Here is a 110,521-nt window from a genome sequence, read left to right on the forward strand (position 1 = left end):
CCTGTCTGCTGGTCCGGGTTCTTGCAAAATTAAGCTAAGTCTTGCTTCCTTGTTTTTTGGTTACTTGCATTGCTATTATTTATGTCCAGCTTGTACTTTCATGGTGATTCCCCGCCGGTGTCTATTGCTTCCTCTACTCCTTCGGAAGTTCCTGAGTATTTGTCTGATTTTCAGGATGTATTCAGCGAGTCCAGGTCCAGTGCTCTGCCTCCTCATAGGGACTGTGACTGCGCTATAGATTTGATTCCAGGTAGTAAATTTCCTAAGGGAAGACTATTTAATCTGTCTGTACCTGAGCATACCGCAATGCGTTCGTATATCAAGGAATCTCTGGAGAAGGGGCATATCCATCCATCCTCTTCCCCTCTTGGTGCGGGATTCTTTTTTGTGGCCAAGAAGGACGGATCTTTGAGACCTTGTATTGACTATCGGCTTCTGAATAAAATCACTGTTAAATTTCAGTATCCTTTGCCTCTGTTGTCGGACTTGTTTGCCCGGATTAAAGGTGCCAAGTGGTTCACCAAGATAGATCTTCGTGGTGCGTACAACCTTGTGCGCATTAAGCAGGGAGATGAATGGAAAACTGCATTTAATACGCCCGAAGGTCATTTTGAGTACTTGGTGATGCCTTTTGGGCTCTCTAATGCTCCTTCAGTGTTTCAGTCCTTTATGCATGATATTTTCCGGAAGTATCTGGATAAATTTATGATTGTTTATCTGGATGATATTCTGTTTTTTTCTGATGATTGGGACTCGCATGTAGAGCAGGTCAGGATGGTGTTTCAGGTCTTGCGTGAGAATGCTTTGTTTGTTAAGGGCTCAAAGTGTCTCTTTGGAGTACAGAAGGTTCCCTTTTTGGGTTTTATTTTTTCCCCTTCTGCGGTGGAGATGGACCCAGTCAAGGTCCGAGCTATTCATGATAGGACTCAACCCACGTCAGTTAAGAGTCTTCAGAAGTTCTTGGGTTTTGCTAACTTCTACCGTCGTTTTATCGCTAATTTTTCTACCGTTGTTAAACCTTTGACGGATATGACCAAGAAAGGTTCTGATGTTGCTAACTGGGCTCCTGCAGCCGTGGAAGCTTTCCAAGAGTTGAAGCGCCGGTTTACTTCAGCGCCTGTTTTGTGCCAGCCTGATGTCTCACTTCCCTTTCAGGTTGAAGTGGATGCTTCTGAGATTGGGGCAGGGGCCGTTTTGTCGCAGAGAGGCCCTGGTTGCTCTGTAATGAGACCATGTGCTTTTTTCTCTAGGAAGTTTTCGCCTGCTGAGCGGAATTATGATGTTGGCAATCGGGAGTTGCTGGCCATGAAGTGGGCATTTGAGGAGTGGCGTCATTGGCTCGAGGGTGCTAAGCATCGTGTGGTGGTCTTGACTGATCACAAAAATCTTATGTATCTCGAGTCTGCTAAGCGCCTGAATCCTAGACAGGCCCGTTGGTCATTGTTTTTCTCCCGTTTTGACTTTGTGGTCTCGTATTTACCAGGTTCAAAGAATGTGAAGGCTGATGCTCTTTCAAGGAGCTTTGTGCCTGACTCTCCTGGAGTCGCAGAACCAGTTGGTATTCTTAAAGAGGGAGTAATCTTGTCAGCCATTTCTCCGGATTTGCGACGTGTGTTGCAGAGATTTCAGGCTGGTAGACCTGACTCTTGTCCACCTGACAGACTGTTTGTTCCTGATAAGTGGACCAGCAGAGTCATTTCCGAGGTTCATTCCTCGGTGTTGGCAGGGCATCCGGGAATTTTTGGCACCAGAGATTTGGTGGCTAGGTCCTTTTGGTGGCCTTCCTTGTCACGGGATGTGCGGTCATTTGTGCAGTCCTGTGGGACTTGTGCTCGAGCTAAGCCTTGCTGTTCTCGTGCCAGCGGGTTGCTCTTGCCCTTGCCTGTCCCGAAGAGGCCTTGGACACACATTTCCATGGATTTCATTTCAGATCTTCCGGTGTCTCAGGGCATGTCTGTCATCTGGGTGGTATGTGATCGCTTTTCCAAGATGGTCCATTTGGTATCTTTGCCTAAGCTGCCTTCCTCTTCCGATCTGGTTCCTTTGTTCTTTCAGAATGTGGTTCGTTTACACGGCATTCCTGAGAATATCGTGTCTGACAGAGGATCCCAGTTTGTTTCCAGGTTCTGGCGATCCTTTTGTGCTAAGATGGGCATTGATTTGTCGTTTTCGTCTGCCTTTCATCCTCAGACTAATGGACAAACGGAGCGAACTAATCAGACTCTGGAGGCTTATTTGAGGTGTTTTGTTTCTGCAGATCAGGATGATTGGGTGACCTTCTTGCCGTTGGCTGAGTTTGCCCTTAATAATCGGGCTAGTTCCGCTACTTTGGTTTCGCCATTTTTCTGCAACTCTGGTTACATCCTCGTTTTTCCTCGGGACATGTGGAGCCTTCTGACTGTCCTGGGGTAGATTCTGTGGTGGATAGGTTGCAGCAGATTTGGAATCATGTGGTGGACAACTTAAAGTTGTCACAGGAGAAGGCTCAGCGTTTTGCCAACCGCCGCCGCGGTGTGGGTCCCCGACTTCGTGTTGGGGATTTGGTATGGCTGTCTTCTCGATTTGTTCCTATGAAGGTCTCCTCTCCTAAATTTAAGCCTCGCTTCATCGGTCCTTACAAGATATTGGTAATCCTTAATCCTGTGTCCTTTCGCTTGGATCTTCCGGTGTCGTTTGCCATTCACAACGTGTTCCATAGGTCTTTGTTGCGGCGGTACGTTGTACCTGTGGTTCCTTCTGTTGAGCCTCCTGCTCCGGTGTTGGTTGAGGGCGAGTTGGAGTACGTGGTGGAGAAGATCTTGGATTCTCGTCTCTCCAGGCGGAGGCTTCAGTATCTGGTCAAGTGGAAGGGCTATGGTCAGGAGGATAATTCCTGGGTGGTTGCCTCTGATGTGCATGCGGCCGATTTAGTTCGTGCCTTTCACGCTGCTCATCCTGATCGCCCTGGTGGTCTTGGTGAGGGTTCGGTGACCCCTCCTTAAAGGGGGGGTACTGTTGTGAATTAGACTTTTTTGGCTCCCTCTTGTGGTCACTAGTGATATGACTCTGGGATTGTCTTTCCTCAGTTTGGCACTCACCTGGGTCGTTAGTCCAGGGGTGTTGCTATATGAACTTCCTGAATTCTCAGTCTGGTGCCTGGCATCGTTGTAATCAGTCCTTTCTGTTTGCTCCTGTCTGCTGGTCCGGGTTCTTGCAAAATTAAGCTAAGTCTTGCTTCCTTGTTTTTTGGTTATTTGCATTGCTATTATTTTTGTCCAGCTTGTACTAAATGTGATTCCTGATTTTGCTGGAAGCTCTAGGGGGCTGGTATTCTCCCCCCGGGCCGTTAGACGGTTCGGGGGTTCTTGAATATCCAGCGTGGAAATTTTGATAGGTTTTTGCTGACCGTATGGGTCATCTTACTGTATTCTGCTATTGGTCAGTGGGCCTCTCTTTGCTAAATACCTGGTTCATTCTTGTGTTTGTCTTTTCTTCTTACCTCACCGTTATTATTTGTTGGGGGCTTGTATCCAACTTTTGGGGTCTTTTCTCTGGAGGCAAGAAAGGTCTATCTTTTCCCTTCTAGGGTTAGTTAGTTCTCCGGCTGGCGCGAGACGTCTAGAACCAACGTAGGCACGTTCCCCGGCTGCTGCTATTTGTGGTGCTAGGATTAGATATACGGTCAGCCCAGTTACCACTGCCCTATGAGCTGGTTTTTTGTGTTTGCAGACTTGGTATTTATTTCTGAGACCCTCTGCCATTGGGGTCATAACAATAGTGCCAGTGAACAAGTAATACAGTGATCACCAGTGACATTATAAACAGGAGCTCTGTACAGGTCCTTCTCAAAAAATTAGCATATAGTGTTAAATTTCATTATTTACCATAATGTAATGATTACAATTAAACTTTCATATATTATAGATTCATTATCCACCAACTGAAATTTGTCAGGTCTTTTATTGTTTTAATACTGATGATTTTGGCATACAACTCCTGATAACCCAAAAAACCTGTCTCAATAAATTAGCATATCAAGAAAAGGTCCTCTAAACGACCTATTACCCTAATCTTCTGAATCAACTAATTAACTCTAAACACATGCAAAAGATACCTGAGGCTTTTAAAAACTCCCTGCCTGGTTCATTACTCAAAACCCCCATCATGGGTAAGACTAGCGACCTGACAGATGTCAAGAAGGCCATCATTGACACCCTCAAGCAAGAGGGTAAGACCCAAAAAGAAATTTCTCAACAAATAGGCTGTTCCCAGAGTGCTGTATCAAGGCACCTCAATGATAAGTCTGTTGGAAGGAAACAATGTGGCAGAAAACGCTGTACAACGAGAAGAGGTCACCGGACCCTGAGGAAGATTATGGAGAAGGACCGATTCCAGACCTTGGGGAACCTGAGGAAGCAGTGGACTGAGTCTGGTGTGGAAACATCCAGAGCCACCGTGCACAGGCGTGTGCAGGAAATGGGCTACAGGTGCCGCATTCCCCAGGTAAAGCCACTTTTGAACCATAAACAGCGGCAGAAGCGCCTGACCTGGGCTACAGAGAAGCAGCACTGGACTGTTGCTAAGTGGTCCCAAGTACTTTTTTCTGATGAAAGCAAATTTTGCATGTCATTCGGAAATCAAGGTGCCAGAGTCTGGAGGAAGACTGGGGAGAAGGAAATGCCAAAATGCCTGAAGTCCAGTGTCAAGTACCCACAGTCAGTGATGGTGTGGGGTGCCATGTCAGCTGCTGGTGTTGGTCCACTGTGTTTCATCAAGGGCAGGGTCAATGCAGTTAGCTATCAGGAGATTTTGGAGCACTTCATGCTTCTATCGGCTGAAATGCTTTATGGAGATGAAGATTTCATTTTTCAGCACGACCTGGCTCCTGCTCACAGTGCCAAAACCACTGGTAAATGGTTTACTGACCATGGTATTACTGTGCTCAATTGGCCTGCCAACTCTCCTGACCTGAACCCCATAGAGAATCTGTGGGATATTGTGAAGAGAAAGTTGAGAGACGCCAGACCCAACACTCTGGATGAGCTTAAGGCCGCTATTGAAGCATCCTGGGCCTCCATAACATCTCAGCAGTGTCACAGGCTGATTGCCTCCATGCCACGCCGCATTGAAGCAGTCATTTCTGCCAAAGGATTCCCGACCAAGTATTGATTGCATAACTGAACATTATTATTTGATTGTTTTTTGGTTTGTTATTAAAAAACACTTTTATTTGATTGGACGGGTGAAATATGCTAATTTATTGAGACAGGTTTTTTGGGTTATCAGGAGTTGTATGCCAAAATCATCAGTATTAAAACAATAAAAGACCTGACAAATTTCAGTTGGTGGATAATGAATCTATAATATATGAAAGTTTAATTGTAATCATTACATTATGGTAAATAATGAAATTTAACACTATATGCTAATTTTTTGAGAAGTTTTGCGATCCAGGATCCATACAGGACGCCTGCACACACATGGGTAAATTCATTTAATTGTGTCTGTCTTTTGCACTTATAATGACGGTTTCATGATGTGCGGGGAGTTCCTTTAGATAACGTACTTTAAAGCAGACTACTTGGTCTAATCACCGCCTGCCACTGATAGCAGGCCCCAGGCTTGGAACAGCATTTACCGATATGCACATGATTGGGGAGTAGTATTTATTGCTTTTGCTTTTACTTGTGTTCGGGTATTCCTGGAAAGCTTCTATGATGTACTTAGGATATAGTTGCTAGCTGTTACATATTTATTATTTGATGGTATCTTTATGTATTTGATTTTTGGAAATAAAATTCAACTGATTGTAAATTTACATTGGCCAGTTTTGACTCTCAATTCTCCTTTATTTTACCTGGGGAATGCGGCACCTGTAGCCCATTTCCTGCACACGCCTGTGCACGGTGGCTCTGGATGTTTCCACACCAGACTCAGTCCACTGCTTCCTCAGGTTCCCCAAGGTCTGGAATCGGTCCTTCTCCACAATCTTCCTCAGGGTCCGGTCACCTCTTCTCGTTGTACAGCGTTTTCTGCCACATTGTTTCCTTCCAACAGACTTACCATTGAGGTGCCTTGATACAGCACTCTGGGAACAGCCTATTTGTTGAGAAATTTCTTTTTGGGTCTTACCCTCTTGCTTGAGGGTGTCAATGATGGCCTTCTTGACATCTGTCAGGTCGCTAGTCTTACCCATGATGGGGGTTTTGAGTAATGAACCAGGCAGGGAGTTTTTAAAAGCCTCAGGTATCTTTTGCATGTGTTTAGAGTTAATTAGTTGATTCAGAAGATTAGGGTAATAGGTCGTTTAGAGGACCTTTTCTTGATATGCTAATTTATTGAGACAGGTTTTTTGGGTTATCAGGAGTTGTATGCCAAAATCATCAGTATTAAAACAATAAAAGACCTGACAAATTTCAGTTGGTGGATAATGAATCTATAATATATGAAAGTTTAATTGTAATCATTACATTATGGTAAATAATGAAATTTAACACTATATGCTAATTTTTTGAGAAGGACCTGTATATAGTGTCAGAGTACAGATAATACAGTGATCAACAGTAACATACAGAGGAGCTCTGTACACAGTATACAGTATATAGTGTAAGTGTGCAAGTAACTCACTGACTCACCAGCCAGGACTCGTCTCTGCAGAAAATAATACAGTTATTCATAGCTGATCGCTTCCAGAGCACTTTCCCCACTATTTTCCCAGACTTCTACTCTATGTCAGATGAAAAAAAAAAAAAAGACAGTGCCGCCCTGCACAGTAGCAGAATCCCCTTTTGTTCTCCCTCTTGGAAGACAGTAACCTCAAAAGTAAAGTAAATTACAGTAGTAATAATGTCAGATCCTGGGCCCTTTTATTTAATGCCCCCATACTGGACCCCAATGTCCATTTTAATAAGGTCCCCATCCTGGGTCCCTTTCCAGTAATAATGTCCCATCCCTGGACCCCTATGTCCGCCGCTATGGCCACTACCTTGCCCAATCTCAGAGGGGGGAGAATTCTCACCTTCTTGCGCTCCCTGGCGTGCTCTTGTGGATTCATATTAGGCATGGTTGTTAAAATGGCTGCTGACTGCAGCTGTGACAGGGTGCTCTGCTCTGTGACAGGCCGCGTGATGATGTCACATAGCAGTAACATTGAAAGGCCGCCAGCCTATCAAATTGCTATGTGACATCGACGCATGGTTTGTCACAGAGCAAAGTGCCCTGTCATAGCTGCAGACAGCATTCATCTTGAGGTGCGTTGTCGCCAGGGTCGGCTCCAGGTTTTCTGGACCTCGAGCGAAAGAGTATCAGTAAGCCCCTTTAACACATGCGCGATTCTTGGTGCACAGATAAACAAAATACAGGTATAGTACAATGTATAGGCACCACAAAGTCCTCCATCCAGTATTCTGGACACCACACAGTGCTCCATACAGTATTATGGGCAATCGCATGGTCCTCCATACAGTATTATGGGCAACCACATAGTCCTCCATACAGTATTATGGGCAACCACATAGTCCTCTATACAGTATTATGGGCACCACATAGTCTGCCATACAGTATTATGGACAACCTCATAGTCCTCCATACAGAATTACAGGCAACCACAAAGTCCTCCATACAGCATTATGAGCAACCACATAGTCCTCTATACAGTATTATGGGTACCTCATAGTCCTCTATACAGTATTATGGGCACCACATAGTCCATCATACACTGTTATCGGCAACCACATAGTCTTCCATGCAGTATTATGGGCAACCACATAGTCCGCCATACAGTATTATGAGCAACCACATTGTCCTCTATACAGTATTATGGGCAACCACATAGTCCTCTATACAGTATTATGGGCACCAAATAGTCCGCCATACAGTATTATGGACAACCATAATGAGAGCTATAATTTTTCCATATTTTGGCCCACAGAGTCATGTGAGGTCTTGTTTTTTGCGGGATGAGTTGACGTTTTTATTGGTACCATTTTTGGGCACGTGACATTTTTTGATCGCTTTTTTATTCCGATTTTTGTTAGGCAGAATGAACAAAAAACAGCAATTCATGAATTTCTTTTGGGGGGGTGGGCATTTATACCGTTCCGCGTTTGGCAAAATTGATAAAGCAGTTTTATTCTTGGGGTCAGTACGATTACAGCGATACCTAATTTATATCATTTTTTATGTTTTGGTGCTTTTATACAATAATTACTATTTTATATAAAAAATAATTATTTTTGCATCACTTTATTCTGAGGGCTATAACTTTTTTTTCCGCTGATGAAGCTGTATGGCAGCTCGTTTTTTGCGGTACAAGATGACGTTTTCAACGGTACCATGTTTATTTATATCCGTCTTTTTGATCGCGTGTTATTCCACTTTTTGTTCGGCGGTATGATAATAAAGCATTGTTTTTTTGCCTCGTTTTCTTTTTTTTTTTACGGTGTTCACTGAAGGGGTTAACTAGTGGGACAGTGTTATAAGTTGGGTCGTTACAGAGGCAGCGATAATAAATATGTGTACTTTTATTGTTTGTTTGTTTTTTTATTTACATAAAGAAATGTATTGTTCAAATAATTTATTATTTAAAACCGGAGAAATTGACAGAATACATAATATTAATAATAATAATAATAATAATAATAAATTTCACAGTGCAAATAAACACATCATGTAGGGTACAGAACAAATATACATGCTGGAGATTAATCTCCAAAGGGACAAACCTAAAAGTGCAAAAATATATCATGAACGGTCTAAAAAGACCAAATAAAGTGCATGAAAAGTCTCTAAGCAAATACGGTACTAGTATCAGTGTAGAGATGATCTGTAATTCCCCAGGACTCCAACTCCAACGTACGTTTCGCCACCGTGGCTTTTTCAAGGAGGAGGAGGTGAAAATGAAGATCTTTTATACGTGACCCCAACCAATCAGTAAATACATAACAAACCATGTAATCAATAAAACAAAAATAACAAAACAAAACATATACAGTCCCATATCAAGATCATTTGAATCAGTTCATAACATGTAAATGACATAGACAGTAAAGAAAATACGTTCCCTGATCAATACATAACAAAAGATAACCGGAGCCCAAACCGGAAATGACGTGTTGCGAATAATATCACATCATATAAGGCCCCAGGATAACGCGAGATGAGACTGCGTTCCACATCTTTGCAGCGATCTGACATGCAGTGCTGGAGGCTTGCCGGTGCTCGCAAGCCACCTCCTTGCAGGACCCGGAAGGACCCCCACAGCCATCTTGGATCCGAGGAGATCCACGGAACAATGCGATCACATTGCGTTGTTCCGAGGGTCTCAGGGAAGCTGACCGCTCCTGGCACATCGTGCTGGATGTCAGCTGTGATAATCGGCTGACACCCGGCTGCGATCAGTGAGTGCTGCTGATCGCCTATGACGTACTATCCCGTCCATGGGAATTAAGTCCCAGGTCACATGGACGGGATAGTAGGTCCAATGGCAGAAAAGGGTTAAAGGGAAAGAAAAAACTTTGAAAAAAAGTTTTTTGGTTTTTTTTTCTTGATTTTGTTTTATTATTTTGTTTGCTGTCTGAAATGTTTAAATTTTGGAATATTGTGTACTGTATATTTTGATATTCTAATTTATTGATCCACTACATGTGTTTGCATATAATTAATTATAGTGATGTCACTGCGGGGGGAGTGTGTTAATATTTTTAATTGAGGAAGCAACATACACGGGACATGTTATGATTAAGATTTGAGCTTCCTGGTCGTCTTGCATGCAGTTATTTTGCCACAGATTTTCAATGATCAGATCATGGGACTGTGAGGGCCATTGTAAAACCTTCAGCTGGCACCTTTTGAGGTGGTATATTGTGGATTTTGACACGTGTTGATGATCATTATCCAGTTGTAGAAGACATCCTCTTTTCATCTTCATTTTTTTTTACAGATATTATTATGTTTGTATAAAGAATTTGTAGAAATTTCATTGAATCCCTTGTCCCCTCTACCCATGAAATGTTTCCTGCGCCATTGGCGGCGGCACAACCCCAAAGCCTGATTGATCCACCCCCATACTTAATAATGTGCAAGATGATATTTTCCTGAAATTCTGTGCCCTTTTTCTCCACACATACCTTTGATATTTGTGGCCAAAGAGTTCTACTTTAACCTCATTGGTCCACAGGATTGGTTTCCAAAATGTTAGGTGTCGAGTTCTCACCTCTGCACAGGGGGAATCTCAAACCATCTCCACTGCGGTCTCCCATTCTTCTCCAGCCGCAGTGGAGTCTGCTCAGCAGAGACGTCGGTCCCAGCGTCTGGCTCAGGCTGATACTGGATGATTGGTTACTACTGCCCTTCCAGGCTCTGTCCTTGTAGCCAGCAATGTTCAGCAGCGAGCAGGTCTTTCTGGGACTAAGTCCAGCTTTTCCCTTTCTGAGCATGCCCACGGGACGACCTCCCATTGGAGGTCGGGGGTCACATGCTCTGATACTGCAGCAAATCCCATTGGTCCTCTAGGAAGGTCCTGAAGGTGTTCTTCTGTGGCAGACTCCCATTGGTACTTCTGGGAAGGTCTTGTACTTGCTGCAGCTATAAAAGGTTCGCATGGCCGCACGGCCATGCGCTAGTATACATTTGTAAACGTGTGTGTGTTGATGAGTGCAAGTCGTTCTTAAACATCCCCTCCCTTGTGTATGACTGCTCACGAAAGGTGGATGTCTGCTATCTAGCGCCCGGCTGAGCTATCAGCACAAAGCCACACGTAAACAGCGTCTAACTGCTGTGACCGCCAGTGCAGCGCCGTGTAATATTAGAGCACTTACCTTACCTAAGTCTGGGTGGTTAGTGGCGTCCACCAGTGTGGCAGAGCACGCACTTCTGTGCATATTACTTACTCTGATACCCCAATTGTGGTGTCGATCGCAAGAGGTCTACACGAACTGTAATCCTGTGTCCTGGGATAGAGTTCTGTGATTCCTTGCTTGCGCTCTCTGTGCGGTACCGCGACCCTGTGACGTAACAGGGTTCGCTTTCTTCATACAGGGTGAAGTTAACCCATATGTGTAACCTCATTGTACCGCCAAATAGTCCGTCATTACTTAGCAGGTTCCATCTCTGCACGGTGGACCCCGGGCTGCGAACGCACCTTATTCTATTTAATTATTTGGTGTGTTCCCCTAGCCCTAACACAAAATGCATCAAGTTTGACAAGCTATTCTCTTGCATACTTGCGATGCTGAATTTTATGGTGAGGATGCAGGAGAGGTTTTCTTCTGATGACTCTTCCATGAAGGAAACATTTGGGCACGTGTCTCTGAACAGTAGAACAATGTACCACAACTCCAGAGTCTGCTAAATCTGCCTGAAGGTCTTTTGCAGTCAAGCGGGGGTTCTGATTTGCTTCTCTAGCAATCCTACAAGCAGCTCTCACTAAAACTTTGCTTGATCTTCCAGACCTTATCTTGACCTCCACTGTTCCTGTTAACTGCTATTTCTTAATTACATTTAGAACTGAGGGCAACTTGAAGACACTTTGCTATCTTCTTTTAGCCTTCTCCTGCTTTGTGGGCCTCTACCATTTTCATTTTCAGAGTGCTAGGCAGTTGCTTAGAAGAACCCATGACTGCTGTTTTTTGGCACAAGGTTAAAGGCTGTGCTTTTATAAAGCTGAGAAAATTTCAGCACCTGGCTTTTCCTAACGATGATAGTTAATAAGTCATAACCCTAACAAGCTAATTAAGATGTGAAACCTGGGTCAAAATTATCTCTGCGCACAAATCTCCAAGTGTGCCCAAAGTTTTGCATCACCCCATTTTCCTTTTTCCAATTATTAAATTGTAAAGAATGTGTGTATATATATATATTACCTAAAATGCAAAGGAGATGTGTAATCTTTAACTTTAGGTCTTTTAGAGATCTTTTCATCTTCAACTTCCTTAACTGTTCACAATAACAGTAATTTTGACCAGGGGTGCCCAAACGTTTACATGCCACTGTAAATGCTTCATCCAGACGGTGCTCAATAGTTAATAGGGTCGCTGCTATTAAACTTAATGAGAAGTTCTGTGAATTTCTTTGAGCTGTTATTACTAGAGATGAGCGAATATCGGCAGACAAGTCGTTATTAGGATCGCTAATAGCGCTTACCGAATAGCTGCATCGGGAACCTGGAGCGCTCCCGATAATCAGCTGTTCGGCGCCGCAGATGCATGTGTCACGGCTGTGTGACAGTCACAACAAACAGGCTCGGCATGCACGTGCTGAGACTATCACACAGCCGTGACACATGCAGCTGCGGCACCGTGCAGCTGACTATCGGGGGGGGGGGCTCTCCAGCACAGCAGAGTCCTGCATACACTGAGGCCCTTGATCATGTGACCCCTGACTCCTCCCCTCCTGTGACCTCATCACAGGTCCTGTGCGCACAGAGCAGCCATATATGTGGCAGACACTCGCTGGATCTTCTGCTTTCTGGGCCGGTTCCTCCTGTAAGTCCTATTAACCCTTTTGCTCCCTGTATTCTCCTTTCTGACCAGGACCATATCTGAATTCGGATACAGTGACAGGAAGTTAAGCAATATGGAAGGAAATAATGAAAATGTTACTTTTTTTCCTCACAAAAATGTTACTTTAGCCCTAAATTTTGCATTTTCTTAAAGGTAACAGGAGAAACAATGTGTTGTGCAATGCCTCCTGAGTGCGCCGATACCCCATAGGTTCGGAAGGGAAGGAACGCCATTTTGGCTGGAATTGATTGAGGACGTCATGTCACATTTGAAAAGCCCCTGACGTGCCAAAACAGCAGAAACCCCCACAAGTGACCCCATTGTATAAACCACACCTCTGGAGGAATTCATCTAGGGGAGCAGTGAGTATTTTTTAACCCTCCGGCGATTCACAGAATTGTATAACCTTGAGCTGAGTAAATGAGATATGACCATTTTTTCCCACTAAAATGTTGCTCTGTCCCCAAGTTTGTAATTTTCAAAAGGGAAAATAGGAGAAAACAACAAAGATTTATTACCCAATTTCTCCTGAGTGCGCCAATACCCCATTAGTGGTCGAAAGCGACTTTTGAGGCACAGTGCAAAGCTCAGAAGGGAAAGAGTGCCATATTACAGTGCAGATTTTGCTGTTATGGTTTGAGGCAGCCATGTCACATTATCAGAGTCCCAGAAGAGCAGAACCCCCAATAAGAGACACCATTTTACAAACTCCACCTCTCACTTAGTTTATCTTTGTCCCAGACTTTTATACCATTGGGCGATGAAGAAAAAATAATAACATTTTACCACACAAAATATTGTTTTAGCCCCATTTTTACCTTTTTACAAGGAGAAATAGGTACAAATGGTACCAAAATTTATCACACAATTTCAGATGAATGTGGCAGTATCCCATACGTGACTGTACAGCACTTCATACCTACACAGCGAGCCTTGGGAGGGAAAGAGTGCTTTTTGATTCTTGGAGGATAAATTTTCTTAGGATACAGTAGGAAAATAAGTATTTGATACACTGCTGATTTTGCAAGTTTTTCCACCTACAAAGAATGGAGAGGTCTGTAATTTTTATTGTAGGAATTCTTCAACTGTGAGAGACAGAATCTAAGAAAAAAAACCTGAAAATCACATAGTATGATTTTTAACCCCTTTCTGACATCGGACGTACTATCCCGTTAAGGTGGCCTGGGCCCGTATGACCATCGACGGGATAGTACGTCATATGCGATCAGCCACGCTCACGGGGGAAGCGCGGCCGGGTGTCAGCTGATTATCACAGCTGACATCTGGCACTATGTGCCAGGAGCGGTCACGGACTGCTCCCGGCACTTTAACCCCCGGGACACTGCGATCAAACAAGATCACAGCATTCTGGTGGCATAGGGAAGCATCGCGCAGGGAGGGGGCTCCCTGCGTGCTTCCCTGAGACCCTCAGAACAACGCGATGTGATTGTTCCAAGGGTTTCCCCAGTTCTCCTACCTGCAGGCCCCGGATCTAAGATGGCCGCGGGGTCCTTCCGGGTTCTGCAGGGAGGTGTCTTGTCAGTGCCTGCTGAGAGTAGGTGTCGGCAAGCCTTCTGCACTGCCTGTCAGATCGCTGATCTGACACAGTGCTCTGCAAAGTGTCAGATCAGCGATCTGACAAAGTAAAAAAGTTAAAAAAAAAATTAAATTAACATGTGTAAAAATATCTTTTTAAAAATTCCTAAATAAAAAAAAGATATATATATATATATATATATATATATATATATATATATAGTTCCAATAAATACATTTCCTTATGTAAATAAAAAATAAATAAAAGTACACATATTTAGTATCGCCGCGTCCGTAACGACATGACCTATAAAATTGCCCCACTAGTTAACCCCTTCAGTGAACACAGTAAAAAAAAACGGAAGCAAAGAACAATGCTTTAAATCTGCTCTCACCTCTGCTAAACAGGCCTATTTCACAACCCTCGTATCTTCCCTATCCTACAACCCAAGTTAATCAAAACCTTTAACTCGCTCCTCCGCCCCCCACTGCCCCCTCCAACCTCCCTCATCTCTGCTGAGGACTTTGCCACACACTTTAAAAATAAGATCGACCAGACAAGGCAAGTCTTCATTGTTCAACCACCACAACCCCTTTGTATACCAGACCAATGCCCAAATCCCATAACCTCCCTTTCCAACATCACTGAAGGGGGATTAATTGTCTCCTCTCCAAATCGCACCTCACCACCTGTGCGCTCGACCCAATCCCACCTCCTCCCCAACCTCACCACCACACTTATCCCATCCCTAACCCACCTCTTCAACCTATCACTAACTTCTGGCACCTTCCCTTCTGCTTTCAAACATGCCACAATCACGCCTATCCTTAAAAAGCCAACCCTCGATACAACTGCTTTGTCCAGCTATCACCCAATATCGCTGCTCCCATTCGCTTCCAAACTCCTGGAGCAGCACGTCCACACTGAACTTTCCTCCCACCTCTCATCTAACTTGCTCTTTGACAATCTACAATCTGGTTTCCGCCCCCATCACTCAACTGAGACAGCCCTGACCAAAATCACTAATGACCTACTTACCGCCAAAGCTAATGAACAATACTCTGTACTCCTCCTTCTAGACCTGTCCTCTGCTTTCAACACAGTTGACCACTGCCTCCTACTGCATATCCTCTCCTCCTTTGGCATCAAAGACCTCGCCCTATCCTGGATCTCCTCATACCTTTCCAACCGCACATTCAGCGTCTCCTACTCCCACACTACCTCCTCATCCCACGCTCTCTCTGTTAGAGTCCCCCAAGACTCTGTTCTATGACCCCTACTCTTCTTAATCTATACACTTGGCCTGGGACAACTCAAAGTCCCATGGATTCCAGTACCACCTCTATGCTGATGACACTCAGATCTACCTCTCTGGCCCAGATGTCACCGCTCTACTGTCCAGAATCCCAGAGTCTCTATCAGCCATATCCTCCTTCTCCTCTCGCTTCCTCAAACTCAATGTGGACAAATCTGAACTCATCATCTTTCCTCCATCCCATAGATCTTCCTTACCTGACCTACCTATCGCAATCAATGACATCATGCTTTCCCCCGTACTGGAAGTCCGCTGCCTCGGAGTAACCTTCGACTCTGCCCTGTCCTTCAAACCACACATCCAAGCTCTGTCCACCTCCTGTCACCTCCAGATCAAAAATATCTCCAGAATCCGTCCTTTCCTCAACAGTCAGTCTAATAAAATGCTTGTGCATGCTATCATCATCTCCCGCCTTCACTACTGCAACATCCTTTCTGCGGCCTCCCTGCTAACACCCTTGCACCTCCAGTCCATCCTTAACTCTGCTGCCTGACTAATTCATCTCTCTCTTCGCTACTCCTCCGCTTTCCCCCTCTGCAAATCTCTTCACTGGCTCCCATTCCCTCAGCATATCCAGTTCAAATTACTAATACTGACCTACAAAGCCATCCATAACCTGTCTCCTCCATATATCTCTGAACTAATCTCCCGATATCTTCCCTCATGTAATCTCTGGTCCTCCCAAGACCTCCTTCTCTCCTCCACACTTATTCGCTCCTCATCCAATCGCCTCCAAGACTTCTCCCGAATATCCCCCATCCTCTGGAATTCTCTGCCCCAACACGTCCGACTATCAACCACATTCGGATCCTTCAGACGCAACCTGAAAACCCATCTCTTCAGGAAAGCCTACAGCCTGCACTGACCCCGCTGCCTCCTCATCACTACCGAAGCTGCCGCCTCACCAACACCGGAGCTCCTGCAACCCTCAACCTACTGTCTCCTTCCCCATAATCCTGTAGAATGTAAGCCCGCAAGGGCAGGGTCCTCGCCCCTCTGTATCAGTCTGTCATTGTTAGTTTGTTTACTGTAAGTGATATCTGTAACTTTTATGTAACCTATTCTCATGTACAGCACTATGGAATCAATGGTGCTATATAAATAAATAATAATAATAGGGAAGCATCGCGCAGGGAGGGGGCTCCCTGCGTGCTTCCCTGAGACCCTCGGAACAATGCGATGTGATTGTTCCAAGGGTTTCCCCAGTTTTCCTCCCTGCAGGCCCCCGGATCCAAGATGGCCGCGGGGTCCTTCCGGGTTCTGCAGGGAGGTGTCTTGTCAGTGCCTGCTGAAAACAGGTGTTGGCAAGCCTCCTGCACTGCCTGTCAGATCGCTGATTTGACGCAGTGCTCTGCAAAGTTGTGATCTGACAATGTATAGTGATGTCCCACCCTGGGACAAAGTAAAAAAGTAAAAAAAAATAAAAAAAAATTAACATTTCCTTATGTATATAAAAAAACAATAAAAGTACACATATTTAGTATCGCCGCGTCCGTAACAACCTGACCTATAAAACTGTCCCACTAGTTAACCCCTTCAGTGAACACCGTGAAAAAAAAGGAAGCAAAAAGCAATGCTTTATCATCATACCGCCGAACAAAAATTGGAATAACACTCGATCAAAAAGAGGGATATAAATAACCATGGTACCGCTGAAAACGTCATCTTGTCCCGCAAAAAATGAGCTGCCATACAGCGCCATCAGCGAAAAAATAAAAAAATTATAGCTCTCGGAATAAAGTGATGCAAAAACAATTATTGTTTATATAAAATAGTTTATTGTATATAAGCGCCAAAACATTAAAAAATGACATAAATGAGGTGTCGCTGTAATCGTACTCACCCGAAGAATAAAACTGCCTTATCAATTTTACCACACGTGGAACGGTATAAACGCCCCACCCAACAGAAATTCATGAATTGCTGGTTTTTGTTCATTCTGCCTCCCAAAAATCGTAATAAAAAGGATCAAAAAATGTCATGTGCCTGAAAATGGTACCAATAATAACGTGAATTATAGGTCTCAAAATATGGTGATGCAAAAATTTTTTTTTGCAATAAAAAGCGTCTTTTAGCATGTGACAGCTGCCAAATATAAACATCTGATATAACCCCCCCTATAAATAGTAAATCAAACCCTCCTTTATCACCCCCTAAGTTAGGGAAAATTAATTAAATAAAAATAATGTATTTATTTCCATTTTCCCATTAGAGTTAGGGTTAGGGTTGGGGCTAAAGTTAGGGTTAGGGCTAAAGTTAGGGTTGGGGCTAAAGTTAGGGTTAGGGTTGGGGCTAGAGATGGGGTTAGGGTTTGGATTACATTTACAGCTGGGATTAGGGTCAGGATTAGGGTTAGGGGTGTGGTTAGGGTTATGGTTGGGTTTAAGGTTAGAGGTATTTTGGGGTTAGGGTTGTTAGGTTTGGGATTAGGGTTAGGGGCGTGTTGGGGTTAGGGTTGGAGTTAGAATTGGGGGGTTTCCACTGTCTAGGCACATCAGGGGCTCTCCAAACGTGACATGGTGTCCGATCTCAATTCCAGCCAATTCTGCGTTGAAAAAGTAAAACAGTGCTCCTTCCCTTCTGAGCTCTGCCGTGCGCCCAAACAGTGGTTTACCCCCACATATGGGGTATCAGCATACTCAGGAAAAATTTGACAACAACTTTTGCTGTCAAATTTCTCCTGTTACCCTTGGGAAAATAAAAATTTGGGGGATAAAAAATCATTTTTGTGGAAAAAAATGATTTTTTATTTTCACGGCTCTGCATTTTAAACTTTAAGGAAACACTTGGTGGTTCAAAGTTCTCACAACACATCTAAATAAGTTTCTTGGGGGGTCTAGTTTCCAATATGGGGTCACTTGTGTTTTTTTTTACTGTTTAGGCATATCAGGGGCTCTGCAAATGGAACATGATGCCTGCAAAACATTCCATCAAAGTCTGCATTCCAAAATGTCACTACTTCCCTTCTGAGACCCGACGTGTGCCCAAACAGTAGTTTTCTCCCACATATGGGGTATCAGCGTACTCAGGATAAATTGGACAACAACTTTTTGGGTCCAATGTCACCTGTTACTCTTTGAAAAATACAAAATTGGGGTCTAAAATGTCATTTTTGTGGAAAAAAAAGGATTTTTTATTTTCACGGCTTTACGTTATAAACTTTAGTGAAACACTTGGGGGTTCAAAGTTGTCACAAGACATCTAGATGAGTTCCTTAGGGGTCTAGTTTCCAATATGGGGTCACTTGTGGGGGGTTTCTACTGTTTAGGTACAGCAGGGGCTCTGCAAATGCAAAGTGACGCCCGCAGACCATTCCATCAAATTTTGCATTTCAAAACGGCGCTCCTTCCCTTCCGAGCTCTGCCATGCGCCTAAACAGAGAAACACTTGGGGGTTCAAAGTGCTCACCACACATCTAGATAAGTTCCTTAGGGGGTCTACTTTCCAAAATTGGGTCACTTGTGGGGGTTTTTCACTGTTTAGGCACATCAGGAGCTCTCCAAGCGCGGTCATGGTGTCCGATCTCAATTCCAGCCAATTTTGCTTTGAAAAGTCAAACGGCACTCCTTCCCTTCTGAGCTCTGACATGTGCCCAAACGATGGTTCCCCCCACATTTGGGGTATCAGCGTACTCAGGACAAATTGCACAAAATTTGGGGTCCAATTTCCCCTGTTACCTTTGGGAAAATAAAAAATTGGGGGCGAAAAGATCATTTTTGTGAAAAAATTTGATTTTTTATTTTTACGGCTCTACATTATAATCTTCTGTGAAGCATTTGGGGTTCAAAGTGCTCAACATACATCTAGATAAGTTCCTTAGGGCGTCTACTTTCCAAAATGGTGTCACTTGTGGGGGTTTCCACTGTTTAGGCACATCAGGGGCTCTCCAAACGCGACATGGCGTCTGATCTCAATTCTAGCCAATTTTGCACTGAAAAGTCAAACGGCACTCCTTCCCTTCCAAGCTCTGCCATGCGCCCAAACAGTGGTTTACCCCCACATATGAGGTATCCGCGTACTCAGGACAAATTGTACAACAACTTTTGTTGTCCAATTTCTCTTGTTACCCTTGGTAAAATAAAACAAATTGGATCTGAATTAAATATTTTGTGAAAAAAAGTTAAATGTTCATTTTTTTTAAACATTCCAAAAATTCCTGTGAAGCACCTGAAGGGTTAATAAACCTATTGAATGTGATTTTGAGCACCTTGAGGGGTGCAGTTTTTAGAATGGTGTCACTTTGGGTGTTTTCAGCCATATAGGCCCCTCAAAGTGACTTCAAATATAATGTGGTCCCTAAAAAAAATGTTGTTGTAAAAATGAGAAATCGCTGGTCAACTTTTAACCCTTATAACTCCCTAGCAAACAAAAATTTGGTTCCAAAATTGTGCTGATGTAAAGTAGACATGTGGGAAATGTTACTTATTATGTGTTTTGTGTGACATATCTCTGTGATATAAGGGCATGAAAATTCAAAGTTGAAAAATTGCTAAGTTTTCAAAATTTTCGCCAAATTTCCATTTTTTTTCACAAATAAATGCAAGTTATATCAAAGAAATGTTACCACTGTCATGAAGTACAATATGAGACAAGAAAACAATGTCAGAATCATCAGGATCCGTTGAAGCGTTCCAGAGTTATAACCTCATAAAGGGACAGTGGTCAGAATTGTAAAAATTGGCCTGGTCATTAACGTGCAAACCACCCTTAGGGGTAAAGGGGTTAAATAATTAATTGGAATTTTATTACATGAAATAAGTATTTGATATAATGGAAAAACAGGATTTTTGTCCCACTCCTCCATACAGATCTTCTCCAGATATTTCAGTTTTTAGAGCTGTCGCTTGGCAACATTGAGTTTTAGCTCCCTCCAAAGATTTTCTGTTGGGTTCGGGTCTGGAGACTGGCTAGGGTACACCAGGACCTTGAAATTCTTCTTAAGCAGCCACTCCTTAGATGCCATGTCTGTTTGTTTCGGGTGATTGTCCTGTTCGAAGACCCAGCCTCGACTCATCTTTAATGCTCTTACTGAGGGAAGGAGGTTGTTGGCCAAAATCTCCCGATACATGACCCCATCCATCCTGTCCCCTTTGCAGAAAAGCACCCCCAAAGTATGATGTTTACCCTACTATACTTCATGGTTGGGACGGGGTTCTTGGGGTTTTACTCATCCTTCTTGTTCCTCATCACACAGCTTATGGAGTTGATACCAAAAAGTATTCTTTTGGTCTCATCTGACCACATGACCTTCTCCCACGCCTCCTCTGGTTCATCCAGATGGTCATTGGTGACCTTCAAACGGGCCTGGACTGTTGTGAATTCTGTTCTTGGGTTCCCTCCGGTGGTTGTTGGTGGTATTGCAGCTGTCCCTGGCTTGCAATCATGGTCAGGTGTTCCTGCTGATTGCAGGCCTGACTGGGGTATTTAGGGCTGCTGGATTCATTAGTCAGTGCCAGTTGTCCATTGTTCTTGGAGGGATTGCTTCTCTCTCTGGTTCCTAAGTGTCTGTTTTTTTGTCTCTGTGCACACATGCAGTGTGCTTGCAATTCAGTGCAATTCATTTGTGTTTTTGTCCAGCTTAGACTTTGTCTGGATTTTTCAGTCATGCTGGATTCTCAGGAGTTGCAGATATACTTGCTATGTCTTTAGTTAGATGTAGTATATTTGTATTTTCTGCTATGGATATTTTTAGGATTTTAATACTGACCGCTTAGAATTCTGTCCTATCCTTTTCTATTTAGCTAGAAGTGCCTCTTTTGCTAAATTCTGTTTTTCTGTCTGCGTGTGTCTTTCCTCTTATACTCACAGTCAATATTTGTGGGGGGCTGTCTATCCTTTGGGGTTCTGCTCTGAGGCAAGATAGAATTCCCATTTCCACTTATAGGGGTATTTATTTAGTCCTCCAGCTGTGTCGAGGTGTCTAGGACGGGTCAGGCACACCCCACGGCTACTAGTTGCGGTGTCAGTTTAGGGTTCGCGGTCAGTACAGATACCACTTACTCCTGGTCACCGGATCATAACACTGGACGTGGCCTGCTGGTGTGAACAGGAGAACCTTGCATGCCATGCAGGATTTTAATCCATGACGGTGTGGTGTATTACTAACGGTAATGTTTGAGACTGTGGTCCTGGATTTCTTCAAGTCATTGACCAAGTCTTCCTGTGTAGTTCTGGGCTGACTCCTGACCTCTCTCAGAATCATCCTTACCCCACAAAGTGAGATCTTGCATGGAGCCCCAGGTTGAAGAAGATTGGCAGTCATCTTGTATTCCTTCCATTTTTCTAATAATTGTGCCAACAGTTGTTGCCCATTGTCCTGTAGCTCATCCCAGCCTTGTGCGAGTCTACAATTTTGTCCCTGGTGTCCTTAGTAGTGGTGAGCGAGTATACTCGTTGCTCGGGTTTCCCAGAGCACGCTCGGGTGGTCTCCGAGTATTTGTGATTGCTTGGAGATTTAGTTTTTGTTGACACAGTTGCATGATTTACAGCTGATAGCCAGCCTGAGTACATGTGGGGATTGCCTGGTTGCTAGGGCATTCTTACATGTCATCAAGCTGTCAAGTAGCCACAAATCATGCAGCTGCGACAAGGAAAAGTAAATCTCCAAGCAGTCATAATTACTCGGAGACCACACGAGCGTGCTCGGGAAAACCGGAGCAACGAGTATATTCGCTCATCACTAGTCCTTAGGCTATGTGCACATGTTGCAGATTCACTTGCGGATTTTTCCTCGCGGATTCTGAAAACTCCGTGCAGTGCGTTTTACCTGCGGATTTACAATTTTTTTACTGCGGATTTCACCTGTGTTTTTACACCTGCAGATTCCTATTATGGAGCAGGTGTAAAATGCGGCGAAATCCGCACAAAGAATTGACATGCTGCGGAAAATACACAGCAGTTTTTCCAAGCGAAATTTTCTGCAGCATGTGCACTGCGGATATGGTTTTCCATAGGTTTTCATGGTACTGTACAACGCATGGAAAACTGCTGCTGATCCGCAGGGCCAAATCCGCAACGTGTGCACATAGCCTTAGACAGCTCTTTGGTCTTAGCCATTGCGGAGAGGTTGGGAGTGTGATTGTGTGGACAGGTGTCTTTTATACAGGTAACGAGTTTAAACAGGTGCAATTAATACAGGTAATGGGTGCAAAGTAGGAGGCTTCATATAGAAAAACTAACAGGTCTGTCAGAGCCAACATTCTTGCTGATTGGTAGGTGATGAAATACTTATTTCATGCAGTAAAATGCAATTTAATTATTTAGAAAACATACAATGTGATTTTCTGGTTTATTTTTAGATTCTGTCTCTCACAGTTGAAGGGTACCTACGCTAAAAATTCCAGACCTCTCCATTCTTTGTATGTGGGAAAACTTGCGAAATTGGCAGGGTGTCACGTACTTATTTTCCCCATTGTAGTTTACGCATTCCCTATACAGAGCCCCAAAGAGCTGAATCCCCCCCTTAAGTTACCGCATACAAAACCTCAGGACTTGTATATACTGTATGGCCACATGCACCTGCCCCCTAGATTATGTAGGCACGAGCAAGAAGGAGTCTAGAAGGAGAGAGGGGGAGTATTTGGGTGATATTCACCATGGTCAGGGCACCCCATTAGTGAGACTTGTCAACAGTGTACATTGAGGTGAAACCAGAGACGTCTCCTTTTGTATCATTGAGGTGGTTACACCCAATGTGAGAGGAGGTGATCACAATAGATGTGTCCTCAAAAAGGAAAGTGAGTGGATTTTTAGACTCGATTCACGAGCCCCTAAGGGACTCAATGAGCAGATTTCCTATTCCTGTTTTGTGTGAATACAGCCCTATTCTGGATTACATTTTTGGATTTTATCCTCTACCCATTGCTACTCAGTTTCCTGTTAATGGGGTTCACATATTGTTGTACTTCATCGAGATACCCGAGCTTCAATATCAGAATTATTTTTTATCGGTTATATTCCACATATACTATTTAGTAACTAGCAAGTGTAGTGATCCTTGTGTATCTCTAATTATACAATAGGGGTCGCATTAGACCATTTAGGAATATACTGTGGGCCATCATCCCATATTTTATGTAGTGATAAAGTAGATCTACATGCCTACTACATGATGGGAGGATATGCAATACTTGTTTTTAGTCTCCCATGGTGCTGATCTCACAGATGGGACTTTTCAATATTGGTGGAATGCAATCCAAATTCATCATGTGCTCCGGCGTGGAACGCATGCTTCCGGACATGCGCAGTCACAGATATGAGACAATGATCCTAGATGCGCTCCGGCATGGATCACATAACTATGGGTATGTGCAGTCCTGGGTTCAAGTGGCGCGGTGGCAATCAGCTTAAAGCACGTCACTTCCGGACATGCACACTAGGGGATGGACATTATTGGATCTCTAGCGCATGAGAAGTAGCGCAGGCGCAGTACATTGATGTAGACAGACTCCATTCTATATATCCTAGGACAATTCACTTCTAAGAATGGGAATGGGTGTCCTAGTCTGGGGAGTGGTTTTGGATGACGCAGGATATTTAATATGCTAAAAAAGAGAATGGGACGCACCTCCAAAAATCATACATTGATCTACTGCCTCTCGGCAAAACTATATATAACTGAACATGAGGTTCTTGGTTTAACATTCTGATCAGACTGTATGAAGCCCACTGCCACGTCACGGTAAACCTCTTAGGCCGGTTTCACATTAGCATTTGCATGAGCTGCGGACTTCCTCCGTGAAGCCCCGCCCTCAGCCGCACCTCCGCCTAGTTACCCTGATATATATATCAGGGTAACTAGTGCTTCTGAGGGATACAGCCGGTGAGCGGGGGCACCATTGTCATTCCTTAGGGTGCCAATCTCCCCGGCTAGGCAGTATCAGCTTTGTTTAGGTAAGGGATCGGGTAAGGTAGTGACTGTATCTATTATTCAACCGTGTCATTTCCATCTGTTTATATACATCGATAGCAAGACATGCAGCTTGTAATTTTGCTAGTTTTAAGTATACATACTGTATTTTGAAGATTATAAGATGCTCTGGATTATAAGATGCACCCCAAATTTTGAGGAGAAAAATAGGAAAAAACCTTTTTTTTTTTTTATAAAATGGTGGTGCTTATAATCCATGCGTCTTATTGCATACTGGGGGGTGGTGGCTGCGGTGAAGCAGGATCCCACGGTCACCGCTGGAGGAGGCAAGAGTGGAACATTGCTGCAAGCCGGAGGCTGGGATGAGGGGGGTGTTCGGATGTGCGGTGCGCCGCTGCAGGTGTTCGGTGGTGCTGGTGTTCAGATATGTGGTGTGCCATTATGGGTGTTCGGTGCTGCGGGGGTGAAAGGTCAGAGCCCCCGCAGACACATGGTTTCCTATGCGGTGGACTCTGAGAAAATGGCGGCTGGGGCGGCGCATGCGCAGATGGAGATCTCGGCACCAAGATCTCGGGAGATGAGATCTCAGTGGTGAGATCTCATTTCCTGAGATCTTGGTGCCGAGATCTCCATCTGCGCATGCGCCGCCCCCGGCAGACATTTTCCTTGAGTCCACCACATAGAAAACCATGTAACTGCGGGGGCTCTGGTCGGCAGAGCCCCCCGCAGCAGCGGACACCACCCGCAACACTGGACACCACCCCCTGTGGCCTGCAGCAACGCTCCACTCTTTCCTCCTCCAGCTGCGACCCTGGGACCCTGCTCCACTGTGGCCAGTAAAGTATATCAGCATTAGAAGACGCACCCCCATTTTCCCCAAAAAAATTTTTGGAAAAAAAGTGTGTCTTATAAAGAAAAATATACGGTATGCTGTTAGTCCAGTTTTTAATGCATATGTTTAATAAAGGTTTAAGATTTTACTTTAAGGGGTTTTTCCCACTGCCCCCTACACACACAATATGGTACCATCCACCCCACCGGCTACCCCACAGCTAAATAATAAATACTCACTTAGCCCTGTTCTTGATGCAGATACTAATCTATGAGATATTTATCACACAATAGTTGGATAGTCAGGGGCATATCACTCATTGCAATTACAGAGCCTCGAAAGAGTCCTGTATTGTTATTTTTTGTCACTACCTCACCGGGTTGGGAGTGGGTAATTTGCGCGCCTGCTGCCTTCCTTGGATGTGGTAGCTGTTTCTCAGGCTCCCTCTCCGGAATCGAACCCTGATCCTCCGTTACCTGTGGTCACCATGGTAGGCACAGAAAGTACCATCGAAAGTTGATAGGGCAGGCACCCGAATGGAACGTCGCCGTCCTCGTCCTCACTCCTAGTGGCAGCCCGCATGGCCACTGTGGTGCCCATGAATTAAGTGGCTTGTGCGACTCAGCATCGGGCACCCTCACCTTCCCCATCATCAAAATTTCAGTGATATCCAGATTCCCATGATGGTAAAACCAATAAATAGAATAGAGAATCAGGGAGTCAAAAGCTTTCACCATTCAGCCTTCGCCTGTGAGTCTGAGACTTTGTGCAGTGATGGCACAATGACGTCACTACATCACACGTGTAGTATGGACCCTCAGCACTCACACTGCACAGACCAGAGAAGCGCACCTTGGGAACAGGGTTGGGTGAGCAGTGTGTTTATTTTTAACATCAGGAATTGTGGGGGTGTCATATTAAGTGAAGGGCTGTGGGGACCATTATACCGTGCGAGAGTCCTCATTCTGAGCTACATGGGCGCACAGGAGAACAATTTCCTGGTGATGAGTCAGATAGGGATAAGTAAGTCAGAAATACAGACCTTTGGTCTATTTGGTTGCATACTTGGATTGATAAGGTGTTGTGTGCCAGAAGGGAGACAGAATGGCAGTGGGATTCCGGATTCTGGGCAGGGCGCACAGAGAAGACAAAAGCAGGGCAAGGTCCTTAGCTCAGGCCTTCTTAAACAGTGCATAATTTTGCCCAAGGTTAGCAGAAGGCCAAGAGGCCTAATTAAAGGGATAAAACTTTGCTAAAGTGAGTACCATAAATGAAGTCCCTATCTAAGGCCAGGAGGCCTACTTAAACAGTACAGAACTGCACCCTAGATGGAGATCTAAAGATGCAGTGCCACAACAAGGAGTGCGTGTCCCTCATCGAATGGGCTTAAAGAGTACTAGTGAGGGGTCGTACAGATGCACCTCAGCAAGTGATGTCTGTTGTGAAATTGGATTTTGGGCTCCCCCGGTGGCCACTGGTGGAATTGAACTGGTGTGCATCATCCTCTCTGTTCACCTGTTTCCATCAGGATGTGGGAGTCGCTATTTAGCCTTGCTCCTCTGTCACTTCCATGCCGGTCAACATTGTAATCAGAAGCCTTTCTGTGCATGTTCCTGCTGCTAGACAACTCCCAGCTAAGTTGGACTTTGTCCTTGTTTGTTTTTGCATTTTGTTCCAGTTCACAGCTGTAGTTTCGTTTCTGTGTCTGGAAAGCTCTTGTGATCTGAAATTGCCACTCTGATGTTATGAGTTAATACTAGAGTCTTAAAGTAATTTCAGGATGGTATTTTGATAGGGTTTTCAGCTGACCATGAAAGTGCCCTTTCTGTCTTCCTGCTATCTAGTAAGCGGACCTCAATTTTGCTAAACCTATTTTCATACTACGTTTGTCATTTCATCTAAAATCACCGCCAATATTTGTGGGGGCCTCTGTCTGCCTTTCGGGGAAATTTCTCTAGAGGTGAGCCAGGACTATATTTTCCTCTGCCAGGATTAGTTAGTCCTCCGGCCGGCGCTGGGCATCTAGGGATAAAACGCAGGCTACGCTACCCGGCTACTGTTAGTTGTGCGGCAGGTTTAGTTCATGGTCAGTTTAGTTTCCATCCTTCCAAGAGCTAGTTCTTATGTTTGCTGGGCTATGTTCTCTTGCCATTGAGAACCATAACAGTTTGACCGGCCCAAAAGGGTTAAATTAATTGACAGAGAAAGGAGAGAAAAGAGAAGTCTGCTGAAGATTTTTTTTTTTTTTTCTCAGTTCTGAGTGTGCTTGTAATTGAATCTCTTGCAAGTCTGCCTATATTGCAGCCTTTCTCTCTCTCTCTCCTTCTAATCCTGGAATGGCTCTGTGTTCACCTGTTTAAAATGGATATTCAGAGTTTAGCTGCAGGTTTGAATAATCTCACCACGAAAGTTCAAAACTTACAAGATTTTGTTGTTCATGTTCCTATATCTGAACCTAGAATTCCTTTGCCTGAATTTTTCTCGGGGAATAGATCTTGCTTTCAAAATTTCAAAAATAATTGCAAGTTGTTTTTGTCCCTGAAATCTCGCTCTGCTGGAGATCCTGCTCAGCAGGTCAGGATTGTGATTTCTTTGCTCCGGGGCGACCCTCAGGATTGGGCTTTTGCATTGGCTCCAGGGGATCCTGCGTTGCTCAATGTGGATGCGTTTTTTCTGGCCTTGGGGTTGCTTTATGAGGAACCTCAGTTAGAACTTCAGGCGGAAAAGGCCTTGATGTCCCTATCTCAGGGGCAAGACGAAGCTGAAATATACTGCCAGAAATTCCGTAAATGGGCTGTGCTTACTCAGTGGAATGAGTGCGCCCTGGCGGCGAATTTCAGAGAGGGTCTCTCTGATGCCATTAAGGATGTTATGGTGGGGTTCCCTGTGCCTGCGGGTCTGAATGAGTCCATGACAATGGCTATCCAGATCGATAGGCGTCTGCGGGAGCGCAAACCTGTGCACCATTTGGCGGTGTCTACTGAGAAGACGCCAGAGAATATGCAATGTGATAGAATTCTGTCCAGAAGTGAACGGCAGAATTTTAGACGAAAAAATGGGTTGTGCTTCTATTGCGGTGATTCAACTCATGTTATATCAGCATGCTCTAAGCGTACTAAGAAGCTTGATAAGTCTGTTTCAATTGGCACTTTACAGTCTAAGTTTATTCTATCTGTGACCCTGATTTGTTCTTTATCATCTATTACCGCGGATGCCTATGTCGACTCTGGCGCCGCTTTGAGTCTTATGGATTGGTCCTTTGCCAAACGCTGTGGGTATGATTTGGAGCCTCTTGAAACTCCTATACCCCTGAAGGGGATTGACTCCACCCCATTGGCTAGCAATAAACCACAATACTGGACACAAGTAACTATGCGGATTAATCCGGATCACCAGGAGATTATTCGCTTTCTTGTGCTGTATAACCTACATGATGTGTTGGTGCTTGGATTGCCATGGCTGCAATCTCATAACCCAGTCCTTGACTGGAAAGCTATGTCTGTGTTAAGCTGGGGATGTAAGGGGACGCATGGGGACGTACCTGTGGTTTCCATTTCATCATCTATTCCCTCTGAGATTCCTGAATTCTTGACTAAATATCGTGACGTTTTTGAAGAACCTAAGCTTGGTTCATTACCTCCGCACCGGGAGTGCGATTGTGCCATAGATTTGATTCCGGGTAGTAAATACCCTAAGGGTCGTTTATTTAATCTGTCTGTGCCTGAACATGCTGCTATGCGAGAATATATAAAGGAGTCCTTGGAAAAGGGACATATTCGTCCTTCGTCATCTCCCTTAGGAGCCGGTTTTTTCTTTGTGGTTAAGAAAGATGGCTCTTTGAGGCCGTGCATTGATTATCGGCTTTTGAATAAAATCACGGTTAAATATCAATATCCGTTGCCACTGCTGACTGATTTGTTTGCTCGCATAAAGGGGGCCAAGTGGTTCTCTAAGATAGATCTTCGTGGGGCGTATAATTTGGTGCGAATTAAGCAGGGGGATGAGTGGAAAACCGCATTTAATACGCCCGAGGGCCACTTTGAGTATTTGGTGATGCCTTTTGGTCTTTCAAATGCCCCTTCAGTCTTTCAGTCCTTTATGCATGACATTTTCCGTGATTATTTGGATAAATTTATGATTGTGTATCTGGATGATATTTTGATTTTTTCGGATGACTGGGACTCTCATGTCCAGCAGGTCAGGAGGGTTTTTCAGGTTTTGCGGTCTAATTCCTTGTGTGTGAAGGGTTCTAAGTGCGTTTTTGGGGTTCAAAAGATTTCCTTTTTGGGATATATTTTTTCCCCCTCTTCCATCGAGATGGATCCTGTCAAGGTTCAGGCTATTTGTGATTGGACGCAACCCTCTTCTCTTAAGAGTCTTCAGAAATTTTTGGGCTTTGCTAACTTTTATCGTCGATTTATTGCTGGTTTTTCTGATGTTGTTAAACCATTGACTGATTTGACTAAGAAGGGTGCTGATGTTGCTGATTGGTCCCCTGCTGCTGTGGAGGCCTTTCGGGAGCTTAAGCGCCGCTTTTCTTCCGCCCCTGTGTTGCGTCAGCCTGATGTTGCTCTTCCTTTTCAGGTTGAGGTCGACGCTTCTGAAATCGGAGCTGGGGCGGTTTTGTCGCAGAGAAGTTCCGATTGCTCCGTGATGAGACCTTGTGCTTTTTTCTCGCGTAAATTTTCGCCCGCCGAGCGGAATTATGATGTTGGGAATCGGGAGCTTTTGGCCATGAAGTCGGCTTTTGAGGAGTGGCGTCATTGGCTTGAGGGGGCTAGACATCAGGTGGTGGTATTGACTGACCACAAAAATCTAATTTATCTTGAGTCCGCCAGACGCCTGAATCCTAGACAGGCGCGCTGGTCGTTGTTTTTCTCTCGGTTTAATTTTGTGGTGTCCTACCTGCCGGGTTCTAAGAATGTTAAGGCGGATGCCCTTTCTAGGAGTTTTGAGCCTGACTCCCCTGGTAATTCTGAACCTACAGGTATCCTTAAGGATGGAGTGATATTGTCTGCCGTTTCTCCAGACCTGCGGCGGGCCTTGCAGGAGTTTCAGGCGGATAGACCTGATCGTTGCCCACCTGGTAGACTGTTTGTTCCTGATGATTGGACCAGTAAAGTCATTTCTGAGGTTCATTCTTCTGCGTTGGCAGGTCATCCTGGAATCTTTGGTACCAGGGATTTGGTGGCAAGGTCCTTCTGGTGGCCTTCCCTGTCTCGAGATGTGCGAGGCTTCGTGCAGTCTTGTGACGTTTGTGCTCGGGCCAAGCCTTGTTGTTCTCGGGCTAGAGGATTGTTGTTGCCCTTGCCTATCCCGAAGAGGCCCTGGACGCACATCTCGATGGATTTTATTTCGGATCTTCCTGTTTCTCAGTAGATGTCTGTCATCTGGGTGGTGTGTGATCGTTTCTCTAAGATGGTCCATTTGGTTCCCCTGCCTAAGTTGCCTTCTTCTTCCGAGTTGGTTCCTCTGTTTTTTCAAAATGTGGTCCGTTTGCATGGTATTCCGGAGAATATCGTTTCTGACAGAGGTACCCAATTCGTGTCTAGATTTTGGCGAGCATTCTGTGCTAGGATGGGCATAGATTTGTCTTTCTCGTCTGCTTTCCATCCTCAGACTAATGGCCAGACCGAGCGGACGAATCAGACCTTGGAGACATATTTGAGGTGTTTTGTGTCTGCAGATCAGGATGATTGGGTTGCTTTTTTGCCTTTAGCGGAGTTTGCCCTCAATAATCGGGCCAGTTCTGCCACCTTGGTGTCTCCCTTTTTCTGTAATTCGGGGTTTCATCCTCGATTTTCTTCTGGTCAGGTGGAATCTTCGGATTGTCCTGGAGTGGATGCTGTGGTGGAGAGGTTGCATCAGATTTGGGGGCAGGTAGTGGACAATTTGAAGTTGTCCCAGGAGAAGACTCAGCTTTTTGCCAACCGCCGGCGTCGGGTTGGTCCTCGGCTTTGTGTTGGGGACTTGGTGTGGTTGTCTTCTCGTTTTGTCCCTATGAGGGTTTCTTCTCCCAAGTTTAAGCCTCGGTTCATCGGCCCATACAAGATATTGGAGATTCTTAACCCTGTGTCCTTCCGTTTGGACCTCCCTGCATCTTTTTCTATTCATAATGTTTTTCATCGGTCTTTATTGCGCAGGTATGAGGTACCGGTTGTGCCTTCCGTTGAGCCTCCTGCTCCGGTGTTGGTTGAGGGCGAGTTGGAGTACGTTGTGGAAAAAATCTTGGACTCCCGTGTTTCCAGACGGAAACTCCAGTATCTGGTCAAATGGAAGGGATACGGTAAGGAGGATAATTCTTGGGTGACTGCCTCTGATGTTCATGCCTCCGATTTGGTCCGTGCCTTTCATAGGGCTCATCCTGATCGCCCTGGTGGTTCTGGTGAGGGTTCGGTGCCCCCTCCTTGAGGGGGGGGTACTGTTGTGAAATTGGATTTTGGGCTCCCCCGGTGGCCACTGGTGGAATTGAACTGGTGTGCATCATCCTCTCTGTTCACCTGTTTCCATCAGGATGTGGGAGTCGCTATTTAGCCTTGCTCCTCTGTCACTTCCATGCCGGTCAACATTGTAATCAGAAGCCTTTCTGTGCATGTTCCTGCTGCTAGACAACTCCCAGCTAAGTTGGACTTTGTCCTTGTTTGTTTTTGCATTTTGTTCCAGTTCACAGCTGTAGTTTCGTTTCTGTGTCTGGAAAGCTCTTGTGATCTGAAATTGCCACTCTGATGTTATGAGTTAATACTAGAGTCTTAAAGTAATTTCAGGATGGTATTTTGATAGGGTTTTCAGCTGACCATGAAAGTGCCCTTTCTGTCTTCCTGCTATCTAGTAAGCGGACCTCAATTTTGCTAAACCTATTTTCATACTACGTTTGTCATTTCATCTAAAATCACCGCCAATATTTGTGGGGGCCTCTGTCTGCCTTTCGGGGAAATTTCTCTAGAGGTGAGCCAGGACTATATTTTCCTCTGCCAGGATTAGTTAGTCCTCCGGCCGGCGCTGGGCGTCTAGGGATAAAACGCAGGCTACGCTACCCGGCTACTGTTAGTTGTGCGGCAGGTTTAGTTCATGGTCAGTTTAGTTTCCATCCTTCCAAGAGCTAGTTCGTATGTTTGCTGGGCTATGTTCTCTTGCCATTGAGAACCATAACAGATGTCCTCATAAGTGAACTGGTAGCTGAGTAGCTCTAATAGGCCGTAGCCAATCTTGACCCTTATGGTACCCAAGGGGATGATGGGCCTTTCAATAATGATTTTCTGGACTGTTGTAGCTTTTAAAAATAAGTTATGTACTGCCACATGCAACCAGAAAGTTGAATGCAGAAGAAGCATTCATAAAGTGTTGTGCCTGCTATCTGATGTGTATATACTTCTTATCAAGTTCTTGTTAACTATATAAAAGTTTATTTTTGGTCTCCCTCATTCATCTCCATACCATCTGGGCCATGCCTGCCAAGCACAACAGCAGCATGTGGTCTACAAAGTCGAGAGATATGACTCGGCCAAATATACAGTATTGTAAGGCAGCAGCTTTCACCATAGTGTGGTAATGAAGTAGTGACCCAAGATAGTTTAAATCAATTATCTTTATTTTGGCAACATAAGAAAATTAACTGAAATGTTACCCTCCAGCCCGATCATCGGTATCAACCCATTTCCATGAGCTACAGCACCACCATGTAACTCGTGGGTGGGGCAATGCCCTTGCTCTCTCTCTCTGGCTCTGACCTGTGTTTAATCTCACACAGACCTGACATACACACGGTTCCTACACTGTTGCTTTCAAAAACAAATACTGACATGCCCAAATCTTACGTGAAAGTTTAAATGGGAATCATGAACATGGGCCACTCCAAAGCGAATCGGGGAGTTGAAAGCTCCTGATCCACCATTCAGCCTTCGCCTGTGAGTCTGAGACTCTGTGCACTGCAGGCACAATGACGTCACTACATCACACGTGTAGTATGGAGCCTCAGTGCTCACACTGCCCAGCCCAGAGAAGTGTACCTCGGGAACAGGGTTGGGTGAATAGTGTGTGCTTTGTTTTTTTAATATCAGGAATTATGGGGGCATCATATTAGGTCAAGGGCTGTGGAGCCCTGATATTGTGTGGGATCTGTGGGGGCCATCATACTGTGTGGGAGCCCTTATTCTGAGCTATATGATCACACAGGATAACAATTTCCTGGTGATTAGAAACATATGTATAAGTAAATGAGAAAACTCCAGAATTATGCGTTTTGAGTCTCCGCAAATTACATTAAAATGCAATAACAGGCAATCAAAACATCGTATCTAAAACAAAATGGTATTAATAAAAATGTCGGCTCAGCGCACAAAAAATAAGCTCTCACCCAGCCCCAGAGCCCGAAAAATAGAGACGCCACGGGTCTCGGAATATGGCAATTTAAAAAAAAAAAAAAAAAGCGCTGTCTGGGTGTTTTATGTTTGACTCCAATCTCTCCTTCACACCCCATACAATCTCTTGCCTGCTCGTGCCGCTTACACCTAAAGAACTTCTCTAGAATCCGCCCTTTTCTCACCATGGAAACAACGACAACCCTCACTGTCACCCTGATCCACTCCCGCCTGGACTACTGCAATGCTCTATTAATTGGCCTCCCCCTCACTCGACTTTCCCTCTCCAGTCTATCCTCAATGCAGCAGCCAGGGTCACCTACATAGCTAAGTGGTATTCATATGCAGCCGCTCTTCGCCAGTCATTATACTGGCTGCCCATTCATTATAGAATCGAATTGAAAGTATTTGTTCCCACCCACAAAGCTCTTCACAGTGTGGCACCCCCTTACATCTCCTCCCTTATTTCTGTCTATCGGCCTAACTGAACACTGCGCTCTGCAAACGACTTTCGACTAACCTCTGCACTAATCCATACCTCCCACTCCCGACTCCAAGACTTCTCCAGTACTGTGCCAATCTTCTGGAATGCTCTACCCCAAGATATTAGGACCATCCACAATTTGCATAGTTTTAGGAGCTCCCTCAAAACACATTTGTTCAGAGCAGCCTTGTAATAATTATAGGGGATAATTCAGGAGACTCTTTGCGTGGAACAAGACAACAGGACACAGTTTTATAAGTGGTAAAGTTTATATTATCACACGGTGATTCAAGCAGGTGCAGAGAGAAACTCAAGTCCACAACACTTGGTGCAAATAATAAACGCAGCTTAGCAGTCAATAGGAAACTTCAGAGGTAGATGCAAACAAACAGAAAGTCTATGAAGCACAGTTATTCTTGAGGAAACTTGACACGAATAGATCCTTGATTTAGTCCAGACACAGATAGATATGCTATAAGGCAGTTCAAATCATATCTTAGCTCAACCAGGGAGGCCTGGTTAATAGTCTCAGGTTTTGCAGAGCAGCAAACAGCTTACATGTCCAACAAATGCAGATGGAAGTAACACGAGCAGCAGATGAAGGAGGATTACTGAACACTCGTGTATGCAGCAGGAACTCAGAGCAGAGTGGCAGGATCTCCAACACAGGTTCACAGGAGCAGGTGCAGGTGCAAGGCCAGGGAGTAATCAGGAGCTGGATGCAAAGCAGAATAATCTAGCACAGACTGAAGGCTGGGGTGGAGTTTTATAGCAGGACGACAAGTGCACATGAGACCAAAGACGCCATGGTGGAAAAGGGCAGTAATGCACAAAAGGTAAAAAATGTTCAGAGTCCTGACAGGCCTATCACGTTCCCTAATCAAAGTCATTTTAGATTTGTGTGTGTGTGTAGCCCATTCACTACTTCCATCTATCCGCAATCCCCTGAAGATGGCTTGACCATCATCGTAAATACACACCTGTACTTTGTATCTCCCCCACCTCATTGTAGATTGTAAGCTCTCACAAGCAGGGTCGTCTTATTTTGTTTTAATTATTGTATTGTTAACGTTATTTATGACTGTTGTGTTTGAAACTGTTAAACTGTAAAGCGCTGCGGAATATGTAGGCGCTATATAAAAAGGAAAAAAAAGAGCATGAACCGCACCTCCAAAAATCATAAGTTGATCTAAAGCCGCTAGGCAAAAATTTATATAACTGAACATGAGGTTTTGAGTTTAACATTCTGATCAGACTGTATGAAGCCCACTGCCACGTCACGGCAAACCTCGTAGCGGGTCCTACCGCCCTAACAGAGCGGAGCCGTGCGGTGACCACTGCCATAGCGGCAATGCACCAGCAGGGCAGACGGCCTGTTGCCCCACAGCACCCATGCTGCGAGACTGAGCCCCCATGACTCCAGACCGCACCGCCCCACCAGCACAAAGCCACAGCAACAATGGCCGCCACACAGCACCAGCACCAAAATGAAAGGAGCACTGAAACTCACCTTCCTCCAGCTCTTCAGTGAGAGACAAAATGGGCTAGACCCCTTACTTTGCAGTCTCCTGCCAATTAAAATCACCTGTGCCAAATGGGAGGAGTGCTCACAGCATGGGTGCTGTGGGGCAACAGGCCGTCCGCCCTGCTGGTGCATGGCCGCTGCGGCGGTGGTCGCCGCACGGCTCCCCTCCGTTAGGGCGGTAGGACCCACTACGAGGTTTGCCGTGAAGTGGCAGTGGGCTTCATACAGTCTGATCAGAATGTTAAACTGAAAACCTCATGTTCAGTTATATAAATTTTTGCCTAGCAGCTTTAGATCAACGTATGATTTTTGAAGGTGCGGTTCATGCTCTTTTTTTCTTTTTGTACAAAGCATGTTCTTGTCTCTTTCTTGGACCAGCACTCCTCCCATTTGGCACAGGTGATTTTAATTAGCAGGAGACTGCAAAGTAAGGGGTCTAGCCCATTTTGGCTCTCACTGAAGAGCTGGAGGAAGGTGAGTTTCAGTGCTTCTTTCATTTTGGTGCTGTGTGGTGGCCACTGTTGCTGTGGCTTTGTGCTGGTGGGGCAGCGTGGTCTGGAGTCATGGGGGCTCAGTCTCGCAGCATGGGTGCTGTGGGGCAACAGGCCGTCCGCCCTGCTGGTGCATTGCAGCTGTGGCGGTGGTCGCCGCACGGCTCCGATCCGTTAGGGCGGTAGGACCCACTACGAGGTTTGCCGTGAAGTGGCAGTGGGCTTCATACAGTCTGATCAGAATGTTAAACTGAAAACCTCATGTTCAGTTACATCAATTTTTGCCTAGCGGCTTTAGATCAACGTATGATTTTTGGAGGTGCGGTTCATGCTCTTTTTTTCTTTTTGCTATATAAATAAAGATTTTTATTATTATTGTGCACAGTAACCTACACACAGTGTCAGGTCGGTGCCGTTATACTGAATAAAATGATACCTTGGGTGGTGAAATCCACCTTGTGGAAGTTTCTTAATCTTTACTTTCAGTTCTGTGTTAATGATATACTCTTGTCCTAAGGCGGGGTTCATGTATGTGGTGCTCTGATTATATATTCATAATGCAGACTCAGTGACCTGCCCCCTAGTTTACATAATGAATACCATCACATACTGAATAATAAAAAAAAAAGCTTCTGGAGGCAGGTGCTGGCGTGACCTCACCGACAGCTGCTATTGTGTATACCAAGGCCGCACCATCTTGGAGGAGGACTTTTTTTTATTCTCCAGCAAGATGGCGCGGCCTGCGCAACAGCAGCTATCGGATCTCTATGCAAACCGATAGTTGCTACTGTGCAGGTGTCCTGGGCTCCATTTTCAAAATGACTTTTTTTTTTCCTTGCTCAAGTAAATCTGCAAAAAAGATGATGTGCACAGTAACCATGCGATTATGCTGCAGCGCAGGTGCCACGGCCGGCACGTTCCTGCAGAAGCGTTTTTTTTTTTTTTTATTCAGTATGTGATGGTGTTCATTATGCAAACTAGGGGCGAGTCACTGAGGGAGCAGTGACCAGTCAGCAGTCTGCATTATGAATAGTTAATCAGAGCACCACATACATGATCCCCACCTTAGGACACGAGCAAATCATTAACACAAAACTGAAAATAAAGATTAAGAAACAGCTACAAGACGCATTTCATTAACCAAGGTATCATTTTATTCATTATAACGGCGCCGACCTGACACTGTCTGATGGTTACTAAGCATAACACTGCTTACAAGTTCCCTTTAACTAAAAAATAACCTATGCATGTTTGGTGTCTACAAATTCTTAATGACCTGGAAAATCATAATGTCAGGTAAATTTTAGCATTTTGTGAACATGGTAAAAAAAACACTCAAAAAACAATTGTGGAATTGCACTTTTTTTTGCAATTTCACCACACTTTTTTTTCCTGTTTTAGAGTGCACAGTGCAGCGCCCCAGAGTCCTGGTCGTTGCAGTACTGTGGCTCCGCCACTAAGGGGAACTACAGTGCGTCCGATGGCACTGAAGGAGTTCATCTGATCAGGTATCACAGACACCAATACATTTCACAGCTGGGCCTCCGGGGGGAGCTAAGGGTTCTATTCATTAGGCCACTCCCCACCATAGTGGGTAAACTGGGGGTCAGGCAGGAAGTTAGATCAGAAAGCTGACTGGATTGGACGACGCAACACCTGGTGGCAGAGGGTGTTGTTTAGGAAGAGACAGTAGGGTCTCTGTCAGGGGTGGGATCCTGACAGAGGCTTGGCATTGAAAAGAACGTAACGGGTCCGCGCCAGCTCCGGGAAGCGGCGGGACCCAAGAAAGGACTAGAAGCGAGATAGATTGTGCTGAGTGAGAAACGAGATCAAGCAATAGGAGAATACCAGTAGGGGTCATGCTGTAAGACCGGAGCAACACCCTACTGAGGCGCATTACCGGTGGCCGGAACGCCGAGGGAGTGGAATAACATTCAGCTTCAAGCAATACTCCAAACAGCGGCAGGGCAGTCAGTCTCAGGCGGGCTGTCTCACCTAAATCACCTATGAAGTCTTGGGAGGCAATTGCGGGAGAGGGGCGACTCTAGGGTCCCGGAAGAACTCCAGGCCTACCCGACAAATGGGTGCCGTTCTAACTGTGACATCAGGAAGGGACGGATGATTAGCAGAAGATCAGTTAATCGAGTTGTTGTGAGGGAACTTAAGAAACAGACACAACAGTTGTGGGGTACTTTCCGTAAGCATAGCAGGGAAGGACTACAACACATAGCGCTAAGAAGGAAGGCACCGATTTCCACCTGGGAAGAGAACTCTGGAGGTGCCATTGGACCGGCCGGACTTGCGCAGCCTGGTGAACCGTATTCTGGACTGAGGACCCAGAGATCTTCAGTAAAGAGGTAAAGAGACTGCAACCTGGTGTCCTCGTTATTTACCGCGACCTGCACCCCACAACTGCACCGTTACAACACCACTTATTGCACCGGACGTCCCCCACTGACAGACAGGGCCACGGACCGGGTCTAGCCACCGTGACAACCCCAGAACTGATAACTCAGAGGCCCGGCTCCGGGTACCCCTCGGCCCTGCGGCGGTGTGGGGGCGCTCCACACAATGTAGTAACGTAAATGGTGTCATTCAGAAGTACAACTCATGCTGCAAAAAACAAACTCTCACATGGCCATATTGATGGAAAAAAAAAAGTTATGGCTCTGGGAAGAAAGGGACCAAAAAAAAAAAATTTTAAAACGGAAAATCCCAACGTCGGGAAGGAGTTACCATATATACTCGAGTATAAGCCGAGAATTTCAGCCCATTTTTTTAGGCTGAAATTGCCCCTCTTGGCTTATACTCGATTCATTCCCAGGGGTCGGCAGGGGAGGGGGAGCGGCAGCTGTCTAATCATACTCACCTGGTCCTGACGCAGTCCCTGCACATCCCTGGTTCTCCGGGCGCTGACAGCTTCTTCCTATGTTGAGCGGTCACATGTTACCGCTCATTACAGTAATGAATATGGAGCCCACTCCACTCCCATAGGGGTGGAGCAGCATATTCATTACTGTAATAAGTGGTACCATGTGACCGCTCAACGCTGGAAGAGCTGTCAGCGCCCGGAGAACCAGGGACATGCAGGGACCACGCCAGGAGCAGGTGAGTATAACGGGGCAGTGCGCGATATTAACCTGTTCCACCGTCGGCACCGCTCCATCTTCCGAATCTTCAGGTCAGCATTTGTGCAGCATTATATGGGGAAAATTGTCATGTTCCCAATGGCAGGGAATTTAGCAACATAACACGGGCAAAAACAGGACGAGCTCTAGGGTGATGGAACCTGAGCTGACCGCGATCCTGAACCTCAACACTCAACTAACAGCAGCCGGGGAACGTTCCTGGGGGGACTCTAGACGTCTCGCGCCAGCCGGAGATCTAGCTACCCCTATCAGAAGAATCACAGACCTATCTTGCCTCCAGAGAAATATTCCCACAGAAATAGCAGCCCCCCACATATAATGACGGTGAAATGAGAGGAAGGCACAAACGTAGTTATGAAAACAGATTCAGCAAAATGAGGCCCGCTTAAGCTAGATAGCAGAGGATACAAAAGGTGAACTGCGCGGTCAGCTTAAAAACCCTTCAAAATACCATCCTGAAATTACTTGAACTCATGTGCCAACTCATGGTACATGAGTGGTAATTTCAGCCCACTAGAGCAACCAGCAGCAGAGAATTACATATCTGCAAGCTGGACAAAAAACATGAAAGCAAACATGAAACAGGGAAATCCAGACTTAGCTTGTCTTGAAGGCCTAGGAGCAGGTAGCAAAGGTAACAGAGACACACTGATACATTGATAGCCGGCAAGGGAATGACAGGAAAGCCAGGTTAAATAGGAAACACCCAGCCTCTGATGGACAGGTGGAAACCCGAGACCGCAACCCACCAAAGTCACCCAGTACCAGCCGTAACCACCAGAGGGAGCCCAAAAACAGAATCCACAGCAGTACCCCCCCCTTGAGGAGGGGTCACCGAACCCTCACGAGAACCACCAGGGCGATCAGGATGAGCTCTATGGAAGACGCGGACCAAATCAGTCGCATGAACATCAGAGGCGACCACCCAGGAATTATCCTCCTGACCATAACCCTTCCACTTAACCAAATACTGGAGTTTACGTCTGGAAACACGAGAATCCAAGATCTTCTCAACAACATACTCCAATTCTCCCTCCACCAGCACCGGAGCAGGAGGCTCAACCGAAGGAACAACGGGCACCTCATACCTCCGCAATAACGACCGATGGAACACATTATGAATAGCAAACGATGCTGGGAGATCCAAACGAAAAGATACAGGGTTAAGAATCTCCAAGATCTTATAAGGACCGATGAACCGAGGCTTGAACTTAGGAGAAGAGACCTTCATAGGGACAAAACGAGAAGACAACCACACCAAGTCCCCAACAAGAAGTCGGGGACCCACGCGGCGGCGGCGATTAGCAAACTGCTGAGTCTTCTCCTGAGACAACTTCAAATTGTCCACCACCTGATTCCAAATCTGATGTAGCCTGTCCACCACCACGTCCACTCCAGGACAATCCGAAGGCTCCACCTGACCAGAGGAAAAACGAGGATGAAACCCCGAATTACAAAAGAAAGGAGAAACCAAAGTAGCAGAACTAGCCCGATTATTAAGGGCAAACTCGGCCAGTGGCAAAAAGGCAACCCAGTCATCTTGATCAGCAGAAACAAAACACCTTAAATAAGTCTCCAAGGTCCGATTAGTTCGCTCCGTCTGGCCATTCGTCTGAGGATGGAATGCAGACGAGAAAGACAAATCAATGCCCATCTTAGCACAAAACGTCCGCCAAAATCTAGACACAAACTGGGATCCCCTGTCAGAAACGATATTCTCCGGAATCCCATGCAAACGAACCACGTTCTGAAAAAATAAAGGGACCAACTCAGAGGAGGAAGGCAACTTAGGCAAGGGTACCAAATGAACCATCTTAGAAAAGCGGTCACACACAACCCAGATAACGGACATTTTCTGTGAGACAGGGAGATCTGAAATAAAATCCATGGAAATGTGCGTCCAAGGCCTCTTCGGGATAGGCAAGGATAACAACAACCCACTGGCCCGAGAACAGCAAGGCTTAGCCCGAGCACTTCACAAGACTGCACAAAGGTGCGCACATCCCTTGACAAGGAAGGCCACCAAAAGGACCTGGCCACCAAGTCTCTAGTACCAAATATTCCAGGATGACCAGCCAACACAGAAGAATGGACCTCGGAGATGACTCTACTGGTCCAATCATCCGGAACAAACAGTCTTTCTGGTGGACAACGATCAGGTTTATCTGCCTGAAACTCCTGCAATGCACGTCGCAAGTCTGGGGAGACGGCGGACAATATTACCCCATCCCTAAGGATACCAGTAGGCCCAGAGTCTCCAGGAGAGTCAGGCACAAAACTCCTGGAAAGAGCATCTGCCTTCACATTCTTTGAACCTGGCAGGTATGAAACCACAAAATTGAAACGAGAAAAAAACAACGACCAACGAGCCTGTCTAGGATTCAGACGCCTGGCAGACTCAAGGTAAATCAGATTTTTGTGATCAGTCAAGACCACCACACGATGTCTAGCACCCTCAAGCCAATGACGCCACTCCTCAAATGCCCACTTCATGGCCAAAAGCTCCCGATTACCCACATCATAATTGCGCTCGGCGGGCGAGAATTTTCTAGAAAAGAACGCACATGGCTTCATCACCGAGCCATTGGAACTTCTCTGTGACAAAACCGCCCCCGCTCCAATCTCGGAAGCATCAACCTCAACCTGAAAAGGAAGTGAAACATCTGGTTGACATAACACAGGAGCAGAAGAAAACCGGCGCTTAAGTTCCTGAAAGGCCTCCACAGCCGTAGGAGACCAATTAGCAACATCAGCACCCTTTTTAGTCAAATCAGTCAAAGGTTTAACAACACTGGAAAAATTAGTAATGAACCGACGATAAAAATTAGCAAAACCCAAGAACTTCTGAAGACTCTTAACAGATGTAGGTTGTGTCCAGTCACAAATCGCCTGAACCTTGACGGGATCCATCTCAATAGTAGAAGGAGAAAAAATGTACCCCAAAAAAGAAATCTTCTGGACTCCGAAGAGACATTTTGAGCCCTTCACAAACAGAGAATTGGCCCGCAGGACTTGAAACACCTTCCTGACCTGTAGAACATGAGACTCCCAGTCATCAGAAAACACCAAAATATCATCCAAATACACAATCATAAACTTATCCAGATATTCACGGAAAATATTGTGCATAAAGGACTGAAAGACTGAAGGAGCATTAGAAAGTCCAAAAGGCATTACCAAATACTCAAAATGGCCCTCAGGTGTATTAAATGCGGTTTTCCACTCATCACCCTGCTTTATCCGCACAAGATTATACGCACCGCGAAGATCTATCTTAGTGAACCACCTAGCCCCCTTATTGTGAGCAAACAAATCAGTCAATAATGGCAATGGATACTGATATTTGACTGTAATCTTATTCAGAAGGCGATAATCTATACAAGGCCTCAGGGAACCATCTTTTTTTGCTACGAAAAAAAAACCTGCTCCCAGAGGGGACGAAGATGGACGAATATGTCCCTTTTCCAAGGACTCCTTAATATAATTCCGCATATCAGTATGCTCTGGCACTGACAGATTAAATAAACGACCCTTAGGGAACTTACTGCCAGGAATTAATTCTATAGCACAGTCACAATCCCTATGAGGAGGGAGCGAATTGAGCTTAGGCTCCTCAAAAACATCCCGATAGTCAGACAAAAATGCAGGGACCTCAGAAGGAGTAGATGAAGTGATTGAAATCAGAGGTGCATCATCATGAACCCCCTGACATCCCCAGCTTAACACAGACATTGTTTTCCAATCCAGGACTGGATTATGAGTTTGTAACCATGGCAGACCAAGCACTAGTACATCATGTAAATTATACAGTACAAGGAAGCGAATCACCTCCTGATGAACGGGAGTCATGCGCATGGTCACTTGTGTCCAGTACTGCGGTTTATTCATAGCCAATGGTGTAGAGTCAATTCCCTTCAAAGGAATAGGAACTTCCAGAGGCTCCAGACTAAAACCGCAGCGTTTGGCAAATGACCAATCCATAAGACTCAGGGCAGCGCCCGAATCCACATAGGCATCGACGGAAATGGATGACAGTGAACAAATCAGAGTTACAGACAAAATGAACTTAGACTGCAGAGTACTAATGGCAAAAGATTTATCAACCTTTTTTGTGCGTTTAGAGCATGCTGATATAACATGAGCTGAATCACCACAATAAAAACACAATCCATTTTTCCGCCTATAATTTTGCCGTTCACTTCTGGACTGAATTCTATCACATTGCATAGTCTCAGGTGCCTGTTCAGAAGACACCGCCAACTGGTGCACAGGTTTGCGCTCCCGTAAACGCCGATCAATCTGAATGGCCATAGCCATAGACTAATTCAGACCTGTAGGCGCAGGGAACCCCACCATAATATCCTTAATGGCCTCAGAAAGACCATCTCTGAAGTTTGCAGCCAGGGCGCACTCATTCCACTGAGTAAGCACCGACCGTTTCCGAAATTTTTGACAATATACTTCCGCTTCATCATGCCCCTGAGAGAGGGCTAATAAAGCCTTTTCAGCCTGAATCTCCAGGTTAGGTTCCTCATAGAGCAATCCCAGTGCCAGAAAAAACGCATCCACACTGAGCAATGCAGGATCCCCTGGTGCCAATGCAAATGCCCAATTCTGAGGGTCGCCCCGCAGGAAAGATGTTACAATCTTAACCTGCTGAGCAGGGTCTCCAGAGGAGCGAGATTTCAAAGAAAGAAACAATTTGCAATTGTTCCTGAAATTCAGGAAGGCAGATCTATCTCCAGAAAAAAACTCTGGAATAGGAATTCTAGGTTCAGACATAGGAGTGTGAACAACAAAATCCTGTATGTTTTGAACTTTTGCAGCAAGATTATTCAGGCTGGAAGCCAAACTCTGGACATCCATGTTAAACAGCTAAGGTCAGAGCCATTCAAGGGTTAAGAGGAGGTAAGAAGCAGCTAGACAGCAATTAAGGGCTAGGCAGCAAAACTCTGAGGGAAAAAAAATGTTTTTTCCCTTCAACACTTCTTTTTCTCCTGCTTCAGCCCAAACAATTAACACTTTGTGGGCCGGCTATACTGTCATGTTCCCAATGGCAGTTAATTTAGCAACATAACACGGGCAAAAACAGGACGAGCTCTAGGGTGATGGAACCTGAGCTGACCGCGATCCTGAACCTCAACACTCAACTAACAGCAGCCGGGGAACGTTCCTGGGGGGACTCTAGACGTCTCGCGCCAGCCGGAGATCTAGCTACCCCTATCAGAAGAATCACAGACCTATCTTGCCTCCAGAGAAATATTCCCACAGAAATAGCAGCCCCCCACATATAATGACGGTGAAATGAGAGGAAGGCACAAACGTAGTTATGAAAACAGATTCAGCAAAATGAGGCCCGCTTAAGCTAGATAGCAGAGGATACAAAAGGTGAACTGCGCAGTCAGCTTAAAAACCCTTCAAAATACCATCCTGAAATTACTTGAACTCATGTGCCAACTCATGGTACATGAGTGGTAATTTCAGCCCACTAGAGCAACCAGCAGCAGAGAATTACATATCTGCAATCTGGACAAAAAACATGAAAGCAAACATGAAACAGGGAAATCCAGACTTAGCTTGTCTTGAAGGCCTAGGAGCAGGTAGCAAAGGTAACAGAGACACACTGATACATTGATAGCCGGCAAGGGAATGACAGGAAAGCCAGGTTAAATAGGAAACACCCAGCCTCTGATGGACAGGTGGAAACCCGAGACCGCAACCCACCAAAGTCACCCAGTACCAGCCGTAACCACCAGAGGGAGCCCAAAAACAGAATCCACAACAGAAAATGTCTGTATGGAGCATCTTATGGGGCCATAATCAGCATTTGTGGAGCATTATACGGGGCATAAGTGTCTATGGAGCATCTTATGGGGCCATAAACAGCATTTGTGGAGCATTTTATGGGGCAAATGTCTCTATGGAGCATCTTATGGGGCCATAATCATCATTTGTGCAGCATTATACCGGGCAAATGTGTCTATGGAGCATCTTATGGGGCCATAATCAGCATTTGTGCAGCATTGTATGGGGCATCTTATGGGGCCATAATCAGCATTTGTGCAGCATTATATGGGGCAAATGTCTGTATGGAGCATCTTATGGGGCCATAATCAGCATTTCTGGAGCATTATGTGGGGCATATGTGTCTATGGAGCATCTCATGGGGCCATAAACAGCATTTGTGGAGCATTTTATGGGGCAAATGTCTCTATGTAGCATCTTATGGGGCCATAATCAGCATTTGTGCAGCATTATATGGGGGCAAATGTCTCTATGGAGCATCTTATGGGGCCATAATCAGCATTTGTACAGCATTATATGGGGCAAATGTTTGTATGGAGCATCTTATGGGGCCACAATCAACATTTGTGCAGCATTATATGGGGCATATTTTAATATGGAGCATCTTATGGGGCCCATCATAAACTGTATGGAGCATTATATGGGGCTCCTGATTCAATATGGATATTCAAAAACACTTAACCCACTGATGTCTCAATTAATTTTACTTTTTATTGGTATCTATTTTTATTTTTGACATTTACCAGTAGCTGCTGCATTTTCCACCCTAGGCTTATACTCGAGTCATTAAGTTGTCCCAGTTTTTTGTGGCAAAATTAGGGGGGTCGGCTTATACTCGGGTTGGCTTATACTTGAGTATATACGGTAAACCTTTTTTTAAACACCTCTGATTAGTGCGATCATACAACATACAAGCCTCTGATGGCTCCGGTGATGCACTGCACTACTGTAGTGCCGGGTATCATCACTGCCTGTCAGTGTAATACGGCCCCATACACATGAGATAAGTGTTGGCTGAATGGTCATTTGGCAGACGGCTATCTCTCCTGGCTCCCCCATACACACAAATATTCCAGCTTTCCTGTGGTCTGTATGAGAGACTCCTCTAGAGGAGGATTATCTTCAGGAAGAACAAACGGATTAGCCTGTGAGATTTAGGATGCCAGATCCTTCTCTGCCCTGACATCATCTGTCGGGAGGCCCCCAAATACATTATATAGTCACCCGAACCCACCGAAATCAGTGCTTTCATGTAACTTTAGTCTAATGCAGGGGTCTCCAACCTGTAGCTCGGGAGCCACATGTGGCTCGCGGTCCCATGTATTGTGACACGCGACTGTCTGCCAGCTTGGTGCATTAGCTCCATGTCTAGCAAACTGGTATGAAGAGTACAACTCAAAATGGTGAATTTTGTGAGTAGCCCCGCAGAGTAGTGCAGATCTGGATGCACATTTACTGGTCATTGGCTGTCTGCACACTTTGCGGATTTGATTGCAGATCCGCAGCGTTTTTTGCCGCACGGAATTGCATCAAATTCGCAGTGTAGTGCACAACCAATGTAAGTCTATGGGAACTGCAGACTTGATGTACCAAAATGCAGCTTTTTTTCTGCAGCATGTCACTTTTGTTCGGAACTGCAGCGTTTTTGCACCCATAGACTTGCATTGAGTTGGGCTCATCCGCAGCAAAGCCTCAGATGTAAAACAGATCTGCAGTTTTGCTGCGGATGTGTGTCCGAGAAACGCTGCAGTTCAGGAGGAGGGAATTGTGTGGGTGGAGTGTGAGTGGTGACTGTGTGCATGTATGTGTGTGCGGGCGGGGTCTACGGGCTGTCCAGGTGTGTGCGGGGCTGTCTGGGTGTGTGCGGGGCTGTCCGGGTGTGTGCGGGGGTCTTTGGTGTGTTTGTGTGTGTGTGTGCAGTGTTGTGAATTTACCTTTTGGCTCCCTCTAGTGGCTACTAGTGATTTGACTCTGGGTATGTCATTCATCCCTTGTATGCTCACCTGGGTCGTTAGGTCAGGGGTGTTGCTATATAAGCTCCCTGGACCTTCAGTTCAATGCCTGGCAACGTTGATATCAGAGCTAATCTGTAGTGCTCTTGTCTTCTGATCCTGGTTCCTGTTTGATTAAGCTAAGTCTGCTTTCTTGCTTTTTGCTATTTGTTTTTGTTTGCATTTTTGTCCAGCTTGTATATAATCTGTATCCTGACCTTGCTGGAAGCTCTAGGGTGGCTGGTGTTCTCCCCCCGGGCCGTTAGACGGTTCGGGGGTTCTTGAATCTCCAGCGTGGATTTTTGATAGGGTTTTTGTTGACCATATAAGTTATCTTACTACATTCTGCTATTAGTAAGTGGGCCTCTCTTTGCTAAACCTAGTTCATCTCTGTGTTTGTCATTTCCTCTTACCTCACCGTTATTATTTGTGGGGGGCTTGTATCCTACTTTTGGGGTCCTTTCTCTGGAGGCAAGAGAGGTCTTTGTTTTCCTCTTCTAGGGGTAGTTAGCTCTCCGGCTGGCGCGAGACATCTAGCGACCAACGTAGGCATGTTCCCCGGCTACTTCTAGTGTTGGCGTTAGGAGTAGATATATGGTTAACCAAGTTACCACTGCCCTATGAGCTGGATTTTTGTACTTCGCAGACTGGCTGATATCTCTGAGACCCTCGCCATTGGGGTCATAATAGTTTGCCAGGCCAGTATTAAATGTTAAATGCATTGCAGAAGCGGGATTATAAGAAAGAAAGTTCTGAGTTGTTTTTTTTTTTCTTTCTCTCATTTTTTTTTTTCTTTTCCCCTTTACCTCTGAGTGGCTTGTGTTTGCTGCAGACATGAATGTCCAGACCTTGATTACAAGTGTGGACCAGCTTGCTGCTCGTGTGCAGGGCATACAAGATTATGTTACCAGAAATCCTATGTCAGAACCTAAGATACCGATTCCTGAACTGTTTTCCGGAGACCGATTTAAGTTTAGAAATTTCAGGAATAATTGTAAATTGTTTTTGTCCCTGAGACCCTGTTCCTCTGGAGACTCCGCTCAGCAAGTGAAAATTGTTATTTCTTTTTTACGGGGCGACCCTCAGGATTGGGCTTTCTCGCTGGCGCCAGGAGATCCGGCATTGGCTGATATTGATGCGTTTTTTCTGGCGCTCGGTTTGCTTTATGAGGAACCCAATCTTGAGATTCAGGCAGAAAAAGCCTTGCTGGCTATGTCTCAGGGCCACGACGAGGCTGAAGTGTATTGCCAAAAATTTCGGAAATGGTCCGTGCTGACCCAGTGGAACGAGTGTGCATTGGCTGCAAATTTTAGAAATGGCCTTTCTGAAGCCATTAAGAATGTGATGGTGGGTTTTCCCATTCCCACAGGTCTGAATGATTCCATGGCCCTGGCAATTCAAATTGACCGGCGGTTGCGGGAGCGCAAAACCGCAAATTCCCTCATGGTGTTATCTGAACAGGCACCTGATTTAATGCAATGTGATAGAATCCTGACTAGAAATGAGCGGAAAATTCATAGACGCCAGAATGGCTTGTGTTACTACTGTGGTGATTCTACACATGTTATCTCAGCATGCTCTAAGCGTCCTACTAAGGTTGTTAGTCCTGTCGCCATTGGTAATTTGCAACCTAAGTTTATTCTGTCTGTAACTTTGATTTGCTCACTGTCATCGTATCCTGTCATGGCGTTTGTGGATTCAGGTGCTGCCCTGAGTCTTATGGATCTGTCATTTGCCAAGCGCTGCGGTTTTGTTCTTGAGCCATTAGAAAATCCTATCCCTCTTAGGGGTATTGATGCTACGCCATTGGCAGAAAATAAACCGCAGTTTTGGACACAGGTTACCATGTGCATGACTCCTGAACATCGGGAGGTGATACGTTTTCTTGTTCTGCATAAGATGCATGATTTGGTTGTTTTGGGTTTGCCATGGTTACAGACCCATAATCCAGTCTTGGACTGGAAGGCAATGTCAGTGTCAAGTTGGGGCTGTCATGGAATTCATGGAGATTCCCTGCCCATGTCTATTGCTACTTCTACGCCTTCGGAAGTTCCGGCGTATTTGTCTGATTATCAGGATGTCTTCAGCGAGTCTAGGTCAAGTGCATTGCCTCCTCATAGGGAATGTGACTGTGCAATAGATTTGATTCCAGGCAGTAAGTTTCCTAAGGGAAGACTGTTTAATCTGTCGGTACCTGAACATACCGCGATGCGTTCATATATCAAGGAGTCTCTGGAGAAGGGGCATATCCGTCCTTCTTCTTCCCCTCTTGGTGCGGGATTCTTTTTTGTGGCCAAAAAGGACGGATCTTTGAGGCCTTGTATTGACTATCGGCTTTTAAATAAGATCACTGTCAAATTTCAGTATCCTTTGCCGCTGTTGTCAGACTTGTTTGCCCGGATTAAAGGTGCCAAGTGGTTCACCAAGATAGACCTTCGTGGTGCGTACAACCTTGTGCGCATTAAGCAAGGAGATGAATGGAAAACCGCATTCAATACGCCCGAAGGTCATTTTGAGTACTTGGTGATGCCATTTGGGCTCTCTAATGCACCTTCAGTTTTTCAGTCCTTTATGCATGACATCTTCCGGAAGTATCTGGATAAATTTTTGATCGTTTATCTGGATGATATTCTGTTTTTTTCTGATGATTGGGACTCGCATGTGGAGCAGGTCAGGATGGTTTTCAAGATTTTGCGTGAAAATTCTTTGTTTGTTAAAGGCTCAAAGTGTCTCTTTGGTGTACAGAAGGTTCCCTTTTTAGGGTTCATTTTTTCCCCTTCTGCTGTGGAGATGGACCCAGTCAAGGTCCGAGCTATTCATGATTGGACTCAACCCTCGTCAGTTAAGAGTCTTCAGAAGTTCTTGGGTTTTGCTAACTTCTACCGTCGTTTTATCGCTAATTTTTCTAGCGTTGTTAAACCGTTGACGGATATGACCAAGAAAGGCTCTGATGTGGCTAACTGGGCTCCTGCTGCCGTGGAGGCTTTCCAGGAGTTGAAACGCCGGTTTACTTCGGCGCCTGTTTTGTGCCAGCCTGACATCTCACTTCCCTTTCAGGTTGAGGTGGATGCTTCGGAGATTGGGGCAGGGGCCGTTTTGTCGCAGAGAGGCCCTGGTTGCTCTACTATGAGACCTTGTGCCTTTTTCTCTAGGAAGTTTTCGCCGGCAGAGCGAAATTATGATGTGGGCAATCGGGAGTTGTTGGCCATGAAGTGGGCATTTGAGGAGTGGCGTCATTGGCTCGAGGGTGCTAAGCATCGTGTGGTGGTATTGACTGATCACAAAAATCTGATGTATCTCGAGTCTGCTAAACGCCTGAATCCTAGACAGGCCCGCTGGTCATTGTTTTTCTCCCGTTTTGACTTTGTGGTCTCGTATTTACCAGGTTCTAAGAATGTGAAGGCCGATGCTCTGTCTAGGAGCTTTGTGCCTGATACTCCTGGAGTCGCTGAACCTGTGGGTATTCTTAAGGAAGGAGTTATCTTGTCAGCTATTTCTCCAGATCTGCGACGTGTGTTGCAGAGATTTCAGGCTGGTAGGCCTGACTCTTGTCCACCTGACAGATTGTTTGTGCCTGCTAAATGGACCAACAGAGTCATTTCCGAGGTTCATTCCTCAGTGTTGGCAGGGCACCCGGGAATTTTTGGCACCAGAGATCTGGCCAGGTCCTTTTGGTGGCCTTCCTTGTCAAGGGATGTGCGGTCATTTGTGCAGTCCTGTGGTACTTGTGCTCGAGCTAAGCCTTGCTGTTCACGTGCCAGCGGGTTGCTCTTGCCCTTGCCTGTCCCGAAGAGACCTTGGACACACATCTCTATGGATTTCATTTCGGATCTTCCGGTGTCTCAGGGCATGTCTGTCATCTGGGTGATATGTGATCGTTTCTCCAAGATGGTCCATCTGGTTCCTTTGCCTAAGCTGCCTTCCTCTTCTGATCTGGTTCCTGTGTTCTTCCAGAACGTGGTTCGTTTGCACGGCATTCCTGAGAATATTGTGTCGGACAGAGGATCCCAGTTTGTTTCCAGGTTCTGGCGATCCTTTTGTGGTAGGATGGGCATTGAATTGTCGTTTTCGTCCGCTTTTCATCCACAGACTAACGGACAAACGGAACGAACTAATCAGACTCTGGAGGCGTATTTGAGGTGTTTTGTCTCTTCTGATCAGGATGATTGGGTGACCTTCTTGCCGTTGGCTGAATTTGCCCTTAATAATCGGGCTAGTTCTGCCACCTTAGTTTCGCCATTTTTCTGCAACTCCGGTTTCCATCCTCGTTTTTCCTCGGGACATGTGGAGCCTTCTGACTGTCCTGGAGTGGATTCTGTGGTGGATAGGTTGCAGCGGATCTGGAATCATGTGGTGGACAACTTGAAGTTGTCACAGGAGAAGGCTCAGCGTTTTGCCAACCGCCGCCGCGGTGTGGGTCACCGACTTCGTGTTGGGGATTTGGTATGGCTGTCTTCTCGATTTGTTCCTATGAAGGTCTCCTCTCCCAAATTTAAGCCTCGATTCATTGGTCCTTACAAGATATTGGAGATCCTTAATCCTGTATCCTTTCGCCTGGATCTTCCGGTGTCGTTTGCCATTCACAACGTATTTCATAGGTCCTTGTTGCGGCGGTACGTTGTGCCTGTGGTTCCTTCTGCTGAGCCTCCTGCTCCGGTGTTGGTTGAGGGCGAGTTGGAGTACGTGGTGGAGAAGATCTTAGATTCTCGTCTCTCCAGGCGGAGGCTTCAGTACCTGGTCAAGTGGAAGGGCTATGGTCAGGAGGATAATTCCTGGGTGGTCGCCTCTGATGTGCATGCGGCCGATTTAGTTCGTGCCTTTCACGCCGCTCATCCTGATCGCCCTGGTGGTCTTGGTGAGGGTTCGGTGACCCCTCACTAAGGGGGGGGTACTGTTGTGAATTTACCTTTTGGCTCCCTCTAGTGGCTACTAGTGATTTGACTCTGGGTATGTCATTCATCCCTTGTATGCTCACCTGGGTCGTTAGGTCAGGGGTGTTGCTATATAACAACCTATATAGAAAAAGACACCAAAAATAACACCTTTGTATGGTCAATGAAAAAAACTCATAAGAATAAACCCTTAAAAAATTCCATCAGACCAAAAAATTATTTTAAAAATATGATTTTATTTATATTCAATTGCAACAACAATAGTAATATCACCAAGATATATGGAAATCTTTATTTGTTAAAAAAAATAATAATTAAAACAGAATATAAAACCAATATAAAAATACATAAAATATATATGTAGATAAATTTCTCTCCTCAAATAGAGGTTTTTCACGTATTTTTAAATATTAAATAATTTGTATAAACACACGTGTGTGCAGGACAGGGCAAGTCCCAATCGATCAGCACATAAAATAATTATGCAGCATTTAATTATATTAAATTAATTATATTAAAATAATAATATGTGATAAAAATCAACTAAAATAATATAATGTGAAAAGTACATATATATATATATATATACACACATATGCACACAAAAATATACACACATATATATATAAAAAAGCAAACCACCTTGGTGTATAGTAACCAAATATACAATTTATATTAAGGTGCAATGGTGCAAACAATATACATACACATATATATAAAAAAGCAAACCACCTTGGTGTATGGTAACCAAATATACAATTTATAATAAGGTGCAATAGTGCAAACAATAAATAAATATTTGGAACCTAATATATACCAAATTTAATCAATCAATAAGTGAACTTTAAAAAAATATCCATCACCACAATGTGATTATATCTATACCTATACCACAATGCTGCCAAATACCGAGACTAGTGCCAAGAATAAGTGCTGTAGTACTAACCAGTCAGGACTGCCACTGCCCCGCACACACCACTCCAACGCGCGTTTCGCTCGCCGCTTCGTCAGGGAGTGTTTGTGTGTGTGTGTGCAGTGTTGTGAATTTACCTTTTGGCTCCCTCTAGTGGCTACTAGTGATTTGACTCTGGGTATGTCATTCATTCCTTGTATGCTCACCTGGGTCGTTAGGTCAGGGGTGTTGCTATATAAGCTCCCTGGACCTTCAGTTCAATGCCTGGCAACGTTGATATCAGAGCTAATCTGTAGTGCTCTTGTCTTCTGATCCTGGTTCCTGTTTGATTAAGCTAAGTCTGCTTTCTTGCTTTTTGCTATTTGTTTTTGTTTGCATTTTTGTCCAGCTTGTATATAATCTGTATCCTGACCTTGCTGGAAGCTCTAGGGTGGCTGGTGTTCTCCCCCCGGGCCGTTAGACGGTTCGGGGGTTCTTGAATCTCCAGCGTGGATTTTTGATAGGGTTTTTGTTGACCATATAAGTTATCTTACTACATTCTGCTATTAGTAAGTGGGCCTCTCTTTGCTAAACCTAGTTCATCTCTGTGTTTGTCATTTCCTCTTACCTCACCGTTATTATTTGTGGGGGGCTTGTATCCTACTTTTGGGGTCCTTTCTCTGGAGGCAAGAGAGGTCTTTGTTTTCCTCTTCTAGGGGTAGTTAGCTCTCCGGCTGGCGCGAGACATCTAGCGACCAACGTAGGCATGTTCCCCGGCTACTTCTAGTGTTGGCGTTAGGAGTAGATATATGGTTAACCCAGTTACCACTGCCCTATGAGCTGGATTTTTGTACTTCGCAGACTGGCTGATATCTCTGAGACCCTCGCCATTGGGGTCATAACAGTGCAGGCATCGTCCGATGGGACTACAAGTCCCATCGGGCTATGCCTGCTACAGTGACTGACACATTAGCCAATGATGAGACAGTAGTTAGTCCCATCATCCGGCTAATGTGTTGAATGTAAAAAAAAAACAACAAAAAAAAATACACATGTACAGTACATACAACATATAATGCATACAACATAACATACACCATGCAACATCTATATATATATATATGATGCATCGTGATTACTCGCTAATCCCGCCCCCTGCACAGTAGCTCTGCCCCCCACCACATCACCACACATAATCCCGCCCCCCATTCAATTACCACACACAATCCTGGCCCCACCTCATTACCACACACAATCCGCACCACATCACCACACATAATCCCGCCTGTTATGACCCCAATGGCAGAGGGTCTCAGAAATAAACACCAAGTCTGCAAACACAAAAAACCAGCTCATAGGGCAGTGGTAACTGGGCTAACCGTATATCTAATCCTAGCACCACAAATAGCAGCAGCCGGGGAACGTGCCTACGTTGGTTCTAGACGTCTCGCGCCAGCTGGAGAACTAACTAAGCCTAGAAGGGAAAAGATAGACCTTTCTTGCCTCCAGAGAAAAGACCCCAAAAGTTGGATACAAGCCCCCAACAAATAATAACGGTGAGGTAAGAAGAAAAGACAAACGTAAGAATGAGCTAGGTATTTAGCAAAGAGAGGCCCACTGACTAATAGCAGAATATAGTAAGATGACTTATATGGTCAGCAAAAACCCTATCAAAATTTCCACGCTGGATATTCAAGAACCCCCGAACCGTCTAACGGCCCGGGGGGAGAATACCAGCCCCCTAGAGCTTCCAGCTAAATCAGGAATCACATTTAGTACAAGCTGGACAGAAAACAAAAGCAATGCAAATAACCAAAAAACAAGGAAGCAGGACTTAGCTTAATTTTGCAAGAACCAGGACCAGCAGACAGGAGCAAACAGAAAGGACTGATTACAACGATGCCAGGCACAGGACTAAGAATCCAGGAAGTTTATATAGCAACACCCCTGGACTAACGACCCAGGTGGGTGCCAAACTGAGAAAAGACAATCCCAGAGTCATATCACTAGTGACCACAAGAGGGAGCCAAAAAAGTCTAATTCACAACACCCGCCCCCAACACATCACCACACAATCCTGCCCCCCAACCACATTACTACAGATAATCCCGCTCCCCCACCACATTACCACACATAATCCCGCCCCCACCACATTACTACACACAATCCCGCCCCCCCACCACATTACCACACATAATCCCGCCCCCCACCACATTACTACACATAATCCCGCCCCCCACCACATTACCACCCAAAATCCCGCCCCCCATCACATTACCACACATAATCCCGCCCTCCCACCACATCACCACACATAATCCCGCCACCCCACCACATTGCAACACATAATCCCGCCCCCACCACATTACCACAGATAATCCCGCCCCCCACCCCATTACCACACAATCCCGGCCCCACCACATTACACACCCACACAATCTGCACCACATCACCACACATAATCCCGCCACCCACTCCATTACCACACATAATCCCGCGCCCCACCACATCACCGCACATAATCCCGCCCCCCACCACATTACCACAGATAATCCTGCCCCCCACCACATTACCACACATAATCCCGCCCCCCACCACATTACCACACATAATCCCGCCCCCCACCACATTACTACAGATAATCCCGCCCGCCCACCATATTACCACACATAATCCCGCCCCACCACATTACCACACATAATCCCGCCCCACCCCATTACCGCACATAATCCCACCCCCCACCACATTACTGCAGATAATCCGGCCCCCCCACCACATTACCACACATAATCCCGCCCCCCACCACATCACGACACATAATCCCGCCCTGCACCACATCACCACACATAATCCCGCCCCCCAACACATCACCACACATAATCCCGCTCCCCTACCACATACAATCCCGCCCCCCACCACATTACCACACATAATCCCGCTCCCCCACCACATTACCACACACAATCCTGCCCCCCACAACATTACTGCAGATAATCCCACCCCCCACCACATTACCACATATAATCCCGCCCCCCACCACATTACCACACATACTCCCACCCACCACCACATTGCCACACATAATCCCGCCCCCCCACCACATTACCACACACAATCCCGACCCCCACCACACTACCACTCATAATCCCGCCCCCCACCGCATTACTATAGACAATCCCGCCCCCCACCACATCACCACACATAATTCAAGCCCCCCACCACATTACCACACATAATCCCGCCCCCCACCACATTACCACACATAATCCCGCCCCCCCTGTTGTGAACTCTATTTTTGGGCTCCCTCTAGTGGTCACAAGCGGTACTGTGTAGTGTTGTTCTTCTGCAGGTTGGCAGCATCAGCTGGTTCGTTATCCTTGGTTGGTTTCCTATTTAGCTCACCTGGATACTCAGTTCCTTGCCTGCTCTCAATGTATTCAGTGCTCTTCAGATTCCTTGTGACTACCTTGCTCCCAGTCTCTCCAAGACCAGCTAAGTTTTTGTTTGTTTATTTTTTGATTATCAGCATTCATCATGTTTCTTGTCCAGCTTGCTAAAATGTGATTTCCTCGCTTGCTGGTTGCTCTAGGGGACTGAGTTTCTCCCCCCACCCCGTTAGTTGGTGCGGGGGTTCTTGAAATCTCAGTGTGGATATTTTGTAAGGGTTTTTTACTGACCGCACAGACCCCTTTTCTATTTTCTGCTATCTAGTATTAGTGGGCCTCATTTGCTGAATCTGCTTTCACCCCTGTGTATGTGCCTTCCTCTTACCTCACCGTTATTATTTGTTGGGGGCTTCTATATCTTTGGGGATTATTTCTCTGGAGGCAAGTGAGGTCTTTCTTTCTCTCTAGGGGTAGTTAGTTCCTCAGGCTGGCTCGAGACGTCTAGGATTTTAGTCACGTTCACCGGCTACCTCTAGTGTGTTGGATAGGTTCAGATTTGCGGTCAGTCCAGTTTACCACCTCCCTAAAGCTTGTCCTATGTTTTGTTACTTAGCTGGAGTATTTTGTGATCCTCAACCACTAAGGATCATAACACCCCCCACCACATTACTACACACAATCCCACCCCCCCACCACATTACTACACATAATCCTGCCCCCCACATTACCACACATAATCCCATCCCCCCACCACTTTACTGCAGATAATCCCGCCCCCCACCAAATTACCACACATAATCCCACCCCTCACCACATCACCACACATAATCCCGCCCCCCCACCACATCACCACACATAATCCCACCCCCCAACACATCACCACACATAATCCCGCCCCCTCCCCATTAGCACACATAATCCCGCCCCCCACCACATCACCACACATTATCCCGCCCCCCAGCACATCACCACACATAATCCCGCCCCCCACCACATTACCACACATAATCCTGCCCCCCCACCCCATTACCACACATAATCTCACCCCCCCACCACATCACCACACATAATCCCGCCCCAACACATCACCACACTATTGTTATTAACTTAATTTTAAGTTAATTTACCACCTGCGTAAGCGCTATTGAATGTTGTCATTATTTACTTTAGTTTAATCACTAGCAGCGTTAATTAGATAGCAATGAGCGTGCCGAGCGTTAGCTGGCTGGAAACATCTAGTACAGTACATATAACATAACATACACCATGCAACATACAGTACATATAACATAACATACTACATGCAACATACACCATGCAACATACACCATGCAACATGCAACATACAACACACACCATGCAACATACATACAGTACATGCAACATGCACCATGCAACATACACCATGCAACATACAGTACATACAACATACATACAGTACATACAACATACATATAGACATCCAGTACATATATATAGACATCCAGTACATACAACATAGAGTACATACTCACCATCACCTTGATCCCCGAAGCCATTGATCACCTGTAAAAAATATTAAAATAATAAACAAACAATATACTCCCTGTGTCCGCAGATATCCAATTAAAACGAGTGTCCCACGATGATCTCCCGTGAAGAGCAGCCACATCAGCTGATGTGACCGCTCTCCAGGGGCTCCAGGAATAGAATGAAGGAAAGAATCCTTCCGCAATGTATTCCTCCGCCTCTGTGAGAAATAGTCCCTACTCTCACTTGTGGCACTGCTGTGTGGGAAAATTCCCACGCAGCTTTGCCATAAAGTGAGACCCTGAACTCAGGTAACGTCTTCAGTGATGCACTGCAGGAGCCATTGTCTCCTGTCAGTATGTCACTGGAGTCCCTATAGAGCAGTGACATCAGCCAATGTCATTGTTCTATAGGGGAGATCATCATGGGACATTCGTTATTAATTGGACTACGGCGGAAAGTGAGTATACGTTTGGTTTATTATTTTAAATTTTGAATTTAAGAATATTAAAATACTTTTTTCTGGCTGTCTTTATTTATTTTTTTTTTTAACTCTTTCAATACTATAGGATTAGTAATGGATAGGTGTCTTATTGACGCCTCTCTATTATTAACCGGGCTTAATGTCACCTTACAATAGCAAGGTGACATTAACCCCTTATTACCCCATATCCCACCGCTACACGGGAGTGGGAAAAGAAGGGCTAAGTGCCGGAATTGCTAAGTGCCGAGATCTTACAGATGCGCCATTTCTGGGGCGGCTGGGGGCTGGTATTTGTAGCTAGGGGGGCAAATATCCATGGCCCCTCTCTAAGCTATGAATATCAGTCCGCAGCTGTCTGCGTAGCCTTTCTGGCTATAAAATATAGGGGGACCCCAAGTCATTTTTTGGGGGGTCCCACTATTTTAATAGCCAGTAAAGGCTACGCAGATAGCTGCGGGCTGACATTCATAGCCTGGGAAGGGGCCATGGGTATTACCCCCTTCCCAGGCTACAAATATTGGCCCCCGGCCATCGGCTTTCCCCCCTTGGCACAGAAAATTGCTCGGGAGCCCACACCATTTTTTTCTCTTTTTTTTAATTAAACGTTCATTAATAAACATCGGCCTTGCTATTATATATCTATGGATAATCTATCTATAGATATATTTATAGATAGATAGATATATCTATACATACATAGACATATCTATCTATAGGCTATGTGTTCATGGGCCAGATTGCCCAAAGCGCCGCCCCCTTCTGTACGCTCTGTAAATCCGGATGTGTTCATCCGGAATCTCCGCACCCCATACATAGGACCCTGTGATTTACCTTGCGGCTACGGAGCATCGCCGCAAGGTAAACAGACATGCTGCGTTCTAAAAAGACGCGTCGCATGTCCGTAAATGCAGGGCCGCCAGACGCGTTTTCGCACCCATAGTGGAGACGGAATTTCATAAAATCCCCTCCACTATACGGTAACATCTGGACGCTGCGGATTGAATGCAGCATCCAATCCACAGCTAATCCGGATGTAATCCGGCCCGTGGACACATACCCTACACCAGAGGTGTCAAACTGCATTCCTCGAGGGCCGCCAACAGGTCATGTTTTCAGGATTTCCTTGTATTGCACAGGTGATAATTTAATCACCTGCACAGAATGATTCCAGCACCTTGTGGAATGCTAAGGAAATCCTGAAAACATGACCTGTTGGCGGCCCTCGAGGAATGCAGTTTGACACCTCTGCCCTACACTATCCATACATCTATCCACAGATATATCTATCCAGATATATCTATTGATAGATATATGAATAGATAGATGTATGCATCTATAGATCTATCTATATGTAGATTTAGCTATCCATCTCATTCCTTCTATCTATCTATCTATAGATCTATCTGTCTGTATATCTATCTGTCTGTGTGTGTAATGGAGTGTGGGTTGGACAAATGTAAAAGAGGAGGTTGGACAGTAATGACATCACAAATCTTTTTTTCTTTTTTTTCAATAATACATCCTAGGGGTTTAGAGATGTTTTAGCTATGGTACACTAGAAGATGATACTACCTGTTAGAGGAGGTGCTCAAAGCTGAATGTGACATTGTGTTGGAAGTCCTTGATGGGAGAATACTGAATGGAGGGTATTGTGGGAACCCCTGGATCTCAGTTTTACTGCTTTGGAGTGATTTCTGTGCAAAAGCTTTGGTTATCATTATACCTGTAATGGGGGCTTTGGTTGACACTGCTTTGAAGGGGGTGGGAGCTAGATATAGCTCGCGACCCTCTCTCTAAGCTGAATGTGGCTCTCAAGGTCAGAAAGGTTGGGTACCACTGGTCTAATGTGTATGGGGGCAGGGCCGCCATCAGGGCATTACAGCCATGACTGGTGTATGGGGCCCGGTGGGCAGAGGGGGCCCGCAGCGGGCCCCGTCTCATCTGCTCACCGGGCCCCCCTGCAGGCGCTGCGGCACGCTATTGACGTGCGGGCTCGCACGTCAATAGTTAACTGCTGCCAGCCAATTGGAGGCTGGCAGCTGACTTGAGCCGCAGTGCGCACGTCGCAGGCATCTGACGTCATTGTAAGCCGCCGGAGAATGCGTGCTTCACCTGAGGCTGCGTGGAGGGAGTGAGCTTCGCCCGCCGCAGGAGCACGGCCAGGTAAGAACTCATGTTTTTTTTGTTTTTTTTTTGAGAGCGGCGATTCAGGGGGCCGATGCTGGACACGCTGGGGCAGAGATGCTGGACACGCTGGGGCAGAGATGCTGGACACGCTGGGGCAGAGATGCTGGACATGCAGGGGCAGAGATGCTGGACACGCAGGGGCAGAGATGCTGGACACAGGGGCAGAGATGCTGGACACGCAGGGGCAGAGATGCTGGACACAGGGGCAGAGATGCTGGACACAGGGGCAGAATGCTGGAGACGAGGGGCAGAATGCTGGACATAGGGGTAGACTGTGAGACCCGGGGGCAGAATGCTGGACACAGGGGCAGACTGTGAGACCCGGGGGCAGAATGCTGGACACAGGGGCAGACTGTGAGACCCGGGGGCAGAATGCTGGACACAGGGGCAGACTGTGAGACCTGGGGGGAGAATGCAGGACACAGGGGCAGACTGTGAGACCCGGGGGCAGAATGCTGGACACAGGGGCAGACTGTGAGACACGGGGGCAGAATGCAGGACACAGGGGCAGAATGCTGGACACAGGGGCAGAATGCGAGATGCGGGGCAGAATGAAGATACGGGACAGGATGAAAGACATGAGGGCATGATGGGGCAGAATGGAGACACAGGGGGCATAATTGGAGACAAGTGGCAGGATTGCAGACATGGGGGCATGATTGAAGACATAGGGGGCAGAATGGAGACACAGGGCTGGATGAAAGGCTTGGGGCATGATTGGAGACACTGGGGGCAGAATTGGAGACAGATAGGGCAGGATTGGAGACAGATCATGCAGGATCATGGGGCAGGATGGATATGATGGAGACAGATGGGGAGATCATATGGGGCAGAATGGATACTCATGAGGGCAGGATGGGAGAACATGTGGCTGACGCCAGGAATGAGACACACGGTGGCCAGGATGGGGAATATTATTACCATAGGGACTAATTTAGGGATATTATTACTGCAGTGATGTATTTATTTTATTTTTTGAGGACACTGTTTTAAATGGGGGGCGGTCCGGTTACTGTGTAGAGTGACCCTATGTCGCCTCTTTTCCTTCATGTGGTGTAATGTAGAAGTTGGGAAAAATTAAGTAATGTGTTCTACGAGCGGAGCTCGAGATAACTGTGTTATTTCCTGCAGAGACGAGTCCTGGCTGGAAGAAGTGATGGCGGTCTGTGCTGGATGAAAGATGAAGGACTTCACCTAGAGACGTCACTGGTGAGTCAGTGTGTTACCTATACACTGACACTATACACTTTATACTATATACAGAGGTCCTGTGTATAATTTCACTAGTGATCACTGTATTATCTGTACACAGACACTGCATACTAAGTACAGATCTCCTGTGTATAATGGCACTTATGGTGATAGTATGGTGCTGGTTTTTTTTATTACTGATCAGAGTTGTAGTATTCAGTCACTATGTGGTGGTAATATGTGGTCTGGTCATGGTGTAGCGGTATTTGTTCCTTGTATGTGATATTATTCGGTCACTGTGGTGGTAATATGGTGTCTGGTCATGGTGTAGCGGTATTTGTTCCTTGTATGTGATATTATTGGTCATTTTAAAAATTGAAAAATAAATAAAAATATATCTAAATTGTATTGCATATTTTAACAAATATTTAATAGGTTACAGAAGAGTAGGGCCCGGCCAAAAGTGTCTACCGTGTTATGGTGGCGGCTTAAAAAATCTTTTGGCCAAAACAAAAGCTGCCGCCAATATGTGTGATCTGATGATGGGAACTGTTTATGTGTGATAGGTGAGAAGTGGAGTTTTTCCAAGAGAGAGCGGGGGTACTGTGGACAGTTTGAGGGGTGGAGTGTGGAGGCGGGGCTGGGGTGGAGCCTGGGCAGAGTCTCAAGGGGGCCCTGAAAATTTTGCCAGTATGGGGCCCCGAAATTTCTAGTGGCAGCCCTGTATGGGTATGCGTTAAAAGGTAACTTATTGGATGCTACCACTGCCACAGCCTATTAAGGCTATGTGCACACGATGCGGATTTACTGCGGATCCGTTGCGTTTTGTTCCGCGCAGAAATGCTGCAGATCCGCAAAGTGATTTACAGTACAGTACAGTTCCAATCAATAGGAAAAAAAAATGCTGTTATAATAGTGCAGAAAATTCTGCATGGAAAACGCTATGGATCAAAAGATGGAGCATGTCACTTCTTTTGTGCGGATCTGCAGCGATTCTGCACCCTTCCATTATAAAAATCTGCAGGGGTAAAAAACGCAGAAAATCCGCATAAAAAACACATAAAATCTGCACCTGCGTTTTCTGCCAGGAGATGCAGATTTTGTGCAGAAAATTCTGCACCCCAATCCACAATGTGTGCACATAGCCTAAACGCTCGTACATTGCAGGCCCAGACACCATTATTAGGCATGTATGTACCGCAGTAACTAGGCCCCATACTATCAAGTACTTGGGGGCGGAGGGGCATTCAGCCGGACTCTGTCACACCTTCTGAGATGCCATGTTTGCTTTTCACAAGAGTTAGTGGCTAAACTGTCAGTGTTTTTGTTGCAGCCACACCTGTGCTGTCCTTGCGGTGTACATCTATGTTCTGGTGCTCAAAAGGGTTAAACATTTGTTGTTAAAAAAATATATAATGTGCCTTCTGCTTTTTCCATGTTTTTTTCCTTTTTACAAGAATTGTTGGAGCCAATTTTTTTTTTCTAAATTTCAATATCTGCTTTTTTCTTGTAATATAGGAAAAAATAAACCCACTAAAACACTGTAGACTGGAGACTTTGGTATCAGATAATTTCTATCCTCTGTGTTTGTGCAAATAAAAATGCTTTTATAAAAGCCTCAAACTTCTGTATGTCAATCAGACGTGAGATCTAATGTGATAGAAGATTACAGTGCGGGGAAGACGGGAAACCTTCATATAGACGGCCGGTGGTGATGGAGTCAGTGACGGACTCTGGACAAATATGTTTCTAGAGCCGTAGTAGAAGATGAAGATGTCGTCCTAATCATGAAGTAGTTATTTCTCCTGTCACGTGTAATGAATATCTCCTGCAGTATTGCTAATGTTGAGTCCAGTGTCGGTAAATGAGACGAGAATTAGCGTTATGGAAGGTGAGTCTATGAGAAACGTATTCAGCTGCCGACTCCAAGGGAGAAACTGCTTGTTGTCTGTGGCCTAAATATATAGGTTTTATTAGTAGACTAGATGGTGGCCCGATTCTAACGTATCGGGTATTCTAGAATATGTAGGTAGTATATAGCACAGGCTATGTACTATATTGCACAGTGACGTAGTATATAACACAACGGACGTAGTATATAACAGAGCTACGTAGTATATAACACAGCCACGTAGTATATAACATAGCCACGTAGTGTATTGCACAGCTATGTAGTGTATTGCACAGGTACGTAGTATATTGGTCAGCCACGTAGTATATTGCATAGCTATGTAGTATATTGCACAGCCACGTAGTATATTTGACAGTCACGTTGTATATTGCACAGTCACGTTGTATATTGCCCAGCTACCTAGTCTATAGCACAGAGATGTAGTATATAACAGAGCCCACGCAGTATGTAACAGAGCCCACATAGTATATAGCAATGTGGGCACTATATGCTTGGTTACAAAAGACTTAAAATAAAAAATAAACATATACTCACCTTCCAAAGGCCCCTTGAAGTCCTGGTGCCTGTATGCGGTGCACGCGGCAGCTTCCGGTCCCAGGGTGGGTATGAGCGCAGGACCTGTGATGACCGTGACGTCATGGCAGGTCCTTCTCGCAAAGCATCCTTGGCACCGGAACCTGCCGCTTGCACTGCCGAGGACAGCGCGTGACCTCGGAGGGTGGGAATAACCTTTTTATTATTATTATTATTATTATTTGTAACATTAGATCTTTTTACTATTGATGCTGCATACGCAGCATCAATTGTTGTGATTTCTGCTCTGGGGCTCCCTCCGGTGGTTATAAGTGGTAGCGCTGCTGTCTTTGGATCGCAGCATTCATCAGGTGTGTCCTCTTATTGCAATTCTGACTGGGCTATTTAGTCTTGCTTGACCCTTTAGTCAGTGCCAGTTGTCCATTGTTCCTGGAGGATTCACATCCCAGCCTGGTCTCTCCTGCTTTGCTGTTCTTTTCAACAAAGATAAGTTCTGGCTTTGTTTTTTGCAGTCCACATGCTGTGGGCCTTATAGTTCAGTTCATTTCCATGTTTTGTCTTGTCCAGCTTGGTCTGTTTAAAGATTTGTTCAGCCAAGCTGGTATCTCTGGAGATGCAGATATACCCTCCATATCTTTAGTTTAGATGTGGAGATTTTGTATTTTCTGTGGTGGATATTTTCTAGTGTTTTAATTCTGACCGCATAGTACTCTGTCCTATCCTTTCTATTTAGCTAGAGCGGCCTCCTTTGCTAAATCCTGATTTCAGTCTGCGTATGTTATTTCCCTCTCCTCTCACAGTCAATATTTGTGGGGGGCTGTCTATCCTTTGGGGATTTTCTCTGAGGCAAGATAGTTTTCCCTTTTCTATCTCTAGGGGTATTTAGTCCTCCGGCTGTGTCGAGGTGTCTAGGGAGTGTTAGGTACATCCCACGGCTACTTCTAGTTGCGGTGTTAAGTTCAGGGTCTGCGGTCAGTACAGGTAACACCTTCTCCAGAGTACGTCTCATGCTGCTCCTAGGCCACCAGATCATAACAATCAATAGTAAAAAGTTGGTCACACAGGGCTAATAGCTGCGTTAATGGAGTGCGTTACACCGTGGCATAACGCGGTCTGTTAACGTTGCCATTAACCCTGTGTGAGGGCTGACTGGAGGAGAGTATGGAGCGGGCACTGACTGCGGGAACGAAGGAGCGGCCATTTTGCCGCCGGACTGTGCCTGTCGCTGATTGGTCGTGGCAATGGTCGTGGGCGTTTTGCCACGACCAATCAGCGTCTTGGATTTCCATGACAGACAGAGGCCGCGAACAATGAATATCCGTGACAGACAGACAGACAGACGGAAGTGACCCTTAGACAATTATATAGCAGATGTAAAGAAGAAAACTAAATACTGTAAAATAATAAATCTTCTTATATGTTTCCCCTTATTATCTCCAGTAATTGTATTATTACACAGGATTATACGATGTTACATCAGCTCATCTTCTTCTCATTCAGATCTTTATAATATCGGATCCTCTCAGTGCAGATCTTCCATATAAGAGAATTTTCCTGATTTACCAATCAAAGATTGATATGGACAGAGACAAGATGGCGGAGAGGATATTACACCTCACCCTAGAGATCCTCTTCCGGCTTACTGGAGAGGTGAGAGATTCTGATGACGTCACATTACATCATTCTTATCTATGGAAATAACAGATGGACAGAACTGGAGAGGTGAGGACTCTGGAAATGTCTGTAGTGAGATTTATTAATGTGTCTCTCCATAACCAGGATTACACAGAATTGAAGAAGACCTCTAGTGAACGCTGTCAGGACCCTGTGTCTGAGGGATGGGGAAGACTCCTGAGCCCAATCACAGGGCCTCCACCTCACCCCCCTGTACATGGGGAAATCAATTACCAGAAGATCCTAGAACTCATCTACAAGATGGTTGAGCTGCTGACTGGAGAGGTGACACTGCTGGGAATGCTGGGACATTATACAGTAATGCTATGAAGGGAACGGGGGTATGACGGTATCATTTTATGTATCAGGTTCCTATAAGGTGTCAGGATGTCGCCATCTATTTCACCTTGGGGGAGTGGGAGTATTTAGAAGGAAACAAAGAGCTCTACAAGGACATCATGATGGAGGTTCCCCAGTCCCTCACATCACCAGGTAATACACAGAACTAAATAAACACGCCCTATAACTCTGGTCAACGCAACTTTTCTGGCAAAAGGTTTTAAAACATATTTTAAGTCAATTTTGGCTGCTGATTATGAATATGAACTCCGTTTTTGGCTGTCACATCAGGATTTCGAGATATTTCAATTTTTGATGAAAATTATCTATCTAATGTTTTATGATAAAAACACTAAAAACACATGATTTTCGATACTACATTGTATATTTTTAATCAAGGAATAACAAAGATTACAAAGTCTATGTACAGCAAATCAAATATACTTACAGAATTAAACTACAAAATATAAAAACACATATATATGGCACACAGATGAATGACAAATGGCAGTTATTTGAACTTTCTTTTCTTGGCTGATCTGTGATGTACAGCTTCTGGGTTGTCTCTCATCAAGCTCCAGCAATAGTCAGCCATCATATGTGAGTCCCACCGGCCTTGATACCATTCTTCTATTGTTTTAATGTCCTGATGAAAACGCTCCCCTTGTTCCTCACTCACATCCCCAAGGTTCTCTGGAAAAAGTCCAAATGGCTGTGTAAATAGTGAATCTTGATACTCATTCTACATCCAAGATTCCGCAGACTCATTAGTAGCTCTTCCACAATCTCTTCATAGTTGTCTGCTTTCTTATTCCCTAGAAAATTCTGCACCACATTACAAAATGCATTCCAAGCTCTTTCTTCTGTCTCATTCATTGATGTGATAAAATTTGTGTCTCTCATAAGTGTTCTTATTTGAGGTCCATCAAATATTCCAGCCTTTTTCTTCTCTTCACTAAGACCTGGAAAAGTTGAACATATGTAGTTAAAGCATTCTCCACTGTGATTGAGAGCTTTGACGAACTGCTTCATCAATCCAAGTTTTATGTGTAAGGGAGAAAAGACAATGTCCTTCCTATCCACTAGAGGATCATGGATGACATTCTTATCGCCAGATGCCAAACTCTGTCGCTGAGGCCATTCTGTTTTCACCCAATGCTCTGCTGTAGCTCTACTGTCCCAGTAGCACAGAAAACAAGGGTGTGATCATACCAAATGGGAATTATGCATGTTCAAAGAAAACAAAGATATTCTCACATTTATTGGGAGACTAAATGAAAACTAAATTTACCTTAGTGAACCGTATAAACCGGCACTTTTCATACACTACTTATATTTATCATGGAATTCTTGAAAATGGGCTATATATCTGTAGCGCAAAAACGTGATGTGATAGAGAAATTATAAGATCAGATTTGAATTCAGCACCCTCAGATTAGTCTAAAACTGTTCGAAAAGTCCATGCCAGAAACACTTTTTTTTTTGTAGACCAGTGTAATTATCTGTATGTAAAGAAGGAATACAGTCCCTGTTTGTGTTTCCTCCAGATCTATCCAGTAAGAGGACAACACCAGAGAGATGTCTCCGTCCTCTTCTTCCACAGGACTGTAAACAAGAAGATCCCAATGTTCCTCAGAATCATCAGGTAGATGGAGAGAAGGTGTCATGAGATGTCCCCTATGATGTGTAGACGGCTGTGAAGGTCTTGTGCTCAGTCTTGTTTTATCCACCAGTATTCTATGTTTTATATTATTATTTATTTATATAACACCGTTAATTCCATGGTGCTGTACACGAGAAGGGATTACATCAAAATACAAATATCACTTACAGTAAACAAACTAACAATGACAGACTGGTAGAGAGGGAAGAGGACCCTACCCTTGTGGGCTTACATTCTACAGGATTATGGGGAAGAAGACAGTAGGTCGGGGGTTTTAGTAGCTCCGATGGTGTTGAGGTGGCCGTGTGGTCATTACAGGCTGCAAGCTTTCTTGAAGAGGTGGGTTTTCAGGTTCCGTGGGACATGTTGGGGCACAGAATTCCAGAGGATGGGGAATATTCGGGAGAAGTCTTAGAGGTGATTGGGTGAGGAGCAAATAAGCGTGGGGAGAGAAGGAGGTCTTGTGAGGACAGGAGTAATGCGAGGGAAGATATTGAGAGATTAGTTCGGAAATATACAGAGGAGAAAGGTTATGGATGGCTTTGTAGGTCAAATATAAAATAATAATAAAACACACTAGCGCTACAACTTCGAATACACAAGTGCTGCTGGTATTTCAGACAGACACTGTGCCTGTTCTGCCAATAAATTAAAATAAGCTGGATAAATAATAAGTAATACCGCGCTACAAGTGCCTGAAAAAATAACTGCTACCCTAATAAACTATTATCATATATAAACACTACTTTGTGCACACTATCAGTATGTGTGCTGTGCAGTTTGCCCTATAGGAAGTGTAATAACCAATCACTCCTTAAAATACGCCTAAATGTGCTTTGATTTAGATATACAAATATAGATATTGCACATTCCCAGGTTTACATACCATTTGGATCCCAAAGTGTGATTCTCTATGTTGAGGGATTAGCAGGCAGGTTCTCCTTATGGAAAAATGAAGTTTGCAGAGGGCGATTAGTGAATTGCTGCAGAGCTGTTCCCGTTCTAGGTGGTAAAGGTAATGAACCTGCACTCGCCGGTACTCGCTAAAGGCAGGAGAATGTTATTAATTTGTGTTCGATGTGGTCTAGGGGGTGAGTGTGCACCTTCCGGTGCTAGCTGCTGCAGGCAGAGAGGTGCCGCTACTCCGTGCAGAGCCAGAGATGTCCCGGCCGGTGGCGTCCCTGGTTACACAGAAAGAAAAATGGCCGACACTGACAAGCAGCGTGTGACGTCACTGGCCTACAGAGCCTCACTGAGGCAAAAACTAACCAACACCTTTCAAAGTGTAACGCACTCCTTCATCAGGGTTACCGCCCCATGTTCTTTGCTCCATATATAGGCACTCTGCATGCACCCCGCTGTGTGTCCTACACTGTCTTTGTATTCGTTTGCAGCTACCTCCCACAAACATTATTGTGTCTGCCGCCATTCCTTTCATAGGGAATTATTGGCCTTTTAATGAATGCATTTCACCAAGAGATCTCCATTTTAAGTATACCTTATTTCTAGAATTTATTTATAGAATGGAAACATCTTGAGAAACCTAAAAACTATATCCATATCTTAAAACTATTGTAATATGACCAAAAGGAATTTATATAACTTAGATAACATATCCATGTGTGCTGCCTAAAAACTGTAACTTTATTATAGATATAAATAAAAATAAAAATCAAATAAGAATATAAAATTGTGTTTAAAATATATGTGGCTAGACTCCACACTTATTGCAGGCCCTAGGCTGAGAAGGGGAGGGGGGATGGGGAGTGATTAATCTCTAGTATACTTTATCCATCGTTAGCAACCAACTATTCATAGACCTAAAATGAAGCCTTACTGAAACCTTATGTTGATAATAATTTAAAGTTGTGTTAAAATCCTATGTATATCAGTCACAATTATTTATATATTGTATAAGGCCCTCTTCCCCCCCAATTTCTAATAATGTTCAAAAGGCATACAGTTCCAATTCACAGTTAAGTCCCTTAGGGTATAAACTATCCAAAGTAAAAATCCATTGAGATTCCATTCTCGACATTTGTTTAAGGAAGTCACCCTCTCTTTTGTTTGGATGTACAATTTGAATACCACAAAATTGTATTCCTTTTAAAGATTGCCCGTGTTTGTCCTTAAAGTAGCGTGAGAGCGGGTGTCTTATAAACCCTTTTTGGATGTTCTTAAAATGTTCTTTTATGCGTATTCTCAGTTGTCTCTTTGTGCGACCAACTTACAACTTCCTACACAGACATTGAATTAAATAGATAACTCCGGTAATATAACAGGACATAAAATCTCTAATGACGAATTCCTTTGTTCAGTCTGAATCTAGGAATGTTAATTGTCTTGTTTTTTTTAAAATTAGTATGTATACAACCATAACACCCCCACACGGTAGAAATCCATTCTTTGATCGAATGGATATTGATCTCTCACCTGATTTTTCTCTGAGAACCATTTTGGTTGTGGGGGCTATTAAGTGGCCCAGGGATTGGGCCTTTCTGTATATAAATACTTGGATACCAGTAGCGCTTCAGACCCTGTGAGTCCTGCAGCAGATAAGGATACAGTGCCACCCTTCTGTATCACCGCTACTGGTATCCAAGTATTCATCTTTCTGTATATAAACCTAGGGTCACCTTGTCCTTTTGTAAGACTGACTAATGTTTGATATTGACAAATTTTTTATGTCCCAAATGAAATTGTGTTATGAATGGTAAATTAAGAATTTGTTGCTGTAGATTGTAATCTTTTGTATTTACAGTCTTACTTTCTTTAATAAGGATTCCCTTGGCAATAAGGCTACCTCTTTTTGTGCTTTTTCCAACAATGGTCTGGAGTAACCTTTTTCCAGGAATTGTTGGGTTAAGTTGGTTTGCTTCTTCGTTATAATCAATCACATTCGAACAGTTTCGGCGTACCCTGGTGTATTGGCTTTTCGGTATATTCATTAGCCTCACTGGTAGATGACAACTTGTCTTATGAATGAAACTGTTCGAGTCAACCTCCTTACGATAGCATCTAGTGTATAACTGGTTACGTTCAACATAAATATTTAAATCCAAGAAATTCACACTAGTTTTGCTAATATTCGGTGTGAACTCTAAGCCATACTGATTGTTGTTTAAACCTGAGGTAAAAACACTTAAGTCATCATGGGAGCCTTCCCATACGAAAAAAAATGTCGTCAATGAATTGACGCCAAACCACTAGCCCTGGATGCAACTGCCCATTATTCCAAATGTGTTAGTCCTCCCACTTAGTGACATATATATTCGCATAGCTGGGCGCGAATCTCGTCCCCATCGCGGTCCCCCACATTTAAATATAATATTGCTCTTTGTACAGGAAATAATTATGTTGTAGCATAAATTTAATACAATATAGGATGTATTGAATTTGTATTTCAGTGTATATATTTAGGCCTTGGAGGAAATATTCAACTGCTTGGCACCCTTTCTCCTGATTTATAACCGTATAGAGCGATTTGATGTCCAGGGTGCCTAATATATAGTTGTTTTTCCACTTGATTTTTTCCAGAAGCTCTAATGTGTGACCGGTATCTTTCAGATATGCTGGTATCAGCTGCATGCATTTCTGCAAATGGACATCCACATACCTAGATAGATTAGCTGTCAGGCTGTTAATTCCCAATATAATGGGCCTACCAGGGGGACTGGTTGTACTCTTGTGGAGTTTCAGGATATGATAGAAAATAGCCCCACTGGAATTTTTGTTCATAATATAAAAAAAATTCTTTTTTATTTATAATGCCCATAGATTTGCCTCTCTGAGCCAAGACATTTAGTTTGCTGATGAAATGAATAGTAGGATCATTGCTTAATTTTTTATATGTGACCTGATCTCCTAAAAGTCTAATGGATTCCTGATGATACATGGTATGACTAAGTATCACGATACCCCCGCCTTTGTCTGCGGGTCGCACGACAATGTTATTATTTGACTGTAGGTCCTATATTGCCTTCCTTTCTTGTGGATTTATATTATGCGGCACATACTTAGAATTCCTTTGATTGAGTTTCCTAATGTATTTCGATACCAGCGCATCAAAAGTATGAAAAGCATTTGAATATTCCTGGATCGGATTAAACATGGACGGATTAGCTAAGGAAGTGTGAACAAATTTAGATACGTCATTGTGGTTATAATTGGTGGATATTCGCTCTCTTTTCATAAAATAATTTTTAAGAGCTAGATTCCTTAGGTATTTTTTCATACTGATATATAAATTAAACGGCTTGGCTTGCTTGGTTGGTGCGAATTTAAGTCCTTTTTGTAGGAGGGAGATTTCATTTGCTGATAATTTGTGGGGGCTAAGATTGTATATTCGTTGTGGGAGGTTATTTGAGTTACTTATTATTTTCTTTTTGGAGAGTTGGCCCCCCCGTTTACCTCTTTTTGTTTTTGTTTTGTGGGTCTGACCCGAAAAAATCCCGAGTGATATGTTGTTGAACTCCCATTCCCCTGTTTTTTTTCGGTGCTAGACTAGTTCCCCTGTTGGGGTTTATTTTCATAGTATTAAAATTATGATTTCTACTTTCCCTACTGGGTATGACCTGTTGAATATTGCGCAATTTCACACCTCCACCTTTGCTTGTCTTAGGGATACCTTCCCTATTCTTATTTAATTGACCTGATTTGTTATTCATAATGCTGCTTTGGTGTGACTCCTTCCCTACCAGATTGAAGACTGGCGCTTCAGAGTCTTCCATATTCAATGTTAGAGGCAAATATCTATTGTTAGAGCAAGCAGGGTTACTAGTTGGGTTAGCGTGCTTAATTTGTGAATGTAGAGACCCATGGGTTATGGTATTCGAACCTGCTGGTGTTTCAATTAGGGTGTTCGTTGTTTGATTTGGAGAGTAGTCCTTCATTAGGGTATCTCTCCTACAAGATGAGAGTGTATTGCGTAGAATTGGAATTGGCGTAAATGGAAAATTCCATTGAGATATCATTGATACTGGGTGTTATATTATATTCATCCAGGGTTATAAACTGGTCCCCTTTGGCTTGTGTGTTGCTGGGTAATGCTATTGTTGGGTTATTTGGAGTCGAGGATTCTGAAAGCACTCCTTTGGGTAGATTGTCTCTATAGAATTTTCTCATTTTTTTGTTAATAATGTATTTTTCCTTCTCCCTTAGTCTCTGTAAAATATTGTCGGCAAGATTTTGATTCTCCTGTGTAAGTTTACATGCTTTGAGCTCCTCAAAGGTTTTTATTATTTGTTGGCTTGTATTATCTAGGTTTGACATACGTTTATCAAGTATACTAGAGATTAATCACTCCCCATCCCCCTCCCCTTCTCAGCCTAGGGCCTGCAATAAGTGTGGAGTCTAGCCACATATATTTTAAACACAATTTTATATTCTTATTTGATTTTTATTTATAATAAAGTTACAGTTTTTAGGCAGCACACATGGATATTTTATCTAAGTTATATAAATTCCTTTTGGTCATATTACAATAGTTTTAAGATATGGATATACACTGTGTTCCAAATTATTATGCAAATAATATTTTCTCATATTTTCTCTAAATTACCTAATACCTGAATGCAGTCATTGTTATTTTCCAGTCATCTACTATTCTAGTATAATTGCAATGTTTTGGAACAAACTGCCTGTGAAAACAGTGTATTTTTAAAAAAATAAACACTCAAAATGCATGTTCCAAATTATTATGCACAGCAGTTTTCAACCTTTTTTTAATTATTTTGAACAAAAAAATGGTCAATTGTGAAGTTATAAGCATTATCAGCTTATTACAAAATGAAATCAAACAGTTTTCAAGTTAAAACTTTATTCTAGGTGATGTTACATTTGCACGTAGGACCCCTTGTTCAAAAGAAGTTTCTGAATTCTCTCCTCCATTGAATTTGTCAGCTTTTGGATGGTTTCTGCTTCAATTGTTTTGCATGTGGACAGAATACCCTCCCAGAGCTGTTGCTTAGATGTGAACTGCCTCCCGCCATCATAGACACTCCTTTTGATGATGCTCCAGAGGTTCTCAATGGGGTTGAGGTCGGGGAAGATGGTGGCCACACCATAAGTTTGTCCTATTTTATGCCCATAGCACCCAGAGATGCAGATGTGTTTTTTGCAGCATGAGACGGTGCATTATCATGCATGAAAATTATCTTGCTGCGGAAAGCACGGTTCTTCCTCTTGAACCATGGCAGGAAGTATTGTTTTAGAAACTCCACATAGATGATGGAGTTCATCTTTACCCCTTCAGGGATCATAAAGGGGCCAACAATCTCTCTCCCCATGATTCCAGCCCAAAACATTACTCCACCTCCTCCTTGTTGGCACCTTAGCCGTGTTTTCATGGGGTGTCCATCAACCAGCCATCCTCCACTCCATCCATCTGGACCATCGAGCGTTGCACGGCACTCATCGGTGAACAAAACAGTTTGGAAGTCAGTCTTCATGTATCGTTTGGCCCACTGGAGCCGTTTCTGCTTGTGTGCAGTGGATAGAGGTGGTCGACAGGATGGCTTCGCACATCTGAAGGACCCTGCATCTTGTTGTTCTGGGGACGTTGGAGGCACCAGCAGCTTCAAAAACGTGTCTGCTGCTATGACAAGGCATTTTTGCAGCTGCTCTTTTAACCTTACGCAATTGCCTGTTGGAAAGAGTCCTCAATTTTTCCGTATCAGCACGCACACGTGTGTGCTGGGAATCAGCTACATACTTCTTGATTGTGCGATGATCACGATGAAGTGTCTTGGTAATGTTGATTGTAGTCATGCCTTGACCTAAATACTCCACAATTTGTTGCTTCTCAGCAGCCCACACATCCTTTTTCTTTCCTATTTTGGCAAAAAATGTAGGCTGCTTAATAATGTGTGTGATGTAGTGACCCCTGTAACAGGTAGGGGGCGCTGCATGGTCTCCCCGGTGTGTGCACGGAGTCGTATTGAGGCCGTGAGAATCGACCTGCAGTGATGTCAGGATCACGTGACCAGCCCAGGTGATCCATTACTGTGGGTGTGCTTACGGGTACATAATGTGGCCAGGGTGTGGGTCACATGGTCTTCTGTGTGGTTCCAGTGTTGGATCTGAATGGTCCAAGTGCAAGGTCCTGGAAGCCTGTGTAGGAAGACCTGGGAGGAGGCTTCCTGGAAAGCACATGGCTTGGACCTGGCAGCCTGTGGTTTTGGACTAAGTCCTGAATAGCACCCAGACAGGCCACATGCCTCTGTGTTGAACGGTCCCAGGTGGGATGGACGTTCTGAAGAACACAGTGTGATCATGGTCCTGGAAGTCTGTGTTAGAAGCTCCTGCGAGTGGAGTCTTCTTGGAGCCCTGAGAGACTGTGGACCTGGATGATCGGTGTTGGGAAAGCTACCGGCCTTCGGAGGCTCTGGACTAACTGATGTGTGCCGGCCAGGCAAGTTGGTGAACCCCGTTAGGCAGTTTCCCCAGGAGAGCGGACTGACAAGGAGTCAGCAGTTGGAGCAGGAGCTCCCATAAGGTATCATTGACTGATGGTGCTTGTTATGTTCTATGAACTGTGTGGTAACCCACCGCAGCTGGTCAGGAGAGGACCAGCATGTTTAGTTGCTGCAGACTAAGGATATGAAACTTGTTGTGATGTCCTGGTACAGTGTGTAAATGGACTGTTCGTGAAGTGGTTTATGATACCTTAATAAACCATATAGACTGTTTTGTTTTAAAAACCCATGCCCGTGTGCTGAATGTTGCAGCAAAGCGAGTGTCCCCCAATACACTCAGTAGGAATAGTCTTACATGTGGAACAGCCTTCTTAAGTAGTCTTGCCTTTATTTGGACACACCTGCCAAACTAATTTGCACAGGTATCTGCAATTGCTTTCAGTGATATAAAGAGCCCTGACACACATCACCATCAATGAGTTTAAATGACAAACAAAAAAATTCTAACCTCATCACTCCTAAACTCTTTGTGCATAATAATTTGGAACACAGTGTAGTTTTTAGGTTTCTCAAGATGTTTTCATTCTATAAATAAATTCTAGAAATAAGGTACACTTGAAATGGAGATCTCTTGGTGAAATGCATTTATTGAAAGGCCAATAATTCCCTATGAAAGGAATGGTGGATGACACAAAAATGTTTGTGGGCGGTAGCTGCTAGCGAATACAAAGACAGTGTAGGACACACAGCGGGGTGCATGCAGAGTGCCTATATATGGAGCAAAGAACATGGGGCAGTAACCCTGATGAAGGAGTGCGTTACACTTTGAAACGCATTGGTTCGTTTTTGCCTCTGAGGCTCCATAGGCCAGTGACATCACACGCTGCTTGTCAGTGTCGGCCATTTTTCTTTCTGTGTAACCAGGGACGCCACCGGCCGGGACATCTCTGGCTCTGCACGGAGTAGCGGCACCTCTCTGCCTGCAGCGGCTAGCACCGGAAGGTGCGCGCTCACCCCCTAGACCACATCGAACACAAATTAATAACATCCTCCTGCCTTTAGCGAGCACCGGCGAGTGCAGGTTCACTACCTTTACCACCTAGAATTAGAACAGCTCCGCAGCAACTCACTAAGCGCCCTCTGCAAACTTCATTTTCCATAAGAGTGAACCTGCCTGCTTATCCCTCAACATAGAGAATCACAATTTGGGATCCAAAAGGTATGTAAACCTGGTAATGTGCAATATGTATATTTGTATATCTAAATCAAAGCACATTTAGGCGTATTTTAAGGAGTGATTGGTTATTACACTACCCATAGGGAAAACTGTACAGCACACACTGATATTGTGCACAAAATAGCATTTGTGGCTATTTATGATAGTTTATTAGGGTAGCAGTTATTTTTTCAGGCACTTGTAGCACGGTATTTCATATTATTTATCCGGCTTTGTAGGTCAGTGTTAGTAGTTTAAACTGGATTCGCTGTGAAATTTGGAACAAGTGAAGGGATTTGCAAAGAGGGGAAGCAGGAGTGTAGTGAGGAGAGAGATTAATTAATCAGGCATCAGAGTTAAGGATGGACTGGAGGGGTGCGAGAGTGTTTGAAGGTAGGCTACAGAGGAGGATGTTGCAGTAGTCGAGGCGGGAGATGATTAGGGCATGCACAAGCATTTTGGTACAGTGAGGGTTGAGGAAAGGACGGATTCTGTAAATATTTTTGTGGTAGCGAGAGTTTGGATGTGCAGTTTGAAGGACAGGGCAGAGTCAAGGGTTACTCCGAGGCAGCGAATAACCAGGACAGGGGAGAGTGAGAATTAATTTATTGTGATAGATAGATCAAGTAGGGAAGGTATGCGAGATGGAGGAAAGATAATTAATTCAGATTTGTCCACGTTGAGTTTGAGGAAGCGAGAGGAGAAGAAGGAGGATATGGCTGATAGACACTCTGGGATTATGGAGAGGAGAGAGGTGACATCTGGGCCAGAGAGGTAGATCTGAGTGTCATCGGCATATAGATGGTACTGGAAGACATTGGACTTTATGAGTTGTCCCAGGTCAAGGGTATAGATTGAGAAGAGTAAGGGTCCTAGGACAGAGCCTTGAGGGACACCAACAGAGAGGGGGCAAGATGAAGAGGTATTATGGGAGTAGGAAATGCTAAATATGCAGTTGGTAAGGTATGAGGAGATCCAGGATAGGGCAAGGTCTTTGACGCCAAAGGAAGAGAGGATCTGGACATAGCGCTCGGGTTAAGGGATGGCTTTTTGAGGATAGATGTGATTGTGGCATGTCTGAAAGCAGAGAAGTTACCAGAAGTTAGTGATAGGTTGAAGAGATGCGTTAGGGTTGGGATTAGTGTAGTGGTGAGGTTGGGGAGGAGGTAGAATGGGATGGGGTCAAGCGCACAGGTGGTGAGGTGTGATTTGGTGAGAAGATGAGCAAGTGATTTCAGTGATTTTGGAGAGGGAAGTTATGGGGTTAGGGCATTGGTCTGGCATATACAGGTGGTTGGACAACAAAGACTTGCCTTGTTTGGTCTATATTATTTTTGAAGTATGTGGCAAAGTCCTTGACAGAGATTAGGGAAGTCGGAGGGGGCAGTGGTTTGTGGAAGAGGGAGTTAAAAGTGATGAACAACTGTTTGGGGTTCTGGGATAAGGAAGATACAAGGGATGTAAAGTAGGCCTGTTTAGCATATTTGTGTTATAAGAATGGTGGAGATGGAAGGATTAGAGCTTATCCTAGATGTGACTTCTCCATCTGTCTGTGACTTTTACAATATTTGTTTCAGGGTGAAGATCTGACCCATATTAATACTACAGAGCAATATGTGAGGAGTGATGAGGGGTGTAAAGAGGAGATTCCTACATATGACTACCCAGGTGAGTAATAACCGCTAAATGCAGAGAAGTCACAGATTCACCATTTTGCTTCCCGACTACAACATTCTACTCCACCAGAAACTGTTCAAATGCCTTTGGGGATTGAAAGCCCTTTTCTATAGAACTTACCACCTAGAAGATCCACCTACCCTCTGGGATTACAAGACTCTGAACGTTAACTGCCCAGATCTGTAAACTAAATGACAGCATATGCAGAATGTGCTGACAAGTCAGAAAATCACTTGAAGAAAAGTATTTTGATGGGTTTGTAAGTGAAAGCAGAAGGGTAATGATGCTGTTGCCTTCCTATATCCCTGCTATCTTATTGGATGAATCTACCTTCTCCCCTTTCTGTGATGCTGAATGTGCTCATATGGTCCCTACAAGCCGAGGTTCAGTCTTTCTGATCAAACTTCACTTTTATGATCGACAACATTAAATGTGCAGTCAGGGCCAAGTGTGAATTTCTGTGCAATAACAACAGAGTTTCCCTTTATCCTGACTTTTCAGTTTGTATTAAAACTAACTAATTTAGAGGAGGATTGTGATAAACTACATAAAAACATTACACCTGTGCCATGATATATCTCTAAGCTGTGTGTGGCTGATGGCTGTAATATACATTAATTCACGCCTGCATGAGATATGTTGGCATGGCTCGAGCCCTGGTTCCACGTCATGATTTCTATTATGTTTTCCATCATAAGGTATTCAGATTACTGCACAAAACCCACTTACGGAAATGAGGAGTACTAATACTTTCTCTACTCTTTTGGTCAGGACTCACAGTAGCTTCAATAGTCCACCATAAATCAGTGCATCTCTGGTTTACTGTTAGAGTTCTCCCCTCATATTTATGTTGTTGTTGGGGATGTAACATAATTTTTTAGCTCTGTCTTTTTTTACCTGTTCATTCTGTATGATAGTTTGAGTGTGGTGGAATCGGCCTGCCTCACTTATGTGAGTCTGTAACACCCTGATAGTCTTAACAAAAAGCTCTCCATCGCCTCCTCCAAATGCCTAAGATCTAAATTTAAAGTGAACCTGTCAGCAGGATTGTGCACAGTAACCTGCTGACAGTGTTAGGTTAGTGCCGTTATACTGATTATATTGATACCTGGTGATGAAATCCGTCTTGTGGTTGTTGTTTAATCTTTATTTGTAGTTTTCAGTTAATGAGATTTTCGCACTCTGGGGTAGGGCTGTGATCCTTCAGTGACCTGCCCCCTATTTTACGTAATACATATAATAGTGTTGATATTATTGTTGATAATGCCTATAATATGGTGGCTATTGTGAGTCTTAGAAAAAAAAATTACATCCAGCAAAATGACATTGGCAGTGCCTGTCCAATAGCATCTATCTCTTACTTATAGATGCTACTGTGCACGTGCCACCACTGCCGATGACATTTTGCTGGAGGTAATTTTTTTCTAAGCCTCACAATAGCCACAATATTATAAGCATTATCAATAATAACATCAATGCTATTATATGCATTATGTAAAAATGGGGGGCAGGTCACTGAGGGATCAGCCAATACAGATGCATATATAAGCAGAGCACAACATAAAGCCCCGCCCACAGGCCGCCCACAGCCCCACCCCAAAGCATGAGAATCTCATTAACTGAAAACTACAAATACAGATTAAGCAACAACCACAAGACGGATTTCATCAACCAAGGTATCATTGTAATCAGTATATACAGTGTCTGTAGGTTACTGTGCACAATCCTGCTGACAGGTTCTCTTTAAGACATCTCAGCTCTGCACTATTATACACAGTTCTCTCTAAATGAGTAATATTTCTTCTTGGATCTCATCTGACAGAAAATATTGAACCTTTCGATAGTCGTTTAGATTGTGAAGTCACTGAAACCCATACGCTAATTACCCCAGAAAAGTTTCACCACTAGCTACTCATTTATTACTGATGAAGACTGTTGAGTTTGATAATTTTAGTAGATCTGTTATTGTCTATAGTCACAGATTTCCACTACAATAGTTAGTGTCCAAAATAGTCTGATTTAACCTCTTCACACAGCCAGTTTTGTGTTCCTAATCAGGCCCCATTTTTAAAATCTGATGTGTGTCACTTTATGTGGTGATAACTTTGCAATTATTCACAAAGCATAATAGGAAACAAATGGATCTTACAAATTATTTTCCAACTTTGCACAATACCCTATATAGGGTTGTACACTACTGTCCGGGCACATGGCAGTGTTCAGAAGGGAAGGAGCGCCATTTAGCTATTTGTTTGAATGCAGATCTTGCTGGAATAGTTTGCAGACACAATGTATTGGGAGCACTGTAAAGGTACCTTCACACATAACGATTTCGTTAACGATATCGTTGCAACTTCACGCTTTTGGTGACGTAGCAACGATCCCGCTTAACGATCTCATTATGTGTGACGGCGACCAACGATCAGGCCCCTGCTGGGAGATCGTTGGTCGTAGGGAATGATCAGGACCTTTTTTTGGTCGCTGATCACCCGCTGTCATCGCTGGATCGGCGTGTGTGACGCCGATCCAGCGATGTGTTCACTTGTAACCAGGGTAAATATCGGGTTACTAAGCGCAGGGCCGCGCTTAGTAACCCGATATTTACCCTGGTTACCATTGTAAAAGTTAAAAAAAAATTAGTACATACTCACATTCCGATGTCTGTCACGTCCCCCGCCATCAGCTTCCCTGCACTGACTGTCAGTGCCGGCCGTAAAGCAGAGCACAGCGGTGACGTCACCGCTGTGCTCTGCTTTACGGCCGGCGCTGACACAGTCAGTGCGGGAAGCTGACGGCGGGGGACATGACAGACATCGGAATGTGAGTATGTAGTGTTTTTTTTTTTTTTACTTTTACAATGGTAACCAGGGTAAATATCGGGTTACTAAGCGCGGCCCTGCACTTAGTAACCCGATGTTTACCCTGGTTACCCGGGGCATCGTTGAAGACAGTTTCAACGATGCCGAAGTCGTTCCCCTGATCGTTGGTCGCTGGAGAGAGCTGTCTGTGTGACAGCTCCCCACCGACCACACAACGACTTACCAACGATCACGGCCAGGTCGTATCGCTGATCGTGATCGTTGGTAAGTCGTTTAGTGTAACGGTACCTTAAGTGACCACCTGGCAGCTTAAAAGATGTCCACCATGAAAATGCTTGGCACTATCTTATCTGCTTCCCATATCAAGGATTGCCTTGCTCATCGCCCTTTAACACCCTTACATGGATCTGAACTTACATTGAGACCCCTATGCTTGGACCATGGTGTTACGTGCTATTATATGGTGTTATATGGCAAGAAGAATAGTCAGGTAGCTGGGTCAGAACCGGAAGGACAGAATACAGGATCACAAGACACAAGAGTAGTCAGTAAATGGGCCACGGTCGCAGCAGGAAACAAATACACAAGCTGAAAGATGAGCACTGAGGAGTGAACCAGAGGAGAACAGAGTTGTATCTGGCAGATTCCGGCAATGTGCCTTGAGCTTTAGTAGGGTGTGATACTTTCCAATTGGCTGAAGTATGGAGTAGATTACTCCAGCTGGACAGCAGGAACAGATCTCAGATGAGATTGGACACACCAAATGCAGAAGCCCTAATATAACTAAATTACAGAAAACCAGAATAGTCAAAAACCCCATAACGTGATTCCATTTTATGAATTAATTCGCTGAGGGTTATAATCTATAGGAGGAGTGAATATTTTGACTCCACAGCCACTTTCTGGAAATTAACACGTAGTGGATGTTGAAGAGTGAAAATTACACATTTGCCATTTTATTACCCAATACATAGTGCCCAGATTGTGCTCCAGGAGACACACACTATAAATTAAATGGTTTCTTCTCTGTAGTATTGCTAAATACAGGGATCCTAAATGTTGTTTGCGCACTGCAAGACTCAGAAGTGAGAGCAGATTTTGCTGGATTGGTTTATAGAAACCTTATCGCTTTTGAGCCACTAATAGTGCAGGAACCTCCATTGAAAGATGTTTTCCGTTGAAAGATGATGGACCTGAGTGGAGACTTGTCTTTTGTGAGATGAGAATTTGTATTATTTTCCCCTACATAACATTGATTGTTTTCTTTTTATTCAATATTTGGGAGGCAGAATGAACAAACAGTTGAACACCACGCACTACTGGTTCATCCAATAAGGTTTTCTATTAGACTGTGAACTGTCATTGTCTTTGTAAATAATTAAAGGTTTTTTTTACATAGCTTGCCATTTTTATGGACAGTTTAAGTAGAAATGTTATTAAAAAATAATTATTTTTTATCTTGGCAGATAAGAGGGACAGGAGATCAGTGGGACAGCTGACATCTTCAATTTTTAAATCTGATGATCTTGAGATCCTACAAGATACAACTGAAGTGATTGCTATCACTCCAGATATACCATCATCCATTCACAGCAAAGATCTGTCATCTGATCCTATGAAACAGGTCCCATCTTCTGATTCATTACCGACTACCAAGGAAAATCAAAGTCTCAAAAGAGGCATTAAAAAACAAACTGCTCCTAAAGCAAAGAAGTCATTTTCATGTTCAGAATGTGTGAAATGTTTTACCCAGAAATGTAATCTTGTTATACACCAAAGAACTCACACAGGGGAGAAGCCTTTTTCATGTTTAAAATGTGGGAAATGTTTTAAACAGAAATCAAAGCTTGCTACTCACCAGAAAATCCACACAGGAGCGAAACCTTTTTCATGTTCAGAATGTGAGAAATGTTTTGCACAGAAATCAAATTTTGTTATCCACCAGAGAACTCACACAGGGGCAAAACCTTTTTCATGTTCAGAATGTGAGAAATGTTTTGCACAGAAATCACATTTTGATAACCACCAGAGAACTCACACAGGGGAGAAGCCTTTTTCATGTTCAGAATGTGGGAAATGTTTTATCCAGAAATATAATCTTGTTATACACCAAAGATCTCACACAGGGGAGAAGCCTTTTTCATGTTTAAAATGTGGGAAATATTTTAAACAGAAATCAATGCTTGTTTCTCACCAGAGAATTCACACAGGAGCGAAACCTTTTTCGTGTTCAGAATGTGAGAAATGTTTTGCACAGAAATCAGATTTTGTTGCCCACCAGAGAACTCACACAGGGGAGAAGCCTTTTTCCTGTTCAGAATGTGGGAAATGTTTTAATTGGAAATCGGTTCTTGATAACCACCAGAGAACTCACACAGGGGAGAAGCCTTTTTCCTGTTCAGAATGTGGGAAATGTTTTAACCGGAAATCGGTTCTCGATAGACACCAGAGAACCCACACTGGGGAGAAACCTTTTTCCTGTTCAGAATGTGGGAAATGTTTTAGCCAGAAATCGGATCTTTATGGCCACCAGAGAACCCACACGGGGGAGAAGCCTTTTTCATGTTCAGAATGTGGGAAATGTTTTAAATGGAAAAAAAATCTTGATCGCCACCAGAGAACCCACACAGGGGACAAGCCTTTTTCTTGGTCATAATGTGGGAAATATTTTAACTGGAAAGTGCATCTTGTTAGACATTGGAGCAGTCACACAGAAGAGAAGCCTATTTCATTTTCTTAATGTGGTAAATATTTTACTTGGAAATCAACTGTTAATAAACATCAGAGATGTCACATAGGGTAGAAGCCATTTTTTATGTTCAGAATTTTGGAATCGTTGGTCTACAGAAATAATAGAGGTGAAAATATTGCTAAACCAGGCACATCAAATCCATAAACCAAAAGAAAAAACAAAGATCCCTAAAATATAACCTTTATTAATGACGGTTAAAAAGACTATATTGATTCAAAATAGATAAAAAAGTATTAAATGTACCTAATGAGACCCTACGTCAACCTATAATGAGTCCTGCCTGGCAGTGGAGGTAGGCACCCTACTGTAACACGGTTGGCGCCCCCACTCCTCGATGGCTCACCCTACAGTACCCTAAAAGGTGCCTACAATCAGGAAAATAACTGGTGAGCCCTAATACAAATTACTATAATGCCAACTGCCTGACAGTGGAGGTAGACACCCTAATTTACTGCGGTAGGTGCCCCCACTCAGCGACGGCTAACCCTAGGGTCCCTCCTATTCCCTATAATAGGAGAAAGACAAAAGATATTGTCCCACACACACCTCCGATACCCGTGAAAGAGAAAAGAAAATGAACAAAATGCAAAAATCAACCAAAAAAAATTATTATAAAAAACAAAAAATGAATAATCACAAATGTACTTATTCAAAATGGCAAAGGGGGCAAATACTAAGCACAATGTCCGGAGAACAATGCCCCTCTGAAGATAAGGTAGGGTCAGATAATTAAACCCACATACGGGTACACAGAGTGCTAAATGTTTTGTCCAAAAAAGGATAAAAAATGCAAGCACCAATGTGCATTAGATAATCAAATTAGTCAACCATAGAACATAATTATACACACTCCTCTATTTTGTTGAATAAAGTATAAACTTGTCTTGTTGTTTAATATACCAATGTTAAATGTAGGAGGCAAAAAAAGGGACTTTCAGTATGTGTCCTCAAGATTGCATATGATGTAATAATCCACGGTCTCTTAACCATGACAAGATATACAAAAAATATATACATGCACTTTCAGGTAGCAGGAACGGGACCCAAGAATACTAATCACTATCAGTATAGGAAGAATACCTCAGTATAGATATAATGAGGACCAGAGGACTCAATCATCCTATTACTGCAGATAAATCAAAAGAAAAAAATATTAAAGGACACAGTGTACTCATCTGTTTGTTGAGATCTCCCATGATATGGACCCGGCTGCTACCAAAAATCAAAGCGATTCCATGCAGATGCAGATGAATCTACACAGCATATATCATATTATCCCCAAACAATGCCCGACGCGTTTCCCCCCCATATAAGATATGACGGGGGTTCATCAGGGGTTAGGCAGCCACACACAAGATAAAGGAGCTGTTAGGGCATGAGCCACTCACCATGTACGCCTTTATACCAACAAGAGGAAATGACGTCACCGAGGCGCTTGGAATATACGGCGCCTAAATCTAGCGCCAGCTACTAGAAAATGAAGAAGCGGCTCCATATGGCCACAAAAAAATGGCCGAATCAACCGCGCATGCGCATTGATGCAGAGCTACTGAAAAATGAAGACGCAGCTAAATAGATACATGCAAATGGCCAGCAAGAATAAGAAAAATATATAAATTAGCGCGGCGTCCTAGCATAAGGCCGTACTAGGCACTGCGGTACAAAACATAAACGGTAAGTGGCAATTCGGACAAAAAAGAAGAATTAATAAAGTCTAAAATGATCAACAAAATACTAAAGAGTCAGAATGTCAGACCCTAATTACACATCATATAGATATATACAGCCATTATGTTCAAATGCGGGATAACCACCATAGAAAGCTAGATAAAACTAGCAAAGGATAACTGTTCATTTAGGCCTATAGGACTCATAGATTTAAGTAAATAAATCCACCTAGACTCGCGCTGCAGTATTCTCCTATCCACATCCCCAAGTCTAGCCGAGGGAGTAATTACCTCAATGACCCTAAACGATAAGGACCCAATATCACCTCCATGCTCAGTATTAACGTGTCGTGCTACTGGTGTATCTCTGCCGTGTCTAATATCCCCAAGGTGTTCGCTGATGCGGACACGAAGTTCACGTTTTGTTTTCCCAATATAATCCCTGGGGCAAGAACACGTGCAGAGATACACCAGGCCCACAGTTTTACAGTTAGCAAACTGTCTGTTAGAGAATATTCTGCCTGTGGCAGAACTACTGAAGGTTCTGGACACATCAATGTACCTACAAAAGGAACAATGTCCACATTTAAAGGTACCGGTAGACCTATTAGCAAGCCACGTATTCTGTTTCTTTGGAGGGACAAAATGACTATGCACAATGCTGTCCTTAATGGATTTCCCCCTCCTGTATGTGATGGACGGATGTGAAGACACAAAGTTGCCCGTGACAGGGTCCGATTTAAGTATCTGCCAATGTCGTTTAAAGATCTCATAAACCCTACTAGACTGGTCATCGAAAGTCCCAATTAGCCGTGTGATGGTTGATCCATCATTTTTAGTCTGTGGTATCAGTAGTGATGTTCTATTGGACCTACGTGCTGCAAGATAGGTGGAATCTATCACATCATGTGGATAGCCCCAATCCCTGAAACGGTTCTTAAGTTCAAGTGACTTACATTCAAAGTAATTCAGGGAAGAACAGTTCCTGCGAAGCCGCAGGAACTGACCCTTAGGGATACCTCTCTTTAGCGGAAAGGGGTGGTGGCTCTCCCATCTCAATAAGCTATTAGTAGCTGTTGGTTTACGAAAAATAGTTGTACCGAGAGAGCCATCCACTTGTCTACAAATCTGAACATCGAGGAAGTTGATGCTCTGTCCCCCGATCTCATATGTAAAAAATAGACCCTCAATAGTAGTGTTAAGATATTTTACAAAATCAGTAAAGGAACAGGCATCACCCCTCCATAGGACCAGAATATCATCAATAAATCGGCCCCAGAAAATAATCCTGGGGCTCCATGTGTCATCCTCGTCCCTAAAAATGAAGGTGTCCTCCCACCAGCCCAGGAGCAAATTAGCATACGTGGGGGCACAAGGGCTCCCCATCGCTGTGCCCCTGAGCTGGTGGTAATACTTCCCTCCAAAAAGAAAGTAATTCCGCTGCAGGACAAAATCTAGGAGTTCAAGTAGAAATGTATTGTGACGTCTACAATGAACCCCTCTACTACTGAGGAAGTGTCCAATAGCTCTAAGTCCATCCTTATGTCGAATACTACTGTATAGTGCCTCCACATCAATGGAGGCAATGATGGTATCAGGCTCAACTAGGACCCCCTCTAATTTAGTCAACAGATCACTGGTGTCCCTGATATATGAAGGGAGGGCTGTGACAAAAGATCTTAATAGTCTATCAAGGTAAATGCTCGAATTTTGAGATAAGGCATCAACTGTTGTGATTTTGCTTTTTGCTCCCTCTAGTGGTCATTAGTGATTTGACTCTGGAGCGTCTGTCTTTTCTTATTTCCTCACCTGGGCCGTTAGTTCAGGGGCGTTGCTATTTAAGCTCCGTGGACCTTCAGTTCAATGCCTGGCATCGTTGAAATCAGAGCTAATCTGTTGTGCTCTTGTCCTTTGATCCTGGTTCCTGTATTTCAAGCTAAGTCTGCTTCTTTGCTTTTTGCTTTGGTTTTGTTTTGTATTTTTGTCCAGCTTGTTCCAATCTGTATCCTGACCTTTGCTGGAAGCTCTAGGGGGCTGGTGTTCTCCCCCCGGACCGTTAGACGGTTCGGGGGTTCTTGAATCTCCAGCGTGGATTTTTATAGGGTTTTTGTTGACCAGATAAGTTATCTTGCTTTATTCTGCTATTAGTAAGCTGGCCTCTCTTTGCTGAACCTGGTTCATTTCTGTGTTTGTCATTTCCTCTTACCTCAACGTTATTATTTGTGGGGGGCTTGTATCTTGCTTTGGGGTCCCTTTCTCTGGAGGCAAGAGAGGTCTTTGTTTTCTTCTCCTAGGGGTAGTTAGATTCTCCGGCTGGCGCGAGTCATCTAGCGATCTCCGTAGGCATGATCCCCGGCTACTTCTAGTGTTGGCGTTAGGAGTAGCTATTTGGTCAACCCAGTTACCACAGCCCTATGAGCTGGATTTTTGTATCTCGCAGACTTACACGTTCCTCTGAGACCCTGTCCACTGGGGTCATAACAGTATGCCAGGCCAGTATTAAATGTTTAATGCATTGCAGAAGTGGGATTATAAGAAAGAAAATTTTGAGTTTTTTTTTTCCCTCTCTCATTTTTTTTTTTTTTTTTTTTTTTTTCTTTTCCCCTTTACCTCAGAGTGGCTTAAGCTTGCTGCAGACATGAATGTCCAGACCTTGATTACAAGTGTGGACCAGCTTGCCGCTCGTGTGCAGGGTATACAAGATTATGTTACCAGAAATCCTAGGTCTGAACCCAAGATTCCGATTCCTGAACTGTTTTCAGGAGACCGATTTAAGTTTAGGAATTTCAGGAATAATTGTAAATTGTTTTTGTCCCTGAAACCTTGTTCGTCTGGAGACTCTGCTCAACAAGTAAAAATTGTTATTTCATTCTTACGGGGTGACCCTCAAGATTGGGCTTTTTCGTTGGCGCCAGGAGATCCGGCATTGGCCGATATTGATGCGTTTTTTCTAGCGCTCGGTTTACTTTATGAGGAACCCAATCTTGAGATTCAGGCAGAGAAAGCCTTGCTGGCTATGTCTCAGGGCCAGGACGAGGCTGAGGTGTATTGCCAAAAATTTCGGAAATGGTCCGTGCTGACACATTGGAACGAGTGTGCACTGGCTGCTAATTTTAGAAATGGCCTTTCTGAGGCCATTAAGAATGTTATGGTGGGTTTTCCCATTCCCACAGGTCTGAATGATACCATGTCCCTGGCTATTCAAATTGACCGGCGGTTGCGGGAGCGCAAAACCGCAAATTCCCTCATGTTGTTGTCTGAACAGACACCTGATGTGATGCAATGTGATAGAAAAACCGCAAATTCCCTCATGGTGTTGTCTGAACGGACACCTGATTTGATGCAATGTGATAGAATCCTGACTAGAAATGAGAGGAAAATTCATAGACGCCGGAATGGCTTGTGCTACTACTGTGGTGATTCTACACATGTTATCTCAGCATGCTCTAAACGTATATCTAAGGTTGTTAGTCCTGTCACCGTTGGTAATTTGCATCCTAAGTTTATTCTGTCTGTAACTTTGATTTGCTCATTGTCATCTTATCCTGTCATGGCGTTTGTAGATTCAGGTGCTGCCCTGAGTCTTATGGATCCATTATAAGTTCATGTTAAAAACATACAACTCTGCCCTTCACCTCTCCAAACAAACCTATTTCAACACCCTCATCACCTCGCTGTCCAATAACCCTAAACGTCTCTTTGACACTTTCCGGTCCCTACTCAACCCAAGAGAGCAGGCCCCAACCACAGATCTCCGCGCTGACGATCTGGCCAATTACTTCAAAGAAAAAATTGACCACATTCGACAGGAAATCATTTCCCAATCTCTTCATACCAAGCACTGTCCTCCCTCCCCCACTGCATCTAGTTCACTCTCTGACTTTGAACCAGTTACAGAAGAAGAAGTAAGCAGGCTCCTTGCATCTTCTCGCCCGACCACTTGCACCAGCGACCCCATTCCGTCGCATCTCCTCCAGTCCCTTTCCCCGGCTGTCACCTCTCACCTAACAAAAATATTCAACCTTTCCCTCACTTCCGGTATTTTTCCCTCCTCATTTAAGCATGCCATCATACATCCACTACTTAAAAAGCCCTCCCTCGATCAAAATTGTGCCGCTAATTATAGACCTGTCTCTAATCTTCCCTTCATCTCTAAACTCCTGGAACGCCTGGTCCACTCCCGTCTTACCTGCTATCTCTCAGATAATTCTCTTCTCGACCCTCTTCAATCTGGTTTCCGCTCTTTACACTCTACTGAAACTGCCCTCACTAAAGTCTCTAATGACCTACTAACAGCTAAATCTAATGGTCACTATTCCATGCTCATTCTCTTGGATCTCTCCGCAGCATTCGACACTGTGGATCATCAGCTCCTTCTCACTATGCTCCGCTCCATCGGCCTCAAGGACACCGTTCTCTCTTGGTTCTCCTCCTATCTCTCTGGCCGATCCTTCACTGTTTGTTTTGCTGGTTCCTCCTCCTCTCACCTTCCCCTTACTGTTGGGGTTCCTCAAGGATCAGTCCTAGGCCCCCTCCTCTTCTCTTTGTATACTGCCCCTATTGGACAAACAATCAGTAGATTTGGTTTCCAGTACCATCTCTATGCTGACGACACCCAATTATACACTTCTGCTCCTGTTATCACACCGACCTTTTTAGAATACACCAGTGATTGTCTTACCGCTGTCTCTAACATCATGTCCTCCCTCTATCTGAAACTGAACCTGTCAAAAACTGAACTCCTCGTGTTCTCTCCCTCTACAAACCTACCTTTGCCCGACATTGCCATCTCTGTGTGCGGTTCCACCATTACTCCAAAGCAACATGCCCGCTGCCTTGGAGTCATCCTTGATTCCGAGCTTTCATTCACCCCCCACATCCGATCACTGGCTCGCTCTTCTTATCTGCATCTCAAAAACATTTCCAGAATTCGCCCTTTTCTTACTTTCGACTCTGCAAAAACTCTTACTGTCTCACTTATTCATTCTCGTCTGGACTATTGTAACTCTCTACTAATTGGCCTACCTTTTACCAGACTCTCCCCGCTCCAATCTGTCCTGAATGCTGCTGCCAGGATCATATTCCTCGCCAACCGTTACACCGATGCCTCTACCTTGTGCCAGTCATTACACTGGCTACCCATCCAATCCAGAATCCAGTACAAAACTACTACCCTCATCCACAAAGCACTCCATGGCTCAGCACCACCCTACATCTCCTCTCTGGTCTCAGTCTACCAACCTACCCGTGCCCTCCGCTCTGCTAATGACCTCAGGTTAGCATCCTCAATAATCAGAACCTCCCACTCCCGTCTCCAAGACTTTACACGTGCGGCGCCGATTCTTTGGAATGCACTACCTAGGTTAATACAATTAATCCCCAATCCCCACAGTTTTAAGCGTGCCCTAAAAACTCATTTGTTCAGATTGGCCTACCGCCTCAACGCATTAACCTAATTATCCCTGTGTGGCCTATTAATAAAAAAACAACAACATAATCACGTTCCTCCATCATGTTCTCATACACTTTATGCAGTTAATAGCCTCTGTGTCTGTACTGTTACATACTTAGGTAGTTAACTGGTTCATGCAGCTTTACATGAACACCCGAGCCTTACACTATGGCTGGTCCAAATAACTAAAGCAATTGTTACCATCCACCTCTCGTGTCTCCCCTTTTCCTCATAGATTGTAAGCTTGCGAGCAGGGCCCTCATTCCTACTGGTATCTGTTTTGAACTGTGATTTCTGTTATGCTGTAATGTCTATTGTCTGTATAAGTCCCCTCTATAAGTTGTAAAGCGCTGCGGAATATGTTGGCGCTATATAAATAAAATTATTATTATTATTATTATGGATCTCTCATTTGCTAAGCGCTGTGGTTTTATTCTTGAACCATTAGAAAATCCTATCCCTCTTAGGGGTATTGATGCTACGCCATTGGCAGAAAATAAGCCACAGTATTGGACACAGGTTACCATGTGCATGACTCCTGAACACCGCGAGGTGATACGTTTTCTCGTTCTACATAAAATGCATGATTTGGTTGTTTTGGGGCTGCCATGGTTACAGACCCATAATCCAGTCCTTGACTGGAAGGCTATGTCAGTGTCTAGTTGGGGCTGTCTTGGTATTCATGAGGATTCCCTGCCTGTGTCTATTGCTTCTTCTACGCCTTCGGAAGTTCCGGAGTATTTGTCTGATTATCAGGATGTCTTTAGCGAGTCCAGGTCCAGTGCATTGCCTCCTCATAGGGAATGTGACTGTGCAATAGATTTGATTCCAGGCAGTAAGTTTCCTAAGGGAAGACTGTTTAATCTGTCGATACCTGAACATACCGCTATGCGCTCATATATCAAGGAGTCTCTGGAGAAAGGACACATCCGTCCGTCTTCTTCCCCTCTTGGTGCGGGATTCTTTTTTGTGGCTAAAAAGGACGGATCTTTGAGGCCTTGTATTGACTATCGGCTTTTAAATAAGATCACTGTCAAATTTCAGTATCCTTTGCCGCTGTTGTCTGACTTGTTTGCCCGGATTAAGGGTGCCAAGTGGTTTACCAAGATAGACCTTCGTGGTGCGTACAACCTTGTGCGCATTAAGCAAGGGGATGAATGGAAAACCGCATTCAATACGCCCGAAGGTCATTTTGAGTACTTGGTGATGCCTTTTGGGCTCTCTAATGCCCCTTCAGTTTTTCAGTCCTTTATGCATGACATTTTCCGGAACTATCTGGATAAATTTTTGATCGTTTATCTGGATGATATTCTGGTTTTTTCTGATAATTGGGACTCGCATGTGGAGCAGGTCAGGATGGTCTTTAAAATTTTGCGTGAAAATTCTTTGTTTGTCAAGGGCTCAAAGTGTCTTTTTGGTGTACAGAAGGTTCCCTTTTTGGGGTTCATTTTTTCCCCTTCTGCTGTGGAAATGGACCCAGTCAAGGTCCGAGCTATTCTTGATTGGACTCAGCCCTCGTCAGTTAAGAGTCTTCAGAAGTTCTTGGGTTTCGCTAACTTCTACCGTCGTTTTATCGCTAACTTTTCTAGCATTGTGAAACCTTTGACGGATATGACCAAGAAGGGCTCCGATGTGGTTAATTGGGCTCCTGCTGCCGTGGAGGCTTTCCAGGAGTTGAAACGTCGGTTTACTTCGGCGCCTGTTTTGTGCCAGCCTGATGTCTCGCTTCCCTTTCAAGTTGAGGTGGATGCTTCAGAGATTGGAGCAGGGGCCGTTTTGTCGCAGAGAGGCCCTGGTTGCTCTGTTATGAGACCTTGCGCCTTTTTCTCTAGGAAGTTTTCGCCTGCGGAGCGAAATTATGATGTGGGCAATCGGGAGTTGTTGGCCATGAAATGGGCATTTGAGGAGTGGCGTCATTGGCTCGAGGGTGCTAAGCATCGTGTGGTGGTCTTGACTGATCACAAAAATCTGATGTATCTCGAGTCTGCTAAACGCCTGAATCCCAGACAGGCCCGCTGGTCATTGTTTTTCTCCCGTTTTGACTTTGTTGTCTCGTATTTACCAGGTTCAAAGAATGTGAAGGCCGATGCTCTTTCCAGGAGCTTTGTGCCTGATGCTCCTGGAGTCGCTGAACCTGTTGGTATTCTTAAGGATGGTATTATCTTGTCAGCTATTTCTCCAGATCTGCGACGTGTGTTGCAGAGATTTCAGACTGATAGGCCTGATTCTTGTCCACCTGACAGACTGTTTGTGCCTGATAAGTGGACCAGCAGAGTCATTTCCGAGGTTCATTCCTCGGTGTTGGCAGGTCACCCAGGAATTTTTGGCACCAGAGATCTGGTGGCCAGATCCTTTTGGTGGCCTTCCTTGTCTAGGGATGTGCGGTCATTTGTACAGTCCTGTGGGACTTGTGCTCGAGCTAAGCCTTGCTGTTCTCGTGCCAGCGGGTTGCTCTTGCCCTTGCCTGTCCCTAAGAGACCTTGGACACATATCTCCATGGATTTCATTTCTGATCTTCCGGTGTCTCAAGGCATGTCTGTTATCTGGGTTATATGTGATCGCTTCTCCAAGATGGTCCATTTGGTTCCTTTGCCTAAGCTGCCTTCCTCTTCCGATCTGGTTCCTGTATTTTTCCAGAACGTGGTTCGTTTGCACGGCATCCCTGAGAATATTGTGTCAGACAGAGGTTCCCAGTTCGTTTCCAGATTCTGGCGATCCTTTTGTGGTAGGATGGGCATTGACTTGTCGTTTTCGTCTGCTTTCCATCCTCAGACTAATGGACAGACGGAGCGAACTAATCAGACTTTGGAGGCTTATTTGAGGTGTTTTGTCTCTGCTGATCAGGACGATTGGGTGACCTTCTTGCCGTTAGCTGAGTTTGCCCTTAATAATCGGGCTAGTTCTGCCACCTTGGTTTCGCCGTTTTTCTGCAACTCTGGTTTCCACCCTCGTTTTTCTTCGGGTCATGTGGAACCTTCTGACTGCCCTGGGGTGGATTCTGTGGTGGATAGGTTGCAGCGGATCTGGAATCTTGTGGTGGACAACTTGAAGTTGTCACAGGAAAGGGCTCAGCGCTTTGCCAACCGCCGCCGTGGTGTGGGTCCCCGACTACGTGTTGGGGATTTGGTGTGGCTTTCTTCCCGCTTTGTTCCTATGAAGGTTTCCTCTCCCAAATTTAAACCTCGTTTTATTGGTCCTTACAGGATATTGGAAATTCTTAATCCTGTATCCTTTCGCCTGGATCTTCCTGTGTCGTTTGCTATCCACAACGTGTTTCATAGGTCCTTGTTGCGGCGGTACGTTGTGCCTGTGGTTCCTTCTGCTGAGCCTCCTGCTCCGGTGTTGGTTGAGGGCGAGTTGGAGTACGTGGTGGAGAAGATCTTGGATTCTCGTCTCTCCAGGCGGAGGCTTCAGTACCTGGTCAAGTGGAAGGGCTATGGTCAGGAAGATAATTCCTGGGTGGTCGCCTCTGATGTTCATGCGGCCGATTTAGTTCGTGCCTTTCACGCCGCTCATCCTGATCGCCCTGGTGGTCGTGGTGAGGGTTCGGTGACCCCTCACTAAGGGGGGGGTACTGTTGTGATTTTGCTTTTTGCTCCCTCTAGTGGTCATTAGTGATTTGACTCTGGAGCGTCTGTCTTTTCTTATTTCCTCACCTGGGCCGTTAGTTCAGGGGCGTTGCTATTTAAGCTCCGTGGACCTTCAGTTCAATGCCTGGCATCGTTGAAATCAGAGCTAATCTGTTGTGCTCTTGTCCTTTGATCCTGGTTCCTGTATTTCAAGCTAAGTCTGCTTCTTTGCTTTTTGCTTTGGTTTTGTTTTGTATTTTTGTCCAGCTTGTTCCAATCTGTATCCTGACCTTTGCTGGAAGCTCTAGGGGGCTGGTGTTCTCCCCCCGGACCGTTAGACGGTTCGGGGGTTCTTGAATCTCCAGCGTGGATTTTTATAGGGTTTTTGTTGACCAGATAAGTTATCTTGCTTTATTCTGCTATTAGTAAGCTGGCCTCTCTTTGCTGAACCTGGTTCATTTCTGTGTTTGTCATTTCCTCTTACCTCACCGTTATTATTTGTGGGGGGCTTGTATCTTGCTTTGGGGTCCCTTTCTCTGGAGGCAAGAGAGGTCTTTGTTTTCTTCTCCTAGGGGTAGTTAGATTCTCCGGCTGGCGCGAGTCATCTAGCGATCTCCGTAGGCATGATCCCCGGCTACTTCTAGTGTTGGCGTTAGGAGTAGCTATTTGGTCAACCCAGTTACCACAGCCCTATGAGCTGGATTTTTGTATCTCGCAGACTTACACGTTCCTCTGAGACCCTGTCCACTGGGGTCATAACAATCAACCCCCGACACAATAGGGCGTCCTTTAAGGGGACAAAGCCCCTTATGGATCTTAGGTAGAGCATAAAAGGTTGACACCATAGGGAATTTGGGTAGAAGAAAACTCAATTCATTCTTAGATATCAGTTTAGACTCAAAGGCCCGTGTCAGAATCCTTGATAGTTCAGCAGTATAACCCACCGTTGGGTCACTTCTCAATATCTCATACGATGACCCATCGGACAGAATAGAGACACACATCTGGATATATTTCACATGATCCATAATAACAATATTTCCACCTTTATCCGAAGGCTTGACAACTATAGGCCTGTTCCTTTACTGATTTTGTAAAATATCTTAACACTACTATTGAGGGTCTATTTTTTACATATGAGATCGGGGGACAGAGCATCAACTTCCTCGATGTTCAGATTTGTAGACAAGTGGATGGCTCTCTCGGTACAACTATTTTTCGTAAACCAACAGCTACTAATAGCTTATTGAGATGGGAGAGCCACCACCCCTTTCCGCTAAAGAGAGGTATCCCTAAGGGTCAGTTCCTGCGGCTTTGCAGGAACTGTTCTTCCCTGAATTACTTTGAATGTAAGTCACTTGAACTTAAGAACCGTTTCAGGGATAGGGGCTATCCACATGATGTGATAGATTCCGCCTATCTTGCAGCACGTAGGTCCAATAGAACATCACTACTGATACCACAGACTAAAAATGATGGATCAACCATCACACGGCTAATTGGGACTTTCGATGACCAGTCTAGTAGGGTTTATGAGATCTTTAAACGACATTGGCAGATACTTAAATCGGACCCTGTCACGGGCAACTTTGTGTCTTCACATCCATCCATCACATACAGGAGGGGGAAATCCATTAAGGACAGCATTGTGCATAGTCATTTTGTCCCTCCAAAGAAACAGAATACGTGGCTTGCTAATAGGTCTACCGGTACCTTTAAATGTGGACATTGTTCCTTTTGTAGGTACATTGATGTGTCCAGAACCTTCAGTAGTTCTGCCACAGGCAGAATATTCTCTAACAGACAGTTTGCTAACTGTAAAACTGTGGGCCTGGTGTATCTCTGCACGTGTTCTTGCCCCAGGGATTATATTGGGAAAACAAAACGTGAACTTCGTGTCCGCATCAGCGAACACCTTGGGGATATTAGACACGGCAGAGATACACCAGTAGCACGACACGTTAATACTGAGCATGGAGGTGATATTGGGTCCTTATCGTTTAGGGTCATTGAGGTAATTACTCCCTCGGCTAGACTTGGGGATGTGGATAGGAGAATGCTGCAGCGCGAGTCTAGGTGGATTTATTTACTTAAATCTATGAGTCCTATAGGCCTAAATGAACAGTTATCCTTTGCTAGTTTTATCTAGCTTTCTATGGTGGTTATCCCGCATTTGAACATAATGGCTGTATATATCTATATGATGTGTAATTAGGGTCTGACATTCTGACTCTTTAGTATTTTGTTGATCATTTTAGACTTTATTAATTCTTCTTTTTTGTCCGAATTGCCACTTACCGTTTATGTTTTGTACCGCAGTGCCTAGTACGGCCTTATGCTAGGACGCCGCGCTAATTTATATATTTTTCTTATTCTTGCTGGCCATTTGCATGTATCTATTTAGCTGCGTCTTCATTTTTCAGTAGCTCTGCATCAATGCGCATGCGCGGTTGATTCGGCCATTTTTTTGTGGCCATATGGAGCCGCTTCTTCATTTTCTAGTAGCTGGCGCTAGATTTAGGCGCCGTATATTCCAAGCGCCTCGGTGACATCATTTCCGGCATACTCCACGTGGAGTTGTTACCGGCGTCTTCAGAGTGCGATCCTCTTGTTGGTATAAAGGCGTACATGGTGAGTGGCTCATGCCCTAACAGCTCCTTTATCTTGTGTGTGGCTGCCTAACCCCTGATGAACCCCCGTCATATCTTATATGGGGGGGGAAACGCGTCGGGCATTGTTTGGGGATAATATGATATATGCTGTGTAGATTCATCTGCATCTGCATGGAATCGCTTTGATTTTTGGTAGCAGCCGGGTCCATATCATGGGAGATCTCAACAAACAGATGAGTACACTGTGTCCTTTAATATTTTTTTCTTTTGATTTATCTGCAGTAATAGGATGATTGAGTCCTCTGGTCCTCATTATATCTATACTGAGGTATTCTTCCTATACTGATATTGATTAGTATTCTTGGGTCCCGTTCCTGCTACCTGAAAGTTCATGTATATATTTTTTGTATATCTTGTCATGGTTAAGAGACCGTGGATTATTACATCATATCCAATCTTGAGGACACATACTGATAGTCCCTTTTTTTGCCTCCTACATTTAACATTGGTATATTAACCCCTTCACCCCCAAGGGTGGTTTGCACGTTAATGACCGGGCCAATTTTTACAATTCTGACCACTGTCCCTTTATGAGGCTATAACTCTGGAACGCTTTGACGGATCTTGGCGATTCTGACATTGTTTTCTCGTGACATATTGTACTTCATGTTAGTGGTAAAATTTATTCGATATAACTTGCATTTATTTGTGAAAAAAACGAATATTTGGCGAAAATTTTGAAAATTTCGCAATTTTCCAACTTTGAATTTTTATGCCCTTAAATCACAGACATATGTCACGCAAAATACTTAATAAGTAACATTTCCCACATGTCTACTTTACATCAGTACAATTTTGGAACCAAAATTTTTTTTTGTGACGGAGTTATAAGGGTTAAAAGTTGACCAGCAATTTCTCATTTTTACAACACCATTTTTTTTTAGGGACCACATCTCATTTGAAGTCATTTTGAGGGGTCTATATGATAGAAAATACTCAAGTGTGACACCATTCTAAAAACTGCACCCCTCAAGGTGCTCAAAACCACATTCAAGAAGTTTATTAACCCTTCAGGTGTTTCACAGGAATTTTTTGAATGTTTAAATAAAAATGAGCATTTAACTTTTTTTCACACACAATTTATTTCAGCTCCAATTTGTTTTATTTTACCAAGGGTAACAGGAGAAAATGGACCCCCAAAGTTGTTGTACAATTTGTCCTGAGTACGCTGATACCCCATATGTGAGGGTAAACCACTGTTTGGGCGTATGGCAGAGCTCGGAAGGAAAGGAGCGCCATTTGACTTTTCAATGCAAAATTGACTGGAATTGAGATGGGACGCCATGTTGCGTTTGGAGAGCCCCTGATGTGCCTAAACACTGAAACCCCCTACAAGTGACACCATTTTGGAAAGTAGACCCCCTAAGGAACTTATCTTGATGTGTGGTGAGCACTTTGACCCACCAAGTGCTTCACAGAAGTTTATAATGCAGAGCCGTAAAAATAAAAAATCATATTTTTTCACAAAAATGATCTTTTTGCCCCCAATTTTTTATTTTCCCAAGGGTAAGAGAAGAAATTGGACCCCAAAAAATGTTGTGCAATTTATCCTGAGTACGATGATACCCCATATGTGGGTGTAAACCATTGTTTGGGCGCATGGCAGAGCTTGGAAGGGAAGGAGCGCCATTTGACTTTTCAATGCAAAATTGACTGGAATTGAGATGGGACGCCATGTTGCGTTTGGAGAGCCCCTGATGTGCCTAAACATTGAAACTCCCTACAAGTGACACCATTTTGGAAAGTAGACCCCCTAAGGAACTTATCTAGATGTGTGGTGAGCACTTTGACCCACCAAGTGCTTCACAGAAGTTTATAATGCAGAGCCGTAAAAATAAAAAATCATATTTTTTCACAAAAATGATCTTTTTGCCCCCAATTTTTTATTTTCCCAAGGGTAAGAGAAGAAATTGGACCCCAAAAAATGTTGTGCAATTTGTCCTGAGTACGCTGATACCCCATATGTGGGTGTAAACCATTGTTTGGGCGCATGGCAGAGCTTGGAAGGGAAGGAGCGCCATTTGACTTTTCAATGCAAAATTGACTGGAATTGAGATGGGACGCCATGTTGCGTTTGGAGAGCCCCTGATGTGCCTAAACATTGAAACTCCCTACAAGTGACACCATTTTGGAAAGTAGACCCCCTAAGGAACTTATCTAGATGTGTGGTGAGCACTTTGACCCACCAAGTGCTTCACAGAAGTTTATAATGCAGAGCCGTAAAAATAAAAAATCATTTTTTCACAAAAATGATCTTTTTGCCCCCAATTTTTTATTTTCCCAAGGGTAAGAGAAGAAATTGGACCCCAAAAAATGTTGTGCAATTTGTCCTGAGTACGATGATACCCCATATGTGGGTGTAAACCATTGTTTGGGCGCATGGCAGAGCTTGGAAGGGAAGGAGCGCCATTTGACTTTTCAATGCAAAATTGACTGGAATTGAGATGGGACGCCATGTTGCGTTTGGAGAGCCCCTGATGTGCCTAAACATTGAAACTCCCTACAAGTGACACCATTTTGGAAAGTAGACCCCCTAAGGAACTTATCTAGATGTGTGGTGAGCACTTTGACCCACCAAGTGCTTCACAGAAGTTTATAATGCAGAGCCGTAAAAATAAAAAATCATATTTTTTCACAAAAATGATCTTTTTGCCCCCAATTTTTTATTTTCCCAAGGGTAAGAGAAGAAATTGGACCCCAAAAAATGTTGTGCAATTTGTCCTGAGTACGCTGATACCCCATATGTGGGTGTAAACCATTGTTTGGGCGCATGGCAGAGCTTGGAAGGGAAGGAGCGCCATTTGACTTTTCAATGCAAAATTGACTGGAATTGAGATGGGACGCCATGTTGCGTTTGGAGAGCCCCTGATGTGCCTAAACATTGAAACTCCCTACAAGTGACACCATTTTGGAAAGTAGACCCCCTAAGGAACTTATCTAGATGTGTTTTGAGAGCTTTGAACCCCCAAGTGTTTCACTACAGATTATAACGCAGAGCCGTGAAAATAATTTTTATTTTTTTTCTCAAAAATGATTTTTTAGCACCCAGCTTTGTATTTTTACAAGGGTAACAGAATAAATTGGACCCCAAAATTTGTTTTCCAATTTGTCCTGAGTACGCTGATACCCCATATGTGGGGGGGAACCACTGTTTGGGCGCATGACAGAGCTCGGAAGGGAAGGAGCGCCATTTGGAATGCAGACTTAAATGGATTGGTCAGCAGCCGTCACGTTGCATTTGCAGAGCCCCTGATGTACCCAAACAGTACAAACCCCCCACAAGTGACCCCATATTGGAAACTAGACCTCCCAAAGAACTTATCTAGATGTGTTTTGAGAACTTTGAACCCCCAAGTGTTTCACTAAAGTTTATAGCGCAAAGCCGTGAAAATAAAAATTCTTTTTTTTTTCACAAAAATGATTTTTTAGCCCCCAGTTTTGTATTTTCACAAGGGTAACAGGATAAATTAGACCCCAAAAGTTGTTGTCCAATTTGTCCTGAGTACGCTGATACCCCATATGTGGGGGGGAACCACTGTTTGGGTGCATGACAGAGCTTGGAAGGGAAGGAGCGTCATTTGGAATGCAGCCTTAAATGGATTGGTCTGCAGGCGTCACGTTGCATTTGCAGAGCCCCTGATGTACCCAAACAGTACAAACCCCCCACAAGTGACCCCATATTGGAAACTAGACCTCCCAAGGAACTTATCTAGATGTGTTGTGAGAACTTTGAACCCCCAAGTGTTTCACTACAGTTTATAACGCAGAGCCGTGAAAATAAAACATCTTTTTTTTCCCACAAAAATGATTTTTAGCCCCCCAAATTTTTATTTTCCTAAGGATAACAAGAGAACTTGGACCCCAGAAGTTGTTGTTCAATTTGTCCCGAGTACGCTGATAACACATATGTTGGGGTAAACCCCTTTTTGGGCGCACGGGAGAGCTCGGAAGGGAAGGAGCACTGTTTTACTTTTTCAACGCAGAATTGGCTGGAATTGAGATTGGACGCCATGTCGCGCTTGTAGAGCCCCTGATGTGCCTGGACAGTGGAAACTCCCCAATTCTACCTGAAACCCTAACCCAAACACACCCCTAACCCTAATCCCAACGGTAACCCTAACCACACCCCTAGCCCTGACACACCCATAATTCTAATCCCAACCCTAATCCAAACGTAAATGTAATCCAAACCCTAACCCTAACTTTAGCCCCAACCCTAACTTTAGCCCCAACCCTAACTTTACCTCCAACCCTAGCCCTAACCCTAACCCTAACCCTACCCCTAACCCTAACCCTAAACGTGACTGAAATACGTGGCACTGAAATACGTGGCACTGAAATACGTGGCACTGAAATACGTGGCACTGAAATACGTGGCACTGAAATACGTGATACGTGGCACTTAAATACGTGGCACTGAAACACGTGGCACTGAAATACGTGATACGTGGCACTGAAATACGTGGCACTGAAATACGTGGCACTGAAATACGTGGCACTGAAATACGTGGCACTGAAATACGTGGCACTGAAATATGTGATACGTGGCACTGAAATACGTGGCACTGAAATACGTGGCACTGAAATACGTGGCACTGAAATACGTGGCACTGAAATACGTGATACGTGGCACTGAAATATGTGGCACTGAAATACGTGGCACTGAAATACGTGATACGTGGCACTTAAATACGTGGCACTGAAACACGTGGCACTGAAATACGTGATACGTGGCACTGAAATACGTGGCACTGAAATACGTGGCACTGAAATACGTGGCACTGAAATACGTGATACGTGGCACTGAAATACGTGGCACTGAAATACGTGGCACTGAAATACGTGGCACTGAAATACGTGGCACTGAAATACGTGGTACTAAAATATGTGGCACTGAAATACGTGATACGTGGCACTGAAATACGTGATACGTGGCACTGAAATATGTGATACGTGGCACTGAAATACGTGGCACTGAAACACGTGGCACTGAAATACGTGGCACTGAAATACGTGGCACTGAAATACGTGGCACTATGACTGTCAGAAAATGTTCATTAAACGGTTAGGGGTGAGGTTAGGGGTAGAGTTAGGGTTAGGGTTTGGATCCCTTTATCACCTTGATGGTGGTGGGTGGCTTTTCAGTGTGTTTAAATGCATGCGTTTTTAACGCAAACAAACGCATGTGCTTAAAAACGCAAGAAAATACTGCAGGTTGTATTTCTGAAAATGAACGCATGCAGAAAAAAAACGCATGCGTTTGAAAACGCGACCAAACGCGTACAAAAAAACCGCATGCGTTTTCAATGTTAAATATAGGGAAAAAACGCATGCGTTTTTTTGTGCAAAAAACGCTGCAGACAAAAACGCAAGTGTGAAACCAGCGACGCTTTTTATAGCAAAAAAGTTTTTGCGTCTCCACATTTTGAGACCTATAATTTTTCCACATTTTGCTCCACAGAGTCATGTGAGGTCTTGTTTTTTGCGGGACGAGTTGACGTTTTTATTGGTAACATTTTCGGACACGTGACCATTTTTGATCGCTTTTTATTCCGATTTTTGTGAGGCAGAATGACCAAAAACCAGCTATTCATGAATTTCTTTTGGGGGAGGCGTTTATACCGTTCCGCGGTTGGTAAAATTGATAAAGCAGTTTTATTCTTCGGGTCAGTACGATTACAGCGATATCTCATTTATATCATTTTTTTATGTTTTGGCGCTTTTATACGATAAAAACTAAAATATAGAAAAATTTCGTATCGCTTTATTCTCAGGACTATAACTTTTTTATTTTTTTGCTGATAATGTTGTATGGCGGCTTGTTTTTTGCGGGACAAGATGACGTTTTCAGCGGTACCATGGATATTTATATCAGTCTTTTTGATCGCGTGTTATTCCACTTTTTGTTCGGCGGTATGGTAATAAAGCGTTGTTTTTTGCCTCGTTTTTTTTTTTTTTTCTTACGGTGTTTACTGAAGGGGTTAACTAGTGGGGCAGTTTTATAGGTTGGGTCGTTACGGACGCGGCGATACTAAATATGTGTACTTTTATTGTTTTGTTTTTTTTATTTAGATAAAGAAATGTATTTATGGGAATAATATATATTTTTTTTTTATTATTTATTTAGGATTTTTTTTTTTTTTTTTTACACATGTGGAAAAATTTTTTTTTAACTTTTTTACTTTGTCCCAGGGGGGGACATCACAGATCATTGATCTGGCAGTGTGCACAGCACTCTGCTAGATCGACGATCTGCTGTGCAGGGCTGCAGGCTTACCAAGTGTCTGCTCTGAGCAGACACTCGGTAAGCCACCTCCTTCCCTGCAGGACCCGGATGCCGCGGCCATCTTGGATCCGGGACCTGCAGCCAGGAAGGAGGTAGGAGACCCTCGCAGCAACGCGATCACATCGCGTTGCTCCGGGGGTCTCAGGGAAGCCCGCAGGGAGCCCCCTCCCTGCGCGATGCTTCCCTATACCGCCGGTACACTGCGATCATGTTTGATCGCGGTGTGCCGGGGGTTAATGTGCCGGGGGCGGTCCGTGACCGCTCCTGGCACATAGTGCCGGATGTCAGCTGCGATATGCAGCTGACACCCGGCCGCGATCGGCCGCGCTCCCCTCGTGAGCGCCGCTGATCGGTGATGACGTACTATCCCGTCGGCGGTCATACGGGCCCACCCCACCTCGACGGGATAGTACGTCAAATGTCGGGAAGGGGTTAAACAACAAGACAAGTTTATACTTTATTCAACAAAATAGAGGAGTGTGTATAATTATGTTCTATTGTTGACTAATTTGATTATCTAATGCACATTGGTGCTTGCATTTTTTATCCTTTTTTGGACAAAACATTTAGCACTCTGTGTACCCGTATGTGGGTTTAATTATCTGACCCTACCTTATCTTCAGAGGGGCATTGTTCTCCAGACATTGTGCTTAGTATTTGCCCCCTTTGGCATTTTGAATAAGTACATTTGTGATTATTCATTTTTTGTTTTTTATAATAATTTTTTTTTGGTTGATTTTTGCATTTTGTTCATTTTCTTTTCTCTTTCACGGGTATCGGAGGTGTGTGTGGGACAATATCTTTTGTCTTTCTCCTATTATAGGGAATAGGAGGGACCCTAGGGTTAGCCGTCGCTGAGTGGGGGCACCTACCGCAGTAAATTAGGGTGTCTACCTCCACTGTCAGGCAGTTGGCATTATAGTAATTTGTATTAGGGCTCACCAGTTATTTTCCTGATTGTAGGCACCTTTTAGGGTACTGTAGGGTGAGCCATCGAGGAGTGGGGGCGCCAACCGTGTTACAGTAGGGTGCCTACCTCCACTGCCAGGCAGGACTCATTATAGGTTGACGTAGGGTCTCATTAGGTACATTTAATACTTTTTTATCTATTTTGAATCAATATAGTCTTTTTAACCGTCATTAATAAAGGTTATATTTTAGGGATCTTTGTTTTTTCTTTTGGTTTATACTCTTTTCTGGGATCCCGAGTTATAGTAGTTTGGTTTTTCAGTTTTTGTTCTGTGATGGCCAGTTTTCTCTCGGGACCACTGGACAATAAGAGATGGCTTGATGATGCGAGAAAGGTTTTTTCTGACATTGATGGCCAAAGTGGCTCCTCATCTACCCCGACTCTTAGGTCACAGTTTTCAGATCTATTAGCAGCATATAAGAACAATATTAAGTCTTGGTGGGAAGTCCAGTCCCTAGATAATTATATCAAACATAAAATTGTACCACGTGGTCTTAGGATACATTTGTTACCAGCTCCTAGGTGTGTCTCTCCCACATTATTGTCTAAGTGGGAAGAAGAATCGGTTGCCTCATCGTTGAGGTTCATGCATATTCTCCTAGAGGAGGAGAAGAAGACTTTGGAAAACTCTTCCGTTAAATTGAAGGAACTTGTTGATAACATCTTGAAATTTAAGACTGACCCTGAATTCTCCAATAAGGAGGAAGCCCTTAAAAACTCTGTAGAGAAGTTCCATCTGGAAATTAAAGAGAGGAAGCATAAACGCTTCGTGATAGATTGCTCGGAGTTTAAGGAGAAGAGGGCTTATCCTTCCCTACAAGTTACTACGACAACAGGGGTGGATATTTCTTCCTCGGATATTGATTCTTCAGATATAGATTCAGCACCGAGGGGGGTTCCATCTAAACAATTTTCTAGACCTAAGACCCGTGGCAAAAGGGGCGGACGGAGATGGCAAAACTATGGTTCGGACAGGGGCTATCAACCCTCTACCTCCTCATCTTCCTCTTTTTTAGAGGATCAGGGGGGCTTATGTACCATCTACGGAACCGAAATCCCACCAATTATCAGAAATAATGACGCGATCTGAACAGGATGATAATCAAATTATCAATCTTTCATCACATTTGCTGACCATGACTGAGAAACAGGTCTTGAAAAAGGGCCTTACCTTTGTTCCAACAATGCGTTTTGATCCATTCACCTGGATAAAAGACCTTAACCTCTTCACTAGGAAGCTCAGATGGAGACATTTCTTTCACAAAAATGATGTACAGAAGTGTCAACAAATGGGCATCTCAGTTGAGGATTAAACTGACCTCAAAATACTTACTGAGCTGAGTGAGGAAGGTAGTAGGGTCGCGGGTGAGGGTCCTTTTTCTGATCTTAAACCAATCAGTAGAAGGATGCCACCATCTAGTGATTTTGGCAGCATTGATGTGTTTCAGAAACTGGTTACGGATGAAATTAATAACATTATTCCGAGTTTTGATTCTACCTATCCTAATTTGACTCATTCAGAGAGGAAATCTCTGAATGATCTTAAGAACAACACGTCTATAGTTGTCAAGCCTTCGGATAAAGGTGGAAATATTGTTATTATGGATCATGTGAAATATATCCAGATGTGTGTCTCTATTCTGTCCGATGGGTCATCGTATGAGATATTGAGAAGTGACCCAACGGTGGGTTATACTGCTGAACTATCAAGGATTCTGACACGGGCCTTTGAGTCTAAACTGATATCTAAGAATGAATTGAGTTTTCTTCTACCCAAATTCCCTATGGTGTCAACCTTTTATGCTCTACCTAAGATCCATAAGGGGCTTTGTCCCCTTAAAGGACGCCCTATTGTGTCGGGGGTTGATGCCTTATCTCAAAATTCGAGCATTTATCTTGATAGACTATTAAGATCTTTTGTCACAGCCCTCCCTTCATATATCAGGGACACCAGTGATCTGTTGACTAAATTAGAGGGGGTCCTAGTTGAGCCTGATACCATCATTGCCTCCATTGATGTGGAGGCACTATACAGTAGTATTCGACATAAGGATGGACTTAGAGCTATTGGACACTTCCTCAGTAGTAGAGGGGTTCATTGTAGACGTCACAATACATTTCTACTTGAACTCCTAGATTTCGTCCTGCAGCGGAATTACTTTCTTTTTGGAGGGAAGTATTACCACCAGCTCAGGGGCACAGCGATGGGGAGCCCTTGTGCCCCCACGTACGCTAATTTGCTCCTGGGCTGGTGGGAGGACACCTTCATTTTTAGGGACGAGGATGACACATGGAGCCCCAGGATTATTTTCTGGGGCCGATTTATTGATGATATTCTGGTCCTATGGAGGGGTGATGCCTGTTCCTTTACTGATTTTGTAAAATATCTTAACACTACTATTGAGGGTCTATTTTTTACATATGAGATCGGGGGACAGAGCATCAACTTCCTCGATGTTCAGATTTGTAGACAAGTGGATGGCTCTCTCGGTACAACTATTTTTCGTAAACCAACAGCTACTAATAGCTTATTGAGATTGGAGAGCCACCACTCCTTTCCGCTAAAGAGAGGTATCCCTAAGGGTCAGTTCCTGCAGCTTCGCAGGAACTGTTCTTCCCTGAATGACTTTGAATGTAAGTCACTTGAACTTAAGAACCGTTTCAGGGATAGGGGCTATCCACATGATGTGATAGATTCCGCCTATCTTGCAGCACGTAGGTCCAATAGAACATCACTACTGATACCACAGACTAAAAATGATGGATCAACCATCACACGGCTAATTGGGACTTTCGATGACCAGTCTAGTAGGGTTTATGAGATCTTTAAACGACATTGGCAGATAGTTAAATCGGACCCTGTCACGGGCAACTTTGTGTCTTCACATCCGTCCATCACATACAGGAGGGGGAAATCCATTAAGGACAGCATTGTGCATAGTCATTTTGTCCCTCCAAAGAAACAGAATACGTGGCTTGCTAATAGGTCTACCGGTACCTTTAAATGTGGACATTGTTCCTTTTGTAGGTACATTGATGTGTCCAGAACCTTCAGTAGTTCTACCACAGGCAGAATATTCTCTAACAGACAGTTTGCTAACTGTAAAACTGTGGGCCTGGTGTATCTCTGCACGTGTTCTTGCCCCAGGGATTATTGTTATGGTTCTCAATGGCAAGAGAACATAGCCCAGCAAACATAAGAACTAGCTCTTGGAAGGATGGAAACTAAACTGACCATGAACTAAACCTGCCGCACAACTAACAGTAGCCGGGTAGCGTAGCCTGCGTTTTATCCCTAGACGCCCAGCGCCGGCCGGAGGACTAACTAATCCTGGCAGAGGAAAATATAGTCCTGGCTCACCTCTAGAGAAATTTCCCCGAAAGGCAGACAGAGGCCCCCACAAATATTGGCGGTGATTTTAGATGAAATGACAAACGTAGTATGAAAATAGGTTTAGCAAAATTGAGGTCCGCTTACTAGATAGCAGGAAGACAGAAAGGGCACTTTCATGGTCAGCTGAAAACCCTATCAAAACACCATCCTGAAATTACTTTAAGACTCTAGTATTAACTCATAACATCAGAGTGGCAATTTCAGATCACAAGAGCTTTCCAGACACAGAAACGAAACTACAGCTGTGAACTGGAACAAAATGCAAAAACAAACAAGGACTAAAGTCCAACTTAGCTGGGAGTTGTCTAGCAGCAGGAACATGCACAGAAAGGCTTCTGATTACAATGTTGACCGGCATGGAAGTGACAGAGGAGCAAGGCTAAATAGCGACTCCCACATCCTGATGGAAACAGGTGAACAGAGAGGATGATGCACACCAGTTCAATTCCACCAGTGGCCACCGGGGGAGCCCAAAATCCAATTTCACAACAGTACCCCCCCCCCTCAAGGAGGGGGCACCGAACCCTCACCAGAACCACCAGGGCGATCAGGATGAGCCCTATGAAAGGCACGGACCAAATCGGAGGCATGAACATCAGAGGCAGTCACCCAAGAATTATCCTCCTGACCGTATCCCTTCCATTTGACCAGATACTGGAGTTTCCGTCTGGAAACACGGGAGTCCAAGATTTTTTCCACAACGTACTCCAACTCGCCCTCAACCAACACCGGAGCAGGAGGCTCAACGGAAGGCACAACCGGTACCTCATACCTGCGCAATAACGACCGATGAAAAACATTATGAATAGAAAAAGATGCAGGGAGGTCCAAACGGAAGGACACAGGGTTAAGAATCTCCAATATCTTGTACGGGCCGATGAACCGAGGCTTAAACTTGGGAGAAGAAACCCTCATAGGGACAAAACGAGAAGACAACCACACCAAGTCCCCAACACAAAGCCGAGGACCAACCCGACGCCGGCGGTTGGCAAAAAGCTGAGTCTTCTCCTGGGACAACTTCAAATTGTCCACTACCTGCCCCCAAATCTGATGCAACCTCTCCACCACAGCATCCACTCCAGGACAATCCGAAGATTCCACCTGACCAGAAGAAAATCGAGGATGAAACCCCGAATTACAGAAAAAGGGAGACACCAAGGTGGCAGAGCTGGCCCGATTATTGAGGGCAAACTCCGCTAAAGGCAAAAAAGCAACCCAATCATCCTGATCCGCAGACACAAAACACCTCAAATATGTCTCCAAGGTCTGATTAGTGCGCTCGGTCTGGCCATTAGTCTGAGGATGGAAAGCAGACGAGAAAGACAAATCTATGCCCATCCTAGCACAGAATGCTCGCCAAAATCTAGACACGAATTGGGTACCTCTGTCAGAAACGATATTCTCCGGAATACCATGCAAACGGACCACATTTTGAAAAAACAGAGGAACCAACTCGGAAGAAGAAGGCAACTTAGGCAGGGGAACCAAATGGACCATCTTAGAGAAACGATCACACACCACCCAGATGACAGACATCTTCTGAGAAACAGGAAGATCCGAAATAAAATCCATCGAGATGTGCGTCCAGGGCCTCTTCGGGATAGGCAAGGGCAACAACAATCCACTAGCCCGAGAACAACAAGGCTTGGCCCGAGCACAAACGTCACAAGACTGCACGAAGCCTCGCACATCTCGAGACAGGGAAGGCCACCAGAAGGACCTTGCCACCAAATCCCTGGTACCAAAGATTCCAGGATGACCTGCCAACGCAGAAGAATGAACCTCAGAAATGACTTTACTGGTCCAATCATCAGGAACAAACAGTCTACCAGGTGGGCAACGATCAGGTCTATCCGCCTGAAACTCCTGCAAGGCCCGCCGCAGGTCTGGAGAAACGGCAGACAATATCACTCCATCCTTAAGGATACCTGTAGGTTCAGAATTACCAGGGGAGTCAGGCTCAAAACTCCTAGAAAGGGCATCCGCCTTAACATTCTTAGAACCCGGCAGGTAGGACACCACAAAATTAAACCGAGAGAAAAACAACGACCAGCGCGCCTGTCTAGGATTCAGGCGTCTGGCGGACTCAAGATAAATTAGATTTTTGTGGTCAGTCAATACCACCACCTGATGTCTAGCCCCCTCAAGCCAATGACGCCACTCCTCAAAAGCCCACTTCATGGCCAAAAGCTCCCGATTCCCAACATCATAATTCCGCTCGGCGGGCGAAAATTTACGCGAGAAAAAAGCACAAGGTCTCATCACGGAGCAATCGGAACTTCTCTGCGACAAAACCGCCCCAGCTCCGATTTCAGAAGCGTCGACCTCAACCTGAAAAGGAAGAGCAACATCAGGCTGACGCAACACAGGGGCGGAAGAAAAGCGGCGCTTAAGCTCCCGAAAGGCCTCCACAGCAGCAGGGGACCAATCAGCAACATCAGCACCCTTCTTAGTCAAATCAGTCAATGGTTTAACAACATCAGAAAAACCAGCAATAAATCGACGATAAAAGTTAGCAAAGCCCAAAAATTTCTGAAGACTCTTAAGGGAAGAGGGTTGCGTCCAATCACAAATAGCCTGAACCTTGACAGGATCCATCTCGATGGAAGAGGGGGAAAAAATATATCCCAAAAAGGAAATCTTTTGAACCCCAAAAACGCACTTAGAACCCTTCACACACAAGGAATTAGACCGCAAAACCTGAAAAACCCTCCTGACCTGCTGGACATGAGAGTCCCAGTCATCCGAAAAAATCAAAATATCATCCAGATACACAATCATAAATTTATCCAAATAATCACGGAAAATGTCATGCATAAAGGACTGAAAGACTGAAGGGGCATTTGAAAGACCAAAAGGCATCACCAAATACTCAAAGTGGCCCTCGGGTGTATTAAATGCGGTTTTCCACTCATCCCCCTGCTTAATTCGCACCAAATTATACGCCCCACGGAGATCTATCTTAGAGAACCACTTGGCCCCCTTTATGCGAGCAAACAAATCAGTCAGCAGTGGCAACGGATATTGATATTTAACCGTGATTTTATTCAAAAGCCGATAATCAATGCACGGCCTCAAAGAGCCATCTTTCTTAGCCACAAAGAAAAAACCGGCTCCTAAGGGAGATGACGAAGG

The 110,521-nt window shown here is 44.4% G+C and overlaps 1 protein-coding gene and 1 non-coding gene across 2 annotated transcripts; one reads left to right on the forward strand and one right to left on the reverse strand.

Moving 5' to 3' along the window:
* The first annotated feature begins 12,387 nt into the window (after positions 1–12,387).
* Positions 12,388–83,513, forward strand: LOC143766385 (uncharacterized). Its single transcript, XM_077254034.1, has 7 exons — positions 12,388–12,461; positions 65,322–65,471; positions 65,601–65,780; positions 65,864–65,987; positions 67,382–67,479; positions 77,706–77,796; positions 82,091–83,513. Exons 2-7 carry the CDS (start codon positions 65,400–65,402, stop codon positions 83,278–83,280), a joined length of 1,755 nt encoding a protein of 584 aa, XP_077110149.1. The 5' UTR covers positions 12,388–12,461; positions 65,322–65,399; the 3' UTR covers positions 83,281–83,513.
* LOC143770896 (18S ribosomal RNA) lies at positions 25,397–25,622 on the reverse strand. Its single transcript, XR_013214802.1, has one exon. It is a non-coding gene; the product is annotated as an 18S ribosomal RNA (ribosomal RNA).
* Positions 83,514–110,521: the final 27,008 nt, after the last annotated feature.

The sequence above is a fragment of the Ranitomeya variabilis genome, chromosome 4 (assembly GCF_051348905.1).
Source record: "Ranitomeya variabilis isolate aRanVar5 chromosome 4, aRanVar5.hap1, whole genome shotgun sequence".
NCBI classification, from domain to species: Eukaryota; Metazoa; Chordata; class Amphibia; order Anura; family Dendrobatidae; genus Ranitomeya; species Ranitomeya variabilis.

Bases quoted from the DNA above. Each gene is read 5' to 3' on its own strand.
- LOC143766385 (XM_077254034.1), top strand. From the start codon at position 65,400: ATGGACAGAGACAAGATGGCGGAGAGGATATTACACCTCACCCTAGAG. The intron at 67,480-77,705 runs GTAGATGGAGAG...TATTTGTTTCAG, and splicing joins ATGTTCCTCAGAATCATCAG to GGTGAAGATCTGACCCATAT. The intron at 77,797-82,090 runs GTGAGTAATAAC...TTATCTTGGCAG, and splicing joins TCCTACATATGACTACCCAG to ATAAGAGGGACAGGAGATCA.